Here is a 108,509-nt window from a genome sequence, read left to right on the forward strand (position 1 = left end):
ACAACCTCAGCTACGCATGGATCCCCCATGGTAACCTAGTCTTTTTTTTGTAATATAATTCTCTTTCCAGCTTAATTATTATTTTTTATTTCTTTTATATACTTTGTTTACGCTGTTAACAATTCTACGCTATCAGACAAAACCTTTTTTTTTTTTTAACACAATTGCTGGCTGCATGTATTATTAATTTTACATATGCATACTATTAACTTAATAGCACACGTTGAATATAAAATAATAATTTTTATTAAAATTTGAATATAATTTACAAAAATATTGGGGAATTCTCGCCTTTTTATTTATTATTATTACATGGTCTTTTTCCCGGACCAACTATTAATTACTTGTAAGAAATTAACAAAGTGGAAGCAAATTAAAAAGAATCTATTTTAAATCATGAAATATAAAGATGAAATGCGTAGGTTGACAGTAATTAATTGGTTTAATTATCCTATTTTTTAAATTTTATTCGTAAGCTTATTTTATGATTATTATCATTAAAATTATTTTGAATATAAAACTTATTTAATATATAGTCAAAATTTTAATTTAGGGAGTCTAATTAAAATATATGATCTGCTAATAAATTATTTATTTAAATATTAATTAAAAAAATAAATTAATTAATGATGATAATCGTTTCATAACTATAAAATAAAATTTATATAAAATTATTATTAAATTCACTTAAAATTTTTAAGTTATTATATTTATTAAAAATAAATATAAAATAAGAAAAAAAATTCTAAAATTACTATTAAATCTTTAGAAATTTTTTAAATTTTAGAAAGATTCAATGCTCCCTTTGGCCCTCCACTAACTCCATCCCTGAATATATAGAAGATACTTAAAATGCATTAAAAAATGGTGGTGAATAAGGAATTAACAGCGCAAGATGGGAAGCACCAAGCACAAATACTAGTGGAAGAGAGAGGGAAGAATCCGAGAAGTGCGAAAATAGCAAAGGAGAAAGCAGGGACGGTCACGTGGGTTTGCCCGTAAAATACAAACTACAAAGGACCCATCACGTGGGACCCGTCTGCCAATCCAACATGTTCCTCTACACCTGTTTACACACAATCGACAAACACATCAATCGCCAACTGAGCGTAGCGTACCAGATTATATTCTGTCGTCGTTTCTTGTGAGCTGAAATTTTAGCTTATATTTTAATTAATAAAATTTTAAAATTATATTTTAGTTAATATATTTATTTATTTGTGATTATGTAATATATAATTTTCGCTAAAACGGAGGCACTGCATGCGGCGTCAAATGCAGGACAGCATGAGGAGTAGGATAATGGAAGCATTTGTGACGTATTAATTACATTATATTTGGATAAATGATGGGTTAATAAAATCAAGGAGCTAGCAAGGATGTATTTTTCTTAAAAATACGAGTATGAGTTTGACACGAAAGTAAACAGAAGGTGAAAGAGGGCGTAGGATAAATTTTAATAATTATTTTTAAATTTATATAATTATAATATTATAATTTTTTAATTTTAAAATATAATATAATTTTTTTTAAAATTTTATATTTTATATGATAAAATTTATTTAATTTTTAATTATTAATTTTTCAGTTAGAAATTAATATAAATAATTTTTGTATGATATTTAGTTAATATTTTTTTCTATCTCTTATATAAAGTATAAAATTTTTTCTTTATACATGAAAAATTATTTTATTTATAAAGAAAAAAATTTAATTTACACATAATTTAAAAAAAATACTAATTAAATTTTATATTAAAATTGTTTAAATTAATATCTAATTAAAAAATTAATAATAAAAAATTAGAAAAATTTTATTATATAAAATTTAAAGGGTGATAAATTTTATATTATATTTTTAAATTAAAAAATTATAATATTATAATTAAATAAATTTAAAAATAATTATCAAAATTTATCCAGACATTAGCCACGGGACTAGGAGGAGAGGAAGGGGTTATCATTTGCGGCGTACTGTGAAAGAGGAGTGAGGAGAATGATGATCTCTCATCAGCAACACGTAAAAAGTAATAGATAAAGAAAGATTTTTTGGCAGAATAGTTGTACAAAAGATGGATATGCATAAGAATGCGAGCTTTGGCTCATTCCTCAGACTCAGGCCAAACTCTTCTTGTCAGCCCAATTTTACTACAGAATCCCCTCCATCAACTCACCTCTGCTTCAATAATTGTGCTTTTTTTTTTTTTTTAATTACAGTTGTGGGACACAAGTCCACAGAATGGTTGTGAGCAGTAAAATAATATTAACAGCCATCAGTGACGGCGGTAACTGAAGTAAAATTAAATATTTTACTTGTGATTAAGAATGAAATGCAGAGCTTGATAATTAACATAACAATATTTTTAATACATCAAAACAAAATTTATCAGCCATCTAAGTATTTTGTAATTTTTTTTTCTTTTTTCCTTTTAATATATGCTTAAAAGGAACACAAAAGAGAATTATAGTATTGGAAGATGGCCTCTGTTAGGACCACCGCGGCCTTCAGTGGTTTCTGGATTTATTATGATATGAACAGTATAACAAATTAGAAAGAGCGAGAGAGAGAGAGAGAGAAGGGCGAATACGGCTCGTAGAAAAATATCCTTGATCCTGGGACTGCGAGATTTAGTGGTCCAACACTAGTTAACCTCAAGCCCGCCAACAGTTCCCTAACTCTTATGTTTCTTCAAATAATTGATGCAGCTCGGCTAAAATATTCTCTTTTTTTTTTAAAGAAAAAAATGCAACGGAAGATTAAAAACCAAAAACAGAAGAACCATAAATATAATTAATCAAATAATTTTAACAATATAAAGACTTGATTACTAAAAAATTCAGTTATGAAATTTCGGATTTTAAGAGTATGGTGTCCCCTAATAAATCATTTTCAATACTAATTAATTTTGAAAAGAATTTTCATAATGATATAAAGTGCACAATCTATTATTATATAAATTTTCGTAATGATTTAATGTTGTTATTTAAATCGTAAAATATCATCCTCGAATTCTTTATAATAATGGGAAAGAGAAAAAAAAGAAGTTTACATATGTAGAAAACTTTGGACATTGCAAGGAAGAGTTAAAGAGACGTGTTCAACTTTCCTGGAAAATTAAAAAGAAGGCTCTAAATTTCACAGAAATTTTCTAGATCGATCCTTAAACTTTAGTCAAGAAAAGAAACGTGATTTGTTTGAGAAGAAGTTTAATTCAAAGTCACACTCAGAATTTCCCGGAAGAAGGATTAGGAAAATTGAAGTGGAATTCTTTACAGAAAAAAATACAAGGAAAGAGAAAGAGAAAAGATAAGGAAAGAGATGAGGCGACGGATGATGTAGGTGGTGATGAGAGGAAAAAGGAGGACCGTCTTTCCAAAGGATAACAAACGCTAGTTTTGTATCATTGACAAGAAATTTAATTACAATTATGATTTCGTCATTGTGAGCAAATGCTTGGAAAGGGACAATTCCCACTTTGAGATAATCCACTGCAACCACTCCCTTTCCAATTCCACCTAATTTTTCCATTATTATTTCCCCTTAACAACTTCTCCCATTTGTTTCAATCCATTTCACTTGGCAAAAGTTAGCACAAGCAAAATTTCTTTAGATTTTGATTTATTAAATGATTTTTTTTTTCTTACAATATTAATGGGTACGTACGTGGTTCAGGGTTAATGGAAGGGAAGTCATATTAGCCAGGACAAAAAGGTTTATTATTCAAATTAAGCAATGGGAAAATGTTAGTAAACAGGTTGGGCATAGGAAATGCCAAAAAGACAAATTACCCATTTGCTTTATTGGAGCCTGCAGCCTTCAACTTGGCACAAACTCTTTAAAACACTAAGATTGATTATATAATAATCACCAAAAGCCATATTTAATGCAATATAATAAAGGCTACTGTCTATCTGAGATGTATATTAATTCTTGAGATGAGATTCAAGAGTTGTACAATATTTATGTTTCTCTCGCTTGGGATATTCATGTAGCCCAACAAAAGAAACAAAAACAAAAAACCCTCTAGCTGGAATGATGGAATTGGCATGTGAAGATCGAATCTCATGCAGGAGCAGTCGCAATACCTTTTGAAAAGGATATAGTGGAGAGCTATATAATGTATAAGAAACCATGATTAAGTTTCTTATTAAACACTGTTTGCACAACTCTCGACATGCTACTTTCAAGGTACACCAACAAAAAGAGGGCATTGCATGTGCTATTATCCTTGGCTAGGTACTATGGACGATGGTTAACAATCTCTCTCTACAATCATTCGAGTCCTATGTATGTGATGTGAGCCCACTCTTGAGCCATAAACCACTTTTGCTAGCAAATTTGTCAGGGTTCAGAACTTGTTATATTCTTCATTATCATTATACTTCCATTTGTTCTATTCGATCAATCGCTTACTTCTAAAAAAATCATCATATCATAAGAAGAATTTACATATATCAAAGGGGATTCCTTCTAAACCTACCTCAACTTCATAATTGATTTGCAGGAACAAGGAAAAGAAAGAGATTGAGATTAAGTTTCCAAAATATTTGCCAGCTTCAACTCCATAGTTGATAGAACATAATTATTTCCCCATTTCCACAGGTAGCTTCATTATTGGAAAGACCAAAGTAGAATTGAAGTTGATACACGAATTGGAATTTCTATCAGGAAAAAACCATATCGATAGAAATGTTTGTGCTGGGCCATATGCATATATATTCCTCTTAATGAGTACAATAGGCTCCAATTAATCTTTGGAAATGCTTTTTGGGCATTTCCAGATTTCACACTCATTAAACAATCCAAACTCATTTTCATTTTAAGTGCCTTCTTTTTTTTTTTCAAGTTTCTGCATGGCTTCTCACCGAGGAATAACAGAACAGAGCCATTTGAGTGATACTATAGGTTCCTATATATGGGCCCTCTTGGGAAAATGGATTTCTTGTTTTAAGGGATTATTATTGATTTTTCACTCTGGGGAAATTTTGAGGAAGGTTTGTGATCTTCTAAAAGTGGTTTATCCAAGATCAAGGTGAAAACTACCTAACTTTGAGTACACAATAGCAAATCTTACAAGAAAAAAAAAATTAGGTTGCCTTGTCGCTCTACATAAAATCCCCAATTTTTATTAATATTATTTTACAAAAAATTATCAGATATATCAAGATGTATATAATACACTCAGCCAATTAAAAAATTATTATTTTTTTTTAATAAGCATGAAGCATAATAGATTTTTTAAGCCAATAATAATAATAATAATAATAATAAAGCAGACAAGACTATAATTATCTGACCAACAACGATTGTGGAATTCATAATCCCTTCCTAAGAGCCTGATTTGCTAAATTGACAGTAAATGGTGAAATATATTGTAGTATTGGAGAAAGAAGGATTTAATGTTCGTATGCGAAAACTTGGCACCACAACATACATGTCGGGGTCCTTCCCATCTTTGTCCTCTTTTTCTCGTTCCATTAGAAAACACTAGCTACCCTTTTTATTATCATTCCAATCATACACCATTTCCATTATTCATATCAATTACACCATCCAAAATGTCACAATAGATTCCTTATATTTCAAAAGTGACAAGCGACATTAAAAACCCTGTTTGCTGTTCCCACCAAGGCAGTCCAGTTCATTAAATTATTGGATTTATTTTTTACATGTGGTAGTCCACTCCTTAAGCTGTATATTTAATTATTTCATTACTGTTAATAGTTGGTGAATAGAAAACAAAATAATCATATATACTCCTAATCTCTTTCCTTCCTATCATTCATTACTAGCTCCTTTTTGTTTTAGTGACTTTTGGTGGATGTAACCTCAACCATTGTAAGTGCTCAGCCAAACAAAGTTTTGTTGGGTCCATTTCCCAATCATTTCCCAAATCTAACTGCTATACATTTCCAACCCACTTGTTCAAACAGTACGAATGAAAACGTAAATATATTATTTTATAAATAAAATAATAATATTAGTATTTTTTTATATGACAATTGGAGGAGCATAATTTAACTAAACACGTTGATCAAATTAGGCTACATAATAATGTTAATATAATTGTTATTATATGGGTTTAAAATATATATATACGTGTGTGTGTGCGCGTGTGTGAAGTTTAAAAAAACCAAAAAAGAACATCACAAAATTCTACCGTTCATGTGTAGATTATACTTTAACCAAGCAGCACACGTAAAAGAGAGCAGGATGGGCAGATTATCACCCTTTTTTTTTTTTCCAAATCCCATATTGCCCCCGAATCCAAAAACTTTTTACATAACGGAACATGCATTGGGGTTCTCGTCACTGAAGATCTGAGGAGGGTAGGCATACAACTCCATGGCATACCTTGGTGTGTAATAGTTATATTCGTTCTTTTTCAGCTCCACCACTTTGGTCTCGTCTGTGACTGTAGGTTCCGCTGCCGCCTCCGGTTTGGCCTGGCCTACGCTTTCTTTTTTTTCTTTGTTTTCTTCCTGTTCACCACCCTTATTTTCTTTGTCACCACCTCCTCCTTTTTTCTCTTCCTTGGATTCTTTGTCTTTGCCTTTCTCTTCTGCTTTTTTCTCCGTCTCCTGCTTCACTATCACCGCGTGCTTGCCCGTTCTCTTGTACACGTATTCGACTAGTTTTGGAGGATCAAATACCCCCTTCACTGTCACCTGTGAGCTCTTTAGATCTGGTTCAGCTGATTCCACACCTACAAGATAAGCATCTCAAGAATCAGATTTTGGTCCATTTAATGCAAGATTTCAAGAATTACGATGCGAGGCTGGTGGGATTTGATTTCGAATTCGAAATCCATTGAATTTTTTAGATTCCAATTGGGAGCAAATTGAATGGAATCTAATGGAATGACTAATATAATAAGAGAAATTAAGGGAATAAAATCTTTTCTGAGAGATTCAAAAGGTGGTAAAGACAATAACATAATAATCTTCAAAAAAAAAAAAAAAAAAGAAGTTGAAGAGAAATTGCATGAACGAAAAATGGAACAAGGGCGCCTAAAAAAAATTAGGCACTTTGCCTTAAACTAAATTGAAAAAGAACAAAAAGAAAAAGAAAAAGGTCATGCCTTTCATTCTCTGTATCCGTTTCTTAATTGCCATTGCACAGGCTTCACAATGCATGTAAACCTTTAGGACCACTACGATCACCGGAGGCTGCACAATCAAGAAAATGAGCCCAACATGTGAATTATGTATCACCAAAAAAATTTAAAAAGAAAAAAAAAGAAGAAAAGGATTAAAAGGTAAAAACGTCTTCTTTCTTCTCTTCTGGCTTGGGCTTCTCCTTTTCTTCAGCCGCCTTTTTCTCCTCCTCAGACGGCGGTTTTGGGATCGGAGAAATGAGCTCCACCTGCCTATGGCTCTTCCTCTGAACTCTCTCTAGAACCTTCAGTGGATCCGCCTTCTCTCCCTTTACAACCACCTTACTAGTCTTGCAATCAGTGATTACATCTTCAACCCCTGGAATAACCCACTAAAGCACCGTCATTAATAAATTAGGGAAGTAGAAACCGATTATATTAAAAGAGAGAACCAAAAGCACTAACCTTCAAAGCCCCTTAGGCATCTTCGGACCTTGCGGGCACAACCTTCGCAATGCATGTAAACCTTTAGGACAATTTCTTGCGGAGTTGGAGGTACCTCCTCTTTGGATTCCTTTAAATCCTCTGGTTTTTTCTCTTCTTTTTTTTCTTCTGCCGGTGGTTTCTCTGCTGGCTTTTCTTCTTTCTTTTCAGCCTTTTCTCCCTCAGGTTTCTTTGCCTCCGCAGGTTTTTTCCCCTCCGTGTTCTTCTCTTCTGCTGCATGCATCTTTTCCTCCTACACAAACGCAAACCCAAAATCAGAAATCAGTGAAAAAGAAAAAGGATAAAAGATCAAAACAAAGTTAAAAGATTCATATCAGAGCTTCAAGACCTCCCCCATTTGCCTGGTTTTTGGATTCAAGAGAACCTATCGAGTTAGGAGATAGAGAGTAATTGGTTTGGCTATTGTCTGTCTGTCTGTCTGTCTGTCTCTCTCTCTCTCTCTCTCTCAAACCTTACTTCAGTTTGTATGCCCGCTTCTAAGAGCTGAGGACCATCAGATCTGAGGCAGCTTAGTATCATGATCGTCACCATCAATATCAAATTACGTGGCTTTTTATAAGGGGCCCGTGCAGTGTAGGAAGGAGCTGGTTGAGACAAATGGTGTCCGGAAGTTACATGCTCTGAGAAAAATTTGTTTTACCTTTACCTAATGGTAATTTTGTTTTTCACTGTTCGTGGTCGCACCGGGCTGTGATTTTGTTCCAACGGATAGGATTTCATCCATCACCTTTTTGTACCTGTAAGAGACCAAAGCTTGTTTTTGCAAATACGAGTTGTTGAAAATATTTTGATTTTGGAATTTGAAATAACTAAATAATCCTCACGTCAGGTGGAAAGAATTTCTAATAATGGAAATTACGAAATCTAAATAAATTAATAATTTTTTGAATTATTATTTTTTATTACATTGACTGGGTGATGGTTGGTGGGATTAGTGAGTTAACAGTGGCCCACGGTCTACGCAGCAGGTAGATTATAATTAGCAGCATTCATCGGTGAGGATTAGCACTGGCAAGATATTTTTCCATCATTGTCTTATGGCTGCCCAGTTTGGAAAATTATAATCGACTTCTTTTGCTTTATATACTTGCAGTCTATTGTACGTGAAGCATGTATACTAAATAGGCCAGAGTTTCCCACATTTATTCAATCACCACATTCAGAGCGTGATTAATTTTTAATTTTGCAGCATTGATTGTGCAAGTATATTAATTTTGGTTCTTTAAATCAGAATTTCAGAATTTGATAATTTAAATCATATATATGTTGTGTATCACACGAGTATGTAAACTATAAAAATTATAGTAAATAAGATAAAATAAAAAATATATAAGATATCAATATTTACGTAATTTACCTTTTTAATATATGGTTACATTCACAGACATATTATCTTTCACTATCATAAATAAATATAATCACCTATTATAAACTCAAACTATACTGTACATCAACCCAATTACATATAAGAGAATCCATAATATATAATTATTTATAATAAATATATTAGTTAGTCTTCTCAATCTCCTCTAGATATAACTTAATATATTTACTACTTTAACTACTATACCATAAAATATGTTTTCAACTACAATGAACAATAATCCCTACTTTTTTGGTTATGTCCTTTCTCTATTTTAGGTCAAAGTTTCTTTCACTCTATGAGACTACAATGAGCAAGAACTCCTCGTCAATGGACAAAGCCAAGTCCTCAGCAATCGGTAAAGTTCCTCTCTACAATGAGCGACAACTCCACTTCATTACAAAGCCAAATAAAATTTTCACCATTCTCCTATTTATAATATTAATTTTATCAATTATAATCTAATTAACAGTCTCACTCAATTTATAAATAACGTTAAGATAAGAGTTCTATTCTATATAGGAAATATTCTTTTATCATATTGAGAAATATTTCTTATACTCAAATTAAGAAAATGTCTCTCTTCAATGCTCTATTTGTTTCATGAAAAATATTTTCCTGAAAAATATTTTTTGCATTTTCTGGTATTTGAGACATTCAGAAAAATCGATCAACGGAAAATATTTTTTTCATCAAAGGGGAAAACTAAGTTATTTTTAAGAAAAATTACTTATATTTTTTAAAAAGGAAGTCATTTTCTATTTTTTAAATTTTGATAATTTTATTAAAATGTGAACACACTTATACATATATAAATAAATACATATCATTAATTTAATATTATAACCAAACAATAAAAAATATTTTCATAAAAAATATTTTTTTAAAAATATTTTATATGAAAAGTATTTTTTATATATAAATTTTTTTATGTGAAATAAACTGAGCCTAAGCCCTACTAAAATTTTGAATCATAATTCCAATGAATATATACATAAACAGGATCGATGAACATGATTTTTTTTTTTCATTTTCTCTTGGAAATTAATAATCTTGAGGGAAAGATTGTGAAAAGTAGTTTATATTTTCATTATCAACCCATGAGATAGCATGTGCTTAGGTATTTACTATAAATTTAATAAAAAAATTAAGGTGGTAAATTAGGGGAGCCCATATCACGTGCGATGCTATTTATTAAAAGTGCAAATATGATGTTGAGTGTTAGCTCGTTTCATATTTATGGCTACTAAATCGACAGTGTATCATATAATACGACACCAACTTGGATTAAATTTGTAATAATATGCATGGACCACTGTTTCTATGCAAAACCCCTATTATTAAAGCATATGTGGAATCAATGCAGAATTGATTGACCAAGTCGCAACAATGTAATTAACGGCTCCAACAACAATTGTGACAAAATACAATAACAAATCATTTATATTTAATTATTATTTATTAAATTATGATAAGATTTAATCGTGATTAGTAATCATTTTTAATACTATAAGTTGTTAATATAGTTTAATAAATTCCCTTGGAACCCTTGTTAGACAAAATAACTCTTTTTATTAAGAAAAAAAGTGTTTGTTTGTAGCTTGAGGGATACTGGACATCATGATTTTACATATATATATATATATATATATATATATATATATATATATATATATAATTGATCCAACTAAAATTTAAATATAAAATTTTATAATATTATAGATGATTCCAATATTTATACAGCTCTTTACCATATACTTTATTATAGCCTGCTAAAAAAAGTAAGTTTACACATTTTATTTTATAGCAAACGTTATTTAATTGTTGATGTTGATACATTATAAATCGTTCGACTTCTTAGATTGGCGACATAGGTCCATAAGAGGTTGTATTCCCATATATATAGTCCGAATAAGGGTATAATACCCAAGTGTGTATGAATAGTCTAGATATATCAACAACTCACATATACTACTGAGTAAGCTTGCTGCCCAACAGATAGGACTTTGTTATGACAAATTGGAGGACACATAAACTTCACCAGTTGTCTTACCACTAACCTAGTAAGGCGAGTTGGCTATCACTACTCAGAAAGGTCGTATGCCCACAAGAACGACCCCTTACTACTTCACGAGCCATTTAGTTCAATAAAATCACCTGTTTCGAGTGTATAGTTTTACTATTTATAGGATAAGGCAATCAACCAACTTGATCCCTAAGTCAATCGCCTATTCTAGTATATGGCTAGCAGTTCAGGTCTACATTTATTAGATTTATTGTCACTGCCACTTCACATATATAAGAGTCATAATTACTCTATTAGGTGACATATTCTGACTTTAAATAGAGATAATAGCTGAATAAAACCTATTCATTTGATATAGGCATTCACGTAGTAAGTTATTATTGGCACCTCTGAATTATATATAAGCATTTACTACCTTGGATAAAATATTCCTTGAATTTCTTAAGTCTCACTCTCTACTTATCTACTCTACCTTTTCTTTCCTTAAATTTTCCTAGTTCTTACTAACTTAATTATCGGAGTGTCAAGTAAGAAACACCCCTAGACCCTCTAATAACTCTTTGTTGCTTTGTAGATTGAGAAGTCGTAGGTTGGTCATAAACCAATACAAGTACCCAGAAAGGAGTTGTAGAATTAAGCACCCTTAATACCCTTATTTTCCTATATCCTCTCAAACGGTACCTTGCCATTTTGTTCATGTGTCCTTCGTTCAGATACCATCCGTATCACCAACTATCACATGTCTTTGAAAATTTCATACTGTCATAACTCATAAAAATGAAATACATATACAGATTAGTGGTAAAACTAGCAAAAATAAGGCTATTTACCAGACAATATCCAGTGCATGCAAATTTGATTGGTGCTTAGAGATTCTTTTTGAGAACCAAAATTCACACATGCGTCTAAGCATCTCAACCTTACCGTTGCCTCTACCCTTTTTTCATTTCTTGGGCTTAAGACAACCACCAAACTAAAAGGTTATCGCTACGCAAATAAAAATACTTTCTCTTGACACCAATGCATGCAGGTGATTTTTTGTAGTCAGCTTTTAGACAAGACTATAGTTTTGTGGAGGGGGGGGCGGGCGGCGGCGCGGGTTGGGTGGGTTGTGGAAGGGAATTCTGGGTTGATGCTAAAGCAGCTTTTTATCAATTCCTTGGAATTTTATAAAAATTACTGACAATGACGTATTGAAAAATGGGTCAAACTAATCCACTATTCCATAATTATCCAAGAGATCGAGCTAAATGGAGAATTGGGGATTTAATTAGTTGGGGAGAAAGTAATCTGTGGATTATAGGATTTTTTTTTTTTTTTTTATCAGAAGGATTATAGGAGTTAGACACAATAGAACATTCAGTATCAAATACATGGCAAAATATGCGGCACCGTGCTTTCAAAGGATGAGGATGAGCAATACTGTTCTGACTCGTAAACCATGAAATGGTGCTAAATGAATAATTTGGATGGGACTTTGTTGGCTCTGATTCATGAAATAATTATAGGGTTTAAATATGACATGACTATGATTTGACATAGCTTTTTTGGGCTGCTGAGATAATCGGTCGGTTTTTGGAGTAGATAAGATTCAGAAAGCTTTATTATATAATTAATTAATAGCCCTTTAATTGCAGATCTATATAAAAGCAACATTCAGTACCATTGTTGGAGATCAGATTTCTCATCAACAATATTCCCTCTGCTGGCCGTGCAAATAATGATCAACCGCACTGTTAGGTCACCTAACATCCACGTAATGATAAATTTTGATGCTACATAAAAAAATAAATTTAATTTAATTCAACTCTAATTTCAAATCTTTATATTTATACCTTCAATTTTGATGAGACAACGTTATAAAATTGACGCATTTTAAAGCTGAAGCCTTTAAGTAAAAGTTGTCTTTAGTATAACACCATTACTTAAATTATTTGTATCATGGAAAATTGATGCCTCTTTCATTCTTTATGACCTTCATCAATATTATTATAATTACAAATTTTCTTATTTAAATTTAATATATTATAAATTTAAAATATAAAATATATAATAAAACTCACTTATTAAATATATATAATATATATATTCATATTTTAAATTCATAATAAATCAGACTAATGAATCTATAACATCACTCAAAGCATCAACTCACTACTTTTGATTTTAAAATAATATATTTTTGTAAAAAAATATTTTAATTAAATCTGAACTCATTTATTATGAGGTAAATTTTTGTGTGAATTGCTAAAATAAGTTTAAAATTACAAAGGAAAGAAAACATTTTAAAAACAAACTTTTATATTTAATATTATATAATTTAAAATATAAAATTCAATTGAATTTTATATCATTTATGTTAGATACTTTTTTTTTATCATAATACTTATTTCATTCAAATAAAATAAAGAAAGTATAAGATTAGGAATCTAATTAAAACATATTCAAACTTCTAAATAAATAGATTTTCTGGCAACCTGAATACACTTAATATTTACATAACTTGAAAAAGAAAAAGAAATAATATTAATGACAAATGAGCCACCTAAAATTAGGTAGGAGCGTAGATTGAAGACCCTTGTGAGTCCCAAAGGGGGGTAGGGCATACAGAAATTTTGTTAATCTCCATGTAGGCCAAATCAACCTTATGAAATCATTTATAAACTAGGGGTCTAAGCCAATTTGTTGTTAAAAAAACATTGATCACTATGAACGTAGATTAGATGTTGAGTAGATCATACCAAAACACTAATCTGGTCTTTCTTCTCTTCCTAGGCACCAAAAACTCCTTAAGGAGACAAGAGGTGAACTAATAAAAGAAGTCATAAAGCCCTCACTAAAATGGATAAAACCCACATGAAAAATAAAGAGACAAGAGAAAGAAAGATGAAGGAAAGGAAGAAAGAAGAAGATGATGATGATGAAAAGTAAAGGAAGTGAGAAGGAAAGCAAGGAAGGAAAGGAAGGGAGGGGTTGTTGCCAAGGGAATAACTCCTCCCTAAAGATTTTTGTGTTGAGAGAAAGTTTAGAGAGAGGCTTTAAACATGATATCATATGTATGTGAAGTTGATATATCCTTATTTTTTAAAATTTCTCAATAGGAAAAATATTCTTAATTCATAAACATTAGAATTAGTGGCTAAAAGTTATCTTTAATTGTTGTATAATTCAGAAGTAAGTTGATTCTTAATTTTTAGAATACATCTTGAAAGGAAAATAAGTTTATTTTAATTATGGAGGCAAACAAATCAAAGGAAAAACATATAATAACAAAAGTTTAGCTACTCGGGACTGCCAGTGCAAGGGGCCAAAGAAGAAAACAAAGGAAGGGTTTTAGTCAGCAAAGCAAGCAAACTGGAAAACATTTTGTTATAGTTTTATTTAATCAAAAAAATAATTAAAATATAAATTAATTTTTATTTATAAATAAAAATAATTTCTATATCTTTATTTTATTTATAATTTTATAAAAATACAAATCGCAAAAATATCATTAATTAAAAATTGATCTATTTAACTATACTTTTAATTTTGTAGCTATATTTTAAATAATCTAATTAATTATATAATGATTTTAAATAATAATTAGTAATATAATTATTTCATAAAATTATTATAAATAAAATTAATATATTTATAATATTATAAAATACCATATTTAATATAAATTATTCAAATTTCAACAATAGTGTACTAAGTTAATGAATTTAAAAACGAGCTAATTTAATGAATTAATTTATGAAACTTTTCAATAAATTGACTCATAAAAATATTTAACGAGCTTGTTTATAAGCTTATAAATAAGTCAATTTATAAATATTAATGAGTCAAATATTGATAATATCAAACTCGATTTATTTATTTAACGAAATTAAAAATTAAACTTAAACTCAGTTCATTAGAAAAAAAATCAATTAAAACTTAAATTATTTAATAAATCCACTTGAAACTTAGATCATTTGGTTCACACGTGGAAATCATAATCAATATCAGAATCCGAATCGAAAAATGAAATTATAAATTTTTATTTATATTTAATTATTATGGATTTGAAATTAGATTCATCTTCACTGTGTTTAATTTGCATAGATAAATTGTGGAATTAGAATCATAATTGTAATTATTTTGTGCTTAATTGAAAATTAATCTAAAATTGTTTTATTTTTTATTTTTAAATAATTATATGAAAATATAAAAATTATATTTTTAATTTTAATTAATTACAAAATTGTTATTTTTATTTTTTCATATAATTATTTAAATTAAAATTTTAATAATTTTAATTAAAAACACAAAAATATAAAAGTAACATTTAATTTTAATTATAATTATTTACGATTAATTTAAATTTACTTATAACTTTTAATTATAATTAATTATATGAAAATTGTAGCCTTTGCTGTGCTCAACTGTATATATATACTTGAAATTTTGTTTCGAGTCCCCATGCCATTAATTAATTAAAGAGAGCACATGAACGTTTATATATACTTGCAAATTGCATTGTACTATGCTTCCCATTATTGACTGAATACTTATATAGAAAATTTAAGTATCTTATATAATGAAAATTTATATATATTTGTTTATTTTAAGTTTTTAAAAAAATTTAATCCAAAATAGTTGAATATATTCATAATAATATATGTATATTATGTTGCATAAATAAGTAGAGAGATGTGGGGCCTTTCTGCATGTAGACCTACATATCCTATCAGCTTCTCCATGTGAGTTCGTCTAAAGAAATTAAAAAAAAAAAAAAAGGTATTGAACCGATCGTCCCAGTTCCTCCTTAATTGGATGTTTCTAGACCTCCAATTCACTCACTCAGCTAATTAACCTTGTTAATGGCCACATGCGTGCCACATGGGGATGACATGTCATAATCACGCTGACAGATGGCACAAACTCACCAAAATTCCACATGACAGGGCCACAAATTGCCCAGAAATCTCAAGAGCTTTCGGGTATCTAAGACACTGTGGATTTGCTTCTACTAAACTCTCAAAAAGGAAACAAATCACATGCCTTTTCACGATGCCTCTGTTATGTTAAATCACCTAAATAAATCTTTTTGTATAGCTTCTGTCTCGTAGTTTTTTACACGTGGACATGCAGGAAATAGGTGGTCGGCTCTGCATGTATACGGACTCTAGACTTACACGTACTGACTCCATTTTGAGCCACCGTATATGTCAAAGTCCAATCTGCAAACTTTATAAAAAATCATCTTCAAGAACTTGGAAAGCGTCTTAATATGGAAAGAGCAAAGGTATTATCAGATAGTTTAAGCCTCAAATCTGGACCTAGAGGCCAGGTACGCGGATGGCTAGAGACCATAAATATCAGATAACAGCAAAACATATATAATTATAGGATTTAAGTTAAAAATTGTGAATTGGTGGTATTTGAAATTGACTTGACATTAGAGAATCGAAGCATGTCCTGTGAGGAGCACGTATCAGAATTGATAGGTAAGGAATCAAACATTAACAGGTAGGTATTGTGTAATCTAACTTACTTCAGAAAGTGACATTACATTCGACCTGCTAACTGCTAAGTGCCTCTGTCTAATATTATCACTGTCTCCACTATATTACGCTTTTTTTTCATTTTCTTTTTTTTTTGGTTCATGATCTTATACAAAAAATGCGATCCCATAAGATCAAATCACTGGTGTCCAGGATAAGCTTGACATATCATGGTGAGATGATTGTCAATGCATGTGATCATGTTGAATAATTATAGAATGCAGCAGTGATCTTATGTAGGTGGGTCTAAAAAAATTATAGCCATTAGATTGTTATTTTTTAAAATAAAAAAAAAATTATAATTATACATTTATCATTATTTTATTGACTCGCCATATTTTGTAATATGTTTACATGGTATCAGATAATGTGGTATGGACCCATTTTGGTCCTACAAAAACATGGATCGCAGCCTATCATAGTGGAGCCTACCAGGCAATAACGCAGCATCAACCATTAGCAATTTAAGCATTTTGAGGTCGACGCCCATAGACACATTGAGTAATCAGTGCCCTATATTTGTCCAGCCGAACACATCGATCGAGCGTTCCAGACTAGCCCATCAAAGAAAAATAAATACTCAGACTCCTAAATTATTAATCACACCCATCACAAAAAGGAAAAGAAGGAAAGAAAGAAAAAAAGATAAGATGTGACGATTGCATTTGCTTCTATATGAGCCCATCAGGTGCAAGAAAATCATTCAAAACAAGGAGAGTGTAATGAGGCAGCGTAACATTGAATTGACTGGCAATATCTAAAAGGAAAAAAATATACATGGACTGACCGAAATGAGAGTCCACATCAGGAAATCTATATTAACAATATGAGAATGTTGTGGTTATGGTCAGGTACTTTATACCATATGATTGATTGGTTGAAGTGATAGAGATGAAACGGGTAATGGGTGCTTACTCATGCATTTGGAGTGTCCCCTTTGGATGTGAGCCGTATGGTGTATCCACCATGGTGGCCAGTCCATTGACAATGATAAGAAACCAAAGAGAGCCCAGCAATTCCTAAACCTCCAAGAGATACAGGCTTTAATGCCATCAAATCCTTTCTACAACTTAGGCTCGGCCCACCCACAGTCCGACTCAGATCTGATGCATTACTCAAAAGGGAGCAAATGAACATTGTAGTATATAACGTTCCCACGGCTTGCTATTTCAATTTTCATCAATTCAAATATATTAACGTGTAATATATATATATATATATATATATATATATATATATATATATATAAAAAAAGCAGACATATTTTTTTTTGATATTGCCACATAAGATTTTAAAACTTTCATATTTATGCTACGTGACAACATTTACAGTGAAGTTTTTCTCTGGGCTGCCACATAAGATTTTAAAATCAGTATATTTATGCCCAATTGACAAAGTTAAATTGAATTTATTGCATTGCTACATATATTAATTATATTACTATATATTTATATCTATATATATATAAAGTAAGGAAATTTTGGCACTTATTATATAAAAATTATTATATTTTATAATTATAATAATTAATGTAAGTAATTATTATTTTTTATATTAAATATTTAATTTTATTTTTTATTTAATTTTAATTTCCTTTTAAATATCTTTACAATTACAATTATTGATATATTTCAAAAATTTATAAAATTTTCACTTAAGGATTCTTAAATTTTTTATTATTTTATTTAATTATAAAAATTTAAAAATTATACATCTTAAAATTAATAAAATAATTTAAAATTATACTATAAAAATTATCACATGGAGTTAAATATTTTATCCTCTTATCATATGGAGTTAAATAATTTACCCTCTTTCTCTTTTTTATATTATTAATAAATTTTAATTTACTTTGATTTTATTTTATTTTAACACATATTTAATAAAAATATATTTTTAATTATATATTAATTGTTATATATAGATAATAAATTATGAAAAAATGAAATAAAATTTTATTTTTATAATAATGAAAAATAAGAAATTTATGTTAATATTTCATTTTTATTATTTTTTTAATATTCTTTATAATATAATTAATAAATAATTAATATTAGTATTAATCATATTATATTATTTTATTATTGTTTAAAAAAATTATATATATATATAAGCACACCTGTCCCACTTAAAGTTTTATTTTTTATTAATTTATTATACAATTTCTTTAAATTACAATTAAGTTATTATTTTTTTAATTATGCATATATAAATTATAAATTATTTAATTATTACACTTTAATACTTTAATAAATAGCTATTATTATTATTATTATTATTATTATTATTATTATTATCATCTGAAAATTTCAATTTAATTAGAGAAAGGAAAAATTAAGAATTAATTGAAATAATTTATTAATTTTATCTAATAAAAACATATATTCATTTTATATATATTGCATTTTTACTTTTTGATAAAATGTTGTTCATATTTTTATAAAACAAATTCAAGAAGAGGTAAGATTTTAAATCTATCATATTTATAAAAATTGATAATTTTTAATTATATTTATGGATGACTATTTTTTTATATTTTCTGAAAGTTATAATATGTCAAATGGCAATATTAAATTGAATTTATTGTCTTACCACATTATATATATATATATATATATATATATATATATATATATATATATAAAGCAGAGAGATTGTCACTTACTGTTGCCACGTAGCACTTTAAATTTTAGTGTTGTCATGTGGCACTATTATATAAAAATTATTATTATTATTATTATTATTATTATTATTATTATTATTATTATTATTATATGAAAAGTTTAATTTAATTAGAGAAAGAAAAAATTAAGAATTAATTGAATTAATTTATTAATTTTACCTAATAAAAATATATATATTAATTTTATATATATTGCATTTTCACTTTCTGATAAAATGTTGTCCATATTTTTATAAAACAAATTCAAGAAGAGGTAAGATTTTAAATCTATCATATTTATAAAAATTAATAATTTTTAATTATATTTATTGATAACTATTTTTCTATATTTTATGAAAGTCGTAATATGCCAAATGGCAATATTAAATTGAATTTATTGCCGTGCCTTATATACTAATTATATACATACATATATATAAAGCAGAGAGATTTTCACTTACTGTTATCACATGGCACTTTACATTAAATTTTAGTGCTACCATGTGGCACTTACTATATAAAAATTATTATATTTAACAAGTATAATAATTAATGTAAGTAATTATTGTCTTTTATATTTATATTAAGTATTTAATTCTATTTTTATTTAATTATAATTTTATTTTAAATATCTTTATTGTTACCATTATTACCATAATTTTTATGACTAACTAATTAAAAATAACAGATATATTTAAAAAATTTATAAATTTATTATTTAAAAATTCTTAAATTTTTTATTATTTCATTTAATTATAAAAATTTAAGAATTATACATATTAAAATTAATAAAATAATTTAGAATTATATTATAAAAATTATCACATGGAGTTAAATATTTTGTCATCCTATCACATAGAGTTAAATAATATGTCCTCTCTTTTTTTTAATATATTTAATAAGGAATTAAATATTTTATCCTCCTATCACATAGAGTTAAATAATTTGTCATCTTTTTTTATATATTTAATAAATTTTAATTTTATTTTACTTTAACACATATTTAAAAAAAATATTTTTAATTATATATTAAATATTATATATATATAATGAATTATGAAAAAATAAAATAAAATTTTATTTTCATAATAATGAAAAATAAGAAATTTATGTTAATATTCAATTTTCGTCATTTTTTTGATATTCTTTATAGTATATTTAATAAATAACTAATATTACTATTAATAATATTATATTATTTTATTATTATTTAGAAATATATATATGCCCCCTGGAAGTTTTATTTTTTATAATTAATTATGTAATTTTTTTAAATTGTGATTAAGTTATTAATTTCCTAATTATGCATATATAAGTTACAAATTATTTAAATATTACACTTTAATACTATAATAAATAGCTATTATTATTGTTATTATTATTATTATTATAAATATTTGAAATGTTCAATTTAATTAGAGAAATAAAAAATTAAGAATTAATTGAACTAATTTATTAATTTTATCTAATAAAAATATATACTAATTTTATATATATTGTATTTTCACTTTTTGATAAAGAAGTTGTCCATATTTATACTAATTGTTAATTTTTAATTAAATTTATTGATGATTATTTTTTTATATTTGCTGAAAGTTATAATATACAATTGTTATATAATTTAATTTTCTAAATACAATCAATATATATATATATATATATATATATAAGGTAAAAGTGTATTCACAGTAAAATGACATATAACACTTTTTTTAAAAAATTTGTCACGTATTACTTTCTATAAATATTATCTTTTACATTAATTACTGTTTAATTTTTTTATTTATCTCTTAATTATCATTATTATTTAAAATACTACCTTAAAATTTATTATTTAAATTATTTTTTTTAATTTAATTTTTTAAAAATTAAGACATTTTATAATTAAATACAATATTTATAAATTATTTATATTATTCAGTAAATACTAATTATTATTTAATTTTTAATTATTCTTTTAATTATTATTATTATTATTATTTATAATACTACTTTAACATTTATTAGTTAAAATATTATTTTCTTTAAAATTTAATTTTTAAAAAATTAAGACTTTTTATTATTAAATATAATACTTAAAAATTATTTATATTACTTTTTTATAAATTCATTTATATAAAATATTATTTATCACATCTTAATAATAATAATAATAATAATAATAATAATAATAATAATAATTAATGAGCATTAATTTAAGGATATATATATATATATAATAAACAGATTTTCTCCTGGTGCTGCCACATAAAATTTCAAAACCTTCATATTTATGCCATGTGGTAATATTTAAAACAGTGAAATTTTCTCTTGGACTGCCACATAAGATTCTAAAATCAATACATTTATGCTAAATGACAAAGTTAAGTTAAATTAATTACATTGACACATGTACCAATTATATATATATATATAAAGTAAGGAGATTTTCTTTTACTATTGCCCACGTGGTATTTACTATATAAAAATTAATATATTTTATAATTATAATAATTAATATAAGTAATTATTATTTTTTATATTAAGTATTTAATTTTATTTTTTATTTAATTCTAATTTCCTTTTAAATATATTTACTATTACCATTATTATCATAATTTTTATAGCTAACTAATTAAAAATAGCATATATATTTTAAAAATTTATAAATTTTTCATTTAAGAATTCTTAAATTTTTTATTATTTTATTTAATTATAAAAATTTAAGAATTATATATCTTAAAAATAATAAAATAATTTAGAATTATACTATAAAAATTATCATATGAAGTCAAATATTTTATTCTCTAATCACATAGAGTTAAATAATTTATCATTTTTCTCTTTTTTATATATTTAATAAATTTTAATCTACATTGATTTTATTTTATTTTAAGACATATTTAATAAAAATATATTTTTAATTATATATTGAATATTATATATAGATAATAAATTATGAAAAAATGAAATAAAATTTGTTTTTCATAGTAATGAAAAATAAGAAATTTATGTTAATATTCAAATTTCATTGTTTTTTTGATATTCTTTATAGTATATTTAATAAATAACTAATATTAGTATTAATCATATTATATTATTTTATTATTAGTTTAAAAAATTATATATATATATATATGCACACCTGCCCCCACTTAAAATTTTATTTTTTATTAATTTATTATATAATTTCTTTAAATTATGATTAAATTATTAATTTTTTAATTATGCATATATAAATTATAAATTATTTAATTATTACATTTTAATACTATAATAAATAACTATTATTATTGTTATTATTATTATTATTATTATTATTATAAATACCTGAAAAGTTCAATTTAATTAGAGAAAGGAAAAATTAAGAATTAATTGAATTAATTTATTGATTTTACCTAATAAAAATATATATTAATTTTATATTTATTACATTTTCACTGATAAAAAGTGATCCAGATTTTTATAAAACAAATTCAAGAGGTGGTAAGATTTTAAATCTATCATATTTATATCAATTGATAATTTTTAATTATATTTATTGATGACTATTTTTTTATATTTTCTGAAAGTTATAATATGTCAAATGACAATATTAAATTGAATTTATTGACTTGCCTCATATATTAATTATATATACATAAAGAAGATAGATTTTTCCTTACCGTTACCAAGTGGCACTTTAAATTTTAGTGCTACAACATAGCACTTACTATATAAAAATTATTATATTTAACTAGTATAATAATTAATATAAGTAATTATTATCTTTTATATTAAGTATTTAATTAAATTTTTATTTAATTATAGATTTCTTTTAAATATCTTTACTATTACCATTATTACCATAATTTTTATGGCTAACGAATTAAAAATAACAGATATATTTCAAAAATTTATAAATTTCTCATTTAAGGATTCTTAAATTTTTTATTATTTCATTTAATTATAAAAATTTAAGAATTATACATATTAAAATTAATAAAATAATTTAGAATTATACTATGAAAATTATCACATAGAGTTAAATATTTTGTTTTCCTATCACATAGAGTTAAATAATTTGTTCTCTATTTTTTTTATATATTTAATATGAAGTTAAATATTTTCTCCTCCTATCACATAGAGTTAAATAAGTTGTCCTCTTTTTTTATATATCTAATAAATTTTAATTTACCTTGATTTTATTTTACTTTAACACATATTTAATAAAAATATATTTTTAATTATATATTAAATGTTATATATATATAATGAATTATGAAAAAATAAAATCAAATTTTATTTTCATAGTAATGAAAAATAAGAAATTTATGTTAATATTTAATTTTCATTATTTTTTTTGATATTCTTTATAGTATAATTAATAAATAATTAATATTAGCATTAATCATATTATATTATTTTATTATTATTTAGAATTTTATATATATATGCCCCTTGAAATTTTATTTTTTATTAATTAATTATATAATTTCTTTAAATTATGATTAAGTTATTAATTTCTTAATTATGCATGTATAAGTTATAAATTATTTAATTATTACACTTTAATACTATAATATATATATATATATATATATATATATATATATATATATATATATATATATATATATATGCCTCCTTGTAGTTTTATTTTTTATTAATTAATTATATAATTTCTTTAAATTATGATTAAGTTATTAATTTCCTAAGTTATTAAGTTACAAATTATTCAATTATTACACTTTAATACTATAATAAATAGCTATTATTATTGGTGTTATTATTATTATTATAATAAATATTTTAAAGGTTCAATTTAAATAGAGAAAGGAAAAATTAAGAATTGAACTAATTTATTAATTTTACCTAATAAAAACATATACTAATTTTATATATATTGTATTTTCACTTTATCATAAAGAAGTGGTCCATATTTTTATATAACAAATTCAAGATGATGTAAATTTTTAAATCTATCATATTTATACTAATTGTTAATTTTTAATTAAATTTATTGATGACTATTTTTTTATATTTGCTGAAAGTTATGATATACAATTATTATATAATTTAATTTTCTAAATACAATCCATACATATATATAAGGTAAGAATATATTCACAGGGAAATGACATGTAACACTTTCCTTAAAAAATTCGTCACGTGTCACTTTCTATAAATATTCTCTTTTATACTAATTACTATTTAATTTTTTATTTATCTCTTAATTATTATTATTATTTAAAATACTACCTTAAAATTTATGATTTAAATTATTATTTTTTTAATTTAATTTTTTAAAAATTAAGATATTTTGTAATTAAAAACAATATTTATAAATTATTTATATTATTCTGTAAATACTAATTATTTTTTAATTTTTAATTCTTTTTTTAATTATTATTATTTATAATACTACTTTAACATTTATTAGTTAAAATATTATTTTCTTTAAAATTTGATTTTTAAAAAATTAAGACTTTATTATTAAATATAATACTTAAAAATTATTTATATTATTTTTTTATAAATTTATTTTTATAAAATATTATTTATCACATGTTACTGTTAGTGATAATAATAATAATAGTAAAAAGTAATTGATGACCATAAATTTAAGGAACGTTGATTATTAATTTATAATTTTATAATTAATCATAAATACTCTCATTTATATTAATTATTATTTAATTTTTTATTTCTCTTTTAATTATCATTATTATTTATAATATTACCTTAGCATTTATTATTCAAATTATATATATGCCCCTTGAAGTTTTATTTTTTATTAATTAATTATATAATTTCTTTAAATTATAATTAAGTTATTAATTTTCTAATTATACATATATAAGTTACAAATTATTTAATTATTACACTTTAATACTATAATAAATAGCTATTATTATTGTTGTTATTATTATTATTATTATAAATACTTGAAAGGTTCAATTTAATTATAGAAAGGAAAAATTAAGAATTATGTAACAACCTAAAATTTTTAAATTATAACTAAAATAAATAGGAAATATTATGTTATTAATATCATAGGATTTATTTGAATTGATTTTAAAATAAAGGAAGATAATAATAATAAATAAATAAATTAAAGTTAATTTAGTAAATGAGAATAATATAATTAAATTTTCCTATATTATATTTATTTTTATCATTACTAGAGTTTTATTAAACTTTAACATAATAAAATAATTTTAGACCTAATTATAAACTTCTAAGAAGTTGAGGGACTAATAGTGTAATTAGAAGTTGAAAAAAAAAAGGAAACCCAAAACACAGTGCACAGCCGCCCCCCCTCCTCACTCTCCTTTCTCCCCGACTCTCTCTCCTCCTCCCTCCAGTTTTTCTTCTTGCTGGCAAGAGATTCGCTGTCGGTGACCACCCTAGCGGCTTCAGCGTGACCGAGTGACCACCAGTGGATAGGAAACGGTGACGAAAGAAGGCGACGGCGAAGAGAATTGACGAGACAGAGAGAGAGCGACGGTGAGGACTTCCAAGGCCATTTTCGACCATTTTCGGCGGCCTACTGGCATGGGAGGGGTGGCGCTCGACTCCTAGGACCACGGGCTTCCCATCCTTACCGACGGTGCTCCGTTCCATGGAGGCTTCAGCGAGTTTCGAAGAGAGAGAAAGAGGAGAGAGAAAATTTTGGGTAGTGGCTTTCCGGCCACTTTTCCGGAGATCCGATCGTCGGATTGGAAATTCGAGGCCACCGATGGACTCAGGACAATGATATCTTCAAGATAGGACCAGCCCCGCTTCGATCGGATATCGTTGGAAAAATGCGATAATCGAACGATCCAGATCGCTTGGTGAGATTTTTGAACTTTTTCGATTCTCAAAATTTAAAAATAATTTTATGATTATTATTAACAATTTTTTATGCATAATTTAGGTGTAATCGGATCGAAGATAGTTCACCGGTGTCGGGACCGCATTTTCAGCCAGGTCCAGCTGCCTGGCAGCCCATCTCAGAACGTGATCGATATTATAGTCAATCTTAACATTTTCAGACGTTCTGGATGCGTTCCAGGTGTCAGAATTGACATAGGTAAACCCGAACTCCAAGTTGCTCATTTACGGCTAATACCGATTTAGAATTAAATTCATAAAATATTTGTGGATAATCAGAAAATTATAATTCCTTTTGAATTAACTTAGTAATATTACTAAGGATCGCGGGGCAAAGTTTTAGAATTTTTAGAGCTCATTTGGGTAGTTTTTGCAAAATGATTAATTATAAGGACTAAACCATAATTTTTTATATTGTGATTGTTGACTGTTTGGATGGGCCTAAGAGGGGCTATGTGATGTGATTGAGTTGTGGGTGTGTGGTTTGTGGATATAGAAGTGCGTTTTAAGCCCTTTTGCAGGTTGGGTAGGTCCTAGATATAGGGAATTGCCAGATTTTCAGTACGATTTAGGATATTTTTTGTCTTTTCTTAATTTGTATTGAATCAAATGTATTAAATAATTGTAATAAAATTGTCAGGTGAGCCAGGACAGCCTTTCTCCTCTGCCCAGCCGCCACAGTGACTTCGGTTAAGTCTGTGAGTAAAATATTAATTGTAATTGTAATTTTGATATTATTATATGTTCAAGCATGCCCATGCATCACTTATAAATATGCATCTATATAGTTAAATACTAGGCACGTTTTATATTACATTCATAATTGTTGAAGTGCTATGGATGTTGTTTGTGATAATTTGGAGCAGTGTGTGTGCGTGGCATCTGTGTGGTATGGTATTAGATATGGACAGGACAGGTAAACACGGCTTGAGAGACACTTGCTGAGATCCGGTCCTTTATGGATAAGTCGGGATAGACACGGCTTGAGAGACACTCGCTGGGACCCCGCATTTGGTTTATTAAGCGAATGTAACACCCTAAATTTTTAAATTTATTATTTTGTAAGTAAATATTAATATTTTATTTTATTTAAATTTTAGAAAATTATTTGAAAATTTTCGGATTTTGTGAGTCAAATGTACTAAATAATTGTAATAAAAATTATCAGGTGAGCCGGGACAGCCTTCCTCCTTCGCCCAGCCGCCACAGTGACTGCGGTTAAGTCTGTGAGTAAAATATTAATTTTAATTGTAATTTCGATATTATTATATGTTCAAGCATGCTCATGCATCACTTATATATATGTATCTATGTAGTTAAACAATAGGCATGTTTTACATTGCATTCATAAATGTTGAAGTGCCATGAATGTTGTTGCGGCAATTTAGAGCAGTGTGCGTGCATTGGCGTGCGTGTGGTATAGTGTTGGATATGGACAGGGTGGGTAAATACAACTTGAGATCTTCACTGGGACCCGGTCCTTTGGGGTAGATAGGGCTTGAGTTCTTCGCTGGGACCCCGTATTTGGATTATTAAGCGAAAGTCCGGCTTGAGATCTTCACTGGTAGAGGTTGGATTGAGATGGCTGTATAGGGGATCAGCTCCCATATATGTATTGTTTGACAGTGTTGGGTGTGTGAGTGCTCCAAATTGCCTTTTTAATATGATTTGTATGAAATTTATGACGATATTGCATTTCACTGCATAGGGTGCATTAGCTTTAGATAGCTATAGAGATTATGGTTAAAATTGATATTTTACTCTATGAGTCGAACGCTCACTCCTGTTCATTATTTTTCCAGGCTACAGGAGGATTATTGTTTTGGTTAACCTGCTTTTCTTCTTCGCATATCGTCTATTAATGTCTGTAATATTTGTATAATTCTGTTAACTCCTAGAATTTCCGCATGTGTTAGAAAAATTTATTTGATTTGTATAATTCTGTTAATAATTTGCCATGTTGGACTTGCAAACTTATTATATACATGTATGTTGGACTGGATGAGGGAGCTAAGCTATCAGCAGTGGTCACAGTTCGGGGTACAGCAGTTCTGGGTCTAGTTCAGGATCCTCCTTGGCACCCTGCGCATAGTGTGAAAGAGGACATTCAGGACCTTATATGATAGGTTCAGGAGTATGCTTCAGGTGTGGCCAACTAGGTTACTTTGCTAGGGAATGTCCCGTGTTCAGCGAGCCATAGACGGGGTCACAGGGTTCTATTGCAAATGTTCCTCGTCAGTTGTATCCTGGTACTTCCAGCATGGTAGGTAGCCAGTTCAGTGTCCAATAGGGCCGAGGATAAGGAGGACGTAGATTTGGAGGCAGATCAGGAGGTAAAAGTCAGTATCAGGGTTCTGCAACGCAGGGTAGGGTTCAAGCTTGGGTTTTCATCCTAACTCACCAGGATGCTCAGGCTTCCAATGCAGTTGTGGCAGATATTCTTCTAGTCTGTTCCTATAAGGCTCGTGTTTTGATAGATCCGGGTGCTACGCACACATTTGTCTCCCCAGTGTTTGCCATGAGATTAGGTAGGAACCCTACAACTTTAGAATGCCCTTTGTCTGTAGCTACCCTGCTTAGTGACAACATAGATGTAGACATAGTTTTTTCGGGTAGCTCAGTAGTAGTGGATGGAAAGATCCTCCCAGCAGACTTGGTTTCTCAACCAGTAATGGATTTCGATGTAATTTTGCGAATGGATTGGTTGGCAACTCATTATGCCACTTTAGACTATATGAACAAAAAGGTGTATTTCCACATACCTAGTGTGGAAGAGTTTAGCTTTGATGGTGACAGGAGCGTGGCTCCATATAATTTGGTATCAGTAATTAGTGCTAAAAAAATGTTGAGGCGTGGATGTCAAGGGTATTTGGCATTGGTGAGAGATACATCTATAGAAGGTGTCAACAGGGAAAATGTTCCTGTTGTCAGAGAATTCATGGATGTCTTCCTTGAGAAGCTTCCAGGGTTGCCACCAGGAAGGAAAATAGAGTTCTGCATTGATGTTGTGCCAGGTACAAACCCCATATCAATGTCGCCTTACAGGATGGCACCAGCAGAATTGAAAGAGATAAAGGAACAACTACAGGAGCTTTTTGATAAGAGTTTCATACGTCTGAGCACTTCACCTTGGGGCACTCCCGTTATATTTGTGAGAAAGAAAGATGGTTCATTGAGGTTGTGTATTGATTATAGATAGCTGAACAAGATGACCGTGAAGAACAAGTATCCACTTCCTCAGATCGATGATCTGTTTGATTAGCTCCAAGGGGCTAGATTCTTTTTACAAGATAGACCTACGATCAGGCTACCATCAATTGAGAATCAAGGGTGAGGATGTATCCAAAACAACATTCAAGACAAGATATGGTCATTATGAGTTCTTGGTGATGTCTTTTGGACTCACTAATGCACCAGCAGCCTTCATGGACTTGATGAACAAGGTGTTCAGGCCATTCCTAGACTGTTTTGTCATCGTATTCATAGATGACATTTTGGTATACTCTTGGACCGAGGAAAAACACATGTGGCACTCGAGGATGGTGTTGTAGACTTTGAGGGAGCACCAGCTATATGCCAAATTTTCAATATGTGAATTTTGGCTAGAAAGCATCTCATTCTTGGGACACGTGATTTCTAGTGAAGGCATTCAAGTGGATCCCAAGAAAATTGAGGCTGTAACTGATTGGCTTAGGCCTACAACAGTCACTGAGATGCGAAGTTTTCTGGGCCTAGCTGGCTACTATAGGCGTTTTGTGCAGGATTTTTCCAAGATATCAGCTCCCTTAACTAAGTTAACTAGGAAGAATGTTCCATTCATTTGAACAGATGATTGTGAGGAGAGTTTCCAGAAGCTTAAGGAGTGTCTAACCACCGCCCCTGTGTTGACATTACTGATTTGTGGTGAAGGATATGCCTTGTACTGTGATGCCTCCAGAGTTGGCTTAGGGTGTGTTTTAATGCAGAATGGTAAAGTAGTGGCTTATGCTTCAAGACAGCTAAAGAGGCATGAGCAGAACTACCCCACCCATGATTTGGAAATAGTGGCTGTAATTTTTATACTAAAAATCTAGAGACACTACCTGTATGGTGAAGTGTGCGAGATATACACCGACCACAAGAGTTTGAAGTACATCTTCCAACAGAGGGATTTAAATTTGAGACAGAGGAGATGGATGGAGCTTTTGAAGGACTATGACTGTACCATCCAGTACCAACCTGGGAAGGCCAATGTAGTAGCAGATGCTTTGAGTAGAAAATCTTCTAGCAGCTTGGCGCACATATCAGCGGAGAGGAGACCGTTGATTCAGGAAGTACATGAGTTGATGGATCAAGGTCTAATCTTAGATCTTTCAGATGAGGGGGTATTGTTGGCTTATTTTTCAGTAAGACCAGACCTGCGAGATAGAGTTAGAGTTTCCCAACACAGAGGCCAGCAATTGATGAAGATCATAGAAAGAGTAAAGCAGGGTGAAGGTGGTGAGTTTTGATTTGCCAATGATAGTGCCCTTATGCAAGGTTTCAGGATATGTGTGCTCGACGTGGACAATCTCAGAAATGAAAACATGCGAGAGGTACACTATACATTGTACAATGTCCACCCAGGCTCCACCAAGATGTACCATGATGTGAAAGATAGCTATTGGTGGAATGGCATAAAGAGAGATATAGCAGATTTTATGTCCAAGTGCTTGACTTGTCAGAAGGTGAAGTTTGTACACCAGAGGCGGTCAGGGAAGCTGCAAGAGCTCCCTATCCCAGAATGGAAGTGGGAAATGATTACTATGGATTTTGTGACTGGGTTGTCTCGTACCACATGGGGATATGATTCAATATGGATAATTGTAGACCGCCTAACTAAATCAGCTCATTTCTTGCCTGTGAAGACCATATATTCTGTTGCACAGTACGCCCAGCTCTATATTCGAGAAATAGTCAGATTGCATGGGGTTCATGCTTTCATAATATCTGACAGAGGGCCCCAGTTCACTTCTCGATTTTGGAGGAAGTTGCAGGAGGCACTTGGCACATAGTTGAACTTTAGTACCGCTTTCCTCCCTCAGACAGACGGGCAGTCCGAAAGGACAATCCAAACACTGGAAGACATGCTTCGCATGTGTGTTTTGGATTTTGGAGGTCAATGGGATGATCAGCTACCCTTGGTAGAGTTTACCTACAACAACAGTTATCATTCCAGCATAGGGATGGCTCCCTATGAGGCACTATATGGCAGAAAGTGTGGGTCTCCTCTGTGTTAGACAGAAATGGGAGAAGCGAAGGTGCATGATGTAGACCTAGTGCAGTACACTTTAGAGATGATTCCTTTAATTAGGGAACGATTGAAAATAGCTTTCAGTAGGCAGAAGAGTTATGCAGATCCTAGACGGAGGGATGTAGTATTTACAGTAGGCGATTATGTATTCTTGAAGATTTTTCCTATAAAGGGAGTCATGAGATTTGTAAAGAAGGGCAAGTTGGCACCTCGGTATATTAGACCTTTTGAGGTTACTGATAGAGTTGGAGCAGTTGCCTATCGGTTAGAGTTACCACCCAACCTTTCTCACGTTCATCCTATATTCCACATCTCCATGCTCAGGAAATACATTCATGATCCTTCTCATGTGCTACAGCAAGATATAATAGAGTTGAAGGAAGATTTGATATTTGAGGAGCAACTTGTAGTCATAGTGGACTACCAAGTGAGGCAGCTAAGATCAAAACAGATCCCTATGGTTAAGGTTTTATGGAGAAGCCAGTCAGTGGAAGAGTGTACTTGGGAGTCAGAACGAGACATGCGTAGCAAGTACACTTATCTATTCAATGTGTAATTCTGTACTTTATTCTGCCTTGTGTAAATTTTCTGTAAGGGGAAAAGAATTTTCTGTAAGGGGAAAAGAATGTAACATCCCAAATTTTTAAATTTATTATTTTGTGAGTAAATATTAATATTTTATTTTATTTAAATTTTAGGAAATTTTTTGAAATTTTTTGAATTTTAGAAATCGGGTTCGATTTTTCGAAAATATAAAACTTTGATGATTTTTAAAAAATTAATTTAAAAACCACGTGGCAAAACTAAAAATATATTTGAACTCTACGATTTTTTTTGAGTTTTCTAGAATTTTTTCGGAATTTTTGGGCCTCGTTTTCGATCCTAAGGCAGAATAAAAATATAAAAATTTTGTATCTTGAATTAGACCGGCCGAATCGAACCGGACCTGATCAGACCGGTTGAATCTGACTGGCCTTCTTCTCCTTTTTCTTCTCCCCTGCGCGTTCCCGTCGCTCTTCCTCTCTTTCCCGTTTTCTCTCTCCACCCTCCTCCCCAGGCTGCGCCGCCGCCTCCCCACCTCGCCGACACGCCGCCCCAGCCCTTCCCTACCGCCGGTCGGCCCTCTAAACGACCAGAAAATGGGCGCGAACTCCTCCTCTTCCCTGCCAAAATCCAGCCGATCCCGCTACCAATCGAACCAGGTCTTGTGTCAAACTTCATCTACACCTCGAGAGCTTTCCATAAACACCAAGAACACCAAAATCCATTGAGCGGTTTGCTTAATATTTGTCCGGGAAGTTTTAGCCCATTTCGACTTTTGGGCTAGATTTCTCTCAAACCGTGAACCCCACTAGAAAACCAAGAGTACCAGAGCGCTCAACTCATTGAGAGCTTCACGGCAATATAAATTGCAAAATTTTTTGACACCGTTTTTCGGTGAGTCCCAAGAAACTTCATAGTGTTTTTTCGAGCATTAAATGAGCTTAGAAAATTCCGTAAAAATTTTTTACTAACCCCTGTATTGTGGGCTTCGTGTAGGTACCTTCAATTCGGGGAAATTCGATGGTTGCCCGGGTCTATAAATTTCTGGTTAGACAGACAGGCTACCGAAAAAGCCTTAGAATTGGATCAAGATTTTGGTTACCCCACCGTTTTCAGATGTTCCGAGCGCGTTCCCGAGATTGGAATCGGCATAGGTAAACCCGGACCTTACTTTTTCTTAATTTCTAGTGCTTGAATGGGATTAAAAATCCATAAAATATTCGTGGTAGCTCAAAAAATTATGATTCTTTTTGCATTAGCTTAGTAATATTGCTAAGGACCGTGGGGCAAAGTTTTAAAGTTTTTAGAGCTTATTTGGGTAGTTTTTGCAAAAAAGGTCAATTATAAGGACTAAACTATAATTTTACATATTATGATTGATGACTGTTTGGATGGGCCCAGGAGGAGCTGTGTAATGTGATTGAGTTGTGGATATATAGTTTGTAGATATAAAAGTGTGTTTTAAGCCTTTTTGCAGGTTGGGTAGGTCTAGATATAAGGGAGACTCTGTCAGATTTTTGACACGACTTAGGACATCTTTGGTCTTTTTCTTAGCTTGTATTGAGTCAAATGTACTAAATTATTGTAATAAAAATTATCAGGTGAGCCGGGACAGCCTTCCTCCTCCGCCCAGCTGCCACAGTGACTGCGGTTAAGTCTGTGAGTAAAATATTAATTTTAATTGTAATTTCGATATTATTATATATTCAAGCATGCCCATGTATCACTTATATGTGTGTATCTATGTAGTTAAATAATAGGCATGTTTTACATTTCATTCATAAATGTTGAAGTGCCATGGATGTTGTTGTGTTAATTTGGAGCAGTGTGCGTGTGTTGGCATGCGTGTGGTATAGTGTTGTATATGGACAGGACGGGTAGACACGGTTTGAGATCTTCCCTGGGACCCGGTTCTTCGGGGTAGACATGGCTTGAGTTCTTCGCTGGGACCCCGTATTTGATTTATTAAGCGAAAGTCCGGCTTGAGATCTTCACTGGCAAAGGTTGGATTAAAAGGGCTATATAGGGGATCAGCTTCCATATATGTATTGTTTGACAATGTTGGGTGTGTGAGTGCTCCAAATTGCCTTTTTGATGTGATTTCTATGAAATTTATGACGATATTGCATTTCACTCCACAGGGTGCATTAGTTTTAGATAGCTATAGAGATTATGGTTAAAATTGATATTTTACTCTCTAAGTCGAACGCTCACTCCTGTTCATTATTTTTCCAGGCTACAGGAGGATTATTGTTGTGGTTAACCTGCTTTTCTTCTTCGCAGGTCATCTATTAATGTCTGTAATATTTGTATAATTCTGTTAACTCCTAGAATTTCCGCATATGTTATAAATATTTATTTGATTTGGGTTTGTAATATAATTTGTCATGTTGGACCTGTAAACTCACTATATGCATGTATGTTGGACTGGATGAGGGAACTGAGCTCCCATTTGACTTTATATTATTATGAGTATGTGGAGGGTGAGCTGAGCTCTCCAATTGACTATATATTGTGTTTACAGGTCAGGTGAGTTAAAAACTCCCCGTTCAAATGTCCATTTTATGGTCGGACTCTGTTCGGTTGAATTCTTGAAATTGGGCCCAAATGGGCCTTAGAGTTAGGTTGAGGAATAATTAGGCTTACTACCGGCCTCTGGGGCTTTAGGCTGGCCCAAGTCTTAGTGCCGGTTAGGCCCATAGGTTGGGTTTTGACAGCGAAAGTCCGGCTTGAGAGACACTCGCTGGCAAAGATTGGATTAAGAGGGCTGTACAGGGGATCAGCTCCCATATATGTATTGCTTGACATTGTTGGGTATGTGAGTGCTCTAAATTGCCTTTTTGCTGTTATGATATGATGTGTATGAAAATTTTGACCTAAATGTGCTCAAATATTTTTTATATTTTATTATTTCTTTTAAAGTTATTAGTTATCATTCTCAAAATTTATTTATTTAAATATATCTAATTAATATTTATTTAATTATTAATTTTTTAAAATTTCTTATTTAATATTTCTTAAATTTTGAATATCTTATTTCATTATAATTATATATTGAATAAAATTATAATTAATATTTTGATTATCTATATTTTATTATATTAATTTTCATCAAAATTATTTTTAAATTTTAATTAAATATCTATATCTTAGTGCATAAATTATCTCTTAACTATATTTTTATATAGAAGTAGAATTTTAAAGATAAATTACAAATATAATAACATTGAAAATTTAGCTAAAAATAAAGATGATTAAGAGCAATTAAAGTTACAATATTATAATCATGAAATCTGACTTTTGAAAAATAGTATGTATTTATAATATTTATTTTAATAATAGAAAATTATGACATTTTAAAATTATAATTTTTATGAACTGTATTTATTTTATATTATAAATTTATGTAAAGTGATAACTATTTTTGTCAAATAATTATTTTATAAAAAAAATTTAGATTAATAAAAAAAATTTACATTTAGATGTAGTAATCTTAAAAATAATATAATAGAATATTATTTTTAATTAATAATAATATTATATATTTTTATTATTACTAAAATTAAATAATTCAATTCATCATTAGCAATTTGATAATTTTTTATTATATTAATAATAAAAAATATTATATTTATATATTTTTAAAATAATATTATTTTTTCATTAATTTAATATATTTTCTATAATTTATAAAAAAATAAATATCGATTTACATAAATTATAAGATAAAATATAAAAATTTTATAAAATTTAAATTATTTTTAAAATAAAGTACTTTAATTACATTTTAAACAAAATAATCATGAAAATTACTCTTAATAAATGTATAAAAAGAATTAAATAGGTATTTTAATTAATTATAATATAAATTAATTAAAAATTTATTATTATGATAGGTAAAAATTTATTTAAATTAAATTAAATAAGAGAGAAATTTTAATTTAAAATTAATTTAATAATAATAATTTATTTTTTTAAATAAAATTAAAAATTAAAAATTATAAATTATCTCTGCATGGCATGGGTATTATGCTAGTTAATAATATACAAATAAGAGAAATGAGATGTATTTTTATATAAATTTAATTTATTTTTTTATAATTTAATTAGTTATTATATATATATATAATTATTTTGACTTATATCTTTTCATTTTGGGCCTGTGTTGGCCTATTTGATATAAATAAGCAAGCATTAAAATAATTTCCCACTAAATTTAGAGATAAAATATAAAACTCATTTTTCATTTCAGGCTGGAATGAAACTCATTTCCACGACCCTACCATCCAAAGCCCACTGGTTTTTTTTTTTCGGTTGAAACTTGAGAGTGAGGCATTCCCCCATTTTCCGTTAACCTACAAGGACAACAAAACATTGTTTGTTTCAATGAATTTGCGTATATCACTGAAAAGTAAAGCATCAACAGTCTATATTCCATCGAGGCACACAGAGACCCCTTAAATAGCCGGTCGGCGTGGTACAGCCACTTAAAGTAAAAGCTCTTCGGTGGTGGTAGCTGCCAAAGGAACCCTCTCTACGTCTCTTCCCGAACAGTGCCAACCCTAGGTCCCATCCGTCCCGTCTCGGGACTCGAGACGCTCCACGAAATAACTTCACAATAAAATAACAATCTTTATGCAAGATGGACAAAGGAAGAAAGAGAGTGATAAACCACAAAGAGATGAAGTTTAAGACAAAAGGCAATGCGTACCCATTCCTATCTTCTCCACCATCATCGTCTTCATATAAAGATACTGATTCTGTTTTAAAGCTACTCCCAGTGGCCATCCTAGCCCTAGCCTTATCTCTCCCAACCCAAGACCGTGAAGTTTTGGCCTACTTGATAGCAAGGTCCCTTATCTCCACCAGCACCACCAACTCTTTTTCTTCTCTCAATGGTAACCACTATCCCAAGAGCAAATGCAAAACCACTACCTCCAACGGAAAGAACAAAACTGTTCAAAAGGTCCATCTTTTCGAATGTGGGTGTTTTGATTGTTACACTAGTTTTTGGTATAGATGGGACTCCTCTCCCAACAGAGAGCTCATTCACCAAGCTATTGAAGCTTTTGAAGAGCATTTGCTGCAAAATGAGTCTCCAAGGAAACACACTAAAGGGAGAAAGAGAGGTAAAAAGGTGATTATGGCCAGTGTTGAATCCATTATTTCGGTGAATAAACCTGAGACGGAAGTCGAAATATCGGTGGGTGAAGATGAATGTGAGGTGGTGATTGTGCAAGAGAACACTGAAGGAGGAGATATGGAGGAAAATGGAGTTATCTGTGAAGGAGAGAAGATGGGTGAGAATGAGATGACAAGGAATCTGGAAATGGAGGTGGTGAGCGTACAAGCTTTGGAGGCTAACCACAAAGGTTTGGTCAGGAAGGTTTTACCGGACGTGGTGGGATTATTAAACTCTCGTTTATGGAGGCTTTGGGGTCCGGGCATTTAAGAAGGTTTTTCTATTCTGCAATAACCAGCTTAAAAAATGAGAAGAGAAAAAAAAAAACCCTATTGTCTATTGGTTTTCTCGGGAAAATTACTTATTTTGTGGGCGTAGGAAAACTTGAATTTCTGTGTTCTGGTGTTGCAGGGTTTGGGTGGTGTTGTAATGTTCTGAGGAACACTATAGTCTTCTTCAGAGGAGCATTATTAAGAGGTGAAGTGCAGACAAAATTAGATTGGCAGATGATAAGAATATTGTTGCTATTAATGACTATGCAGCATTATTGTTGACATTGACTATCAAAATTAAGTATAATATGTTATTCAATGTATGCAATTTTTGAGTTTTGACTTTTAGTTGGTGTCTTAAATAGGCAGTTTAAATGTAAATTAAAATAATGAAGGGCTCTTAGAGTGTAGCATGTTAATTGCTGTAAGCGGAAGATGATGAAACGATCCAGATGAAGGGGACTAGAGCAGAGTCACGGGCGAAGGAGAAGAGAAGATGAGTAGGATTAGTCAAAAAGATTTTCCAACCGGGTGACGTTTGTCAACAAAAGCTGATGAAATTCAAAAGAAAATCGCCCTTTCTGCAGAAGATTATAACCTTTGATTTTGGTGTCCTCAAAGAAATTTGGTTTTATGGAATGTTGTTTGTTGTCGTTTTGGATTGTGCAGTCCGTGTGAGAGCCCACCATCACATCTTCACCCATTGCCATGGTAAAAAATCATCTTACATACAACCACATGATATCGTGCCCCTTGCAAGGATTTTGTTTTTTTTTTTTTTTTAAAAGTAAAAGTTCAGGGGAGTGAAACTTCTGAGAGTCCAGGGTTAAGCATATCAAAGGAGACATAGTGAGACTCGACCTCTTATTTAATAGGGCCGCTGATCGAGTCGGAGGAAAAATTATTAATGTGGGTGGGTTGGCGGACAATATTGGCAATTCGCAATCGTCGCCGGGTATCTTCCCACGACGGAGACAGAGTGGGCCAAACTAATGCAGTAAATTCTTAGTCATGAACAAGCACGCAACACCCATACCCATTTGCTTCTCATTGTTCTCTAATTAACGAGGTGGAAAAACCACAGAAATATAAATGCAGGTCACGTGAGCACTGGAAAGACGACAAAGAGGGCTCAATTATTTGAGAGGGTAGAGTGGATGCTAGTGCTAAATGAGTATTTTCAAAACTATGAAACATCCAATTCAAGTTTTAAATTAAATTAAATAAATTAAAAGAAGCAGAATATGAACTTTTTCTTTTCTTTTTTTTTTCTAAATAAAAAATTTTTTAAAATAAATTTCGATTATGATTAAAATCGAAATACTTGAGAGATTTAGCGTTTCTTCTTTAAATTAATGGTGGCGTAAAGTTTCCCAAAATAGCTTGGGGAGTTTCTAAGGGGCCCCAAAGTCAGACAACTCAATAGTGTTGGGCCATTTAGTTTTGTAAGGCAGGTTTACTTTGCCTACGCCTAAGCCTAAGCCTAAGCCTTAGCGCGGTCCACTACCTTCCCAAGTTATGTTATTTATTATTTTTTTTTTTCAATTTGTTGTTTTTTTTCCAAACAATAATTTGCAGGGGGTATTAATAATAATAAAAAAATTAATATTTAAAAAATAACCTTTACTGATAAAATTAATTATTAAAAGATCTTGTATGTATTTAAAAATAATTTTTTAATTATTTTAATTAAAATAATAAATACATACATTTTATCTTTTTTTTTTAATTTTATATTCAAATTTCAATTTTAAATAATTTAATGATGAGCAAAAAAACATTAAGATGTGATAAAAGAAAAATTCATACCATTAATTTTTATTTTGCTATGTTTGGTTTAAGAGAGAGCTTTTTTTGTTAGAGATAATATATGGCTATTTTTTTCTTGATTGAAAATGATATTTTTTTATTAAAAAAAAATTGAAAAATCAAATTACTCCCACCATCACAAATGTGAAATGCCAATTGGCAGGTTGTAGAAAGCACAAAAGTCGAGTCCTCGCAGAGAATCCCAACCCCGATTCATGTTTCTCTGAAAAAACAAAAGAGAAAAATTTCTCCAGGTTAATGGTTTCATTTTAATTATCATATTTTAATTTATTTTAATAAAATAACTTTTTTTTAATTAAAAGTCACTTAAATTTAAATTTATTAAAATTTTTGGTCAAATTTTTATATAATATATTTTATATGATTTTAAATTATCAAAAATAATTTCTTTTCTAAATCAAATTAAAAAATTTTAAAAAATAAATTTTCTTTTCATACTGTTTATTATATTTATTAATAAAAAAATAAATTTATATTTTCTTATTATAATTTTAAAAAATAAAAATTAAGTGATTTGATTAAATAAATTAAAATATAATAATTAAAATAAAATAATCGTTAAAGTTAAGTCACTGCAGCTAAAATTTATCCCAAAAAAAAAATCCGTTCCTTTTTTATTCTTCACTCTTTCCTCGTTGCCTAACCCCAACCCCAACGCGTCACCCAATAAATCACCATACAATCTTACACTCACCCCCACCGCAGTTCTCAATTCTCACTCTCTCACGATGGCGCAGCCTGCGACCCATGTTTCGCCTCCATTGAAGGACGAGCTAGACATAGTCATCCCTACCATCAGGAACTTGGATTTCTTGGAGATGTGGAGGCCATTCTTCCAGCCTTACCACCTAATTATCGTCCAGGATGGAGATCCCAGCAAGACAATCCAGGTTCCTGATGGCTTTGATTACAAGCTTTATAACAGGAACGATGTGAATCGGGTCCTTGGACCTAAGGCCAATTGTATCTCTTACAAGGACTCCGCCTGTCGGTGCTTCGGGTTCTTGGTTTCTAAGAAGAAATACATCTTCACCATCGATGACGATTGCTTTGTGAGTCTTCTTTCTTCTCTTTCGAGCACTTTTTTTTGTCTGTTTGGCGCCTGTAGAGAGAGGAGAGAGAGTCAGATTTCCGCTTTTTTTTTTTGTTTTTTTTTTTTTTTTCTGATCAAGAGTCAAACAGTTACTATCGTTTCTACTTCGCTAGTTGGCATAGCAAATGAATTTTCCCGTTAGGAAAGAAAAGTTTTTGACGCACATTGTTCCCGTGGGACCATGGTTTGATGATGCAGGTCCCACACGTCTGATTTGGACAAAAACACTGTCGTATTATTTATTTGTTTATTATTATTATTTTGATTTTGAAATAGGTTGCTAAGGATCCAAGTGCGAAGGAGATAAATGCGCTGGCACAGCACATACAGAATTTGCTAACCCCATCGACACCCTTCTTCTTCAACACCCTGTATGATCCATTCAGAGAAGGGGCAGATTTTGTGAGAGGTTACCCATTTAGCTTGCGAGGAGGAGTGCCCACTGCCATCTCCCATGGCCTTTGGCTCAACATCCCTGACTATGACGCCCCTACTCAGCTGGTCAAGCCTCTTGAGCGTAACACCAGGTTCGCTCTTCCTTTTTTTCTCCCTTATGGTGGATACCTCCAGCTTCATATCATGTATACACTGAATTCTTATAATATATTATGCATCAAAGATAGATTCTTGATTATGGTTATATGCGTAGTTGAAGCTTCTGGTGTGGAAATCTTGAAGCAAATTAAGGAAGATCAAAACCATGACATTTTGTGGAAACTTACTGCACATGCTAGTTGAGAGGCATTGGTTTCCATCCTCCCATTTGTCTCCTCGCCATTAACATTCTTTAGGACAATTTGGCAATTATGATTCTATTCGTCATCTGAGCCCTTTTTTGTAAATTTTTGGTTAAAAAAACGAGCTTGATATAGTTGGTGATTGAACTGTCAACATTCTTCTTCAAAATATTAAAAATGTTTGCCTGTAATTAGAAGTTCACATTGCCTAATTGTAGATTAATTTTAGCTCACACAGATATGTGGATGCTGTTCTGACAATCCCGAAGGGTACCCTATTCCCGATGTGTGGAATGAACCTCGCTTTTAACAGGGAGCTGATAGGCCCTGCTATGTACTTTGGACTCATGGGAGATGGTCAGCCCATTGGCAGATATGATGATATGTGGGCTGGCTGGTGTGCCAAGGTAAATTTGCTCTCTTGAATCACTCTCCATCTAATTGGCACACTTTTTGCCATTTTGTAATGCTTCAAACTCGGCTAGACGTTTGGCATTCTAATAATAAGGTTGCATGAATAATTATGGCCATTGCGTAATGTTTTTGCTGATGGCATTTCCTTGATGATTCATTGAGGATGTGATCAGAAGATTTCAACTGCCAGAATAATGAACTTGATGCTGGTCCTTGTTCTTATATGTAGATTGATGCCTACATATTAGTCGGAGGCTTAGGGACCAAATTGGTTGTTTGAAATTCTGAGTGTTTTCTGAGTACCTTCAATGCATTATTTGTGTTGAATTGGAATTAATTTGTCTTTGACATCATTTGTCATTTGGAGTATTTGCTTATTCCTATTGATAAGATCCTGATAATCATAGATCTCTTATTTGGGAGATGGTGATCCGCAACAAAATATGCTGGATCTGTTTCCCGTGCTTGTTACAGCCAAATTAACATTTTTAGCACCTCCATGATGCATCTTCTGTAATGCTTGTTGGATGTGGATTTCAGGTAATCTGTGACCATCTGGGTCTTGGAGTGAAAACAGGGCTGCCATACATTTGGCACAGCAAAGCAAGTAACCCATTTGTCAATTTGAAGAAGGAATATAAGGGCATATATTGGCAGGAAGACATCATTCCGTTTTTCCAATCTCTTGTTCTACCAAAAGAGTGCACAACTGTGGAGAAATGCTACATTGAGCTTTCCAAATTGGTTAAGGAAAAGCTTGGCCCTATTGATCCTTACTTCCACAAACTTGGTGATGCAATGGTTACTTGGATTGAAGCTTGGGAGGAGCTCAATTCGCCAAGACAAGGATCTACAGCACAGCCCAATGGCATTGAGAAAAAATGAGCCCTCTTTTTTCCCCAGTGGACAACATATCTTATCTTGGCTATACCAATTGGATGTGATTACCTTCACCATGTTTCTCTTTGGCATTCTACATTTGCATGTCATGCTGAGTTTTTTCTTCTGTTTTTGTTCCATGTTGAGTTTGATACAGTCATTTCTTTGTCCTTATGGATCACTTTTGGACTGGATATACTAAATCAAGGACTGTAATTTTACAACAAATCGAATTCAAATATATAGTTTACATGATTGCTTTTCCCTTTTGGGCAGTTTTTTCAATAGAATTTGAAATGGAAAGATAAATTGAACATGGATTGAATCTTTAAAAATTGCTAGGTTTAATAAATTGAACAAGGATAAATTAATTCTGTAGTTTAGTGGAATACATATATATACACACACTATAAAGGAAAGAAAGAAAGGCATCGAGAACCCACCCCCAGCCAAATCTGCTGCCAGGATTTGACTAATTAATGCTTAGATAAAGTTAATAAATGTGGTTTTCCACTCTTGACTTGATAAATTTGATTATTATTTATTAAAAAATATTTTATTATAATTTAGATGATTTAATTAATTTTTTTTTAATAATAATAAAATAAGAAATTAACTTTGGCATAGCTCCTTCAAAGCGAAGTGGATGTTTTCTGGAGCTTTTTGGCATAGCTCCTTCAAAGTAGCAGTTTCTGACAGCGGTGCTCTTACAATCTATAAGGAAGCAAAGAAGCTGCTACTTCTGCATTTTGCATCGATGCTACGGAAGGAGAAGAATTAACTGATCAAATAGAAACACAAGAAATTGGCTGCTCACTGCTGTCAATTAAAATAAACTGGCCGATATTGTTGTTGATTCTTTTTAAAAACCTATCCGCAAAATTCATGATACGTAATGTTTATAACAACGGTTTGCTGTTTTAGTCCTTTGCTAACACTAGCTATAAAGCACCCACCATTTCTTCTTGACGGATTGCTTTAGTCGTTTGCTGACGCTAGCTAGTAAAAGGACTGTAGATACTGATTATAAGCGAGAAATAGAATTTATAGGAGTCTTCTTTCGATTCTTCTGTTGATGAGGATTCAGGAAACCAATGCGAGTGAGTCACAAGCTAATAAGGACGACAAATCCTCCCGATACTGAACTCACCCTTGTGTGCAAAGGCGCAAGGTAACGCAGAGTACATCTCAGCTGCTGGATTGTTGTTCTCCTTGATTTTATTTAAGGTATACATATTTTTTTTTTGCAATGGAGTGCTATTACTGCTTGCTTTTTAATATATTTGTCACTTTATGGATTACTTTTATATGATATGATTTTTTTAGGATCAATCCATCGAGAAGATAAATTTCTTTATATAGATACATGGGTAAGTTGAAAGGTAGACAAAGATTACATCGACAATTTCTCCTTAGCAAATCTTTTTTGCTAATGGTTGCTCGGTTTTCCTGAATCAGCCTGCACGTATATAGAAAGATAGTTCATTTCAAATTATGGCAAAGATTAAGACAAATTAAATGATTATCAGGCAACAATGATCATTACACAGTATTAACTTTAAAGTTCTCTTGGGTCAAGAAAGTTTTGTTTCTCTTACCTCTCAAAATCAAAAGTTGTGCAACCCTGACCTCGGTGCATATAAAACTGAGAAGTCTATTTTGTTGACAGTTCCACTGCCAGACCAGTGTAAACCGATCTCTTGATCATAGCTGAGACTCCTCTTCCTGACAATGTTTCTAAAAGGTTGAAGAGAATAAGCAAACTTTTCTGGCATCTCCTTGAATTCATCTGAACAGTTCTCTGGTGTTTTTCTATCAGAAGAAGCAGAAATTTCCTTTTGCCGCCTCGCATCAGGTAAAGGTTCAAACCAAAAAGACTCTTTCTTTGCCAAGTTTAGCTCGTAAGTTTCATGAGTATCAACATCATAAATTGATACTTCAATCGGGTGCCATAATTCCAAAGCTTTATGGCTATCTTCAGGCAAGTTCTGCAAAATGTGATCCTGAAATTCCCTTGAAGGTGAAATCTTAAGGCTGTCCCAACGCATACTGTCTGGTGTAAGCTTTATTCTGTATGGCCAAGGGTTACGACTGCCAGCACCAGTGCTGCATACATCCTTGCTCTTGTTGCAGTTGCTGCCTTCTCCTGCAACATTTGGATCGTTCAGTTTATTCTTCATGCTCGAGATAAATTGGAAATGAAAGCAAGGGGAAGTCTCAAAAGAGCAAAACCAACCTGTGCTTTATATTCCACATTGAAGTTTGCCATTTATTCTTTGCTACCATTTGCAACCCCAAAGTGTTCCTTTACATCTAATATTTTTTCTGTCCAGGTTAATGTCTTAGCTGTCATATTCTTCCTTTTCTTTCAATTGTTACCATATGAGCTTATTTCATAGAGTGCATTGCTATATCTCACAACAAGACAGCTAAAAAATTTGTTGCCAAACAGAAAATTGGTAATGAGTTTTGCTTATGTTGAAACAAATCCACTGAGCTCCATGACAAAAGATGTAATGGAGAATATCTGTATCAAAAACTAATCATTATCATTTATTCTTTTCACGCATAAACTGCCCTGGCTAAATTTACTTCTTTTCTGCATGATAATTGAAGAAAATCTTTTTTGCTGGCACATCTGAAGATAATATGCTCCAATATTAATTAGTATGAATGAGATTAATTAGCGAATTGATTCTAAACAGTCATTCTTACAATAATTTACCTTTCTAATGAGAACTTGAATTGATTATATAATATTTTCTTGCATTTAGGGTGCAAATAGATTATAAAGAAAAAAATTTCTGCAGTCAAAGATTCATAGAGTTTGTTCCGTCATGCTAATCCTTTTGTTTCTCCCAGAAAGAATAGTTCTAGCTTCTTTCAGTTTTTATGCCCTGAACACATGTTTCATGCTTGATTTGTCACACGTTAACAGATAATCTGACATATTTATCTTTTGTTTAATTTCCAGAAAACCTGTTGGTCCACAGTCATCCCCTCCTTTTATCAACTATGGGCTTTGCTTAATTTGAAGAACAAGGAAACTGCCAGCTGCAAAGGTCATTAAGCATCCATTGCCTTTTTAAAAAAAGAAAAATAAACAAAAATTGGATAAAGGTTCAAAGACAAACTATAGAATATGGCAGTTTTTTCTCCCAGGAGAAATTACACAAATAGAGAAGCTGTCTAGCTTAATTTCCTAGTATATTTAGTGTTAGATTATATTTATATTTCGATATAGTGGGGGGGGGGGGGGGGGGGGGGCCAATATGACCTTACCATTTCATTGTGATATTTTGAATTTACAAGATATTAAAAAAGGATATTAAACTAAAAGACTGGATATTGATTCATTGAATTAAAAAACAACAATAGAAACCCAATGAGATGTGTGCTGCCTAACCTTCCTGCTTAATGCTTAGGTTGGCACTATCAAGGTGAAAGGCCTCTCCTATTATATAGAAACCCAATTAAGCAAAAACTCACTAAATTTTCATAATTGTTCCCCAACTATTTTCAGTACTGGTGTTCGTTTCCAAAAAAAAAAAAATGTACTGTATCAATTCATCTATTATAAGCTTCACATAACCCTCAAGCGAGCCCTCTACATTTGCCCTATTTGTAAAGCATAATTAAGCATCATTTATGGTTCATGGAATCATTTGTAGATATTGTCATTTAGTGTTGGAATCAATTCACACAGGATTGGAAGTGGCTATATTATATACCCACTTACATCTGGTTGACACTTTTGGTTTCTTTTATATGAGAAAGAACTTGAAATTTTCCAATAGAAACTAGGAATAAATTTCCTTACCTTGTGATACAAGTTACAATTCATGTGTACAAAGCTCATGGTAATCAATTATCTTTTTAATAAAAATTTTAAAGAAATACTAAAATTTGAATTCTTAAATTTTTGTGCTACAAAACAAATATTTATCATGAACAAAATTAATCTAAGTATGAAATTATAGTATTATTCATACTCTTGATTTAACTAATGTTGCTATATATGTGGATTGAAGATTATATCGTGCCGTTTACTGCTCATCTTCTTTCCTTCTATAATGGCAAGCTACTCCTGTATCTTTTCTTCTCAATTCAAATGGAGAGATATCAGATGTTTCTCCCAGCAGGTTCAGTAGGACCATCCACTTGATCTTACAAATGCAAATGGCAAATCCTGGAATCCAATTTAGTGGTGAAGAGGAAATTGGGGTCAAGCCAGAAAAAACTAGAATTCAACTTTTGTGTGATAAAAGGATTTATCATCGTCAGGGTTGAAGCTCAAGCAGTAAAACCGGAAAGGTTGAAGGGTTGTTGGAGTTGATGAGATTTAGTAGGTAAAAATATATGTGTACAAGTAAAGAAATAGCCATACCAAAGCATGGTGCAAGTATGGGCTATGTTAACTAAAGAAAGCATTCTTTCCATACAAAAGGAAGAGAGTGCTGCTGTTGGAAAGAGTGAGAGGTGCTGTTGGAAATAGAGAGTGCAGAGAGAACTTGAGAGGGCTGGAAAGAGAGTTTGAGAGATCTAGCAAAATGAGGAAGAAAAGAAAGAAAAAAGCTTTAAATTTGTGGTTGTAAATCCTCTGTTTTTAGTAATGAATTTATATATTTTCTCTTCTACTTGTTATAGCATAAATATGTTCTTAGTTTTTTCTTCCTCCAAACCCAACAAGGGGATGATGAAGAATAAGGAGATAACAAGGCTTGCATAGATTTGCATTTCAGACAAGGAGTCTGGTTGACATATTGGATGATGGATTGATGGTCATCGGTGGAGAAATATGAGCAGAAGTTCCCAATTTTAGTGCTTATAATCTTGTCTCCGCTTTGAGAATTGAGATGAAATTGGGTTGGTTTATTTGCACAGAAGTTATTACAAGTGCATGCATAATGGATGCAGTTTTGAAGAAGCTAGTCCAACGCAATTCTAAAGACGAAGAGATTGTATTGAGTCACTTAATGAAGGGATGCATACACATCCAAGTATCCAACCGACACTGGTTCTGATAACTTTGAAGAGATCCTCAGGTAGTTGCAAACATACACACTCCTTTCTACGAACCATGCAGTAATTACAACTGGGGAATTTATTATCTTCTACGTATGACAGAAACATGAACTTCAATTAATTAATTTTCCCTTGGCATGGATGGGGGGGGACCCTGTGCCAAGATTAATCATGTTATCTCACATTGTCCATGATATATAGTATATGTATGGTAAAATTTAAAATCTTCAATTAAAAAGAGAAGAAACTTTCTTACATAAAATGCATAGATCAGTAAATTAACCTCTCCTCAGATAAGAATCGATCTGAACAGAACAAAGAGAGATCAAGTAGGGACTAGAATCACCTCTTTTACTTTTCCATTGCCACTAAGTCTCTTCATTGAGATGATACCAATGGCACACAGAATTAAAAAAATTGCAAGCCAAACCTTGACGGTCGTCAATCTAGTGCCATATCCAGCAACAACCTTTACAGCTTTCTTCTCTTTCTTCTCACTTGCCACTGCCACCTCGATACAGTCATCACAGATATAAGAAGAAGTTGACGATGATGAAGAACCACAATGAACAGGATACAACTCTTCTTCTTTGCTTTCAACATTTTCCTTTTCATCATCCGAATCGTAGGAGAACAGTGACCTCACTTCACTCTCTTGAAGCAAACCATTCCAGCCACTGGATATTATCTCCTGTCTCTCTCCAGAACCGACCTCACTTGCACCCTCCGCAGCGTCAAAAAGCCGTCTTCCCTTCAATTTACCACTCTCAATGGCTGCCTTTCTCTCTCTCAGTATCTCTTCAACTGCCAAATCATTGTACCTTACCTTCCATGCTCCGCCACCGTCTGAAGGTGACCTTCTGTGTTGAAGTGAAGACATGAGTTTTCTCGGAGAGTTGTCCAGGAGATGAAGGGCCCTAACCATGACTATTGAATCTGTTGATGATCTACACAAGGTTCTCGGTTTTAATTGTTTTATGTTGTCCCATTGTTTTTCCAAATGCTTATACTGCTGGTGTAGTTTTTCTTCTGTTTCTTTCCCTTGTTTACTTGGTCTTTCCATGGTGGGGTCTCTATGTACCGTATCCTATAATGACTTGGGGATTGTGGTGTTTTTGAATTAATAATGAGGTTAGTGGATTTTGATTTGAAACTGATTCATCGGATTAGATTATAGCGGGATAACAACTACCCACGTTCTAATTTACAATTTTTGAATTTCAGTTAGGAGCTTCTCAAGCAGATTAGTCGATAAGAATCCAACTTGACATCGTCATGAAAGAAAAATCTGGTCCATTAATTCCATAATTTATAATCTTGACCATGCTGCATTTTCCCTCGACGTCAGGTTATTTGGTTTAAAAGTCAGGCCCTTTGCAGGAAAGCATTACCCTTACAACTCCGTCAATTACATTTCCCTTTTGGTTCCTAAACTCCGAATTTTCTCTCCTATTGCTACATGCAGCTTTCCCTACTTGTTACCATTATGACTTCCTTCACGATCAAGCGCATAATAAAACCTTATTCGCGTATCTCATAAACCTGAATAAGCATACTCTTAGCTGGTTCATGTAATAGCTTTTCCTTTCACCTTGATACCAATGTGTTACATAAAGCCACCCATTTCCCCTTTATTACCTTAAATAAAACGTATCCGCATAATTGCATTTTGATTTAAAAAAAAAAAAAAGAAAAAAAAAGAGAGAGACCTAGGTGGCATCTCTTTTCATATCTGTGATAATTTTACTAGACATACTTATTGCCTATCCCCCACTTATCATCATCAAAAGAAATTTTTTGAATGTGCCTGCATCAGTCTTCTATGGGCCACACGCATGAATAAAGGAACAACCTTTACACCTTAGGCTATTAGAAGTATACAATATGGCTGTGGCAATACCACGTCTACCTGTTTTTGCAAGTCAAGTAACTCATCATCAATAGACACTTCTCAGCTCTGTTATTAAAAGACGACCACTCAAATGCAAGATATGTTGCTTTGCATGCAATCATTACTTGAGGAGTAATGAAAATGTTTAACAAAAATAAAAGGCTCCAACCATTTGAGAGCCGTAAGTTAAAGGTTCATCAGCAACGATCTAATGTCCAAAACCTGCTGGAAAATCTGTCAATGAACTACACTTTTACAATACTTCAACTTCTATCAATGATATCCCAAACATTGGATTAATATCTCCTAATATCAGTAATGGATGCTCATTGTTGCATCATCTGTTCCCAAACAATCAAATTTACAAACAAGATGCTCAATTGCACAGGCTAGGATAGGATATGTTCTCTATTACCCCTTTCCCATCCATAGCATCAAAGAAGAAAAAATTCTGGAGGGGATCACCTTTGCCTGATATTGCTTTGATGACCTCCTAAAGGATTTAATGTCAGACATAAATTTAAGTATTTAATGTTAAAAAGAACACGGATAATTTCAATGAAATCATTAGAAGTATAACCTGTCCAAGGATTCCTCCAATGATGGCACAAACTGGAGGGAATTCTCTTCTACCCATCACCAATCTTTCCATGAGGGCATTAGGAATATGAGATTCATTCATTGACTGAAACGATATAGCAATAGCATAAGAAGATGCACCAAGAATATCAATTCAAATCACGAATTTCAAGGAACGTGCCTGTGCCTCACAAATTTCCTTTTTCAGCTTGAGAACAGCAGGAAGATCCTCGATAGATATTTCTCCTGGATTTCGTCCCTCAGCCTCTTCAAACCTTTCTATCACTGCAAAAGGAGAAGATAAAATAGGTAATTCTTCCATATACTGAACAGATCTAAAACCACCATTAGCAAATTTATGAAAAGCCGAGTTTTGTTTTGCAGAAACATTATGCAAAGATTTTTTAATTAAGATATAGCTAAAACACTATCTTTACATACTACCTACATCAAACATAAGCCCATCTGATGCCAATTAGGAATAAACTCAATGTGATAGAAAAGGTATCACTCTGCTCAAAATTACCAAAAACAACCTCGATGAGCAGCTCCAGATGCATTCATTATATTATATCATACGGTATGAGAACTTGTCTGAGCTAGCGTGCTGATTATTCATAACATTAGCTTCCTCATTTTTTCTTTTCCTTGCTCTTTTTCTTTCTATTTATTTCCCTAGAAAGCATTAACAGAATAAGTATTTGCACCTCTCATAGCAAAGTAAAGCTTTGACACTCTCCTGGGAAGTGTTCTCCAAGGTACTGAAATTGATTCCTGCATCAAGCATGTGGCTATCAGTAAACTGGACACAATACATAATGCTATTAGAATATTATCCATAAAAAATATTCACGACTTTAAAAACAAATGCCATCGCCATCTAAGCTTGGAATAAAGCTTAAAAGCTTGTTACCTCTAAATTGTAAATGCATGTTGCATAAAAATGTTTGTATGCCAGTCCAGATAATGAAGAACAAATCCCTTATGCATGTAATATTTAAAATGGTCACAAAATGTAAGAGTACAATAATACAGAAATTATGCAAAATATAGTTCACTTTCCTGGTTGGCAATTTGGTTGGTTCTTTCCATTTTTCCAATCTTGTAATTTTAATAAACATAAAAAACCAACAGTATTATCTTTCGATGATGATATACATTAGTTTGATCCTCATCCACATCAATTCTCGACTAAGAGAAGCGCTTGCTGGATTGTTGATAGAGAATTGACATAGAATCAATTCAATTTTTAACAATAATGTGAAAGATTTTACTTCTATTTCTTCCATGAAACTAGTCACTTTACCATATCCAGTGCATATCCATACACTTTATGGCTTTACCAGATCTTTTAACTGTTGCTGTGCATTGAAATTAGACAGATAGCAGGAGATTGGATCACACAATTATAGTTTTTTTTTAATTAGCGCAACTATACACAAAACTCACTAAAAAATTTCAAGACTTTGGCACTACCTGAAAACTTGGGTATTGCAATTCACATTCAACGGTTGTGGGTTGATTGTTTTCATCAAGTTTTTTCTGTCAATAATGACAAATAGTATAAAGTTAGTGCCCCTGTTGAAGATGCTTAAAAGCCATAATTTTGCACCAAATATCAGCTGTAACTTTATAAGATAAAGCCCCAGAGATGAGCTGTGAAGCAGATCAGACAAGACCAAGTCCAAGCTCAAAATAATAACAAATAGAAATAGAATACATCTATAAAACAAGGCTACAAAGGTATTTTAGATGGGAACCCAGTCATTCTCTACAAATATAACTAATGGTCAGCTTCCCCCTCCTCCCACTGAACCAAACAAGCAATCTACTAATTCCCAAATCTCTGTGATCCAAAATGATTGTAGCATACAATATGAGGTAGTAGGTCAATTATACGACACATCTGTGCCAATGTCCTTATAATTGGACATTGAGCATACAAATAGGAAAGAGATGGTTGTCAATGTAAGAAGTAAAACAAGAAATCAGCACTGTAACACCTACAACAGAAATGATTTGAAGCTAAGTTGGTTATATTTGAATAAACTATCTAGGACCAAACACTTTGCAGCCAAAAAAATATGTAGACTATCACCTTTGTATATATATGCTTCTGCAAATCAACAAATATCTCACCACAAGAATTTCTGCAGTCAACTGTATAAAAAGCTACACGCTTTGATAGCTTCCGGCACTTCTCATTGATCGATTTCTGCAGTAAAGCATAAAATCAAGAAAATTGGGGAAAAAGTAGGCTCTCCAAAAGTGCAAAACAAGTAACAAAGAAAACTGTCAGTATAACTTAATCATATGTTAAGTAAAAGAACAAAGATTGTCTAGTACTTTGGTCATGAGGGTGCAACAACTGACAATGACAACATCAAACCTGTCGAAGAAGTCTCCACCAAAGCTTGACAGATCACCTGAAATTTGGATATTTATATTGCTTTAAATTAGTTGCATATATTCTGAATTCAGCAAACAAGGGCATTTCTGTAACCATACTAGAAAATCAAATATTTTTTAAACAACAATGCTAAGAAAACAAGGTTGACTTTGACATATTTCAAAAGCAAGAGCACAGAAGGGCCAAACCTTTTTCAACTGAAACACGAACCATTGGGTTAAATACTTTTAGAGAATTGCAGCAAAGCTCAGCAACTGTTTTCTCAGCACATACATTCTCATCAGGCAGTATCAAAAAGTTAGAAGATAATGCATCTTCAGTCACAGCCCCGTCATCCACCAACGTCAAACTACCAACCCCCGCTAATACAATGTTCTTGCAAAACTACCCACCAAAAAATCTTCAAGTTCAAAAGGCATATATATCCAAAAAGGAAAAAAAAAAAAAAAGGTATTTTCTGGCACAATAATAAGTTATGCCTAAATTAACAAAAGACTGTCTGAGGCTTGACCTATATGTACTTCTGTTATTATTGTTTCAAAATTAACAGAGAGTAAAGGCTCCATTTGTTTTGCGAAAATAACTTGGATATGGAAAATGTTTTCTAAAACATATTAAAAATGACTTAATCTTCCCTTTTGAGTGCTCCAAATGCTAGAAAATGCAAAAAATATTTTCCAAAAAGTGTTTTTTGAAATATAACAATCTTAGGATAGAAGTGCAGCTAATTTATTAAAATTTTAAGGACTAAAGTGTGCTCAAGGACTAAAATGTAATTAAAAAAATCCATACAACAAGTACTAAAGTGATCATGAAAGTTTCATGCTTTACATATCAAACACTAAGTTGTCAAGTTGAAAGACAAGCGCATAATTAGGGTGAAGAAGAGAAAGAGGAAGAGGGGGGGGGCGGGTGGGGGGGTGGTGTTGTGGGCGCTGTTGGGGGGGCGCGCGGGGCGGGGTGGTTGTGGTTGGGGGAGAAGAGGATTTAGTAATTAAACTTGAAAACATACCTCGGCAGCAGTCCCTTTCATCCCATAGACTAATATGTGAGATTTGCTCAATCTACCAAAAAAAAAAATGGAATTCAATCTAGTTATCTACAAGTATATCAGCAAAGTAAAAAAAAAAAAAAAAAAAAGAGTGCTCCGAAATGAAAAGGGATGATGAAAAATACAAACCAACACACAGAAAATACCTTCGTTGAGCGTCAGCACCCCAAACCCTAATTTGGCGGTCGTACAATGCAGTCTCCTGCTCGGTTAACTCCTCTCCGTTCATAAGTAACCACAATCTAATCCATGAATCACAAAACAATCTGAATCTAAATTCCCACGTATCATGAGGGAAAACGCTAATTATGATGATGACACACTGATATGGCAGATTAAGGAATCAAAATTAGAAACCCTAGAAAAGAAAAGAGAAGTGAAGCATAGGGTACCTTGAGCGGATTTCAAGCTCAGCAGCTTGAGCCTTACAGAAGTGCAAAAGAAACAACTTTGGAGGGCAAATGTTTTTATTTTGCATTTTTAATTTTTTCCATTTTTCCTATTTTAGCCCTGAAGGTGAAGAGGAAGATGTGTCCAAACAGTAAATGCAAAACCAGTTGACGTCCAACTTGGCCCATCAAATCCGGGTCAATCTTCGGATCGATGGCTTGCGGGCCTTTTATGTTTTTCCAATGGGCCGCCCGATTTTCAAAATCCTTTCCCAATTATAATATTTAATTAATTTATAATAATTTAAAAAAAATAAAAAAAAACTTAAAAATAAATATTCGTATTTATCTACATCAACTTTTCAAATTAAAAATGAAAAACTAATTTTTCATGTTTTTAAAATTTTGACTAAATTATGAAAATTAATTTTAAATTATTTTTTTCTTTTACAACAAAATTTATGTTACTTTTTTAAAATAATTAAGATTGTACTATAACTTTTCATAAGTAAAATTTAATAATTATTTAATAAATATTTATTTATAATTATAAAAATTCATTTAATTATAAATAAATATAATATAATACAATTTTGGTGGTGTCGAAAGCTTCAAGTGATCAATAATTAAAAATAATAATTAATGATGAGAATGATATTTTTTAGTTAATGATTAGGGGAAAGAACAGTATTGAGAATTGACAGGGTACCAAATATCCTGTAAAACATGTATGCCTTTTTCTTTTTCCATAGCTTTTTAGCATTTTCGTGTTGGGCCACTGACACAATAATCACTTGCTCATTCCCATCCACCATTATTGATGCCTTCGGATCTTTCATTGTTCCCTCTTCTTGCGATTATTTATGGTATCTCCTTTTAATAATAATTGATGATGGATTATATAATATCATAATGAAAAAAAAAATTCATTATTATAAATACAGTATTAACTAACGTAGTAGTAACTAAACCCGAATCCCATCTCGTCATTGCATGTAAAAACGTCTCATTCTCATCCCTTAAACACACAGCCAAACCTTGTATATATAGCAACATGAAACACAGCAGCATCAATATTATATTGTAATACCCAGGAGACGACTTCTCCCATTTTTCATTTCTCATAGACTGATGCCTCACCGACATACTTCTTCTCGTCTGCTGATGCGCTTGAACCTAATAGGATAAAAAAATTCAGACCATAGTCCACTACCTGCTGACGAAGAAAATGACGTTGATTTTACAATAACTGGTTGCGGGCACCCCAAATACTCCAATCAACTACTACAAACTGCTCAGTTCTATCATTACTTGCATCCCGTGATAAATTGAAAAACCAGTCCCCAATCGTAGTGACAACAATGCTATCTGTATTCAAACCAACTGACCTCCAACACTCCTTCACCACTACACACTTCAGCAGAGCATGGATACTATTCTCAAATTCCCCACATTTACCATCAATATTCAATCCTCTTTCAAGCAATCGAGTTCTAGTTGGCAAAACATCCCTACATGCTCCCCACAAAAAATTTCAGACTGTAGGAGGGACAGTTATATGCCACAATTTCTTTCACTCACCCGAATATAATACATGAAGAGCATTCATCATTAAATCTCTAACAACACAATAACCAGATTTCACCGTAACCGGTTTAAATTTATAAACATATAAAGGTGCACATGTATAAGAAAACATTCAATAAAAAAAAAAAAAAAACTAACATTAAATCTACCAACAGCACCATCTTGAATTTGCAAATTGATGGCACTTGGAAAACGAACAACGCCAAGAAAAGAAAAAAATATATTTTTCCCTTCTTCCAGGGCTTAAAAAAAATTTAATATTTCTTTTTTTTTAATAATTTAATATGTATTTTATTTATACATTTCTATTTCATAATATCTTATAAAGTTTTATTTTCGTGAAATTTTATTTTGTATTAATATAAAAACTCCATAGTACAGTTATAATTTTAATATCGCATAAATTGTTTAAATTGATTTTTAAGTATTTAAGTTCATCATAAATTGATTATGTTGATTTTGGTTTAAAAAAATTAAAAAATATACAAAAAGTTTTGGACTTTGATATTTAAAACATGTGGTTCAATTTTTTTTCAATTTAATTTGTTTAATAATATTTAAAATAATATCATCATCTCTAACTATCAACATCCAAAAATTAAAATACTTTTTTTTGTTATTTACCCAAAAATTAAACTCAAATCACACCCAAATTGTGGAATAAATCTTATCTATCTTTGGATATATATCCGGCTAATATATAAATGAAATATTATATAAAATTATTTTACATTCTACCTAAATTTATTATAGAATCTATTTGAAAATTATAATTTATTAAATTTTTATTAATTAAGAATATAAGATTTTTCCCTAATTGTGTCTACTCTTCTCTACTCTGCTCCCATGTATACATATTATTGATGGGTGGTCCCACTCGCTTGCAATTACAGCCACCACCCGCTTTGGTTGTTGCGGATTTGGAAGCTATGTCTCTTGTTGCGGCACCAATCCATGCAATTACCATCTTCCATTGCGTTCAATATACCGTCATTTTTATTTTTAAATTTTAGTTCCCTTAGTTAATTTGTTTTCATCCACTAACTATAAAATTCATGCATCCAAGTGTATAAATAATTATAACTCAAGTGGGTGTGGTATAGCGATGAATATGCACCGCATCTCTTGAATTGTTTAAGTGTTCGATTCATGAAATCGATAGTTTGAAGAGCGTCTCAATTTAAATTAAAATAAGTAGAAAAGAAAATAGATAGTGTATAAACAATAACGTTTAATATATAATTGAATAATAAAAAAAGATTTATGTAGTCGACTCTAATTAATTAGTTTGAGATTAAAGAGAAAAATTGATAAGATATTTGGAGATATTAAATAAAAAATTATTTAAAATGATGATTGCATTTTTAGAGAGTTTTGAAAAGGAAAGCAATGTGAAATGTTTTCCAACAGAGGCAGAGGATGAGTAGGATATGCATTTACAACTTCCAAGCAGAAAGAAAAGAAATAAGAAAATGTCATGAAATGTGAAACACAATGCCACATACCTTGCTTTGTCCCAGGGCAGGCATTAAGCATCCATGTATACTTGTTTCCCTTTGGCTCCTAAATAAAAGTTGAAAGGAGCAAACAGCCTGTCCTTGTTATCCCTTCCTTTCTCCGCATCAAAATTTCAACCAAACAACCGGGCATTTGGAAACAATAATTTATTATTATAAACTCCAATTTCAACTCAAAATAACTAAACATAATCTCATTAGCAGTTTTTGGTCCTTCATTGGACCTAGCTAGCAGCTAGCTACCTCCTCACTTCTTGTTTCTTGTTTATTCATCATCCACTTTATGTACTTTAGCTCTTCGTGGCATTCTGCTAGGAATTAGGAACTGATTTTCCTCTTTTTTTTTTTTTCATATATACTTTGATAATTTATTATTGCTTCTTATATATATGGAATCCTTGTCAGGAAATGAATGGCTACAAACACCATACCAGTTTTCTTCTGCTCAACATTGTTGTCTGTAAGTACCCTCCTACCTCTTTCTTCTTCTGCCTCATTTATTTATTGTTTCTTTATATCTAGTTAGTTGCTTCCAATCTTTTTGTAAGTATCTCTGCAACTCTATTGCTGCTTTCATGATTATTCATCCAACAAAAAAAGAAAGGGAAAAAAAAAAAGAAAAAAGCTTTCTTTTTGATTTGGGTTTCTCTTTTTTTTTTTCCCCCTTAATTAAGAAAATAATTAATTGAATTTTCAGATTGCTGTTGTCGCGTTTCTATTATACCTCTGCCAAATTGTTTTGACTTGATGCTCAATTGAACATTCAGTAAATTTTCTTTTATTTACTTGAAAATTGACAGTTCCTAGAGCAAGTATCTGGATTTTGTGCTGTGTCTTGCTTAGTTGTATACAAACTCTGCTGTTCTTTGCTTGCCAACTGGTTTAAAATGCTGTACCTTACTTGTTGCTTTAATTGATTAAAGTTGGCGTTGACTCAGAATCTGGAATCTGTTTTGATTTGATTTTAAGAGTGGTATAAACAGAAAACGCTGAAACGAAAAGCTTTGCTCACTGGGGGTGAGAAGGTTTTGGGGAACAGGGAGATAGCTCTGAGTCTGAGGAAACTAAATCTTATACATGGACTGGAACTCGAAGGAAAATTATTGGGATTTAACTGATTTCAAGCGAGAAGCTATTCCAATTATAGATGAATTTCATAGGACTAGCGGTGGGGAGTTTTCGATTGATCTGAAACTTGGTAGAGTCAGCAGTAATTCAAATGACAAATCAATAAATCAGAGGAAGAAGCCTGGACCTGGAGTCTCAAAAACGAAATCTTCACCTTCAGTATCAACGAAGAGGGCACGATCAAGAAATAATGGAACTCAGGCAGCGCTTTGCCTTGCTGATGGATGCAATACAGACCTTACCAATTGTAGAGACTACCATAGGCGTCATAAGGTTTGTGAGCTTCACTCCAAGTCTCCACAAGTTACTATAGGAGGCCTAAAGCAACGGTTCTGCCAGCAATGTAGCAGGTATTGTTTCTGGTGTCATGTTTCTTAAATTTCTCACAGATTTCGCACAAGAAATATTGCATAGTGCTTTAGTTATTTGAGATTATACCATAAGGGTCAGTCATCAATAGTTCGTAATTTTCCATTTGAGACTTCTTATATACTAATCTCAAATCTTCTGGAGTGGGAGGGAGAGTTTATGTGATGCGAAAGGCTACCTATCATATGGTCAAGGACTAATGGGCCGCCTCTTGATGATGGACCCAGAAAAAAGACTTTTTTTTTTTTTTTATGCAGTTCCCTCTTTTCTATGGCTGCTTTGTGTGTTTCACTTGATTATCAATAATTGTTGTCCAGTGTCCATGGGTGTATCTGAGCTTCATTCTTTAGTATTCTTCTGTAGTGAAGAACTGAAGATGCATGTCTTTTTAGGAAACTCTGATAGATTGATATAACTTTAAGCTATTAGATACAAATAGAGACATTTCCTGCTTCCTATTTCATGGGGATTATTGAAATTTATACAAAGAAATAGTATCCAATTATCTTGCTATTATGTGAGCTCAAATTAGGACGTGGCTGTAACATGTCTTTCTGGAAAGACCTCATCAGTACGAGCTAAAATATACCCAAATCACAGGACGAGTGCTTTTTGCCATTCCATTTTAAAGTTGTATAGAAGGATCACTGTTTGTACTAAGATTTTTATCTGGACATTTCTTTGGGTAAGAAGAGAATTGTCTACCGTTGGTTTTCTGCAGAATTTATTTTGCAGCTCTATACCCTGCTAACTTCTTTTTCTTCAACCAGTTCTTTATTTATTTATTTTTTAATACTGGTGATGGGGAATTTCTCACCCTTACACTAGGCCAAGTTTTATGTTTTTTTTCCCTTCAACTCATCATTGCTTTTTCCACAATGTGGAGAATGGTATCATCCTAAACTTAAATAACTATAGAGCTTGAAGTGTGAAAGTTTCCTTGAATCCTCAGACAAATGAAAATAAATACCTAATCTCGCCTGGTTCTTTTCTTGAACAATTGTTCTTCCATGCAAATATAACCGTCCTTAAAATTAGATGTATGTGATTCAAGAATCTTGACCGTTCTATGGCTTCTTAGAAGTTCCATTACTGTCTTTGCAGGTTCCATTCCTTAGAGGAATTTGACGAAGGGAAACGAAGCTGCAGGAAACGTCTTGACGGACACAACCGGCGACGAAGGAAGCCTCAGCCAGACCTCCTATCGCGTCCTGGAAGCTTTTTGTCCAATTTCAATGGTCAGTCACAACCATGTCTATATGAACTCTGTTTCAGCTAAAAAGCATAATTCTGTTTCCGCGGATGATGATTTTGCTAAAATTTCTGCATATTAAAAACAAATCAGTACAGTTGAGTGCTTCCTCAACTTGCTTGGGTAATTTCATTTCTTCTGTTGGACATATAGTGTTGATCTAGTGGCCAGAACGCTATTTCTATTTGTCCATATTCGTCCCATATAATCTCAAATTTTGAGCTCATACATGCTAACCTTTTGCACACGGTTCCTAGTCTTATAAACTAAACAAGCGTGCTGGTCTATGACTCGAATTTGGTCCCCTAAACTGTTAATCACAGTTTCCTTCGACTGATGAAATATTCAACCTTTTGTTTACAGGGACCCACATGTTGCCATTCCCTAGTCCACATGTTTATCCAACCACCACAGTGGTGAGTCCTCCCTGGTCAGGAATTGTTAATGGTGAGGTAGATGCTAGTACCCATTTTGGTCTGCAACAACAAATGCATATGCCTGGCAAGCAGAATCTGTTCTTTGGATCCTCCTCGAGCGGCAGCAACAAATTAGGATGGAAGCAATTCCCATTCTTGCAAGTTGACAAACCTCCTACATCGTCTACTCCTTCTCCTCCTCATGAAGCTTTCATCTGCCAGCCTCTTCTGCGGAACAAAATTCCATTGTCAGACAGCAGCGTGGCTGGTAGCTACAGCATATTCTGTGACAGGCTTGCGACAATAACACAAGTCCAAGACTCGAATTGTGCTCTCTCTCTTCTGTCATCAACTCAAACGCAGACATATGGGAACCACATAGTGCAACCCAACTCAATCCCCTTAGTGCACCCCATGGACCCAATGGACTCGGTTCTGGTATCCAAGGACAGGCATGGTGGTTCTTCTTGGTCCTCCGGTAGCAAACCCTCTCACACACTTCCATTTAATTGGGAGTAGTAATAACAATAATAATGGCATGGATTTTCAGATCGGTAGGTAATAATTGAGAATTAATTCTGCTCAAATGATTTCCATTTTTTCTGAATTGCATTGTTTATGTTCATTTCTTTATATTGCATTACGGATCATAGCGCATTATGCATGCGATGCATGCCAACAGTGATAACTTTTCTTTTAATAATAATCCTTATTTTAAATTTATTTTTGTTTATTATGGAATTATCGTAAGCTTGATAAAGCTATGACTTGAGGAAGCCTAAAGAAAATTTATTGGCCACTCAATTTTTTTTTAGCAAGTCAGTGGGACTAGTTAACTCGATGATATTAGAGCCATTTTCAGAACTTTAAGCTATAAGTTCAATTTTAAAGCCCTATATATACATATAAAAGATTAGATAGTTGATGAGAATGAGTGCTCCCTTCTTCATTAATATATATATATATATAACTAAAATCTTCAGTTAAATTATAAAAAAGATAACTTATCATATTAAATATGTACTTTTTAAATATTTAAATTTTAACTATTAAAATATTATTTTACAAAAATAATAATTATTATTATCTAAAATTGAGACTATTTCAGAAATTATAATACTATTTTCATTATATATATGTTAATAAAATATTTGGTTAGATTAGAAAAGGGTAAGTTATTTTTTAAAAAATTATTTTAATATATATTTAAATAATTATTTAATGAAATATTATTTATAAAATTTAAAAGTTATTTTCATATAATTTTTTATATTTAAAGTCTAAAAATTTTAATTATTATTATTTTATTGGCAAATGATTATGCTAATTAATTTAAAAAAATAATAAAGGGTAATCTATTAATGACTTATTTATTTATCAATACTCGAAATAAAACTATAACTAATTAAAAGTATTATGAACAAAGTGTTAAAATATGATTATAAAAATATAAAATATAAAAATTACAATAAATTATATTATTAAAATAAAATAATAAATAATTCACACAACACGTGAGTATAAAGACTAATTAAAATTGATGTGGAAATTAAAAACTCTATTTTGTGATTTAACAATGTTAAATATATATAAATTAAATTATTTTAATTTATTTTTATGATAAAATTTTGATTTATTTTTATAATTAAAGTGTTATTATTTATTTAGTCTATGTATCAAATCATATCTATAACTTGATATATCGAGACTACATAATAATTTCCCCTTGTTGAGATACATTAATGAAGTTTGAATCAATTGAGATACATACGTTTCACCTGCAATACACGCTTAAAAAAATACGAATAAACAGTAAACAGCGGGCCCTGGGCTCAGATAAAGATTAAAGAATCAGATTTAATTTATCAAGCTATAAACAGCAGTTGGCGCTGGCATAAAACACCAAAATCCAATCAATCTATAGAATCCATAACCAGATACTAAGAGAAGAAGAGAATGCAAATCTCCATTAATTGCAGCACGATTCTGCAGCAGAAATATTTATTTGTTTAATTCTTTCCATGTATAAAAACTCTACCACTGCCCATTTTATTTCCATGCAAAAACTGCTCTGATATTTTTTTTCTTTCTCTATATATACGTCACCATTCACCTAGAAAATGGAGATGAACTCATAAGGAAGAGCTCATGGTTGATCTTTATTTGTTTTATATTTGACGCATCTGCAATTTTATTCTCTTTTTGAAATCAGAGGCAGGATTACATGGCTCCTCCAAAGTTTGGAAAATTATATTTACATGGATTTAAAAAAGAAAAAAATTATTGGTGTGCCCCTCAAGAATTTGGAAACTTTTATCTAATCCCAACTCAACTCAATCAAGCTTTAATCTAAAACTAATTGGGTCACCTTATAGACATCAACACTGTCTAAAGTTCTAATTTTATCTTTAGCCCCCACCCTGTTTGCAACTGAAACTGATGTGATGATGCAGCAATTAGCATACTCAATTTGTTTTTTCTAATGTTATAATTTTTTTTTTTATCACATATACATATTCTATTTTTCTTAGTGAAGAGGAATAGGGAAGTTCAATTCCATGCTGCCTTTGTCAAAGAGCATTTCTGCAATAAGTCCAAGGTATAAAGCAGCTTCTGCAGAGTGAACAGCCATGATGATAATACTTGGCTCAGCAACAGGAGATTCTTATGGTCAAAGGATTCTAAATGACACTAGTGATGAGGTAAGGTAGCATTTTGATAAGAAAGATTTTTGTTTTCAGAATGTATGTCTTCAACTACTGTCAAAGAAAAGCAAAACAGCTGGAATTTTAGAGAATTTGAAATGCTTTTTCCTTATTGGAAGTGAAGGATAATCACAACAGTGTAAATGCTTATAAAATTATAATCTCAATCAGCTATAATTTGTCTCAACTTAACTTTTTGAACTGTTTATCTGAATTTTTAAGTTAGTTTTTTCCCCACAAAATGCTGTTGTATGTTCTTTTCTTTGGACATCAAAGGGAACATCATAACTATTGAATGCTAATCCTTTTAGTTTTACCCTTTTCTTGTACCACTATTTCTAAAGAAAATTTTATTTTGCAGTTTGAAGATCGCATTGGAGGTACTGATCTATACAGTGGGGTTATGAAACTCAGAAAATGCTGTATTGAGACTGAGAATCCTTGGCTTTCCATGGAGTCATAGGGTGAGATATTGAGCTTTTCTCACATATTTATTGGGGCTCATTTTTCTTCCAAATGTTTGCCATGAACTTGAAACACCATATTAAACCCATAGAAATTTGCTATATCCATTGAATACTCAACTGTTCCATTTCTGATTCATTATGAAATACTAAACTCTATACTTCTAGTGCTCTACATGCAGTAATAAAACCAACAATATTGGGTGATATAATAGTCAAAAAGTACTTAGAAATTCATTTGGTACTTTTTAAAATACTCACTGCCAGACTAATTCCAGGGATCCCATTTCAAGTTATTGTAAAAATCGCATTTATTCTTATAAATGAGCACAGGGTTTGCTTTTTAACAAGTCAGGAGTTTCTTTTTATTTTTTAATTTCCATTAATTCCACCCCTCTGTTTGAGAATAACATTTGGAGGTTTTACTTTTCAAGAGAGGAGATAAAGAAAACAGTTTTTTGTTATGACGCTGGCATCACAACTGCAGACTATTTTCAATTTTATCATACTTATCCAAGTGCGGCATTATTGTCACGACCCAAAATTCTGAATCGTGATCGGCGCATAATTTAAGTATTTTTAAATTATGCAAGCCTTATCAGAGTATCTTGAATGAATATATTGTCACTTACTAATCCAAAAAATAGACAAAATCCAAATAAACAAAATGCTGAATAAACATCATAAATATCTCATAAGTAAACTGCGGAGTCTATACAGATTTCAATAAAAACTTAAACTGTTCAATAAACTAAACTAATTATTAGCTCGAGAAAACATGAATTCGGGCATACCATGAGAACAAATCAAAGTTGTCCCTCTTCAGAAAATGGACTGAATATTTGGATCAGCTGCAGAATTCTACCAATCAAAATGGATAATGCATGAGAAAACGTGGTTTGAGCTAGATGCTCAGTGAATGATAATTATAGCACACAATGGAATAGGAACATGCAGACGCTTAATTAATTTCACAATAAATTTTTCTATTCAATAAAATCATGCTCATGCTGTCAAAAATCATTAATAAAATAACTTCATAAAAACATAAATATAAAAGAAATTCATTCGATAAAAATTTTATGTTACAGTGCACCAGGGTGATGATACCCCACATCATCAAAGGCCAGATGGTAAGCGCGCTACCAGATATCAGATACCTTCCTCCTCCTTCACAGATATCAATGCATATGATACTAATGCAAACCATAAATTACAATGATGCATGACTCGACAATGCAACCTAATACCGTGATAGTCCACACGGCGGGGCCAGATAACAGAAAAAGATACTGGACACAGGTACCAATTCAAAACAGAAAATCAATTTGTATAAATCAATCAAAATCAATAAAAAATTTTAGATAGCAAATAATAACTGATAGTGCAATTCCAATAGTGTATTTCAATAGTTCCAGAGAGTCAATAAAATCAAATCACTCTCAAATCAATTCAATAAAATCAAATCAATCTCAAATCAAATCAATAAAATCAAATCAATCTCAAATCAATTCAGTAACACATCAGTAAATTTTATAGTCAAATATCAATCAATATAAATATATTAAAGGCCTGTTCCCGGAATCCTACTGGGTCTAATGCAGAGATAGTTGACAAAATCAATTATTTAATCAAAATGAAATAAAATTCAATAATAATATAAAACTCTATAAAATCACATATAAAATCATTGTTAAAATATTGATTTAAAATTTCATTTAATAACAAACTTAATACTAAGAAATTTTAAAAGGAACAAAAATGGTGCAATGTACTATAATTACCACTTACCTGGAACTTCCAAGACAATAGTTATTTTCAATGGAAGAGAGACAATTTCAACTGACTGATTGAATATTTGAATCTCCTACATACCCAAAATATAAAAGAAAAATATTAAATAATAATAAAATAAAATAACTTTTATATATATATATATATAATCTAAATTTAAAGATATCGTCTCACAGTAATTATGATCAACCAAATTCAGTACCGATAGTCAAAGAGAAGAAAAATAAATTTATAGAGTAGTTGTAACGGTTTAAGGAGAGAAAATAAAATCAAATTCACCTGTTGAACGAGAATTTTTATTTTAAAAACATAATCAAATGTGATGAATTGAGAAATAAAAATTTAAGAATTATCTGCGCACATCAGATTATTTATATATATACATACAACAATAAATAAAAGATTATGAAAATACATGTTGAGAGTATTTGGTAGGAAAAGGAGGTGACAAACAGGTTTTGAGAGCAAAGTTTAGCAGAAGAGAAGATTAGGGTATATATATATTTCAAGAGTCCTATTAGGTATAGAATGGGATAAGAGTTATTATTGAACTGGGTTATTCAGATTGCAGATATATATTAAGTTTCAAAAATAATATATATATATCTAAAAATAAATAAGTAGACCATCTAATAAAATACATATATTTTTTATAAATATATTAAATTATTGTTAGCTAATTAAAATAAAATAATAATAAATAATAAATGTATATGGATTTTCACATACTTCCCCCCTTAAAAAAAATTCGGTCCCCGAATTTGAATAGACAAAATTCTAACCTGAATAATCAAATAAGTGAGGATATTTGGCTCGCATTTCAGATTCTGCCTCCCATGTGGCCTCACTACTTGAGTGATTATGCCACAAGACTTTGACCAAAGCCACTTTCTTAGACCGGAGTTTCCTAATTTGTCAATCTAAAATCTTTACTGGTTGTTCCTCATATGACATATCATCCCTAAATTGCATGGTTTGTGGTTGTAAAACATGAGATGGATCTTGTACATACTTTCTAAGCATAGAAATATGGAAAACTGGATGTACATGTGCAAAACCAGGTGGAAGGGCTAAACGGTAAGCAACTGCTCCAATTCTCTCCAAAATTTCAAATGGACCAATAAAACGAGGGCTAAGCTTCGCTTTCTTCCCAAACCTTATGATTCCTTTCATAGGGGAAACTCTCATAAATACATGATCACCAATCATAAATTCTACATCTTTACACTTAGGGTCGGCATAACTTCTCTGTCGATTTTGAGCAGTCAAAAGTCGATCACGAATTAGTCGAACCTTCTCTGAAGTTAATTGTATCAACTCTGGTCTAGTAAGCCTTTTTTCTCCAACTTCATCCCAACAAACCGGTGACCTACACTTTCGACCATATAATGCCTTATATGGAGCCATCTCTATACTTGCCTGATAACTGTTATTATAAGCAAACTCCACTAAAGGCAAATGATGATCCCAACCGCCACCAAAATCCATAGCGCATGCACGAAGCATGTCCTCTAATGTCTGTATGGTCCTTTCTGACTGTCCATCCGTCTGAGGGTGAAAAGCAGTACTAAAGTCTACTCGTGTTCCTAAAACTTCTTGGAATTTCTTCCAAAATCGAGAAGTAAACTGAGTATCACGATCAGAGACAATGGAAACTGGAACTCCATGAAGACTAACAATCTTGTTTATATACAACTGTGCAAGTTTAGCAAAGTCATATGTAGTCTTCACAGGAAGGAAATGAGCATATTTTGTCAATCTGTCCACTATCACCCAGATTGCATTGTAACCACCTCGTGTACTAAGTAAACCCACAACAAAGTCCATGGCAATATGCTCCCACTTCCACTCGGGAATAGGCAATGGCTGAAGTAACCCAGATGGTCTTTGATGTTCGCTTAACTCGTTGACAAGTCAAACATTTAGCAACAAAGTCCAACATCCTCTTCATGCCACCCCACCAATAATGCTCCCTTAAATCACGGTACATCTTAGTTGAACACAGGTGTACTGTAAGCGTAATGGTGTGCCTCCTCCATGATTTCTCTTCTCAACTCATCAACATTGGGGACACAAAGTCTAGTGCCATAATGAAGAACTCCATCATCATTCAACATGAATCCTTGAGCTTGGCCTTGATGAATATTATCTATAATCTCACACAGCTGAGAATCCCTCTTTTGAGTAGCCTTAATTCGATTAATCAAGATAGGTCTAACTCGAAAATGTGCTAAGAGTGATCCAGCTATGATTTCAAACTCTACTCCCTGATCTAGCAACTCATGTAATTCACCAATCAAAGGCCTCATTTTGGTAGATATATGGGCTAAACTACCAGAAGACTTCCTGCTTAGAGCATCAGCCACTACATTAGCTTTTCCAAGATGATACTATATAGTGCAGTCATAATCCTTCAGCAATTCTACCTATCTCCTTTGCCTAAGATTAAGATCACGTTGGTCAAATATGTATTTGAGACTTTTGTGGTCAGTGAAGATTTCACAAGTCTCACCATACATATAGTGCCTCCATTTTCAAAGCAAAAATTATCGCCATTTCCAAATCATGAGTTGGATAATTCGGCTCGTGTCTTTTCAACTGACGAGAAGCATATGCAATAACCCGTCCATGCTGCATCAAAACACATCCTAAACCAATCCTAGAAGCATCACAATATACTACATAACCCCCTGATCCAGATGGAAGGGCTAACACTGGTGCTGTAGTTAAACGAGTCTTAAGCTCCTGAAAACTTTTTTCACAAGCCTCAGACCACTGAAATTTCATATTCTTCTGTGTCAACTTAGTTAAAGGTGCTACAATACGAGAGAAGTCTTGAACAAACCGTCTATAATACCCTGCTAAACCCAAGAAACTACGAATCTCTGACACAGTTGTGGGTCTAGGCCAATGAAGCACTGCCTCAACTTTCTTCTTATCAACGCACACCCCATCCTTAGATACTGTATGGCCTAGGAAGGCCACACTATCTAGCCAAAACTCACATTTTGAGAACTTGGCATATAGCTTGTGTTCTCGTAAGGTCTGAAGGACAATTCTCAAATGCTGCTCATGCTTCTCCTTACTCTTTGAGTACACTAGAATGTCATCGATGAACACTATAACAAATTGATCTAAGAAAGGCTTGAAAACTCTGTTCATGAGATCCATAAAAGCGGCCGGAGCATTGGTAAGACCAAAAGACATTACAAGAAATTCATAGTGTCCATACCTAGTCCTAAAGGCTGTCTTGAGTATGTCTTCTTTCTTGACCCTCAATTGATGATACCCAGATCGAAGATCAATCTTGGAAAAATACTTTGCACCTTGAAGTTGGTCAAACAGGTCATCTATGCGTGGAAGAGGATACTTATTACGCACAGTTACCTTATTCAATTGCCTATAATCAATGCACATTCTCAAAGACCCATCCTTCTTTTATACAAATAACACAGAGCACCCCATGGAGAAACACTAGGCGAATAAATCCCTTATCTAGTAGGTCCTGTAGTTGCTCCTTCAACTCCTTAAGTTCATGGGTGCCATACGATAAGGTGGCATAGATATGGGCTCAGTTCCAGGAACTAAGTCTATGCCAAACTCTACCTCTCGCTCCGGGGGTAAACCTGATAAATCTTCTGGAAACACATCAGGAAACTCCTTAACCACTGCAACATTATCCAAACCTGCACCTTCTACCTGAACATCTCTAACATAAGCTAGATACCCTTTACACCTCTTTCGCAATAATCGTCTAGCACTCACTACAGAGATAAGATTACTAGAGGCCATACTACGATCTCCCTAAAATTGAAATTACGCCTCCCAGAATTTTAAAGAGTACAACTTTATTATGACAATCCAATGAAACGTGATAAGTGACTAACCAATCCACGCCTAAAATCACATCAAACTCAAACATATCCAAAGAAACAAGATCTACAGCTAATTCCCTATCTCCAATGTGAACTATACATCCCTTATACACCATATCAGTGTCTATTGCATCCCCCATAGGTGTTGATACAGATAAAGGATACTCTAACAAAGTAGGTGGTGTACTAAATCTCATGGAAAAGTATGGAGAAACAAAGGAGTGACTGGAACCAGGATCAAACAGTACTCTAGCATCAAATGATCAAATAGGAAGTGTATCTGTCACTACTGCATTAGATGCTTGAGCATCCTGCTGAGTCAAAGCAAAAACTCTAGCTTGACCTCTACCACCAGATGTCTGTCCCTGAGTTTGAGCAAATCCTCTACCACCAGAACCTCTACCACCCTGTCCACGACCACCAAAACCCTGATTTCTACCACTATACTGTGGCCCGGTTGAACTCGAGAGGGAGCAGAATGTGTTGCTTGACCAGCACCCTGAGTTGTCTCACTAGTAGGACAGTCCTGTCTACGGTGTCCCAGCTGTCCACAACCAAAGCATGCTCCAGTGACCCAATGACAAGTGCCCTTATGTGGCTTACCACAATGATGACAAAGAGTGGTAATAGGCTCAGTGCTAATCTGGTTATACCGAGCATTCCCTGCATGTGTCCTCTGCTCACGTCCCTGACCAACTCCAGATTGATGTGCCCTATTGCCAACTGTAGACTGAGAACCCTGTTTATTATCCTGATAAGAACCCTGATGACTCTGTCCTCTGTTAAATTGATTACCTTGACTATCTTTCTTAAATCGCTTGCGCTGCTCACGAGCCCAACGTTCATCATCATACATCTCCATCTGTCTAGCCCGATCAACCACCTCCTCATATTTAGGTAGTCGTAAAGGAGCTACACGATCAATTAGCCTGTCTCGTAAGCCCCTTTCAAACCTGCGAGCCTTCTTCTCCTCATTTGGAATCAAGTGTTTACCAAAACGGGATAATTTGGTAAACTTCATCTCATACTCTGTAACTGTCATTTTACGTTGCTTCAAGGTTGCAAACTCCAAAGCCTTAGCCTCTTGAACACTAGGAGGGAGAAATCGCTCCAAGAAGAGAGAGTGAAACTCAGGCCAGAGGATAGAACCTTCAGGTCGCCCATTCTTCTTAGAGATATACCACTCACGAGCAACTCCCTTAAGCTGATTTCCTGCCAACATCACCATCCTAGCACTACTGCAACCCATAGTGTCATAACACCTCTCCATGTCATTTAGGAAATCTAAGGGATCAGCTAATGCATCCTCTCCAGTGAACTCCTTTGGTTTTAGCTTGAGAAAGTCTGTAGAGTCAAGGAATCGAGCCCTATCCTGAACTAGTGCTGAAGTAGAGCCAACCACTGGTTGCTGTAGTTGAGTTGTAAGGTACTCAGCTATAGTATTAACAGCGTGATTTACTGCATGCAATCCCACTGCCAGATCTGTCACAGTAACTTGACCAGCCCTAGGTGCTTGAGCTGCAATAGCTAATTGGAATGGTTGTGCCCCAGTCTTAGCCATAGGCGTCTGTTCAGATGTCTGATTAATAGTTTGAGGTGGTACCTCCCCTGTTGGATCAAGGTTTGCACCATTAAGACCCTTGGCCCTAGTTCTCCTCTAACTTCTAACAGACCCAGGCACCTATTCATTTTAATAAACAAGCATTAAATTTGAAAATGTGAGCCAAATTAAGACAGGTGAAAAAGTGCGAAGGACGCAGATGTCTAAAGCAATGATAAACTGAAAAGACGTTAAGGATTCTATGCTCCGCAAGTTTATTAGACCTCAATCGAGCTCTGATACCAACTTTGTCATGACCCAAAATTCTGAATCGTGACCGGTGTATAATTTAAGTATTCTTAAATTATGCAAGCCTTATCAGAGTATCTTGAATGAATATATTGTCACTTACTAACCTCAAAAATAGACAAAATTCAAATAAACAAAATGCTGAATAAACATCATAAATATCACATAGGTAAACTGCGGAGTCTCTACAGATTTCAATAAAAACTTAAACTGTTCAATAAACTAAACTAATTATTAGCCCGAGAAAACATGAATTCGGGCATACCATGAGAACAAATCAAAGTTGTCCCTCTTCAGAAAATGGACTGAATATTTGGATCAGCTGCAGAATTCTACCGATCTGAAACAGATAACAGACAGAGAAAACGTGGTTTGAGCTAGATGCTCAGTGAATGATAATTATAGCACACAACGGAATAGGAACAAGCAGACGCTTGATTAATTTCACAATAAAATTTTCTATTCAATAAAATCATGCTCATGCTGGCAAAAATCATTAATAAAATAATTTCATAAAAACATAAATATAAAAGAAATTCATTCGATAAAAATTTTATGGTACAGTGCACCAGGGTGATGATACCCCACATCACCAAAGGCCAAATGGTAAGCGCGCTACCAGATATCAGATACCTTCCTCCTCCTTCACAGATATCAATGCATATGATACTAATGCAAACCATAAACTGCAATGATGCATGACTCGACAATGCAACCTAATACCGTGATAGTCCACACGGTGGGGCCAGATAACAGAAACAGATACTGGGCACAGGTATCAATTCAAAACAGAAAATCAATTTGTACAAATCAATCAAAATCAATAAAAAATTTCAGATAGCTGATAGTGCAATTCCAATAGTATATTTCAATAGTTTCAGATAGTCAATAAAATCAAATCACTCTCAAATCAATTCAATAAAATCAAATCAATCTCAAATCAAATCAATAAAATCAAATCAATCTCAAATCAATTCAGTAACACATCAGTAAATTTTATAGTCAAATATCAATCAATATAAATACATTAAAGGCCTGTTCTCGGAATCCTACTGGGTCTAATGCAGAGATAGTTGACAAAATCAATTATTTAATCAAAACGAAATAAAATTCAATAATAAAATAAAACTCTAGAAAATCACATATAAAATCATTGTTAAAATATTGATTTAAAATTTCATTTAATAACAAACTTAATACTAAGAAATTTTAAAAGGGATAAAAATGGTGCTATGTACTATAATTACCACTCACCTGGAACTTCCAAGACAATAGTTATTTTCAATGAAAGAGAGACAATTTCAACTGACTGATTGAATATTTGAATCTCCTACATACCCAAAATATAAAAGAAAAATATTAAATAATAATAAAATAAAATAACTTATATATATATATATATATATATATATATATATATATATATATATATATATATAATCTAAATTTAAAGATATCGTCTCACAGTAATTATGATCAACCAAATTCAGTACCGATAGTCAAAGAGAAGAAAAATAAATTTATAGAGTAGTTGTAACGGTTTAAGGAGAGAAAGTAAAATCAAATTCACCTGTTATTGAACGGAGAACGAGAATTTTTATTTTAAAAACATAATCAAAGGTGATGAATTGAGAAATAAAAATTTAAGAATTATCTGCGCACATCAGATTATTTATATATATACGTATAATAATAAATAAAAGATTATGAAAATACCTGTTGAGAGTATTTGGTAGAAAAAGGAGGTGACAAACAGGTTTTGAGAGCAAAGTTTAGCAGAAGAGATGATTAGGGTATATATATATTTCAAGAGTCCTATTAGGTATAGAATGGGATAAGAGTTATTATTGAACTGGGTTGTTCAGATTGCAGATATATATTAAGTTTCAAAAATAATATATATATATATATATATATATATATATATATATATATATATATCTAAAAATAAATAAGTAGACCATCTAATAAAATATATATATTTTTTATAAATATATTAAATTATTGTTAATTAATTAAAATAAAATAATAATAAATAATAAATGTATATGAATTTTCACAATTATCTTCATACAGTAATATTTCTGTGAACTTGAGAAGCTTGAAGTTAGATTTGGATTAAAAAAGGGCCTTCATCCACAGATGTTGCTAATGAATGCAAGGAGGCTTTACTTTCTCATGTTGTGGCCGTGGTGAATCATTTTTTGGGCTGCCCATTGTTGATTGGGTCCCATTGGCAGGAATACTTTGTGGTGGGGAAATAGGCCATGGCATTTAAATCTTGAATGCACATGGAAGGCAAGAAGAAAGCACTTTGAGTTGTCTGCATATATTTACCACAGTATTTCGGGTGCTGTCATATGACTCCGCCGTCACCTATGGACATTAAATCCTGTCCATGATTGTGCCCCAAATTGACGGAAGGGAATCAGAGATATGACTCAATTGCAAGTAGCGGATGACGCTTGTGTTTCTTCTCTCCATTTTCTTAAAGCAGTGGGCATGTGTCTTTGTGAAAGAACATGTATGGAATAATATTGTAGTACGGTTTGACAGAATTGTTGGAAATAAATTCATTGTGTCTGCATGAAAGACCATGTATGGAATATTTCTACCACTATTTCACCAACTATGCAAAGGCGAAGTCCAAAAAAAAGGCAGTTCTACTCCATGCTAGCTGTAATATTTGCCGCCACTTTGTTCAGATTTTTTCTTATCATGCACAATTTTCGTGCAATTTAACAGTACAATGAAGTTGCTTTTGTTGTGTGCGTCTTATTAATCTCTTTTTTCTTGAGGGGGAAAGCATTATTAACGTGAAATTGCATGCAGAGCTTGTTTGGAAGCTCAATTCTCTAAAGAGTAAAATGTTTATGAGCACTGTATTCTTCTTGTGAGTGAAACAATTTAAAAAGAAAATGACAACATGTTCTTTTTTGTTTTCAAATAGACATGCCATTATAGCATTTTGATTGAGTTTAGGTGAGGCTGGAAAAAGTTTAGTTAAATTGTGATTAAATTGTCAGAAAACAGTTTCAGGAGACAAGCAGAACTTGGTTATCGACCCACATCAGAAATGTTTAAAAGAGTGTCTCCAAAATCCTTCGAATTCGGATCTTCTTGGCTTTGCTTCTCTTTGCTGTCCTGAAGGAAAAACACAAAGAAGGTGCATACACTTCCAGGGCGTCACGGAAGAATTTTCTGACGTACCTGCGAAGTTGATCATGCGAACTTGCGACTTGGGAGATCTCAAACTGCCCAAGAACATTGCAAACACTCGCATGCAGATGGCTAGACAAAGTTCATTCTTATAGTTAATAGCAGATGTTAGCAAAGTTCAACAGAAATAGGCAAAGCAAAAGCCAAAAGGTTTTCAAGCTGAAGCATCTGTGTTAAGTCAAAATATTAGATCTGAGTTACACAACATAGAATAACTCTAGCTACCATTCCTTCGCATACACACAAACCTCTGAGGAGATTTAGATAGTTATCTTTAATAAATAAAATTCCAGATTTTTTTTTCCAACTTTTAATATTGGATTATTCCATTGGGAAAATATGCATGGGCATGCACTGTATATCCAAAGTCACGCAAATTCACGCTAAGACCTAAATCCCATGACAGTGTGCGATAAGGGAAAAGCCAAACCATTTACGGTGTGTTTGGATGGACGAAACGAGGAAAGATTTTACAAAGTAAGTTAGGTAAGGTAATAGAAGGAAAGGTAACAAAACCTTCTTAACTCACAAATTTAATGGATTAAAAAAGTGAGGATTTTGAAAGTTTTGAAACCTTTAAAAATCTTACATCCTTTAGAAATTTTCCTTTAGAAATTTTCCTTCCAAATAAGTATTAGTACTTTAAAATCCCATCTCTTACCTCCAAAAACTAAGCCGTTAAGAAATTAATCTGCACTTCTAAAATTTACTAAAAAATCTGCACAAATAATTTCCTTTCCCAATAAGCAAGTTCAAGGCTTTATCTATCGTCCAATCATTCTTCAATTTAAATTTGTTCTTTTTGAAGATATACATATCAACTTTAATGTGCCATTAATCAACTTATTGAATCTTGGACTAGTCCGACCTAGCCCCTATAATTAAGCAGAAAACACAATTTTAATTAACAAGTCTCTCTCGCATTGGAAAATCTATATGGATCCCATGGTTTTGTAACAAAAAGCATGATAATCACTTATCACATTTTAATCAAGTGGAGAATAAGGGGAGAATTATTTAGGTATCTAGCTAGATGTCACTCATGACGAGTGCTGCTATCTTGACAGACTGACCACCACGGATGAATAACGAAAGCTCCTTCAAAAGTAGAATGGCACCCAATGTATCGCTGCAATCTCCTTTCAAAACCTGACTTGATTCAATAGCTAAAGGCATATCAATCACCAAAAGATCAAGTTGAAATCCTCACTTTTCCAATCCCCCAATTGAAAAAAAAAAAAAGAAAAGAAAAGAAAAGAAAATATACACCATGAGACAATTCTTCTGCCTTGTGAGATCCCAGATCATGATCAGCATATATACGGGAGGATCCAGCAAGGGATAATTGTTAAGAAAGAAAGGAAAAGGGAGTAATATAATTAATTCAATAGAATTCTGCTTGCATTATCAAGGAGATGATAAGCTTAAAGACATCCTTTTGCAAGGGACCCAAAAATCTGAATAAAATCCCAACCCTTAGAGATTTATTTAGTTAAAACACCACAAATTTTATGTATAAAAGAATCTCAATAAATCATATATGTAAAAAACCATGCTTATGATAATGCTGATGCATGATCATATTATATTAAAAAAGCTCCGATTAATAGTATTTTCCTAACTCTCCATTCCTTTAAAGAAACATATGGAGATTCATATACCAAATTCCTGCAATAATTGCTATAAACACTGAAAACTAAGCAATTTAATTTGCTATAACACATAAAAAGAGAAAATAAAGAAGAATTGATGATATATCGATAAGATTTGATAATTATGACATGTAAATAAGAGGGATATTGGCACGGCTCAATCAGATTAAAGGACCCAAATCCTTGGGAGATTTGATTTGATTGAGCCATTCCAACATCCCCTCTTTCTCTATAAACTTACCATTACGTATATATACATGATCACAAGATGATGATCATAATTTGTAAAGAATGGAATCATTCGATTGCCTCTTATTTAAGAATGATCAATGGAGCTTAATGGTATCAATGAATTGATGGGTGAGAATTAGAAGATTAAGATAAGGAAAGGAGTGAGGATTAATGCATTAGCAAAACCTGATTAGTGGAAGATTTAATATAAATAGGTAAGAGACTGAAGAAAGTGGAAAATTTTGAAGAATATATATAATATATCAAGAAATCAAAAATGGTTGAGACGTCAAAGTCTTTGCTTCACTTAAAAGAGCGACAATTTATATAGAGAAATTTTGTGGTTATTTTATTGTTTTTAATAAACTAACTCATTTTTTAAAATAATTATCATTAAATAAATTTATAACATTTTTTTTAAATTTATATCAGGCATTAATTTGTTCTGAATTTACGCTTTTTTATTATTAAAAAAATAATATTTCATTTAATGATAAAAAAATAAAATTAAAATTTCTCTTTTTGTCTTCCCTATCATTGGCACAAGAGTACGAAATGTTCCATTTCTTTTTTTTTTTTCCTTTTTCTAATAATATTTTCTATTTTCTAAAATTTCTTATTAATTAATTGGATTATTTCCATCAAAATCAGTCTTTGAAATAGTTTACCTCATTCCCTTGTATTTTCATTTCCTTTTAATTTTTCAATATTCTTGATAAAAAAAAAATAATATCATTATCTTGCTTAATATAATAACCTAATTATTGAATTTGCATCATAACACATATCAATGTTAGTCATTCAAATCTTAATCAGTTTTCATTTTTCCTTTAAAAATTCTCAAAATATCAAAATCAAAATTGTTTCAAAATAATTAATCCCTAAAACAAAGTATGCCACAATAATTAGTACTCAAGTCATGACCAATTGACAATCCAAAAAGGATTAATCCACTGTGTGCGATCACATCTTTACACTTCACCAGAATAAAAGCATTTAGAATTCTTTATTAATTTCACTTTATTCAAATCTCAAGATATATATATATATATATATAATTAATTTTTGAAATTTAAAATTAAATTCTCCTACTTAATTTGGCTTAATTTAATAGCTGAACGCATATTAATAAATTCATATTCAAGTTCGCACTCTCCTGATAAAAAAACAATCCCTTTTCAAAGAAGACACCAATATATGCTAACTTTTAATCTAATATTGCAATATTGATGATCATGAGGCAATGGTAAGGTATGGTGGAAAGATAATAGTCCCATAACACAAAAAAATTAATTTATTTTAAATAAATTTGTTTAAAATGACAATTATTGTACAGTGGAAAGGTCATCTGGGGGGTAGTTCATAGTTGCGGTGTTGGAAACTGATTAAAATTAAGCATTGTGCTCTTTGATAAGAAATCCAACTGCTTCTGTAATTAGTTTCGCAATTAGATTTTATCTACTATTTTGGGTGATAAACTTTGTGCTTAATCATTTGTCCATTCTCTCCGCTAATCAAGACACTAAGAAATCAAAGATTCGGTTTACCTTTTTTTTTTTCTTTTTCTTTTCGTCCTAATTTCCCCACCATTCACTGGATAGCAATAAAATGAATTGAAATTGGCCTTGACCCCCTCTCCTTTTTCCTTTAATTAATTAATAAGGTAAGAAGACATGCATGTAGAGGCTTCTGTCTGTTGGTGGATGAATAAATCTCGGTTGATTATCGATGAAGAAGGCTTATCTTGATCGTCCAATGAAAGGAAAAAAAAGAGATGGGATCGGATATTAGGCGTCAGAGAATCGTGGAACGCCATTAATGCAGTTTAAAGAAATTGCAGAAATAGGTCGTGCGTGCCCACGCACAGTTACATTACAATATCCTCCTCATTGCCAATTAGCTAAGCGTTGCTTTGGTTGGTGGTCCGGATTCCTGCAAGAATGGAGCTAAGGGAACATCTCATACAACTTTCCAGATACCCCAGGACTCGTTATAGTAGTCTTCTTGATACCAAGAATAAATAAACTTTCAGAAAGGCATATTCTTTGGTTAGATTATCAATTCCATCTTATATTTGGTTTCCTAATTATAATCAAATTCTTTGAAAGTAGCACTAAAGAATGCAAGTCAAATTGATTAATAGGTTGAACAAAAAGAGGTACACTTCTAACATTGACTTTGCTATATTGATGCTTCTTAGCTGAAATTTTCTCCTATTACATACACTAGCAATGCCGATTAGTACGAGTGAAACTGCTTCTTTGGTCTTTCAATGCGGGTCGGCTCCCATTACCTGACAATAAGAATGCTAGCAACTCAAAATAAGAGTTCCATTTATATGCTTAATGCTATTCAAAAGGGAGTGAGAATCACTATCGCAAAAATGGATATAATTCAATAAAATTAAATGGCAATTAACCATAAATAAATTTTGTAGATATGATTTTTTGCAGATATGATTCTTACCACAACAAAGAGAAACGATATTAGAAGACCCTTATTTTAATAAGGGACACTAATTTACTCCCATATTAGTTGTTTGGATTTGGTAACATAAATACAGCGATGTTGTTTCCCCTACAAAACTGGAGTATCTTTTCCAATATGACGGAAAAAAAATGAACAATTTCTTGATAGCCAACATCAAGTGAGGCTGAACAAAGCCAAATACAGTAAGCCTTAGGAATAATGCGTAGAGCATGCAAACCAAAAACAATTGACGAGTGCCTCCAGTGTATCACCCATTTGGTTGAAATTCACAACCAGCACTTTCAACAGCCAACAACATCAAATACAAACAATAGAAACATGGAAGCTTGCTTTATGTGTTCTCGAGCTATTTATTTCTTTGCAATTAGCCAGTGCATAGAAAGATGACAGTGAAAAGCATCAGATAGAAATACCTAACTTCTTCTTCAAATTCTCAACCTCTAAATATACTGTGGAGTAGGGGAGAAACTCTGAGAAATGGTTTTTGCTGAGATCGTTAATTGCAACAGCAAGTTTAGGGATTTCTAAATTCTCTTCATGTGTTAGAGCCCTTACAAACCTTGCTGGATTTCCCGCCCAAAGTTCGCCAGTTGGAATTCTCCTCCCTGGGGGAACTACAGACCCTGCTTCAAGGATTGAGTGTGTCTCCACCAAAGAACCTTCCATAAGGATAGAGTGCTGTCCGATGATGCATTCTGGCTCAATTGTGCAGGACCGCAAGAGACTATACGCACCAATTGTCACAAACCTTTCAATGGATGTCTCTGCTGGTAGTCCTGACAGAAGGAAGTAGCATAGAAAAATAAGACCAGAGGTCCTACATGGAATTCATAATAACCAATCACATTTGCATTTCTTCAAGATTTTACATTTAACATGAAATGCTGCAGCTATAACACTCCAGAGAAATCAATAAGCAGAAGCCATGGAACAATTGCTAAGGTTGGTAAAGTTTCAACCATTGGCAATTCATGTTATAATTTTGTTGCATACAGATCAGGGGTAAGCAGAATTTGGTTTAAGCTGAAATGACTGACCAAATCAAATTGATTTAGAAATTTGGTTCAGTTTATTAAATAATTTGGTTTGGTTTTAAATTTTTTTAAAAATCAATTTATTTGTTTTGGTTCGATTTTGTAAATGAAAATTTTGACAAAACCAAACCAAAGCAATTTCTTAACTCTACATTTTGAAGTTTTTAAGATTACATATCCTAATCTTTCACATCCCGTTTCCCTTTCTCTTTCTGTGATATTAACTATTGAGTACCAACGAATCGTTAAGGTTGCACCATGTGAGGATAGGCCACCTAGGTAGAACTCACCCTTGAAAACAGGCTTGCAAGGGGAGGATGCCTATGGACTTATTAACCTCTCACCAAAGTTGTTCCTTAACGATGTGGGATCGTAACATTCTGCCTCCTCTGCATTCTCTCACCCGCTCTCCCAAGAAGCATCGACATATTCTTTCCCTCACTCTCCATTACACAAGAAGGCACGAAAGGCCCATCAATAACGCTACCAGCATTGAGTCTCCAGCAGCATAAGAATGCAACATCAACCATTGATGCAGCCTCCAGTCTGACATCGACACAACATCAAGCATCAATGCAGCCTCCTTCATGTCCCCAACTCCGCCCTTACCAACACCATTGCCATCCAACTTACTGTCAATTCAAAACTCACCTCCAACAACCAAATCACCAACAACCCTTCTCTTTCTTTCTCATGATTTCTTACTCTCCTACATGATTTGTGTATACATTTACATTGTGAAAGTTGAGATTTTTGTGCTTCAGAACATGTGCACTCCACAGAATTTCTTTTGATCTGGGATTACTGTTCTCTTCTGATCTAGGAAGATGCTGCAAAAGGAGAGCAATTTTGATGTAGAGCAGGTGCTGAAGACGGAGAGCAATTTTGACATCACGAACAAAAGGAAACTCATTGTCTGCTTGAGATGGGAGAATTTTGTGTGGTTGTGTACCAAAATTTTCCTTGTTGAGATTGAGATTTGCTCTGGGTGATCTCTGCTCTCCTACCCCCAAACCAAATTATTGAACTGAACTGAACCAAATGGTCCAAACCAAATTAATTCAGTTTGATTCAATTTAGTTATTTACTTAAATCAGTTTCAATTTTGTTTTATAATTTAGAATATCCGGTTTATTCTATTTGGTTCAGTTTTGAATTGAATCCGCCGATTGCTCACCCCTAAATTAGAAACCCATGGAACAATGAAAGATCACACATTCTTTCCAATCTGGTAAGTTGCAGTCTGTCAACTAAAACCTAAGCAAAAATAATGGAATTCATTTCATTCCACTGAAGCAATATCTGTCAAAAGGTCCGAAGATTTACTGCAGAGATGCTAAGTAACTTAAATAAGGGCAATTCACATGCAACCTGGGCACACAAAATTATAGAGAAAGAAGTCGAACAATGCTAGTAAAAGAAGCCTTCCTAAGCAAGTTCAAGGTAATTCGAAAAATCCACTAAAAATTATCCATTTTCGCACAGTAAAACCTTAAAAATGCCTAAAACACCTAGAAATGGGCTAAAACCTAAGAAATGAAGTAAGAAAAGGATTAAAAAATTAGAACTCGAACCTGTAGGGGAGTTCCAGGCGGCATGAATTACACATCGCTCTTGAACATTAGAGCAGAACCCGACTGTGATCTTGTTGAGATCTCCCCGAAGAACCGATCCACTCCAAACTGACGCTCCATCGCAGACAGTGACCTGACCCGCTAGGACGACATTGGGTGCCACATAGGCATCGACAGCGACCTTGGGGAGCCACTGGCCCAACGGGATTAACTGCCTCTGACCTCGATAGTCCCACTTGACTCGATCGGGCGACGGCGTTATCGATTTGGTTGATGCCTCAGCGGATAAGGTGTGATTAAGGAGGTAGCGGTGCGGGGAGATCGTGGAGGTTAGGGCTTTTCTGGAGATGCGGGCTAGAGAAGTCGCCATTCTTTCCACAGTTATGGAGCTCAAACTCAACGTCTTGTACAGATGAAAACCGAGGGGAAAGGGCAGAGCCCGGGGGGGTGTGTCGCCGGATTGGCATTGATGACTTGGGCCCAGACGAAAAAAAAATATACCTCGAAAAGGAGGCCCAAATCTAAGATTTATGGGCTTGATTTTTAGACCCATTTATCTTTGATGGGCTTTGAATTGGACACTTTGTCGCAACCCATGTCTACCTATCCCCTCCTAAATTCCCAATAGTTGGAAAACAAGACGAGGATCAATAATTAAAATCAAAACGCATCATATAAATTCTAATGGATGCTAAATATATACTTTAATTATTGGAATCCAATTCCTTTGGAATAAATTATTGGAATCCAATTCCTTTGGAACAAGTTCGGACGATGACCTTCAACTTCAAATCCATAATCCAAGTTTATGTAAGGCTATAAGAAAAGAGAAATTATTAGGTGCACCCGGTGATCATACACCTTCTCTCACAATCATGTGATACCCACTTCCTATATAATAGGAAAGACCAACTTTCTGTGAGAGAGAGAACACTATTTTTTAGTGCTCCTGGTGTACCTAATAATTAGCCATAAGGAGGAATTATTAGGTGCACCCGTTGCACATACATATTCTCTCACAATCATGTGGGACCTACTTCCTATATAATAGGAGGAATCCAGTTTCTGTGAGAGAGGAAGCACTATTTTTTAGTGCTCCTGGTGTACCTAATAATTAGCCATAAAGATGAATTATTAGGTGCACCCAGTGCACATACACCTTCTCTCACAATCATGTAGGATCCACCTACTATATAATAAGAAAGACCCACTTTATGTAAAAGAGGGAGCACTAATAATTGCTCCTTACGTGTAATGTTAATGCCCCTCTAGTCATACATCCCAATATCTTGGCGGTGACATATTTGACTATGACCGTACAACTTGGGTAGGGATTAGAGTCCAGCTGGAATTTTGGCCCTGTTAGTGTGGATAGGTGAAAGACGAGTCAAGTGGCCAAGTCTTTTTCTCAAAAATATAAAGATAGAAAATGAGTCAAGTGGCCAAACTTTAAGACTTGTATCCTTAATGGTATATCACAAGAAAAGATGGAGACCGGAGAATCCCTTCTCCATTTGTTGAGAATAAAGTGAAGTTTGGGACCTCTTCTGGATAACTTGTATCATTTTTTCGATTCTATAGCCTATCAGCTTCCTTCCCACAGTTTTTGAGTTTCCTACCACTTTTTGAATTCTTGGTCTGGTCTCCAAAGATTTTACAAATTTTCTGACGAAAATCATAGCTATCCCTCTCAAGGATTGAAGATATTCAATTGCTTTATTTCAGGCTAAAGGATCCAATACTTTTTTGTATGATACATCAAATACTTTTTTTCCTCCTTATCCAATTCCAATTATTTTCTCTCAAAATTTGCTTGTTAAAATTGCAATTCTCTTTTCTCTCAAAAAATTAGGGGAATAATACTTCAGTATATTATTGTTATTTGTTATGTTTTGTTATACTCAAATTGAGGGGAAAACCAAATGGAATATTTAAAGATAATGAAAGCATAATTTTGACAGGAAGCAAGCAAACCAATAATCAAATCAATACTTCAATAAATATTATCCATAATAGAAAATTCTTTACTAAACCAATCCATAATCCTATCTATAATATTGATGTACAGGCACCAAAGCATTCAGATTACTATAAGTAAATTAAGAATATGTATAATAAAATCAACAATAATTAATGCATATAGTTGATAGGGCTACGTAGACATGACTTGAACCAGATGAAATCGAATCAATCAAAATCAGAATCAAACCTAGACAATTTTTCGTATGATTGAAATTATAGTAAAATAGGGTTGATTTCAATCTGAGAGTTTCTTGAATCTTAATTGATTTGCTAATTCAATTCAATTTAAACTAAAAAATTATAATTTTGAGACATGTCATGTAACACTAAAGATCGAAGTAAGATTACAATTTTGAATTGGATTACAATCGTTAAAAACTAAAATTATATGGAACCGAATCTATAAAGTTCAGTTGGGGCTAACCAAAACAGGCCCGCACCCACCGCGTCTTGGGCCAAGAAGCCATATAGTGCACCAGGTAGAAAGTTTTCTACCAGATATTGGAAGTAGTGGAAGCATCTTTTTGACATCCAATAAAGCTCCCTGTAAAAGGACAAGAACATATATATATCTGGATTGTTATCTATACGAGGCACTTTTTTCAAATATCTATCTGATTCATATCCTGTACCTCCAAGATTTTTTTATTTTGCCCTTTTTGAACCGAGTGGATATAAATATGAACTTCTCTTGCGTTCATCATACCCATATAAAAATCATCTAGGAGTTAATGGAGGCCAAACACATGGTAGTCATGTCTTTGTATCAAGCAGCCAAGCCCTCATCTTCTGTTCAATATGTGAAGCCCTACCCATCTTCGGTTGCTTCTGTGGGCATGTATAATGATGGAGTACAGCGTCATCAACCCAAGGACAAGAATTCTTACACCTATTCAGGTATGGGTTATGACTCCAATGGCTACGATGAAAGCATTGATGAAAAAGCTGCAAATTACATCTCAAGCGTTCGAGAGCGACTTAGGGTACACGATTAAACTACTTGTAATAATCTTGAAATTAGTCTATGCTATATATATGCTCCATTGTGCATGTACGCTACTACTCACTGTATAGGTGTGCAAGTAATCAATATGCTTAATCTGTGAGTTTCATTGATCTTGGTGCATATAATGAATCGTTGTTCCCCCTCAAGAAAATTAAATCTTTGCGAACTCAATTTACCATGAAATATAGCTGAATACATTTGTCTCTGAAAGCTCTCTCTCTTTTTTTTTTCCCACCTTTTTTCAACTATATATGTAGACCTTTTTATTATTTAGCATAATACAGGCATGCATGATAAAATGTAAACCCACTCAAACGCTTAATATAAGGTAACAAATCTAAAGCATGACCGATGGAGAAAACTTGGAGAATGCCATTTTAGCACTTCCAGTTTAATGGAGAATTCCATCATCAACAACCCTGCAATTCAAGATCATTCGAAGGCCGTCAGAAAAATATTCAGTACTTCTAAGCATATTATTACTATTAATTCCATTATGAATAAGAGGACCATGTGCAGCATGCCCATGGCAAAAAAGCACCAAAAATATTAGTAAAATAGATTACCTTTGCTGAAATGCATTACATGGATTTGGGTCCAGAATTCCCGTGCCTATGCTTGCATCACGAAGTTCCTGCAACTTAATCTCAAGCAAGCATTACAGAAAAGAGAGATTTAAAACTCTAGCACTTGATCTCAATTTATACATATATTGGAAAAAGAAGAATGAATGAACATTTTGGGGATGATAGTTTTAAAATCTCACTCTTTTCTGGAGACGAGTATTCCCTTCTTGCAGGGCTCTATGCTGCGCTCAGACAAAGGGGAAATTTTTTTATTTTTCAACACATATTTTCAATTAAATTTTCATAGACCCCACTTAAAACTAGACTATTTAATTTATAAGCCCAAGTATATATGGAATCCCTTACACACTAGTTGAGATATATCCTGTGCAAGTATATTCGCAACTCAGAATACAACATAATATATCAGAAATAAGCAAGCCAATATAGAGAATATGAGCAGTCCAATCCTGTAAATTTATTACCCAACCGATTTCCGTAGTCAAAACTTACTTTGTTTTGCCTAACCCCAGTTTTTACAATCCTGACATGATCATGATCAGCTAGCTTCTTCACAGACTCGGAGAATGCTTAGATTATATAGTACATCTGACGTACCTTTCTCTTCAGCAAGTTGATGTGCTCCGTAATAATGCGTCTCTGTTGATTAATTACATTCACAGTCAAAATAACAGAGTCAGTCCAATTTCAAGAAGATTATACCAATCCATGTAAATTTTTTTTTTCTTCTTTCATAATCAGGAAGCCAAATAGAATTATATTAATCCATGTAATGTAGATTAAATGTTCAAAGTCTTCTATTAGGTTCATGTAAGGCTCTAAATTTGATGTGTTTTTATCAGAATATAATTGACAAAAATCATGTACCTTCTTAGAGCGGATGCGCTCAACCCCAGTCTTTAATTGTCTCTCGAGCTGTTTTAACTCTTTCATGCCCAACGTTGATATATCTTCTCCACAGAGGTGCCTGAAAATTACATCAATTATTGACAATGAAGAGGACTTACGAGGATAAGAAGGAAAAAAAAAGTGATAATAAAAGGGCCATGTGATTACTTGAGTCCTGTTTCCGTGGTAGCTATTGTTCTCTCTAACTCTTCAATCTCATTTCTCCAAAACTGTACACAGCAGAAATTCAAAGCAGCTTAATTATACAGTAGCTAACGTAATACAACAAAGGATTTGAGGTCTCTGATTTGGAATCTAGCAAACAAATAAAATCCCCTGCACTAGCTTTGAGATTCTGTATTCATGGAACTTCATGATATGATATGGAAAGCAATATAAAGCATTTACCCTGATTGCATGAAAGTTTCCCTTTTATCTAATTAGGATTGGCTAAGTTGTAAGTGCTTTCTCTTCTGCTGAATTTCATGTTCAGTACATTATAATTAATTGAATACAATATAATTACAATATATATAATATCTGATTTTTTTTTTCAAGAGAGCAAAAGAAGAGTTCAGTGTAAGAAAGATTCAATTATTTTGGTTTTTTGTTTTTTTTTTTATTCTTTATTTTCCCCTGTTTTTATTGCTTTTCAATTCTTTTTATAGAAAATAACAAAAATAGGATATAACGAGAATCTCACTTGCTATGGCATAGGTTTTAAATATCATATAACAAAATCATTCAGTATTGAAGTTGAATTTTATAAAAGAGAATCCAAGAACGGATTTTCCATCTCTAAGTGAATAGAGTCAAAATCATAATCATATATTGAGAGTACATAGTGAAGTCATCATATGTATGATAATGATGAAATACCTCCATGGTTCTGCAGTACTGGTCATTTGATCCGAGCAGTCCCACTTCTCTCCGGTACCTAGCAATGGTCCTATCCGTGCTGCAGCCATTATAACACAAAGAAAGATAAATTTAAAAAGACATGAAGCTTAAGAAGAAGACATAGCCAATTATGAGAAGCTGTGGCTAAGAATGAAGAAAGAATTCTAACTCATGACTTGCAAACTGGTAAGCCTTTCCAGTGGCAGAGAAGACAAGCAGGCAAACTTCAGCATCACAAAGAATTGAAAGCTCGAAGGCTTTCTTTAGAATGCCATTTCTCCTCTTGGAAAAGGTTACATGTCTGCTTGTTGGATTCTCTATTCTCTTCAGATCCACCTTCCCTCTCCCCATACTACATGCGGAAAGCTTATCACAGGCACAAGCAAATAATAATGTGAATTGATTGGGCTAAGAATGTTTGTTTATATAATAACCAATGCAAGGCAAAATGAGGTCATGACCATCCATCATGTTCATGTTAATGTCAAGTATGTGTGATTAAGAGTACGAGGAATGGAGATTCAACAGCTGGTTGCAGTACTTTTTTGCGTAAATGAAGCGGTATGATGTCATTCCGCTACTCCTTTGTTTCGAGAATAAGATGTTAATTATTAGGTCATTCGGAATTCCACATCGGATATAAAGTGTGTGTGGTATGTAGCGTTTATATCAGATAAGGGGTCCTGATAAAATTATAATGATTTTATCGAGATACTGAGTTATATTGATACCGAAAAATATAATACCTATTGAAAAGTCATTTCAAGGACAAAACACTTCTCTCTAAGAGTTAATATAGAATAATGAGGTCATGACCATCCATCATGTTCATGTTAATGTCAAGTATGTGTGATTAAGAGTATGAGGAATGGAGATTCAACAGCTGGTTGTAGTACTTTCTTGCACAAACGAAGCGGTATGATGTCATTCCACTACTCCTTTGTTTCGAGAATAAGATGTTGATTATTAGGTCATTCGGAATCCCACATCACATATAAAGTGTGTGTGGTGTGTAGCGTTTATATCAGATGAGGGGTCCTGATAAAATTATAATGATTTTATAAGAGATTGAGTTGTATTGATACCGAAAAATATAATACCTATTGAAAAGTCATTTCAATGACAAAACACTTCTCTCCAAGAGTTAACGTAGAATAATGAGGTCATGACCATCCATCATGTTCATGTTAATGTCAAGTATGTGTGATTAAGAGTACGAGGAATGGAGATTCAACAGCTGGTTGCAGTACTTTCTTGCGCAAATGAAGTGGTATGATGTCATTCCACTACTCCTTTGTTTCGAGAATAAGATGTTAATTATTAAGTCATTCGGAATTCCACATCGAATATTAAGTATGTGTGGTGTGTAGCGTTTATATCAGATGAGGGATCCTGATAAAATTATAACAATTTTATCAAAATATTGAGTTGTATTGATACCGAAAAATATAATACCTATTGAAAAGTCATTTAAAGGACAAAACACTTCTCTCCGAGAGTTAATATAGAATAGTCAATCAAGCTTACGAGAATATTTTTTTTTTTTTAAATTAAAGCAACAAATTGCTCCTTTTTGTGCATTCTACCTATTGACAAAAAAAAAAGAGACCTGTAGTGAAAACAAAATGTGAGTCGAGTGTCTTGTTGTGATCCTAGTTGAGGTTCGCAAGTGATTCGGGCGTGTCTAAGTGCTAGTCTTTCAGGATCCTATATCAAATATGGAGGATATATGCATAGCATTTATACGAAGTAAAGGGTCTTAATAAAATTACTTTCATCAAGATATCAAGTCTTATCTCCGAGTATTGGATACCTATTGACAAAAAAAAAAAGATGTTAATTATTATATAATTTATTTTTTATTATATAATTTTCATAGGTTTCCTTTGTTTTGTGAGTATTTTTTATTATTTGATTGTAATATTAAATTAATAATTTATAAATATTTTTATTATTTATATTAGGTATATATAAATCTTTTATATTTTAATAAATTTTTTAAGAATATTAGTTTTCTCTTTATCTCTTGATCTATTTTACTCAGTATCTTAAATTTTTAAAAAATGCAAAAAAATATTTTTTATAGAATAAATAAAATTTTAATATACCGAGAAACGGTTATTTAAAAAATTAAATTTGAAATATATAGTTTATAAGAACAATTTATATTGCAAAGCAGAAAATAATTGCAATGAAAATGTAAAATTTTTTCATTTTGAATGGTAAAATAAACTCGTGAGGAAGCTCAATTGAAAACGTGAACTTCAACAGGGTAACGCTTATGAAGCATCAAAACAAACAATGGTGGGGTAACGATAATGCGAAAACAAGCCCAAACGGTTAATCAACGGTCGACAGGTAGAACCAACAATAAAAGAAAGGATTTAGATAAATTTTAATAATCATTTTTAAATTTATATAATTACAACACTATAATTTTTTAACTTTAAAATATAATATAAAATCTCTTAAACTTTTAAATTTTACGCAATAAAATCTTTCTGATTTTAAATTATTAATTTTTCAGTTAGAAATTGATGTAAATAGTTTTCTCGCAATGTTTAGTCAATATTTCTTTCTTTCTTCTTACACAAAGTATAAAATTATTAATTTTTATGTATAAAAAATTTATTTTATTTATAAAGAGAAGAAAGACCAATTTATATATAACATGAGACAAAAAAGAGAAATATTGATTAAATTTTATGTTAGAACTGTCTAGATCTATATTTAACTGAAAAATTAATAATTAGATATTAAAAAAATTTTATTATATAAAATTTAAAAATTAATAAAATTTTATGTTATATTTTTTAATTAAAAAATTATAATATTATTATTAAATAAGTTTAGAAATTATTACCAAAATTTATTTAAAAGGATTTCATTGAATCCCATGAGAGATCGACACGTAGCGAAACATTCTGTTTGATCGATCGATTGATTCGCATGTTGATGAAATTTGGAGATACAAAATCCAAAAGTTAGTAAATCTCATAATTATTTCCCTTTGCGAGCGGATTGAAAAAAATAAGCGTCGCTCAGAAAAATAACGAAAATGTCAAATTATCTATTGCCACGCGACTCCATTAACGGAGCAAAGTCTTCTTGTGCTTGTGTTGTGGGCCCACTTTTAGTATCATAATTCAATTCTCTGGTTAATCTCGTACACTTTACCATATGGGGTTGTCCTTATCTTTTCACCATCACCTTTGCACGGGAAGAAAAAAATAATGAAAATATATAAATTTAGATTTGAATTTATATTTCATTAATTTTTAATTAAAAAATTTCTTTATTTACATTACATGTTCATGTTTTACTTTTGGTCAATTTTACTACAGTATTATGTTTATCTTGTCTTTGTCGTCTTTTTATTTTTAAATTTTATGTAAATATTATTAATATTTTTATTAGTATTTACAATTTTTGTTAATAATTCTAATAGATTTTTATCATGAAAACTCATTTGAATCTAGTCAATCTTAATAATTACGGTGCTTATCCTGGGCTTCCATCCTTGTAGGCCACTGACCACGCTAGAAATTGGAGGTCATTCCATCTAGTGGTCTACTTAATCGTACACTTTCTGCATCGGATCGACTGTTGTTTTCAACTGAAAATAAAAAGTAATGATATCTTTATGAATTTTAATTTAATGATATTAAAATTATCTTTAAAATCTCATAATTTTAAATTTAATTTTAATCAAAGTTAATTTATTAGAAGAAAAAAATGGAAGGCAGCAGTAATGGGATGATGAACAGAAGCCAGAACAATGGTGCCAAACGAAATGAAAATGGAGGAGTGGGTCCGTTATAAAGAAGAGATCGAAACGTAGCAAGCTTTTGCAACTAGTGAAGTCTCAAGTCTTTGAAGTGGGGTGCCAACTTTCTCTCCATCCAGCAATTGGGTGTGTCGGTTGATAGACTATGCATTAGACATGTGGGCCTCCGTCACCCATATCTGTAATTATTATTTACCACTAATTTTTCCCTTCTCAACCATAATCTTCAAATCCCATCTTCAAATTGACGTTTTTCTAAGGGACAAATACATGTCAGAATTTCTTATAGTAATGATAAGCTCACTAGTTGAGGAATGCAAGGTTAACTGTGCAGAATTGGGTGTTGTAGCATGATTGGAAGCCATTGAGTTTTGTTTGTATTAATTGGAAGCTAAAACTAGTATAGAACGCGCATGCAACTGGTCATCATGGCATAGCAAATCACACACAATACTACATCATAACATAAACTCAACTGTTCTTCGCATATGAATTTATGACGATTGTCTATCCCTAGTTTGTTTTCCCCCTCGAAAATAGCAGCAATTTCATTAGGTATTTTAAACATTACAGATTGAAAGCCGCCCAAAGCCTACATACAAAGAAATAATTCTTCCTAAACCCATAGCGCAGGCAAGAAAAAACCAAAATCCTAAAGCTAAGGTGGCCTTAACCCGCATAACTGACTCCCATTGCAGAAAATCTCAACATGGCAGCTGCACGTAGGGATGGAGTAATTTTATGGTATTGTTCCAGAGCTGAGTTAGTTCACTCTAAATTCGATTAATTTTTTTTTATTTTAAATTTTTATAAATTTGTTCTCTATTATAATATATTATTATTTTATATTAAAATTATTTATTTTTATTTATTTATTTATATATTTAAAATTATAATTTTTTTAAAAATATATAAATATATTATTAAAATTATGTTTAAAACTTATATATTTAAATTATAACTTATTTTTAATAAATAAATTTATATCATATAATGATAAATTAAAATAAAAAATAAGACAAAAAACTTTCATCCTAATCTCAAACTCTTATGGGTGAGGACAAAGAGAACGATTCTCACACCTCAACCCGTCCTATTGTTATTTCTATCTCCATGCAATACCAAACCCTATAGTAAGGGACAATCCCAAACTCCCATGGAAGCAAAGACAGAGATGCCGGTCCACTAAAAGACACGCAAGCTTAAGGAAGCCTACCGAGAATCATAAATCTGATCTATACATAATGTCAGATATTAATGTCATAAAGGAACCTAAACATTTTTATTTAAGTCATTAATGAGATTGGAGCTAGAAGTAAATGCCATTTGTGTTGAGAGTTATATATATATATATATATATATATATATAGAGAGAGAGAGAGAGAGAGAGAGAGAGAGAGAGAGAGAGCTTCACTAATAAAAAGGGTTGTACAATAATAGGCCCATCAAAAGTAACCCAATTTTACAAATTAAGAGCCCAAGTTTCATTAGATAATTAACCTCTAATCTATTCGGATAATCCAAATGAAATTGGCAGAATCACAAATTTAATGTTGTGATGCCATCTGGGGAAGAAATAGAGATCAAGTGGAACATAGGGGTGAAGCTCTTCCAAATTGAGGACGAGAAAACGATGACAATGCTTAAGGAAGTCTAAGCAGAGCCACTGCCTGATCGGCAAACCTACAAACGACAAAATTATGCAACACAACAAAAAATACACAAAGCACTAAAGCTAAAGAAGACTGTATAACCCAAATCAACATTGTAGACAAGTTCAATAGTTTTGTGAGGGGTGATGATGTAACGGTCAGGCTCCAACCATTAAAGGAATTGTCTATTTTGGCCTAGTAGATTAGTGACCAGAATGTTTTGGTCACTCTCCTCTACTTGGATTAAAAAGAATAATATAATATATGTATATTTATTTATTTAGTTTTTATTTTATTTTATTTTTGACACCACCAAGCTGTATTGCTTAGCGCGTCATTGTTTGCCACGCGTAGGTTCTAGAAACATTGACAGAGAGCTCAACAGACCTCATGTAACACCCTGACATTGAACAATTCTATACATTCCACTATTCCGGTGACTTGTGTCTATCCGGATAGTCAGGATATTTAGAACCATATTTGAGCCATCTAGAAAAGCTATAAATAAAAATAAAGAGCAATTACATGAAGGTAAAAAGGAAATAAAAAAACAAAGCATAATAGGTTAAATGAGCCGAGGTCACAGCGATTGGTGACCGAACCGGGGAGTGACTGCGAGATCAATTGCTGCCCAAATTTCGTGTGGGACTCTGTGATACCCTAGGCCTAAGAATTATTGCGAAGCTAGTGAGAATGTGAAAACCACAAAAAAGAATAGAAAACCGGTTAAAATAATTGAACTAGAGTTCCGGAAGTAATTTAATGCTATTGAAAAAACGAATCAGACCGGTAAGGGGCAATTCGGTCAATTCACCCTTAGAGGTGACTCTTGGCCTAAATATCTATTAACATGTCGGAAATTAAATTTATGAAAATTAGATTTAAAGTGAAGAGGTTATGAAAAGAAAAGAAAATGAAAATAAAAATAAAAACTTTATGACATCATCATGCATATGTAAGTATGACCTAATAAAACAAATTTAATTATTATTTAATTAAATCATTTTTATTGGATAATTATAAAAGGAAATAAAATACAATTAAAAAGAAAATTTTGGGTCTTCTTCATTAGGATTGCTGTCCCATTCTTTCTCTCTCTTTCCTCTCTTATTTCCTCCATTGAAGAGCATTTCAAGCTCTAAAATCACCAAATTTTCCCTAAAATTTCCATAGCTTCTTGATAAAAAAATTCATTTTGAGTCTTAGCAGTGAGATTAGAAGCAAAAAGGAGGATAAAGGATTGAAGAAATTGAAGATACAAGAATTGCCATTTGAGGTAAGTTGTCTCCCTAGCCTAAATGACTAAGTATGCATGCAATTGCATTTGGATATGAGAAAATAACTTAGAAAAGTGAAAAATTATGCATGTTATGAAAGGTATGGAATTCGGCTAGCCTAAGAGGAAGTTGGATTTGATGAAAATTTATGGAATTAAATGTGTATGTGAACTCAATTGAGTATGTAGATATGCATTGTACACTTGAAATTTATGAATTGTGCAAATTAGAGAATTAGGGTTCTTAATGAATTAGGGTTTTAGGGAAAAATTTGGAGATTTGGTAAATTGATGCCAATTGACCTAATTGAGGCTTAAATTGGTCAATTGGTGTGACTTGGAGTGTGTTTGAATGATTAGAATTGAAATTGAATTGTAATTGTGTAATGTCCAATTCTGGACAGCTTGACAATGGTCCATTCAAATGGCTATAATTGGAATTCTGTTACTCTAATTGGTGTGAGGCCAATTAGAGATGAAAATTAAGACTCAAAGCAACAATTTTTATATAGAAACTCTGCCCTAAAACCAACCACAAGTTGGTGTAAAATTTGGTTAAATCCGGATTAGGTACCCTGTCACTGGGCAAAAATAACCATATAAATAGTACATGTTCAAATGGTTATGACTTGATATAGGAAGGTCCAAATGACCTTATTTTTATACCATTGGAAAGCTATGACGTAGTAGAATAACTTTTATGAAGAATACAAACCCAAATTCTGACCAGAACCAAATCAAATTTCCAACAAAAGTTGGGTCATCAAAACTGCCAAAACCTTAAAGTTGCCCAGAAAATCTGGAATTGACTAATCCGGCCAGTTATGGATAAATGGCCATAACTTGAGCTACAAAACTCCAAATGGAGTGATTCAAAAAGGAAATTAAATCTAAGACAATAAGGAACAACTTTGATGAAGGAAAGTTGGCCAAATTTCCACTATAGAAGGTCCAATAGAATAGTAGAACTAAGTGACCCAAAACTGAAATTTTGGAATTTCACTTAGAGAGTTTAGAATTTAAATTGGCAATCAATGTCAACATAATTATAACCCAAAATGTGGTATGTGGGAATAATTAGAACTAATATACCTATTAAGTATGAAAAAGTAATCATTTTAGCTAATTGGTTAAATGAATAGTAACCACAAATATACCTAATGCAAAGGATTCAAATGTATAAATCTTATTGGGGTAGATTAAGTCTACAAAATTTAAATGTTGGATTACTTATTAGAAATAAGTTGAATGGATACTGAAACACTTTAAAATTATATGTTTCAGTTGGAAAGGAGTCTTCGAAGGGAGAAAGAAAATTTGATTAAATCAAGACAAGTAAAAGAGATTTGTGCACAACTAGCCTAATTCTACGTTTTAAATTTATAATGAGTTTTGAATGAACTTGATAATTGTATTTTCTTTTGTGTATAAAAACTTTAAATTATTGAATGACTTTGTAGGAATTAATTATGTTTTCTTCTATGCATTTAATAACTTATTACATGGTTTTGAGAATTATAAATTGTGAATTTGATGCGTTGCTAACCTTGTGCATGAATTTACAATGATTTAATGTGTTTAGTGATTTGTAAATACTTTTTTTGAATATAAATTGTTTTGAATATGATTTGAAATCACAGTTGACATGTCAATACGCTTTGTGTTCTCATTAGCTTGTCTAGTGAGATATCTCCTCCACTAGATGGGTTGAGTTCCTTCCTCTTTGGCTTGCCAGTTGGGGAAGAGTTTGGATGAGGACTCATATATACTAGCTAGTATTTGTTCCCCCTTTAGCCTCGGTTATTGAGAGAGTTTGCTTTGTCATGGTGTACAACACGGCATCGATTGTGAAATTTTGTGTCATGAGTCCAATTGTGCGAATTATTGGCAACACCCTTAAATTATGCATACTTTGATAAATTGTGATTGGAATAAATATTTGTTAGTGATTGAAAAATATTATATTGTTTTTATGGTTCAAGAGTAATGTGGATAAATTATTATTATTTGATCAAAACATCATTGAAATGAATGATTTGTATGATTGAAAATATTGATTTTTGGATGTTATGAATTTTGAAGAATTTAGAGATTTCAAATTTTTATTTGTTGTGATTGATCAAACATGACTTGTTTAATTTTTAAAATTATTAGTTGTGCACCACTGAGTTCACCGCTCAGCGATAGCTTTGTATGCTGTCGCAGGTGAAATAAAATGTAGAGCAGATAAGTAAGATCGTTTGGAGTTGTGACTTGAAGATGGGTTGAGACTATCTACAAGTATATAATAGGTATACCCTTATATATTAAGTTTTGATGTAATCATGTAATTATATGTATGTAACCACATTCGAGCAATTGTATACAAATACTTATAATATTATTTTGGGATTGTAATCAAATGAAAAAAATTTGTACTATTATTTAGGGACTTAAGTATGTAAATTTCTTTTGTAATGTAAATTTTGTTGCCTCAAAGAATGCAAGTATTTAAGTTTCTTTCTGAGTATTGTACATAATGAATTATTTTCTTTATGATGAGATTGGGTGATGTTGCTTTAAATAAAGTTTTGGGCCTGAAATAAATTATAGGAAGTATTTTTTTGAAGGTTTTGAAGAACTGTTTTCTAAATTTCTAGCCGGCACTCTAACGAAATTTTTGTAAAACTTTTAAATGTTACATAAATTTCAAATAAAGTTTATGGCATCACCGCAAAACTTTAAAAATGCTTAATTATTCCTAAAAAGATTTATGACAGATATTGGATTTGAAAGCACTTAGTTTAAATTTTTATCACCACGCTAGATTTAAAAACGAAATTATTCTGTCAAAATCCCTTGTAGTATATTTAATAGATTATCGGTAACCGAAATACGACAATTTATTAGGTATATTATGAGATCATGTTACATCTTACAGAGGGATAGGGTGTGACATATTTTAGTGGTATCAGAGCAAGTTTTAATGTAGATTTAGAATTGTGATTTTGAAATATTTTTCGATAAATACAATTGCTCAAATGTTTAATACATATGGTACAATTACATCATGAATATGAACTGACGGGGAGAAATCTCCTTGTATTGGTTGTGCAAGAAATAGAAATTCATGTGAAAAGATATGGAAGAGAAAAATAAGACAATAGAATAATCGATTGTAGCTGAAGTACAAGGTGAGGCCCCAACTCCTCAGAGTGTCAGAGGTCCGGCGGCACCAGCCCCACCTATATAAAATACTGTACAAATGGCCCAGTAGATGGCCATTTTTTTTTAACAAATGGCTGATAATCTGACGGCCCAAGCCCAAGTACAAACCCAACCCCCTCAAGGGCAGCATGAAGAAGAGAAAAGTGGGAAACTTATTAGTCAGAGTTCGAGTAGTAACCTGGGAAAGAGGAAGATATTTAGGGAGCCTAGTAATTATGAATATGGCAGAGGCAGATCTGCAGGACAGAGGCCACTAAGATTTAATCGGCAGAAAATCAGGAGTTCTTTTCCCATCCGCACCTATAATGTATGTGGCAAGCTACATGGAAGTATCTACTATAAGGTCACTAAAGCTTGCTATAATTGTGGCAAAATTGGACATTTCGTTAGGGAATATACTAAAACTCGCAAATTTGTACCATCTATCACAGTTGAAGGATCCATCCAAAATTCTACCCCCAGAGGTCCACAGACAGTCAATAAGAGTGGAGATAGAGGTAGAGGCAGTGTTACTGATAGTCAAGGCACAGTAAACCAACATGAACAGAGTAATGCACCAGTCAGGATGTACTCCGTGCGCCAAGGGGAAGAAGCAAAGACTTCAGAGGTAGTTACCGGTATGTTTTTAAATTTTTGAAAGGATTGATTATGTATTATTTGATTCCGGCTCTACTCATCCTGTAACGCCCTCACTTTAGATAGTCCATACGTTCTACTATTCCGTTGATCAAGATCTATCCGGATAGCTAAAATGTCTAGAATTGTATTTAGACTAGAGTGAGGAGTCATAAATAAACCAAATAATGATAAAAAAAATTAAGAAAAATTTTTAGAAATGAAATACAATGAAGTTAAATGAGCCAGTGCCCCGGTGATGGGTGACCCTAACGGGAAGTTGCGGTGAAGACAGCTAGTAACCTTAAACTCAAGGGGAATCCCGTGAAATAATTTCTGGGATGCCAAAAAAGAGTTACGAAGCCCTAGGTAGCATTAGAATGCCAAGAAAAGGTTAGGAGAATTTTTAAGATCGATAAAAACAGTTTTGGCTCCTTAAGCCAAATGGAGGGCATTTTGGTCATTTCACCTACAGAGATGATTTTTGACCAACTTGTCCATTTAAGTAAGTGAATTATATGACATAAAATATGAATAAATATTGCTAAAAATTAAATTGAAAATAAGTAGGAAAGAAAAAAAAAAAGAAAATGAATAAAAATTGAAATTATGACATAAGATGATGTCATTATTATACCCTCTACCAATCACCATTCAACAACACAATTAAAATTCTTCAAAAAGGGAAAAATGTGTCAAATTAAGAAACCAATTTCTGGTTTCTTCTTCCTCATCCAGCCGTGACCCTCTCTTCCCTCTCCCTCCATTGATCTTCCAACTAAGCTTGATTTCCCACTTCAATTCACCTCAAAACCTCATCCTCCCTTCACTAAAAATTAACCTTACCACTAGAGCAAGACTTAGGCAGCAATTAGAAGAAGAGAAAGTGAAAGAAAGTGAGGTGTGAACAAGCTTAGAAAATCACCAAAGAGGTTAGTGCTATATTTCTTGCCTTTATTCCCTTTTAAGCATGAATTCAAGTTAAGTTAGGTTAGAAATTGATGAAAAATGAAGTAAATATGCATGCTTAGGTTTCATGGAATTTTGGCCAGCCTTATGGGAGTGAGAGTTTAAGGGTTTTGATGGATTTGAATGGTTTAGAAATGGTGTTTGATGTGTAAACATTAATTAGAAATTGATTAGTATGCCTAATGTGATATGTGTTGTGCAAATCTTGAATTGGAGCTAGGGTTTGATATAAAAATTTGGAATTTAATGATATGTTGATAAATTGTTAATGTTGAGACCAATTATAGACTAATTGAAGTGTATGGAATGTGATTTGTGAATGGTAGTAGTGTAGGAAAGTGGTATTGGAAGTGTTATTTTTATGCAGGAAATTCTGAACCTATGAGTCCAGTGTGTTTAAATGAACATAAGTATAGCTAGACAGCTCCAATTGGTGTGAGGCTAATTGAAGATGAAATTTAAGACCTTAAGCCACATTTTTTATGAAGAAACCATGCCTAGAAAACCAACCAAAGTTGCTCTAAAAATTGACCTAATCCGGGTAATACACATACTGCCTTGGAAAATTGACCAAATAAATAGTATTTGTTCATTTGACCATAACTCAGTGTAAAAATATCCAATTGACCTGAAATTTATATCGATAGAAATATTAGACAATGTAGAACAACTTTCATAAAGAAAACAAACTCAAATTCTGAACCTAACCAATTTAAATTGCTAGTCCAAGTTAGGACATCAAATCTGGCAGAACCAAATTTGCTCAGAAAATCTGGGTAAGGACCAATCCGGCCAGTTATGGTAAATTGACCATAACTTGAGTTACAAAACTCCAAATTGAGTGATTCAAAAAGGAAATTAAAGAAGACACATAAAGGAACAACTTTGATGAAGAAAAGTTTACCAAATTCTCACTGTAGCTTAGACCAATGGAACAGTAAACATATGACACAAAAACTGAATTTTTGAAAATACTTTTAGGAGGCTTAAAATTGCAATTGGTAATCAATGCCAACAAACTTAGAACCCAAAATATGGTATAAATAAGTATCAAATATTTGTGTACATATTATGTATGAAAAAGTTAAGAATTTGAGTAAATAGTAATGTGTAAATAGTAATTTCAAAGTCATAAAAAATAATAATATAAATATTATAGTTAATAAGAAAATCATATGGATGTATGAAGGGGGCATTAGTCCTCATTATGAGAGAAAGAAAAATATTTTGATGTACAAATAATATACGAAAATTGATCGATATGAATTGCGATTATATGAATGATCAAATAAATGTATAAATTATAATAAAATAATGAAATAATGAAATAATAAGGCATAATAACACTCAATGATACCTATGAACCCTTAATGATACTAATGTGATTAATGAATTTAAATTCTTGAAGTTGAGTAACTCTAGGATTTAAGGAAATTTTAGTTAAATTTGAAATCCATGAAATGCTCATGGATTACTTGAAAATATGAATGATAAATTATATAAATAGTGTAATGAATAAATAGATCATGTTAATGTATGAATGAGACATTAATTCTTATTATTGTATAAAGGAAAAGTACTTTGAGTACAATGTTATATGAGAACCATTGTTGTGAATTGTGATCAACACAAATGATATAATGAATAAATATATGAATTATGATGAAGGTAAAATTTATGTAGAAATGTATTTTAAAAATTTATACTTCTATTAGGAATAGAATTTAAATGTTATAAATTATAATTGGAATTTGTCATGAAATAATGAAGCCATAAAATATAATATATTAACATTTAATGGTACTATGTGCCCATATATTGCCTAGATACGTGTGTCAAATTGAATAGATTAGCATACCAATAGAGTATTATTTTAACAGTACTGCGAAAGGCTTTATGCCTGTATTCATGGTTTATGCCTGCACTCATGGCTTTTATGCCCAATTATATGTTATCATGGCTTTTAGCCATACTGATATGTTATCATGGCTTTTAGCCATACTGATATGTTATCATGGCTTTTAGCCATACTGATATGTTATTATGGCTTTTTAGCCATACTGAATGCATACATGGTTGACGTTCCGCGTCCCATAGTATGACAGCCCAGGACACCGCGGTGTCCAGTACCAACGACCCGTTATCCAGTTTAGTCAGCTTGTCATAGGTTACCTGGGCAGTGTAAATTATTGAAATCATTTAAGAATATTAGTAATTAAGAACATTGGAAAGTGTTGAATGAAATAAGAAAAAAGATTAGCAATAGAAACATAACTGAATCAAGTAGTATAAATGAAATTTTCAGAATTGTAGGAATCGAAAATACAGTACTAATAGAATTAATCTGTATATCGAATATTATTACTGTATAAAATCAGCACTTCCAAAGATGGACAAAATAAAATATAAGATAGTTAATATTAGAAATATCATACCAAATTTAATTAATAATCGAGGATCTAAATTATACTTTAGAATTATACTTTAGTCTTTCTTATTTGTATATCTTATTTTCTTGTTATATTATTGCTTCACTAAGCAGTAATGCTTAGCGCGATGGATTATTTCCTTCGCGTAGGTACTGAAGTTAAAATCCAGTGAACAATTGAATGGGATTTTTGGAGTCCAGATCTGCAGAAGTGTCAAAAGTGTATAAGGTTATCACCTCCTCAGCAATGCATGTAAATAGGGCTCACAAAAAGTCATATTATGTATTGTGTGTATTATAATTAGTTATTATGTTCAAATATAAATTATGGAATTGTAATTTATTTGTATATTACATAAATTTCAAATTTATGTAATTAATTTGTAAATTATATAATTAATGGAAATTTGAGAATTTTGATATACGAAATAAGCATGAATGAATTTGTACAAATGAGTATGTGAATTGAAAGAATTGAATGTGAGATGACTATGATGAGAATGAATGATATTTTTATTGTAAAATATTGTTGAGATTTTTAAGCAGGTGAATAGTGAAATACGCCAAATGGTAATAGAAACAGGAAAAACTCCACTGGTTTCTCCTTCAAAAAATAATTGATATTAAAATATAATGAGAACAAATTATTAAAAGAATAAAGTAAGATAAGTTAGGGTGCTCCGACACCGAGTGTGACATGCCTTACTCGGCTACACTATAGACGGGTGAGGAGTGCCACATTTAATTGGTATCAGAGCATAGTTTAGGCGTTCCTAGGCATCAGTAGATAGAATAAGATTGTGTGCATAACATACATTGCATTTATATGAGTCGAAGTGATACTAATGCAGATCTGTATTCTCTGGTAAGGTGAAGAAATAAGGAGGTAGCAGCTCCTCAACTATTTACAATGGGTAAATTTCGAGGACGAAATTTTTGTTAGAGACAAAGAGTTGTAATGCCCTCACTTTAGATAGTCCGTATGTTCTACTGTTCTGGTGACCAAGGTCTGTTTGGACAGCTAGAATATCTGAAATTGTATTTAGACTAGAATGAAGTTAAATGAGACGGTGCCCTGGTGATGGGTGACCCTAACAGGAAGTTGCAGTAAAGAGAGCTAGTAACCCTAAACTCGAGGGGAATCTAGTGAAATAATTTCTAAGATGCCAGAGAAGAGTTACAGAGTCCTAGGTACCATTAGAATGCCAAGAAAAGGTTAGGAGAATTTTTAAGATCGGTACAGACAGTTTTGGCTCCTTAAGCCAAACGGAGGGCATTTTGATTATTTTGCCTGCAGAGACGATTTTTAACCAACTTGTCCATTTAAGTAAGTAAATTATATGACATAAAATATGAATAAATATTGCTAAAAATTAAATTGAAAATGAGTAGGAAAGAATAGAAAAGAAAATAAATAAAAATTAGAATTATGACAAAAGATGATGTCATTATTATGCCCTCCACCAATCACCATTCAATAACATAATTAAAATTCTTTAAAAAAGGAAAAATGAGTCAAATTAAGATACTAATTTCTGGTTTCTTCTTCCTCATCCAGCCGTGACCCTCTCTTCCCTCTCCCTCCATTGATCTTCCAACTAAGCTTCATTTCCCACTTTAATTCACCTCAAAACCTCATCCTCCCTTCACTAAAAATTACCCTTACCACTAAAGCAAGAGTTGGGCTGCAATTAGAAGAAGAGAAAGTGAAAGAAAGTGAGGTGTGAACAAGCTTAGAAAATCACCAAAGAGGTTAGTGCCATATTTCTTGCCTTTATTCCCTTTTAAGCATGAATTCAAGTTAAGTTATGTTAGAAATTGATGAAAAATGAAGTAAATATGCATGCTTAGGTTTCATGGAATTTTGGCCAGCCTTATGGGAGTGAGAGTTTGAGGGTTTTGATGGATTTGAATGGTTTAGAAATGGTGTTTGATGTGTAGACATCAATTAGAAATTGATTAGTATGCCTAATGTGATATGTCTTGTGTAAATCTTGAATTGGAGCTAGGGTTTGATATAAAAATTTGGAATTTAATGATATGTTGATAAATCTAACAAAACCAAATTTGCCCAGAAAATCTAGGTAAGGACCAATCCGGCCAATTATGGTAAATTGATCATAACTTGAGCTACAAAACTCTAAATGGAGTGATTCAAAAAAGAAATTAAAGAAAACACGTAAAGGGACAACTTTGATGAAGAAAAGTTTGCCAAATTCTTACTGTAGCTTAGACCAATGGAACAGTAAGCATATAATACAAAAACTAAATTTTTGAAAATACTTTTAGGAGGATTAAAATTGCAACTGGCAATCAATGCCAATAATGTAACACCCCTATTTATATAGCCTAGTATATTTCACTATTCCGGTGACTGGTGGTGGTCCGGATAATTAAGGGGATTAGAACTACATCTAAAACAACTAGATAAGCCTAGAAAATAAATAATTAGTAATTTTCAATTAGTTAAGTATAAATAAGATAAACAGAACATAATAAGTTAAATGAGCTGAGAGTCACAGCGATGGGTGGCCTTCTCGGGAAGGACTGCGAGGTCAATTTAAACTCAAATTTTGAACCGTAAAATATGATGCTGCGGTCTTTAGGACTATTGAGAACACAGTGGAAAAGAGAAAATCACAAAAAAAAATTGTTAAGCAGGTCAAATAATTAGGTCAGGGATCCGAAATAAATATTAAATTATTTGCAAACCGGGTCGAACCGCGGTGTCCAGTGCCAACGACCCGGTATCCAGTTTAGTCAGCCTGTCATAGGTTACCTGGGCAGTATAAATTATTGAAATCATTTAAGAATATTAGTAATTAAGAACATTAGAAAGTGTTGAATAAAATGAGAAAAAAGATTAGCAATAGAAACATAACTGAATCAAGTAGTACAAATGAAATTTTCAGAATTGTAGGAACCGAAAATATAATACTCCTAGAATTACTATGTATATCAAATATTATTACTGTATAAACTCAGCACTTCCAAAGAGGGATAAAATAGAATATAAGATAGTTGATATTAGAAATATCATACCAAATTTAATTGATATCCGAGGATCTAAATTATATTTTAGAATTATACTTCAGTCTTTCTTATTTGTATATATTATTTTATTGTTATATTATTGCACCACTAGGCAGCAATGCTTAGCGCGATGGATTGTTTCCTTCGCGCAGGTACTGAAGTTAAAATCCAGTGGATAATTGACTGGGATTTTTGGAGTCCAGATCTGTAGAAGTGTCAGAAATGTATGAGGTTGTCACATTCTCAGTAATACATGTAAATAGGACTCACAAAAAGTCATATTATGTATTATGTGTATTATAATTAGTTATTATATTCAAATGTAAATTGTGGAATTATAATTTATTTGTATATTACGTAAATTTCGAATTTATGTAATTAATTTGTAAATTATGTAATTAATGGAAATTTGAGAATTTTAATATACGAAATGAGCATGAATGAATTTGTACAAATGAGTATGTGAATTGCAAGAATTGAATGTGAGATGACTATGATGAGTATGAATGATATTTTTATTGTAAAATATTGTTGAGATTTTTAAGTAGGTGAATAGTGAAATACTCCAAATGGTAATAGAAACAGAGAAAACTTCACTTGTTTCTCCTTAAAAAATAATTGATATTAAAATATAATGAGAATAAATTATTAAAAGAATAAAGTAAGATAAGTTAGGGTGCTCCGGCACCGAGTGTGACATGCCTTGCTCGGCTACACTGTAGACGGGTGAGGGGTGTCACACATCGCATGCTAGTACTAAAATTATATGTTTTACTGCTATCCTCTTGCATGGAAATAAATTTTTATTTGTTAGTGATGAATTCTTTAGGATAAGAGCCATGACAATAAGTGTGATTGTAATTAGTTTTATAAAAGTTCACTAGTTAGAGACATTTCCTAGAATACAATAAAATTATAGAGCTAATTAGTGTTCTTGTTTAGTGCAAGGCAAGATGACCTAAAAGTGAGTTATAGCAATATAGCTGCCTCGAGGAGGGCAAAGGTATTATTGTTGATAGATATCAGTGGACTCGAGAAGGACAAAATATAAGGAAGTGTGATCTATTAGGATGTATCGTACTAACTATGCAATGTTTTTGATATTTGTGTTGTAAGCTGCAGATTATAGTACTGACTTGGGATTTATTGTGTAGAGTTACGTACTACCCAATAGTACACCAAGATAAGAATAGTTACAAGCGGCTTCTACTTTAGTACAGTTATGCCAGAGCGGAATTCTATTAATGGAAATGAGTTTGAAAATCCTAATTCGCGATTTAAAACTCTATAATTAGAATATTCAAATATTATAGTTGGAAGGTAGCGAGAGTCAATGACTCAGTTACACTAGTACGAGTTACAGTACATCAGAAATTGTTATAAGACTAGAGATTTTAATATAGTCATAAATTAAAGATAACACCTATAGGGCGAGGTCACTATTGCAATGGACGTTTTGCCTAAAGTCTGGTGAAAAACAGTATTCTATTTGTGTAGCAGCAAGACATCCAATATAATTTTGTTCTCTTGAAAAAGACAGGATGCTATGGATGATAATCATAACTTATAAAATGATTGCAAAACAGTGAAAAATAAGCTATAGGATATCGGTAGATGAAAGAAAATATAGAAATAAAAATTTGAGTAGTAGATTTAAACGTGATAAAGAGATATCACGAATATTGGAAGTATTGACCAGAGGGGTCACAGGGCCAATCCAGAGTAATATTGTAGTGTAGATAATTTATTAGAAATGATAAAAGGTACTAGCTCTTGGCACGACAGTCAAGTCAAGAAGGAGAATGAGACAAGAGAATAATATAACTAAATTGGAATGGTGGGAAAGATAAAAAGGTTAACTGAAGAACAAATTGAGAAACTCATATAAGAATGTAGGAAGGAGACCCTACGTGGAAGAATATTCATTACGATATAAAAATTCAGATGTGCATAACTCATATCAAATAAAATTGAAACAGTGTTAGGAGCTCCACGATCTAAAAAATTTAACAGAATGGTTTGAAGAATTAGAAGAACTTCAGGGTCAAGCGTACTCGCTTGTGATAAATCCTAGGATGGGTGACTTCCTGGAAAATTCTCCATTCTACCTATGGGACAAAACTGTGAGGCTCAGGATGGGGTGAGCCAAAGAGGACAATTCCCTAGTGGTTGGAACTTGGACATGATAGAGGGAATGGATCAAACTTTGTTTATTCCTATCTTTAAGACGAAGTAGGTAGTACAGAGATAAGATCCATTTAAATTTATAACAACAGGAGAAAAGTTAGTTGAGGAAACGCAACCAGAGCGAGAAAAAAATTTTTTTTTAGATGTATAAGAGTATTTTGAACTATTCTATTAGGCAAAGGAATAAAAGTGTAAGTAATAAGTTAAATAAAAGTGAACAAGAGGGTGCATAATGGCACATTGGCTAAGTCATGGATAAAGATAGTAAGTAAACAACTATGGAAACTGTGGCCTAGGATTTAACTAAAGTATTTTGAATAAGACCAATAAGGTCCTGTTATAAGGAAACATAAATAAAAATAATTGACAGAACAATAGTAAGAGAGATATTGAAGATAATACGAATAATAAAGTGTTTTTAAAGGGAAGATCACGAGATTATGAAAAAGAAAGAAACTAAGTCCACACTTCATAGGACCATACAGGGTCCTAGAACGAGTGGGTCCATTAGCACACAGAATTATTTATCTCTAGAATTGAAATAAAATCAAACTTAACTTATGATGGGGAGCTCATAAAGATCTTAGCACATGAGGTGAAGCAGTTGAGAAATGAATAAATACCACTGGTTAAGGTGCTATGGAGTCATCATCTAAGCCAGGAAGCCACATAGAAATATGAGAAGAACATAATAAGACAACACCCACAATTATTAGAGACTGACATTAGGCAAATTTCGAGGACAAAATTCTTTTAAGGAGGGGAGAATTTTAACACCCTCACATTGAATAGTTCTATAGATTTCACTATTCTAGTGACTAGTGTTTGTCCAGATAGTCAAGATGTTTAGAACCATATTTGAGCCATCTAGAAAAGCCATAAATAAAAATAAATAGCAATTACATGAAGGTAAAAAGGAAATAAAGAAAACAAAACATAATGGGTTAAATGAGCTTAGGTCACAACGATGGGTGACCGAACCAGGAAGTGACTGCGAGATCAGTTGTTGCCCAAATTTTGTGTGGGACCCTGTGACACCCCAGGCCTAAGAATTATTGCGAAGCTAGTGAGAATGTGAAAACCACGGAAAGGAATAGAAAACTAGTTCAAATAATTAAATCAGAGTTCCGGAAGCAATTTAATGCTATTGGAAAAACGGATCAGACCGGTAAGGGGCAATTCGGTCAATTCACCCTTAGAGGTGACTCTTGGCCTAAATATCCATTAACATGTCAGAACTTAAATTTATGAAAATTAGATTTAAAGTGAAGAGGTTATGGAAAGAAAAGAAAATGGAAATAAAAACTTTATGACATCATCATGCATATGTAAGCATGACCTAATAAAACAAATTTAATTATTATTTAATTAAATTATTTTTATTGGATAATTATAAAAGGAAATAAAATACAATTAAAAAGACAAAATTTTGGGTCTTCTTCATTAGGATTGTCATCCCATTCTTTCTCTCTCTTTCCTCTCTTCTTTCCTCCATTGAAGAGCATTTCAAGCTCTAAAATCACTAAAATTTCCCTAAAATTTCCATAGCTTATTGAGAGAAAAATTCATTTTGAATCTTAGTAGTGAGATTAGAAGCAAAAAGGAGGAGAGAGGATTGAAGAAATTGAAGATACAAGAATTGCCATTTGAGGTAAGTTGTCTCCCTAACCCAAATGACTAAGTATGCATGAAATTGCATTTGGATATGAGAAAATAACTTAGAAAAGTGAAAAATTATGCATGTTATGAAAGGTATGGAATTCTACCAGCCTAAGAGGAAGTTGGATTTGATGAAAATTTATGGAATTAGATGTGTATGTGAACTCAATTGAGTATGTAGATATGCATTGTACACTTGAAATTCATGAGTTGTGCAAATTAAAGAAGTAGGGTTCTTAATGAATTGGGGTTTTAGGGAAAAATTTGGAGATTTGGTGAATTGATGCCAATTAACCTAATTGAGGCTTAAATTGGTCAATTGGTGTGACTTGGAGTGTGTTTGAATGATTGGAATTAAAATTGAATTGTGATTGTGTAATGTCCAATTCTGGACAGCCTGACCATGGTCCATTCAAATGGCCATAAATGGAATTCTGTTGCTCTAATTAGAGATGAAAATTAAGACCCAAAGTAACAATTTTTATGTAGAAACCCTGCCCTAAAATTGACCATAAGTTTGTGTAAAATTTGATTAAATCCGGATTAGGTACCCTGCCACTAGGCAAAACTTACCACATGAATAGTACATGTTCAAATGGGCATAAATTGGTGTAGTAAGGTCCAAATGACCTGATTTTTATACCATTGGAAAGTTATGACATAGTAGAACAACTTTTATGAAGAATACAAACCCAAATTCTGACCAGAACCAAATCAAATTGCCAACCAAAGTTGGGTCACCAAAACTGCCAGAACCCTAAAGTTGCCTAGAAAATCTGGAATTGACCAATCCGGCCAGTTATGGATAAATGGCCATAACTTGAGTTACAAAACTCCAAATGGAGTGATTCAAAAAGGGAATTAAAGCTAAGACAATAAGAAACAACTTTGATGAAGGAAAGTTGGCCAAATTTCCACTGTAGAAGGTCCAATAGAACAGTAAAACCAAATGACCCAAAACTGAAATTTTGAAATTTTACTTAGGGAGTTTAGAATTTAAATTGGCAATCAATGCCAACATAATTGTAACCCAAAATGTGGTATGTGGGAGTAATTAGAACTAATATACCTATTAAGTATGAAAAAGTCAACATTTTAGCTAATTGGTCAAATAAATAGTAACCACAAATGCACTTAATGTAAAGGATTCAAATGTATAAATCTTATTAGGGTAGATTAAGTCTATAAAATTTAAATATTGGATTACTTATTAGAAATAAGTTGAATGGATACTGAAACATTTTAAAATTATGTGTTTCAGTTGGAAATGAGTCTTCGAAAGAAAGAAAATTTGATTAAATCAAGACAAGCAAAAGAGATTTGTGCACAACTAGCCTAATTCTACATTTTAAATTTATAATGAGTTTTAAATGAACTTGATAATTGTATTTTCTCTTGTGTATAAGAATTTTAAATTATTGAATGACTTTGTAGGAATTAATTATGTTTTCTTCTATGCGTTTAATAACTTATTGCATGGTTTTGAGAATTATAAATTGTGAATTTGATGTGTTGCCAACCTTGTGCATGAATTTACAATGATTTAATGTG

The 108,509-nt window shown here is 32.1% G+C and overlaps 8 protein-coding genes and 1 long non-coding RNA gene across 13 annotated transcripts; 4 read left to right on the forward strand and 5 right to left on the reverse strand.

The window, feature by feature from the left end:
- Nucleotides 1-6,146: 6,146 nt before the first annotated feature.
- Nucleotides 6,147-8,123, reverse strand: LOC110645505 (heavy metal-associated isoprenylated plant protein 7). The gene is made up of 5 exons (XM_021798705.2): nucleotides 7,929-8,123; nucleotides 7,562-7,832; nucleotides 7,267-7,475; nucleotides 7,082-7,169; nucleotides 6,147-6,706 (listed from the first exon to the last, which is right to left on the reverse strand). The coding sequence occupies exons 1-5, from the start codon at nucleotides 7,935-7,937 to the stop codon at nucleotides 6,279-6,281; spliced, it is 1,005 nt and encodes a 334-aa protein (XP_021654397.2). The 5' UTR covers nucleotides 7,938-8,123; the 3' UTR covers nucleotides 6,147-6,278.
- Nucleotides 8,124-36,476: 28,353 nt separating this feature from the next.
- Nucleotides 36,477-37,454, forward strand: LOC110656194 (uncharacterized). The gene is made up of 2 exons (XM_021812808.2): nucleotides 36,477-37,220; nucleotides 37,428-37,454. Exons 1-2 carry the CDS (start codon nucleotides 36,477-36,479, stop codon nucleotides 37,452-37,454), a joined length of 771 nt encoding a protein of 256 aa, XP_021668500.2.
- Nucleotides 37,455-39,716: 2,262 nt separating this feature from the next.
- Nucleotides 39,717-42,504, forward strand: LOC110656339 (UDP-arabinopyranose mutase 1). 2 transcript variants are annotated; one of them, XM_058139645.1, is made up of 4 exons: nucleotides 39,717-40,170; nucleotides 40,488-40,738; nucleotides 41,187-41,355; nucleotides 41,903-42,504. In XM_058139645.1, exons 1-4 carry the CDS (start codon nucleotides 39,847-39,849, stop codon nucleotides 42,245-42,247), a joined length of 1,089 nt encoding a protein of 362 aa, XP_057995628.1. In that variant the 5' UTR covers nucleotides 39,717-39,846; the 3' UTR covers nucleotides 42,248-42,504. The 2 variants fall into 2 exon arrangements, with proteins under 2 accessions (XP_057995628.1, XP_057995627.1); XM_058139644.1 differs by having other exon boundaries at nucleotides 39,748-40,170; nucleotides 41,178-41,355.
- A 772-nt stretch (nucleotides 42,505-43,276) lies between these two features.
- Nucleotides 43,277-44,480, reverse strand: LOC131175459 (uncharacterized). Its single transcript, XM_058139827.1, has 2 exons — nucleotides 43,840-44,480; nucleotides 43,277-43,700 (listed from the first exon to the last, which is right to left on the reverse strand). Exon 1 carries the CDS (start codon nucleotides 44,419-44,421, stop codon nucleotides 43,849-43,851), a length of 573 nt encoding a protein of 190 aa, XP_057995810.1. The 5' UTR covers nucleotides 44,422-44,480; the 3' UTR covers nucleotides 43,277-43,700; nucleotides 43,840-43,848.
- Nucleotides 44,481-49,197: 4,717 nt separating this feature from the next.
- On the reverse strand, nucleotides 49,198-53,678 carry LOC110656195 (SUMO-activating enzyme subunit 1B-1). Of its 2 annotated transcripts, none has more exons than XM_058139462.1 (11): nucleotides 53,590-53,678; nucleotides 53,344-53,439; nucleotides 53,159-53,210; nucleotides 52,335-52,530; nucleotides 52,083-52,162; nucleotides 51,835-51,951; nucleotides 51,213-51,278; nucleotides 50,444-50,510; nucleotides 49,918-50,021; nucleotides 49,738-49,842; nucleotides 49,198-49,650 (listed from the first exon to the last, which is right to left on the reverse strand). In XM_058139462.1, exons 1-11 carry the CDS (start codon nucleotides 53,673-53,675, stop codon nucleotides 49,534-49,536), a joined length of 1,086 nt encoding a protein of 361 aa, XP_057995445.1. In that variant the 5' UTR covers nucleotides 53,676-53,678; the 3' UTR covers nucleotides 49,198-49,533. The 2 variants fall into 2 exon arrangements, with proteins under 2 accessions (XP_057995445.1, XP_057995446.1); XM_058139463.1 differs by having other exon boundaries at nucleotides 53,344-53,463; nucleotides 53,590-53,633.
- Nucleotides 53,679-56,679: 3,001 nt separating this feature from the next.
- On the forward strand, nucleotides 56,680-60,578 carry LOC110656342 (squamosa promoter-binding-like protein 13A). Of its 2 annotated transcripts, none has more exons than XM_058139852.1 (4): nucleotides 56,680-57,150; nucleotides 57,662-58,168; nucleotides 59,292-59,425; nucleotides 59,803-60,578. In XM_058139852.1, the coding sequence occupies exons 2-4, from the start codon at nucleotides 57,768-57,770 to the stop codon at nucleotides 60,372-60,374; spliced, it is 1,107 nt and encodes a 368-aa protein (XP_057995835.1). In that variant the 5' UTR covers nucleotides 56,680-57,150; nucleotides 57,662-57,767; the 3' UTR covers nucleotides 60,375-60,578. The 2 variants fall into 2 exon arrangements, with proteins under 2 accessions (XP_057995835.1, XP_021668750.2); XM_021813058.2 differs by having other exon boundaries at nucleotides 57,674-58,168.
- Nucleotides 60,579-61,626: 1,048 nt separating this feature from the next.
- Nucleotides 61,627-63,558, forward strand: LOC110656210 (uncharacterized). The gene is made up of 3 exons (XR_002495082.2): nucleotides 61,627-62,557; nucleotides 62,922-63,024; nucleotides 63,461-63,558. It is a non-coding gene; the product is annotated as an uncharacterized LOC110656210 (long non-coding RNA).
- Nucleotides 63,559-78,249: 14,691 nt separating this feature from the next.
- On the reverse strand, nucleotides 78,250-81,526 carry LOC110656343 (gamma carbonic anhydrase-like 2, mitochondrial). Its single transcript, XM_021813061.2, has 2 exons — nucleotides 80,743-81,526; nucleotides 78,250-78,910 (listed from the first exon to the last, which is right to left on the reverse strand). Exons 1-2 carry the CDS (start codon nucleotides 81,293-81,295, stop codon nucleotides 78,534-78,536), a joined length of 930 nt encoding a protein of 309 aa, XP_021668753.2. The 5' UTR covers nucleotides 81,296-81,526; the 3' UTR covers nucleotides 78,250-78,533.
- A 1,536-nt stretch (nucleotides 81,527-83,062) lies between these two features.
- Nucleotides 83,063-86,549, reverse strand: LOC110656334 (truncated transcription factor CAULIFLOWER A). Of its 2 annotated transcripts, none has more exons than XM_021813043.2 (8): nucleotides 86,315-86,549; nucleotides 86,125-86,203; nucleotides 85,414-85,475; nucleotides 85,225-85,324; nucleotides 84,955-84,996; nucleotides 84,537-84,578; nucleotides 84,337-84,410; nucleotides 83,063-84,189 (listed from the first exon to the last, which is right to left on the reverse strand). In XM_021813043.2, exons 1-8 carry the CDS (start codon nucleotides 86,494-86,496, stop codon nucleotides 84,162-84,164), a joined length of 609 nt encoding a protein of 202 aa, XP_021668735.2. In that variant the 5' UTR covers nucleotides 86,497-86,549; the 3' UTR covers nucleotides 83,063-84,161. The 2 variants fall into 2 exon arrangements, with proteins under 2 accessions (XP_021668735.2, XP_021668734.2); XM_021813042.2 differs by having other exon boundaries at nucleotides 84,337-84,416.
- Between the last annotated feature and the right edge of the window lie 21,960 nt (nucleotides 86,550-108,509).

Source organism: Hevea brasiliensis, chromosome 17, assembly GCF_030052815.1.
Source record: "Hevea brasiliensis isolate MT/VB/25A 57/8 chromosome 17, ASM3005281v1, whole genome shotgun sequence".
In the NCBI taxonomy this organism is placed as follows: domain Eukaryota; kingdom Viridiplantae; phylum Streptophyta; class Magnoliopsida; order Malpighiales; family Euphorbiaceae; genus Hevea; species Hevea brasiliensis.

Coding starts and splice junctions, on each gene's coding strand:
- LOC110645505 (XM_021798705.2), bottom strand. Junction 7,476..7,561: donor ATGCCTAAGGGGCTTTGAAG/GTTAGTGCTTTT, acceptor GGGTTATTCCAG/GGGTTGAAGATGTAATCACT. Junction 7,170..7,266: donor CAGAAGAGAAGAAAGAAGAC/GTTTTTACCTTT, acceptor TTGATTGTGCAG/CCTCCGGTGATCGTAGTGGT.
- LOC110656194 (XM_021812808.2), top strand. CDS start 36,477: ATGGACAAAGGAAGAAAGAGAGTGATAAACCACAAAGAGATGAAGTTT. Junction 37,221..37,427: donor ACAAAGGTTTGGTCAGGAAG/GTTTTACCGGAC, acceptor CTGGTGTTGCAG/GGTTTGGGTGGTGTTGTAAT.
- LOC110656339 (XM_058139644.1), top strand. CDS start 39,847: ATGGCGCAGCCTGCGACCCATGTTTCGCCTCCATTGAAGGACGAGCTA. Junction 40,739..41,177: donor CCTCTTGAGCGTAACACCAG/GTTCGCTCTTCC, acceptor GATTAATTTTAG/CTCACACAGATATGTGGATG. Junction 41,356..41,902: donor GGGCTGGCTGGTGTGCCAAG/GTAAATTTGCTC, acceptor TGTGGATTTCAG/GTAATCTGTGACCATCTGGG.
- LOC131175459 (XM_058139827.1), bottom strand. CDS start 44,421: ATGAAGAATAAACTGAACGATCCAAATGTTGCAGGAGAAGGCAGCAAC.
- LOC110656195 (XM_058139462.1), bottom strand. CDS start 53,675: ATGCAAAATAAAAACATTTGCCCTCCAAAGTTGTTTCTTTTGCACTTC. Junction 53,440..53,589: donor GAGCTTGAAATCCGCTCAAG/GTACCCTATGCT, acceptor TTCATGGATTAG/ATTGTGGTTACTTATGAACG. Junction 52,163..52,334: donor TCGTGTTTCAGTTGAAAAAG/GTTTGGCCCTTC, acceptor TCCAAATTTCAG/GTGATCTGTCAAGCTTTGGT.
- LOC110656342 (XM_058139852.1), top strand. CDS start 57,768: ATGGACTGGAACTCGAAGGAAAATTATTGGGATTTAACTGATTTCAAG. Junction 58,169..59,291: donor TTCTGCCAGCAATGTAGCAG/GTATTGTTTCTG, acceptor CTGTCTTTGCAG/GTTCCATTCCTTAGAGGAAT. Junction 59,426..59,802: donor CTTTTTGTCCAATTTCAATG/GTCAGTCACAAC, acceptor TTTTGTTTACAG/GGACCCACATGTTGCCATTC.
- LOC110656343 (XM_021813061.2), bottom strand. CDS start 81,295: ATGGGTCTAAAAATCAAGCCCATAAATCTTAGATTTGGGCCTCCTTTT. Junction 78,911..80,742: donor CGCCTGGAACTCCCCTACAG/GTTCGAGTTCTA, acceptor TCCTTCTGTCAG/GACTACCAGCAGAGACATCC.
- LOC110656334 (XM_021813042.2), bottom strand. CDS start 86,496: ATGGGGAGAGGGAAGGTGGATCTGAAGAGAATAGAGAATCCAACAAGC. Junction 86,204..86,314: donor TACCAGTTTGCAAGTCATGA/GTTAGAATTCTT, acceptor TAATGGCTGCAG/CACGGATAGGACCATTGCTA. Junction 84,579..84,954: donor TCAACTTGCTGAAGAGAAAG/GTACGTCAGATG, acceptor GTCTGAGCGCAG/CATAGAGCCCTGCAAGAAGG.